This window comes from Musa acuminata, chromosome BXJ3-5 (genome assembly GCF_036884655.1).
Source record: "Musa acuminata AAA Group cultivar baxijiao chromosome BXJ3-5, Cavendish_Baxijiao_AAA, whole genome shotgun sequence".
Taxonomy (NCBI): domain Eukaryota; kingdom Viridiplantae; phylum Streptophyta; class Magnoliopsida; order Zingiberales; family Musaceae; genus Musa; species Musa acuminata.
In genome coordinates this window covers 7587422-7729460 of record NC_088353.1, presented here as the reverse complement: position 1 = coordinate 7729460, position 142039 = coordinate 7587422, and the positions used below count along the sequence as shown (strand labels likewise).

At 41.2% G+C, this 142039-nt stretch overlaps 12 protein-coding genes and 1 long non-coding RNA gene across 26 annotated transcripts in view; 6 read left to right on the top strand and 7 right to left on the bottom strand.

Annotated features, from left to right (window-relative positions):
* Window positions 1-4866: 4866 nt before the first annotated feature.
* Window positions 4867-5939, bottom strand: LOC135638172 (ethylene-responsive transcription factor ERF039-like). The gene has a single exon (XM_065151161.1). It carries the CDS (start codon window positions 5907-5909, stop codon window positions 5172-5174), a length of 738 nt encoding a protein of 245 aa, XP_065007233.1. The 5' UTR covers window positions 5910-5939; the 3' UTR covers window positions 4867-5171.
* A 3487-nt stretch (window positions 5940-9426) lies between these two features.
* Window positions 9427-15372, bottom strand: LOC135583668 (transcription factor MYBS3-like). Of its 5 annotated transcripts, none has more exons than XR_010496709.1 (6): window positions 14931-15372; window positions 12640-12848; window positions 11291-11770; window positions 9944-10157; window positions 9798-9851; window positions 9427-9724 (listed from the first exon to the last, which is right to left on the bottom strand). XR_010496709.1 is itself a non-coding variant. In XM_065152102.1 (4 exons), exons 1-3 carry the CDS (start codon window positions 15184-15186, stop codon window positions 11321-11323), a joined length of 915 nt encoding a protein of 304 aa, XP_065008174.1. In that variant the 5' UTR covers window positions 15187-15372; the 3' UTR covers window positions 10436-10812; window positions 11291-11320. The 5 variants fall into 5 exon arrangements, 3 of the variants coding, with proteins under 3 accessions (XP_065008174.1, XP_065008175.1, XP_065008176.1); XR_010496708.1 differs by having other exon boundaries at window positions 9944-10130; XM_065152102.1 differs by lacking the exons at window positions 9427-9724; window positions 9798-9851; window positions 9944-10157 and adding an exon at window positions 10436-10812.
* Window positions 15373-16939: 1567 nt separating this feature from the next.
* On the top strand, window positions 16940-18675 carry LOC103985009 (uncharacterized). The gene has a single exon (XM_009402616.3). It carries the CDS (start codon window positions 17111-17113, stop codon window positions 18482-18484), a length of 1374 nt encoding a protein of 457 aa, XP_009400891.2. The 5' UTR covers window positions 16940-17110; the 3' UTR covers window positions 18485-18675.
* An 8032-nt stretch (window positions 18676-26707) lies between these two features.
* On the top strand, window positions 26708-27984 carry LOC103985008 (uncharacterized). Its single transcript, XM_009402615.3, has one exon. It carries the CDS (start codon window positions 26965-26967, stop codon window positions 27808-27810), a length of 846 nt encoding a protein of 281 aa, XP_009400890.2. The 5' UTR covers window positions 26708-26964; the 3' UTR covers window positions 27811-27984.
* Window positions 27985-31280: 3296 nt separating this feature from the next.
* On the bottom strand, window positions 31281-37565 carry LOC135638496 (probable trehalose-phosphate phosphatase F). 3 transcript variants are annotated; one of them, XM_065151615.1, is made up of 13 exons: window positions 37371-37565; window positions 35538-35648; window positions 34976-35459; window positions 34733-34873; window positions 34547-34618; window positions 34313-34441; window positions 33971-34027; window positions 33790-33891; window positions 33609-33686; window positions 33392-33532; window positions 33220-33312; window positions 32306-33139; window positions 31281-31542 (listed from the first exon to the last, which is right to left on the bottom strand). In XM_065151615.1, the coding sequence occupies exons 3-12, from the start codon at window positions 35270-35272 to the stop codon at window positions 33059-33061; spliced, it is 1191 nt and encodes a 396-aa protein (XP_065007687.1). In that variant the 5' UTR covers window positions 35273-35459; window positions 35538-35648; window positions 37371-37565; the 3' UTR covers window positions 31281-31542; window positions 32306-33058. The 3 variants fall into 3 exon arrangements, with proteins under 3 accessions (XP_065007687.1, XP_065007688.1, XP_065007686.1); XM_065151616.1 differs by having other exon boundaries at window positions 35569-35648; XM_065151614.1 differs by lacking the exon at window positions 35538-35648.
* A 17877-nt stretch (window positions 37566-55442) lies between these two features.
* On the top strand, window positions 55443-62499 carry LOC135639187 (uncharacterized). Its single transcript, XM_065152986.1, has 2 exons — window positions 55443-55484; window positions 62002-62499. Exons 1-2 carry the CDS (start codon window positions 55443-55445, stop codon window positions 62497-62499), a joined length of 540 nt encoding a protein of 179 aa, XP_065009058.1.
* Window positions 62500-68829: 6330 nt separating this feature from the next.
* On the top strand, window positions 68830-94938 carry LOC135638936 (AP-2 complex subunit alpha-1-like). Of its 3 annotated transcripts, none has more exons than XM_065152542.1 (27): window positions 68830-69141; window positions 70620-70751; window positions 71358-71483; window positions 79237-79299; window positions 79373-79470; window positions 79620-79827; window positions 81343-81414; window positions 81496-81588; window positions 82584-82685; window positions 82916-83013; window positions 85103-85184; window positions 85284-85372; window positions 87334-87439; window positions 87534-87599; window positions 88626-88732; window positions 88815-88919; window positions 89040-89160; window positions 89297-89473; window positions 89561-89812; window positions 90202-90282; window positions 90710-90874; window positions 90948-91034; window positions 91140-91265; window positions 93014-93094; window positions 93175-93246; window positions 94189-94268; window positions 94338-94938. In XM_065152542.1, the coding sequence occupies exons 1-27, from the start codon at window positions 69010-69012 to the stop codon at window positions 94477-94479; spliced, it is 3063 nt and encodes a 1020-aa protein (XP_065008614.1). In that variant the 5' UTR covers window positions 68830-69009; the 3' UTR covers window positions 94480-94938. The 3 variants fall into 3 exon arrangements, with proteins under 3 accessions (XP_065008614.1, XP_065008613.1, XP_065008615.1); XM_065152541.1 differs by having other exon boundaries at window positions 89546-89812; XM_065152543.1 differs by lacking the exons at window positions 68830-69141; window positions 70620-70751; window positions 71358-71483; window positions 79237-79299 and having other exon boundaries at window positions 79453-79470; window positions 79639-79827; window positions 89546-89812; window positions 94338-94694.
* A 1474-nt stretch (window positions 94939-96412) lies between these two features.
* LOC135638938 (autophagy-related protein 13a-like) lies at window positions 96413-103361 on the bottom strand. Its single transcript, XM_065152544.1, has 3 exons — window positions 101982-103361; window positions 99225-99400; window positions 96413-96873 (listed from the first exon to the last, which is right to left on the bottom strand). The coding sequence occupies exons 1-3, from the start codon at window positions 103224-103226 to the stop codon at window positions 96564-96566; spliced, it is 1731 nt and encodes a 576-aa protein (XP_065008616.1). The 5' UTR covers window positions 103227-103361; the 3' UTR covers window positions 96413-96563.
* Window positions 103362-105432: 2071 nt separating this feature from the next.
* LOC135638511 (RING-H2 finger protein ATL74-like) lies at window positions 105433-106130 on the bottom strand. The gene has a single exon (XM_065151642.1). The coding sequence runs from the start codon at window positions 106086-106088 to the stop codon at window positions 105597-105599; it is 492 nt and encodes a 163-aa protein (XP_065007714.1). The 5' UTR covers window positions 106089-106130; the 3' UTR covers window positions 105433-105596.
* A 15996-nt stretch (window positions 106131-122126) lies between these two features.
* Window positions 122127-126271, bottom strand: LOC135637655 (protein CHAPERONE-LIKE PROTEIN OF POR1, chloroplastic-like). Of its 4 annotated transcripts, none has more exons than XM_065150336.1 (6): window positions 126113-126271; window positions 125850-126013; window positions 125658-125761; window positions 124369-124813; window positions 122776-122922; window positions 122127-122359 (listed from the first exon to the last, which is right to left on the bottom strand). In XM_065150336.1, exons 2-6 carry the CDS (start codon window positions 125999-126001, stop codon window positions 122266-122268), a joined length of 942 nt encoding a protein of 313 aa, XP_065006408.1. In that variant the 5' UTR covers window positions 126002-126013; window positions 126113-126271; the 3' UTR covers window positions 122127-122265. The 4 variants fall into 4 exon arrangements, with proteins under 4 accessions (XP_065006408.1, XP_065006411.1, XP_065006409.1 ...); XM_065150339.1 differs by having other exon boundaries at window positions 122832-122922; XM_065150337.1 differs by lacking the exon at window positions 122127-122359 and adding an exon at window positions 122370-122466.
* Window positions 126272-127915: 1644 nt separating this feature from the next.
* LOC135638146 (GATA transcription factor 6-like) lies at window positions 127916-130096 on the top strand. Of its 2 annotated transcripts, XM_065151120.1 has the most exons (4): window positions 127916-128186; window positions 128374-128726; window positions 128824-129584; window positions 129895-130096. In XM_065151120.1, the coding sequence occupies exons 1-3, from the start codon at window positions 128036-128038 to the stop codon at window positions 129577-129579; spliced, it is 1260 nt and encodes a 419-aa protein (XP_065007192.1). In that variant the 5' UTR covers window positions 127916-128035; the 3' UTR covers window positions 129580-129584; window positions 129895-130096. The 2 variants fall into 2 exon arrangements, with proteins under 2 accessions (XP_065007192.1, XP_065007191.1); XM_065151119.1 differs by lacking the exon at window positions 129895-130096 and having other exon boundaries at window positions 128824-129739.
* A 1080-nt stretch (window positions 130097-131176) lies between these two features.
* On the top strand, window positions 131177-140292 carry LOC135638091 (uncharacterized). Of its 2 annotated transcripts, XR_010496499.1 has the most exons (4): window positions 131265-131314; window positions 132819-132925; window positions 138518-138951; window positions 139049-140292. It is a non-coding gene; the product is annotated as an uncharacterized LOC135638091 (long non-coding RNA). The 2 variants fall into 2 exon arrangements; XR_010496498.1 differs by lacking the exon at window positions 132819-132925 and having other exon boundaries at window positions 131177-131314.
* Window positions 140293-140525: 233 nt separating this feature from the next.
* LOC135637635 (salt tolerance receptor-like cytoplasmic kinase 1) overlaps window positions 140526-142039 on the bottom strand; it is a 1535-nt gene continuing 21 nt past the window's right edge. The window contains exons 1-2 of the mRNA XM_065150295.1: window positions 141552-142039; window positions 140526-141447 (exon numbers count right to left, since the gene is read on the bottom strand). The exon at window positions 141552-142039 is cut by the window's right edge and continues 21 nt beyond it. Of these exons, the coding sequence (XP_065006367.1) occupies window positions 140756-141447; window positions 141552-142005 (1146 nt within the window). The 5' untranslated portion in view covers window positions 142006-142039 and the 3' untranslated portion in view covers window positions 140526-140755. The remainder of the gene's footprint in view (window positions 141448-141551) is intronic.

The following is a 142039-nucleotide window of genomic DNA, read 5'->3' as shown; positions in this document are numbered from 1 at the left end:
ATATTACGACAACTATGGAACGATTACTCAAATAAGGGAACCCGGGTCTCATCAGAAGTGTTCAGAGGAGGTTCTAGCTTATCAAAGAGATCGTAACCCGAGGAGATGTAGTAGTAGAAAGAGTTCCATCTGAAGATAACATTGTAGATCCACTGACAAAGCCGTTGTCTCAGATTATCTTTGAGCGTCACAGGGTTTGATGGGGATCAGACACATAGGTGATTGACTTTAAGTCAAGTGGGAGATTGCTAGTTATAGGTGCCCAGCAAGCCAATCACGTGAGTGATGACACGTGTGACTTGATACAAAATCAAAATCTTTTTTCTTATTATATTTTGGCGTATATTACTTTATAACTATTGCACACACACACACAAATATATATATATATATATATATATATATATATATATATATATATATATATATATATATATATATATATATATATATATATATATATATATATATTGTGATGTCCTTGGATTTGTGCAATGAGAATCGGATCGTGATGAGATCATGATAATGAGATTGATTCACCTTTAAACACATATCCTAAATAATCTCGGTCATAAGTCACTCGAGAGGGACATCGTGATAACTGGACAGACTAGTGTGTTGTATACCCGTCCATATGATGGATGCAATTGGTCTCATAGCTGCTCATGTAGGGACACTAGGGATATAGTATAGGTGCTCATTGGAGAATGAGTTCACTGATTGATCCGCTTACGGAATGCTGGATAGTTGATGATGCCTTATTGTCAGACAACGATTCCGTAGTCCTAGTGGTGTATCTGGTCCTTAGACTTGAGACACCAAGGATGTCCTGTATGAGGGCTCTACTCTTTGATACCAGACTTATAGGTTTAGCTGTCCCAGATCTAGTACAGTTGGTCATTGGGAGTGATAGTCGACCTTACGAGGACTATTGAGTGTCGATACAGGATCATCCACTCTCGGCGTCATGAGAGGAATATCCCATGTGTTCTTGCTCAGGAAAATCCCTGGCCAGGGTCATTCGGGTTGAGAGAGAAAAGAGTTCTCCGGGAGAATCCGATTAGAGCGAGACTCGAGTAGAAACCGAATGGGTCTGACAGCACCATGCTCGATATACGGTCTCTGGGATATTAGATGGATGAGGGACTATAGGTACACTGTAACTAAGGACAGACATATACAATGGATTCGATTCCCCTGTATCGTCTAGGGACTTCGGCGTAGTTGTCTAGTACGTCCTTAGTCGATGAGTCAAGTGAATTATTACAGAGATAATAATTCACTAAGTTAGAAGGAGTTCTGACAGGTATGACTCACGGCCAGCTCGATATTGGGCCTAGAGGGTCACACACATATGGTAGGCATTGCGATGAGTAGAGGTTCATATATGAGATATCCGATGGAGCCCTTATCTTATTGGATGCAGATCCAATACTCACTAGGGGAGGATCCATTAGGGTTTGACAGGGGGCTTCTATAAATAGGAGGGATTAAGAGCCTCATAGGCTAGAGTCTTTGCTTGCCTCTCCTATTCTCCTCTCCCTCTTCACCTCAGAGTAGGCTTGGAGTTTTGAGGAGCGTCGTCGCAGCCCTGCTGTGTGGATCACCGCTAGAGAGGAGGACGCTTGACCTCCTTCACCCTCTCCTAAGGATCTGCAAGGAAACAGGGATATACGATCTCCCTAGGTAACACAATCTACTCTATATGCAGTTTTAAGTTTCGCGGATTTTGCGCACCAATCTTCGCATGACGACGAACATCTCTTTGGGAATCAGGGATTTTATTTTCTTGTTCTTCCGCTGCACATGTGATGTTGCCCCCAAGATTTCCCAACAGTATGAAGGCGAACCGCTAACCAACCTGGAGACAGAGAGACGCTGCTCAACATCAACGACGCCCGGACCGAGAAACGCTGATCAACACCCCGTCGCAAGGGCCCGGCCGACCTCGGCATCCAGCTTAGCCGATCGAAGACTCCCGACATCGACCCATGGACCAGGCTGTGCTTATTCACCGGCCACGACACATCACTTCACCAACAGATGGTAGAGCTCCTTGTCACATATTTCATGGCAGCTCAAGTTGGATTACTGAATGCTCAGGATTAGCTGCATGAACAAACTCTTCACTCTGATGCAGCATCAACACAGTTTCGACAGAAACATTCTTATTATCTAAGTTTGTATCGAATTTATCCGCTACAGAAATCCATTGCAATCTATGGAATCGTCGACGACAAGACCAAAGAACATGACTGTTGCTGTTTGAGGTTGCGAGTCTTCCACTGCTCTATGCGGAATCCGTCGACGACGACGACGACGACGGATCGAATTCATCCTCCCAGCTTGTGACTCTTGCTGGATTGCTCTTACCATAAAAGGTTCCATCGCCTTTTGGTAGGCAGTTGCTTCATCACTTTCTCCCCCTCAAGATGAAACAGGATAATTCAGCAGTGCCATCAGAGACTGAACTAACAAGCGACGAATTATTGGCCTACCTGCTCTAAAATCTTGAGTCGATGCAACACAAGTAGTACATGTTCTTGGTATAGCTATTGTTGGTACTTTGGTTTTCGGCAAACACAAAATCAGATTGCATGTCATAGGGAACCTACGGGCATCCATCAGTGTCTTTATCTATCGGAATTAAGGATCACCAAAAGAAAGGACAACAGGGAACATGTGGAAAAATCTCAATGTGTCAAATTAATCAATCAAATCCACAGTGGCCTTTTCATTTGATGTATCCATCAAATGATTCTTTGTCCCAGCAACCAAGACTAATTATGTATGAAGTTAGAAATGAATCTTGTCAGATGATACAGTAGCTTGGTGTCAATTCTACCCCAGTCTTGTTTGATCCCAAAGGAAAACTAGAATACTGCAAGTACAACATCCTCATGCATAAAAAACATCCATCTCATGGTAGTGGTAAATGAGGCACATCATCGACTTGTTTTCATCGTGAAAGTGAAGGAAAGACTGGCTGTAAGTTGGCCTCGTCCCCTTTCCTCCCCATGCAATAGAAGAATAAGCATTTCGGTGTGAGGCTTTATGCTTTGCTTGTGCTGGGGTTGTTCAGCTTTATTGAGGACGACAATTAGGTTAAGTCGAGCAACAACATTGAATTCTTTTGTCTCATTCTATGCTCGCAACCAATGAAGTGTTGCAGCACTGTCCCTTTCTTTGGGTACCCAACAAAAGCTTTCCCTTCCCACGGAAGCTGTTGGTTCCACCGGCTGGTGAGTCTTCGGGAACAAACCAAAAGGTTCAGCAGACATTGCAGTGTAAAAATTGTGTTTCTTACCGCAGTAACAGTGATGGCTTAGACACATTGATCATCCATTGAGCAGTTCAGTGACATCAAAATTTTCATGTTGTGGATACACTAAGATATTTTCCTTCTCTTAGAAGAAAAGGCTTCAGATGATAGCTTCTTGGATGCACCAAACCTAGCTAATTGCTTCCATTAGGAGACTGACCTATGTAATGACATTACCATGAAGACAGATTTCTTGGTGGTGTTCCCCCATCAATGTTATTTATTACCAAGTTGGTTCATCAAGGGAGTATTGAAGCACTTATATCTGCATCACCAATTCACTCAGCAATTGTGTACCTGCAGATTTGTCATTACTTGGATATACCTGTCCCTTTGCAAGCATTCATGGGGTTGAGGGACACTAAACACTACCTACTGTTTCTGGTGCCATTTCTTCTGCCAGCCTGTGCGCACACAACATGAAATGTTGCTCATTATTGTTAGGGTGGACATTAGATGCAGAATTTTAGATCCATCTGCGACTTGGATACTTGACAACCCTGGATTAGCCCAGCATTTGATGGTATTAGCTTGCATCGGCTGTCCCATGACTTTTGTCATTTCTGAAAGATACATTCTATATAACGAATAAATGACAAGTGGCCACAGAGTTCTATCACACCATGATTGCCCCCTTTTTTTCTTTTTTTTCTTTTTCTTTTTTTGTGGTATGGATGAGATACACTGATTTGAATGAATGATACATTGCAGTGTCAGTGGTTGTAGATGGTTTCACTAAATAAGTTTCCGAGGTGTTTCAGTCAACTTCAATAATCATTTTCTGAAAATTAATTGTAGAGTTAAAATAGGAAAAAGGTGGATGGAAACAGCCACATCATTTGATATGGATTCATTTCATGATTCAGCAGTCCAAAGGTGGGTGGAAACAGCCACACTTTTGTGACTCTGCCAAGTGGTACAGTAAGGTTTTCTGAACCGAAGACGAAGAATTACTGCCTCAATGGATGAGTGAATCCGACTGATGTGAAGAAGCTCATCTGATATGAATCAACTCATTGACAGGCCAAATAATTTCTGTTTTCTTGATTTAATATGATTCATATTGATTCAAGAATTGCAAAAAGATAGATAAAGAAGTGCTACGTCAAGAAAGAACACCAAAAAGCATGATTTGATGTGTGTGTGTGTGTGTGAAAGAGAGAGAGAGAGAGAGAGAGAGAGAGAGAGAGAGAGGTTTTCTGTGATTGTGAGGTGGACACCGTTGCTTACTTGAGACCATTTAAAGTGCCATGACTCTTTTCACCTTTAGACTTAATTAACCTCTCTTTAGATATGATCATCACCAGTATCTGTCAATCTGATCATATAAAAGTGTCCACTAGAGGAGACATCATATTATTTTCTTCTATTAAGGTAATACTGGATTCCTTCTCAGTGATGAGAAAGATCATCTTTGTGAGTAAACAAGAGCGATACTCCTCAAATGAGGAAAAGAGATGTCCTACTTGTGCTTTTGTCACTACATCAATTGGAGTGAAGCATATATGATGATCAAATCCAATGCTAAAGCAAGTGGTTTCCAATTCAGCAAACAAGTCAACAATCCTTAATCCCATTCCTTCAACGCGTACACATTAATCCGAAGCTAAGCAAACATGTGTATAGAAGTGGAGAAGTTGCCGTTGGTTCTTAGCCACGCTCCGACCATTGGAGTTCTTGTGGAACGATTGCCTGCAGAACTGCTTGAAGGAGGGAGCTCCGGCCACCTGAATCAGACAAGGTAGATCTGATGAACATCGCAGGTGCTGCTTCCACTGCTCATGCCAGCAAATGTGGGGAAAAGATCTGTGCGTGCATGCCTTGGACCGGCAGCTCATGAGCTCTGATACTACTCCCACAAGAATGGCTCATCCACTCGGAACTCGACGTAGTCCTCGTCCGCACAAGGCAGCCATGAAGAAGAAGAAGAGTAGCAGAAGCCTTCTCTTAGGTCAAGACAGAGATCCGGCAAGTCGAAGAGCGCGTCGTCGTTATCGCTTGACGAGGTTGTCGAGGCCGGGGAGCGGGAGGTCGGCGGCTCGGCGTGGTCCGCGCCGGAGCACTCCGAGCTCGTGCATGGCGTCAGGCCGGTGGCGCAGAACGTGGCGGCGGCGAGCATCGCCGCGGCTTGAATGTCCTTGGGGGACGCGGAGGCCGGCCGCGGGAGCTGCGCGGTCAGTTCCGGGAAATTGAGGTGCGCCGACTGGCCCTTGATGGTCAGCGCGGCCACGTCGTGGGCTCGCGCCGCCATCTCCGCCGTCGGGAACGTCCCCAGCCAGATCCTCGACTTCTTCCTCGGCTCGCGTATCTCCGACACCCATTTCCCCCAGTTCCGCATCCGGACGCCGCGGTACACAGGGTGCTTGCCATCCTTGCTTCTCTTTCTAGCTTCACCACCACCACCACCACCGCCGGCAGTAGTCTCAACCACCCTCTTGGATCCACCTTTGGAAGCCTCCTTTATCTTCTTTGATGAGGCGCTGGGACAAGAAGAGGTGATGGAGGACAAGGAAGAGGAGGAGGAAGAGGAAGTAATAGTAGAGAAAGAGGAGTTAGCTTCACAATCATGGATGAGTTGTTCTTCCATGGTGAGAAGCCAATGGTGTTATTGAGTGGGGAAGGCAATCTAAAGTGGCTGCATAAATAGTAATGTGAGCGTCATTTATGATGGCCTATCAAATGCCACAAGTAACACAAATAATATAAAATAAAATTGACAATTTATCATAAAAAAAAACCCATAATAATAAGTTTTTTTTTTTTTAATGAGGTGTGTCACATATTTGACTTTTACTCCTTTTTTTTTTTTGCTTTGAATTTGATTAAAAAATACTCTTAATAAAATCATAAAAAAGATAATAATTATCTTCTGACTAGATTTGATTTAATTTTTTAGGATTAAATCGATTTTTTTTAGATGAACTAAGTTTTAACTATTTATTTTGATTTAATTAAACCCTTAATTACCTTTTAAAAATTTTAAATTATCCTCACCTCCACCTCCGTCTCCATTGCCACTATCTCCTACTCTTCCCACTCCGTCACCTCCTCCTTTTCAATGGTTTTCTTCTCCCCACTTCCCCCTTTAGCTTTCTCTTCTCCCACCCCATTTTTGTCTCCTCCTTCTCTCACTTAAACTCTATCACCTCCTCCCTCTCTCCCTTGAAGTCTTTCTTCACTTTTACCTTCTCCCACTCCTCCATCCCCCCTGTATCTCACCCCTCCCTCCTCTTCCTCCTCCCCCTTCTCTCACTTCCCTTATGCTTCCTCCTCATCCTCCATCGACTCCATCTCCGTCTCTTTCGTTACCTCCTCCCTCTTGGCTTTCTTCTCATCCACCTTCATCTTATCCCACTCCTTTATCCACCTCTCTCTCATCCTCTTTTTCCTTATATCTTTGCTCCATTTTTTCTTCTCTCCCTTCCTCTTTCGCCATCCCCTCATCATAATTTGTCTACAAAAGTCATTACACTCGAATTACACATATTTACATAATATATCAAAAATATATTATTTATATACAATAATTATCTTAAATTTATCACAAAATTAAAAATTTTGAGTTATACTAAAAAATATATTTATTTTTATATTAAAATATCTAGAAAAGCTTTTTGGCTCAAGTTATATACTATTATACTCATTAAAAATATATTAGTTTCTATATAAAATTATTTTACATTCATTATAGAACTAAAAAACTCGAGTTTTTCTCTAAAATATATTACTTTTATATAAAATTATCCTAAATTCATCATAAAAATATTCATAAAATCTTATCTTTTCTATTTTTATTTCCTATATTGACTTAGTTACACTCAAAATTAAAATAAGTTAAATTCAATTATGTAGCTTATTTTAATATTAATATTAATATTTTTTAGATATGTTAGGATAATTAATTATAAAAACTTCAAGAATTCTATTATAATTTGATTCTAACAAAAAATATTATTATTATTATTATTATTATTTTATAATAAATTTATATAAAAAATAATATATCTTAATAGGTTATATGAATGAGTGTAACTTGAATGTAACTCGATTATATAACCTAAGTGCAACTTGAATGTAGGGGATTTGACCCGATCTGATCCGAAGGGATTTGACTTGAATTGATCTGATCAGAACCAGCTCACAGACTTGAAATAACTCGATTTAAGAATATTTTTAGAATAAAAAAAAAACATCCCTTTCTAAAAATTAAATATAGGATGTCATTCGATAAAAACTTATTATTTGAAGATTTTTTTGATAAATTATCCAAAATAAAGAAAATTAAGAGAGAGAGAGAGAGAGAGAGAGAGATGGCCAGGTTCTTCCATTCACAAGAATTGACATCTTCTTTGTTCCCCGTGGGAGGCCAAGTAAAAGCAAGTGCGAGTCTACGTGAACAGGGGAACTCCATGTGCTTCTTTGACCCTCCCTTGTGTCAGATTTCCATGGAAATTATTCGACATGAAACAAGAAGACGAAATTGAGAAGCATGCATCACGTTATATTCCCATCATCTCCCAGCGGTGTGAAGAACCATGGCGATCACATCAGCCATGGCCGGCCACAGCACCGACTCGCATGATTGGAGGACGTTTGCGTCGCCGTCTCCGTGCCTTAATGCGCTAATGACTTGTCAATTCTCCAGTAAATTAGCATTCCCAGTGGCCACGAGGCCTCACCGTTCTCTCAGACTCGAAGAAGAAACAACTACCGATGAAGCACCCAAGGAGGTTAACTTTTTGATTCTTAACACTGCTCGTCAGATTTCTCTCTTAGTTTTGAAGTCTTCCTCCAATCCCTCGAAACTCCATGACAAGCACAGAACTGTGGCCAAGGAAGAAGATGGCCAAGCGGTTTTTCTTCAGAAGCAGCCATCACCATTGAGCTCATCCGAGAAGAAAACTTCCTTCTTTAGGGAAAAGGGAAAATGCTTATCATCTTCTTCATTTTTCAGTTTATAGTTTAGCCATTGTTTTTCTTTCTTATCAAAAAAGAATAAAGAAACACTAATCGTTCGAGCCGAAGAAATTTAGTAACATTATTCGTAAAATAAAGATTGTAAGTACCGACACCATGCGAGGTCATGTAACTTAGAACACTAAATGCTGCTGCTGCTGCTGCTGCTGCTGCATCCACAGTGCAGTAAGAAGGCACAAACAATGGGTTGGCTTCTATTTGGATCTCGGCGTCTTGTGTCGCATGGAATTCAGCTGGTTTGAACCCATCACAGTGCAGTGAGGAGGAGATGCACTGAGCAATTAGTGTGTGTGAGAGATCAGTGATTGATTGATTGATTGGTCCACACACACAATATGGATACAATGAGGTGAGTGTGGTGGTGCCACATGACAGCAACCGGTTCAATGAGACTTGCCACCTAACACACACACCTTCGTCGGCTACCCCTTAAAACAGCCCTTTTCCTTTCCCCCAAGATTTTAATTGACGCTCCAAATTCTCTTGAACGGATCATCCAATATTGTACGGCCTGAAACCTTCTTAGTTACTTCGTCTCTATTCGTTGGAAACTATTTCATGTGATGTGCTGTATATCAGCAGCCTGCAATAGTGGAGGAAAGCATTCTTCATGTCATGCGTTCTTTCTTACCACATGTATCCAAACTTTTTACCTACCCTCAGATGCGTGGGGCTTAAAATATGACATTTATATGTTTATAAAGGTGTGCATCAAGTAAATCGACAACTCCATGATATTGAGAGAGAGAGAGAGAGAGAGATGGGCGTACTAAAAATGTTAGTTTTGCAGAAGGAAGTGCCATTGGGAAGGGGAAACCCCATCGGGTGCGGCAAACGAGGCCTTAGTCTTCTTGCCCATGTGGACCTTCGACTCATGGCGTCGGCCACCATAAAACGCTCGAGGCCACGTGTGGCTGCTCATCACCCACCACGAGGTCTCTCACCCTGTTGGCATCGTCATCTCGTTCCCCCGTCCATAACTCACGGCGGGCGAGCTGTCGTTCTACGCACTGTCATCACGAGGGATTCGCTAATCCCTTCGCTCGTTCTTCTACCACCCTTCATCGACGTCCTAATTCCATTCATCCATCCAAAAACAAAAAAAACCAACTCAAAGAGACGATGACTGACTTGTCAAGATTAATAAATTAATCATTTCATGTATTGTAATAATAATAATATTATTATTTTTATGACCAATAAAACATGTCATTTATTTTATGTTATATTAGATTTTTCCCACTCTACCCAGAGAAGTACAAAATAAGCTGGCCTTCTCCGTCCTGCTGTCATCTGACTCTTTCCAAGTACAGGAGGAGTACCTTCTCTCGGCTGCTTCTCAGCATTGGATTGGTTCACTGCTTTATTGTTATGTTTTTCTTTCTTCTGGTACAAATAGTACAGAATTCCAGGGTGTTTCAGTCCCTACATCGAGATAAGAGTTTGAGCAATTTGAGAGTGGGACTCATCACAATCAAACTAAAGCCTGCGAGCAAACCTTGTGGTGAGCAGTGGTGGTGTCTTCGATCCCGTCAGTGGTGGGCTTATTATGCTGAAGCTCCAAAACAACAATCCACAAGATTGACGATGAGTTACGGCCATACATGATTGTGTAACTAAAGCCTGCAATTAACTCCCACATACCATTGTAATTAACCTGATCCGTGGGTTACACAACAATCCAAAAGATTGACTTTTGTTCATCAGAAAGGTGGCGTGAAGATGGAGACGTCTCTCGGTAATTTACTATAGAAAAATGACTCGAGCCACCTGAAGCTTTCCTCTCTCATCTTTCGACTTCTTAACTGCTTGTATCATGTATCATTATTCACTGCAATAGGATCAAAGAGAACAAAACCTGTACATTTATTGGTCAAAACATCAACGAAAGTGATAGGAGAAATATGATGCATCCATCAAGCCAATGACCAATCGTGCTTCCTTCAGAGATCAAAAATACATGATGAAGCAGCATCGTTATCGTTGGATGATTGATATGCTAATGCATCCTAAATATATGAAAGAGCAAAAACAAATCTCTTCGTATGAAGTGAAGCATCCTGATCATCTGAGTCAGGAAAACAAGGCATCCGAACAGGCAAACAAAATGAACACGGAAGTAGTTGCCAGTAAACATGAATGAGTAAAAAAAACCTGCATTTTGATACTGCTAACGACTGTCTTCAGCACAAAATATGAGATTCCGCTCAGCTGAATATTGATATTTGACAATGATGACAACCGCTCAACGATGCATCTGATATGCTAGCATATTGTTAAAGAATATTGTACATATAACTTGATCTTCCAAGTTTGTCGAGTGCCTTGCATTGACCTCCCTTTGAATATCTACTTTAAGCACTTGAAGCTGTACATTATTAACCCTAAGAGCTATCGAGTGGCTGATATGGTTATCAGTAGCAGACGACTAGACACACATGGATCCAAATGTTTGCTGACTCGAAGATCAAGGCCTTCTGGAGCCCATGATAGCACTCGCAACAGCAGAGCACCTTAATTAGGTCAAGGTAAACATGCTCAGAACATCATGGATGTAACAGGAAGGAAATTATATATCGATCTCATGGAACACTAGAAACAACTGCCCTTAAAAATCACAAAATTTCCAAACATTTGAATTTTATGTTATCAGTTGCACAGTAATCCTGCAAGAATATATCAAGTGATTCATGGACCAATGTACTCATAAAGTTACTCATTTTACTCGTCTCTTATCCTCTACAGGCAATTAATAGAACTTTTGCCAATGATATAAACCATTATGCCAATTATTGAAGTCTTAAACCAAAAACTGTAGATATATATACTTACTTACTAGAAAAATAGGCAGAGCTATAGCCATCCGATAAAGTGCTAATATGCCAGAGCAGTATGAATATAAGCTGCAGTATAAGGAAATCGTCCAGGAATGCAGTAACTTTCATAATAATCTAACGAGGAGGAGGCAAGGCTGGCTATCAAATGGCGTACCTGGACTTGTTGACCATCTGGATAGTTGGATCATGCCTGAGCCTTTGTGGATGGATTAGCATGAAAAGCAGATTGCCTCCTCGACCCTCCAAGTAAGTCCAGTGAAGATGTGGTTTCTCCACCAGACTCTCCTATACTCAGTTTGGACATACCCACAAGCTCATCAACATTTATGGGGTTCTTTGAATGTACTGCTGTTGGCTTAATAATTTCATGTGTCTGCTGCTCTGAAGCATCTGCTTTGTATCCCGACCAATAAGGGTATGAAAATTGTAGAAATGGTGAATAATAAGCTGGAAGTATCACAGGATAACTGCACTGTGGAGCTTCTGGCTGTGGGGCACCTGCTTCTCCGGTCATTGAGTCATTAGAGTCCATGGATTCACATTCCTCATTCAGAGTTGGAGGTATCAAAGGTAGATTCTTAATTTGTGTTTCTGAGTCTTTGAAATTCACTGGAAACTGCTCGAATTCAAGGGACTGACAAAAAAAAAAAATTCATAAGATGAATTTTAAGACGAATTATCCATGTTCTTCAAATGGATCTGTCCTTCCAAGCCTTGTCAAGAAATTCTATTTTCCTCAATTTCTTTATTAATAAAAAGTAGGTTACATTAGCCACTATATGAGACCACATTACCACAGTCCAGGAACTACATGTTTTAGTTAGAACAAAAACCTAAAAACTGAACTTTGGTTTACAGGCTTCCGTTGAACAGGTTGTTGGAGGCCGCTTAGGTGTAAAAAATTTCATCATCTTCTTTGGCATAAAGGTTTTATAAATCTCTTTCCTAAACAACTCTTAACATGGTGGTTCCACATATAGAGATTCACATATTCTTGTTTTTCTTTCAAAACCTTTAATCTCTATCCAGCTGAACATCTAGCTCAAATTCCAGAGGTACAGAAAAGATATTGCTACGTCTGTCAATCTTTGCTGTTTGTTGATAGGTTAGGTAAATACCCTCCCTCTCTGCATAAACTATTTCATTTTTGCCCAAAATTATGGAGGAAAGACAACAGTGGATGGTTCAATGATCTCTAGAATAAAAAGGCTACATCAATAATGAACCACATTGAAATAAAGCAGATTGTTGGCTGTCAGTAGCTGATAAATCAAAGAAAGGGGCAGTGTACTACCTTAAGTAATAAAGTTAGGTAAGAATATGTTGGTTGATATATAGTGAAGAACATGTCCAAATCCAATTGCATTATCATCATGTTGAATTATGCAAGTCTGAATCATGAACATAAACAATTGTCCATAAAAAGGCATTCAAACATCTTCTGATTATGGTGACCAGGCAAGCAAAAGAGGGAGAGAGAGAGAGAGAGAGAGAGAAAGAAACCTCATCAGGAACCATATCAAAGAGGCTTGATCTTCTCTTTCTTCTTGTCATATTGGCTTTACGAATAAAATACTTCTGTGCATGGCTGGCTACTTGAGTCGGTGTCCTTGATACCACATAGTTACGTGATATGCCACGCCAATCACCTTTGCCAAGCTTCTGCAAACCAAGTAAAAACATTCTATGCTCCTCTTCAGTCCATGGAGTACCTGCAAATATCAACAACAAAAACCCATAGAACCACCTTAAAACGAAATGCCACACCCGATGGTGATAACCACCAAACGAAATATAAAAAATACATGTGTCACCAAAACAAACTTTGAGATCTATATTCTAGTACAAGTGAGCAATCCTTTTATACATGAACATGTTCGATATTGTTGTTCTACTTCTGTTTAAATGCCTCTAGTATTTTCTTATTTTCAACTTCACTTTATTCTCTTTGTTTTTCACCATATATATATATATAGAACTTTGCTTCAACATTGCATTAGTGGAAGTGAAGTCTGCCGATGGCTTGATGGCGATCCCCTGAGGAACCCACAGCTTAGGGCTACATCGTGCGGTGCCAATGAATGAAGGTGAGGCAGAAGAGGCTGCTAATTTACATGAATTGCAATGGCATGTTGATGATGCAATGGCTCTTTTTCACCGCACCAACAAAGTTAACTTATCAGTTATCATTGTAAGCATCGCTTTTTTCTTCTCCTCTTCATTGTTTCGGATGACTTGTAGAATACATAGTTCTTGGTTCATCTCCATGCCTTCACTATTTCCCTAAGTACATATTCCCTTCTGCAAGTCTCCTTTTTGTCATTAGCATGCTCAGAAAGCTCAACTAAGGAAAAATATTTTTTTTCTTCTTGAACCTTAATTAATCCACAAAACCTATGCTCTTTGTTCCCAAGACTTCAAAATATCAGCACTTTATTTCAATTTCTTTATTTCTAAAATGAGTCAGACAAATCAGCCAAACCAAAATACAAAAACTGTCTCGTTCATTTGCTTATAATTGTACCTCTTCCTTCTAGTTTGGTTCCTGTCAAATTTTCAGCAGTTTGGCTCTTCTTCTTTGGCACAGAAAAAGCTACACAGACCCCTGAACTGATTGATGGCAAACCATATTTGGGTAATAAAAAGTCTGTTTAGCTAAAGCAAATGTTAGAACCTCTGGATACATCAGATTAGCAACTTCAGGGTATATGATATAGGTTGAAGTGACTTAAACAGTTCGTATCGCATTAACTGCACTGTAGGGCAGTATAGTCAAACAAAGAAAAAGAATTCATTTCGACAACCCCCTTCCTGTTAGCGCAACAGTACGTTGCTTGTTGAATTTCACTGATGTACATATAGTATAGGGATTCAGAACTTCTCTATTACTGATGCGCAGAATTCAATTTCATTTTCTTATTGAATCTCTCTCTTGTGCATATAATATATGATTTTAGTGTGCATAGCATATAAGATTTGAATGTCATCTATCTCTCGAACATATAACATAGGAATTTAATAATTTCTTATAAGGTATACAAATGGTTAAAGTTATATGTTCTGAGAGCCTCCTCCTAGAATCCATTTGTGGCGTTTCATAATTCACACTGACATGGTTAATGGCACTAGTTGAATCCAGAAGAAAAACATCCAACCCAATGCATTCCACAAAAGGAAGATGTGGGCAGTCTGCCAATAGTTTCTTTTTCATTCTTTCACTACTCAACTTCTCCGTACTGCTCTCAGGAACAAATGGATTGTTCTTCTATCATAACTAGTGCACAAAGACACCTACCGCATCATGAAAGCAGGTAAAGAAAATTTTTTTCCTCAAGAATGTCACTAAGTCGTAACAGAACAATTGCAGCCCTTATCAGTCCTAGATAAAGCCAAACTTAATCACTGCCGGATGCAATGCTAACATGCACTTGAACCTACAAGAATGACAACCGTGTAAGAAAACCTACAACATGGCATAAAAAGTGTGGATTCTACACGACATGAACACATGCCAAGTTCAGAAAGCAGGACAGACGGGTACGTCGCGCATTCCATTTCGATTCTACGAATTAGAACCAAATCCAGGTTTTTATTGTGCCTCTGCTAATCATTTCAATGAAAGGCGTAAGGAGCAAGTAAATCTTACAACTATCAGAGAAATTTATGTCAATATGACAGAGAATCTCCTTCTATGGCGATATGACAGAGAATCTCCTTCAGCTGAGAGGACAAATCTTTTACCAAAATCAAGAAACGACGCAAGCGAGAGTGACGAGAGATCAAGAGAGATTCACCCTTCTTTCGCTCGCGGCAGCTGGAAGACGACCCCTTGACGAAATCCTCCGACGCGTATCCGTCCGCCGCGGCGCCGCCTCCGGGCTCGGGCGACGCGCCGCCGCTGGATCCGGCAAGGAGGGAGAGGTTCCCCATGCTGGCGCTCTTCCGGACGGATCCATCGGTGAGCCGCACCCCGAAGAGCTTGACGCCACGGTTAGGGCACGTCCGGGAGTTGTGGCCATTGTGGCTGCAGTGGGAGCAGCGCCGCGTCATCTTCCCGGCGCCCGCCGTGTCCTCCTCCTCTGTCTTCGGAGCTCGATCTCCGAATCTCCCCGCCGATCCCGAGGAGGAAAATTAGGGTTGGAATTGGGAATTTAGAGCCACAGAACAGGGAGTAGTGGGATCGGGAGATCGCGAGGGAGGAGGAGCGCGAGTGGGTCACGGAAGAAGCAGCGAAGGGGGACAAGAAAATATTGGAAATGGGATAAAGAGCTAAAATACTTATATACTCGTTCCATTTTCACCCGCATTACTTCTCAACTTTTTCAGGTTGTGGTTAGAGAATCACTTGTGGCCCCCGCACCCAGGTGACACGCGTACATTAACCGGGTAGAAAACTTGTTTCCCCGATAATAAAGCGATATCAGCAGGCAGCACCACCCACGTGGCTCATACTGTCGCGTCCATATACCACCACTGCCCTGTGGACTTGCCCACGCACCATAGTCCCCGGATCGTACCCTCGTCATCACTGGATAAAATTACGCTAAAATGCGGGGCCCACAAGGAAGACACACGACTACGACGATCGGGGTACATCGTCTACGAGTAGGAAAAACGTCGATCCTTTATCCGCGTCTGCTTCCTACATTTGTTTCTTGACTGAAAAGTCAAACTACTATCTCAGAGGAATCACAAAACAGTATGAGTAGATAAAAGGATAAGCTTAATCACTGCTTCTAATCTCACTCAGAATACAGACAGGGGGAATTTTAATATATTTTATTTCAAAAAATATTCATTAACACCACAAAGAATAAAAATAAAAAAGAAAATAAAACTAGCATTAGTTAATTTGGGATAAAAGAGAAATTATATGGTGAATGCACAATTAGTAGATGTTCTATTTTGGCATATTGGATAGATTATAACACCAAAACCTTTTGAATGAGAATTTTACATATTTTAGGGTATCCTCCTTAGTGCAATACCATTGACGAGAATTTGATAAGTATTTAGTGCAATACCAATGGGTTGAGAAGGTGTTTAGGGGGGGAAAAAAGAGAAAATTAGAGAAGTATTTTACAATTAGATGTACAAAACATTTCTCAATTATTTAACACCGATTGAAATACAATACCATCTTCTTTTTTTTTGTTATAATATCACCTGAAATAGAATTAAAAGTCATTGTGGGCCTATTCTGGCCCAAATATTTTATTGACCGGTCCATGATCTGTTTAGCCCACTTAGGAATAATAATACATCTATAAGCTTTGGATTACTTGAGGGAGGTAAGAGAAGCAATCGTGTTTACGTAACGACATTTGGTGAGCATATTGGCAGAGTGTGAGCGAGGCTTATTCCTCCATCTCTTTTGTGTGGATCACAGTTCCATTTCTCTTGGTAATCATCGGCATGCAATTCCAAGAGGACACCAATCCTATGAAACAAGCAATGGATAACCAGTGGTGGAAGGAAAGTGAGGCGAGAGAGGAACTCAAGGCCACCACCTTAACACTGCATCAGCCATGGCCTTTCTCTGAAGCTCCTCTGTAATTCCTTTCTTTGTGCTGTGTTCTTCTCGTGACATGGTCGTAGCTACTTGTAGTCTTGCTCTTCGATTACCTCCCTTCTCTCTCAAGGCATGCTATGTTGACAATCCAAATGTCTTCATAAGACCAAATGAGAGCATGAGAACAGATGTGAGAGAGAGAGAGAGAGAGTAAAGTGCATCAAGGCATTTTTACAGTGGAAGAGACTGCCATTGCTTTTGCAAAAGAACAGCAGCAGCATCACTCCATCTTTTGCTTTCCTTCCCTCCTTTTGTTTCCTCAGGAAGTCTTGCAATTCACTCTCCCTCTTCCCTTATCTTCTCCCTCATCACTTGTCCCTGCACCCCAAAAAAGCCTATACGGAAGAGCGGAACAAGCACAGGATAGAGTGGAACAGGCGTTTCTTCTTGCGTCTGCATCCAATGGCTGACCCTAACTCTCCTCGCCACCTCTCCAAGCTTCCACCTCAAGCTCTGAGCACTCCAACGTCAATGACTCAGCACCTCTCACGAAAATTCAATTCCAGTTACCTTCACAAGGCCGTCTTCTTCTCCGTGATCATCGCACTCGTCTCCCTCTTCCCGTCCCGGGCGCCCGAGTTCGTGAACCAGAGCATCCTCTCGAGGACCTGGGAGCTCCTCCACCTTCTCTTCGTGGGGATCGCCATATCCTACGGCCTGTTCAGCCGCCGGAATGCTGACTTTGACGCGGGGAAGGAGACCGTGGTGAAGGCGGAGAACCACGATTCCTACTTGTCTCATGTGCTGCATGGTTCGTCGGTGTTCGACGACGATGAGTTCTACGGCATGCAAGAAATCCTCGGCGAGACCAAGACGCGGACTTGGAGTTCGCAGTACCGCCGAAATGAGCCGGTGGTTGTCATCGCAAATGAAAGCACCGAGAGCAGCCATGCCACCGGCAGGCCGCTCTTCTTGCCGGTGCGGAGCTTGAAGTCGCACATCCAGGACGACATGGATGCTCCCTCTGTGTCAATCGATGGGACCGACGAAACCGTGGAGGCTGGCGAGGGTGGCGTCGTTCCCTCGCCCGTTTCATGGAGATCGAGCTCGGGAAGGATGGAGATGATGGATGAACCGGGGTCTAGCACAGGTATGGTCGTCCCACCTTGTTCCTCTTCGTCTCTGCCACCTCCATACTTGGACGACCATCCAAATCTTTCCAAGACTCCATCTTTCCGATCGTCCAAGACCCCCTCGCCGAATAGGTCCTCTCTTTCGCCGCAACTGAGGGCCAAAAGCGGTGAGGAAATGAGGAACACGATGGCCTTCTACAAGTTCTCTCCGCCCCCTCCACCCCCACCCCCACCCCCACCGCCATTTACCAGCCATGGATGTCCATCCACTGCACACAAAGAGATCATAAGAAAGACCTTCAAAGATGAACTGGAGGACTTGAGCAGGAGGGTGAGGACAGGTGGCCAAGCAAGCACCGACATCGTCTTCGATCTCTTCGAGTCAGCAACAAAACCAAAGAACAGCGTCGACGGCTCTTCTGTTGGAAGATGTTTGAGAACGACGGTAGATCCTGCAACAAAGATAGACTCGGATCAGTTTTTAGGCCACGAAGCTGAGAAAGTGGTGGTTCCTCCTGCTGATTCTGCTGCTGCTGCTGCTGAGTCATCTGCCAAGGAACATGCCTTCAGCTCGGCAGCACAACCGAGAGGAGCAAATGAGAACGAAGTGGACAAGAAGGCGGATGAGTTCATAGCCAAGTTCAGAAAGCAGATCACACTTCAGAGATCTGAATCAGCTCAGCTGGCGGCAGCCAAGTGTTGACAGAACAATGGGGTCATCGGACTCGACTTTGTTTGCTTATGCCTGTCATTAATTATACCTCTTTGTTTCATGTTCTCCTTATTTTGTTTCGCTTTTTCCTCTTATTTTCCATCAAGAATTTGGGAGCATCTGTCATTCATCATTACTAATATGAAGACTCAGAAATCAATGTGCAGCAGCTCTTCACTCTTCCCAAGCCATTGTTCTGCTGCCTCCATGATTGTTGTAGCTGATGAGAGTGGAGGATGCTCGAATACTTGGCTTGTTATTCTACCATAATTGGTTTATGAGAAAACAATTAAAACACTAGAAAATTGTAGCATAATTGTGGTAGTTTCTTCTTGGGATGTTTGATTTCGACAAATAGTATCTGCACATCGATAGCTTTCCTCCTCCCAAAACGTAGGGGGTCCAGCCCATACGTGGGCTTGGACAAATTTGGGCCATCAGCCCAAATCAAAGAAATCAAGAGAGAAAGGGTAAAATTGAGTGAGAGAGCGTGTACAGTGAGCGTGCAGAGAAAAGAGGAGAGAGAAACAAGGAGAGAAAGATTATGTTTCTGAGTTTTCTGCTTGACGATCTGTGGCCAAACGTTGTCAGTTTCGGCCCAAATTTTATGTGGAGAATCCTTGCAGCAAACTCTACAATCCTAACGGTGTTGATCTACAGTTTACCCTCTCTAAGGTACTTTCCTACGATATCCACTCCGTGAGACCTAGAATTCTCTTTTGAGGAGATCTATCCTATGTGATGAAGATATGCTATTCTTGAGCCAAGATCTATGATCTTGATGTTATTCTGATCCTCTAGTTATTCTAGAGAAGACCTACCGTAAACTTGTTATCATTATTATTGATAGTGGAAGTTTGAGGTAGACTGCAGTCCCGTGGTTTTTCCCACATTGGGTTTTTCACGTTAAAAAGATTTGGTCTCACTGTGTGATTGATTTATTGCTCTATTGTTTATGTTGTGCTGATTGATATTAGCATTTTGATATCAAGTTGGTATTTTGATGAGGAACTTATTTTGATACACAAAGAGGGAAAAGAATTATTCCGCATTAACAGGTTTCTTCCCAACAAGTGGTATCAGAGCATCAGGTTGTTTGGTGCTAGTTTTCTTGTGTGATTGAAATGGAGTCAGAAGGTATGATTAAATTGAACTCATCAAATTATTCCACTTGAGGCGTCTGATGGAAGAATTGCTCTATTGCAAAGATTTATATAAGCCTATCAAGGTTAAAGATAAACCTTCTACTATGGACGATGAAGAATGGAAAGTTCAACATAGAAAAGCTATTGCCTATATTAGAAGATGGATGAATATAAACTTGCATGAGCATATTTCAGATGAAATCAGAGCTGATGTTGTTTGGCAAAGGTTAGAAAATCTCTTTGCGAAAAAGATAGTGGGAAATAGAATTTCTCTCCTCAGAAGGCTTGTAAATTTGAAGTATAAAGATGGTGGTGGTAACATTGTTGAGCACATAAGCCTATTTCAGAGTCTTGCAAACAAGTTGGTTGCTATGAAAATGAATATAGATGATGAGATGCAGGGATTATTACTTCTCAGCTCTTTACCAGAAAGTTGGGAAACGTATGTGGTGACTATTTGTAACTCCACGCCAGAGGGGACTCTAACCATAGATATGGTTAAAGATAGTTTGCTAAATGAAGATGCAAGAAGGAAAGAACAGGGTGAATCTTCTTCTGGTGCATTTGTTACTGAAAAACAAGAAAGACGTGGAAGAAGTCATAGCAGAAATCAATATGGTTATAGAGGAAGATCCAAGTCTAGAAGAGATATCAAATGTTTTCACTATAATAGGTCAGGTCACATGAAGAAAGAGTGTAGGTTTTGGAAGCGAGAACAGAATGAAATGAAGAAAAATGAAAAAGAGACCAATACAGTTGCTGCTGAAGGTAATATCACTATTGTTTGTGATGAAGGTTGTGTCAGTCTTATAGCTCAGGACAGTAACTGGGTAATTGACTCTGGTGCTTCATTTCATGTTACTTCTAATGGTGATTTCTTTAGATCTTACACTGTTGGTGATTTTGGTAATGTTAGAATGGGAAACAATGGTACATCTAAGATTGTGGGTATTGGAGATATTTGCTTGGAGACCAGTATTGGGAGCAAATTAATACTCAAAGATGTAAGGCATGTTCCAGATATTCGTCTTAACTTGATATCTACAGGTAGACTTGATGATGAGGGCTTTGCACATTATTTTGGTGAAAGTAAATGGAAACTCACTAAAGATTCTCTAATTGTGGCAAAAGGAAAGAAGATTAACTCTTTTTATGTCATGGAAGCTAAGCTACACAAAGGAGAGATTAATGCAATTCGAAAAGGTGAAAGTATAGATCTTTGGCATAAGAGGCTTGGACATATCAGCGAGAAGGGACTTCAAACTCTTGCTAGAAAGCAGTTCTTACCAGAGTTGCAAGGTACATCTCTTAAATCTTGTGATCATTGCTTAGCTGGAAAAACACATAGAGTTGCATTTCAGACATATCCATCATCTAGAAGATCTGATGTTATTGATTTAGTTCATACTGATGTTTGTACTATGCAAACTAGAACTCTTGGAGGTGCTCTTTATTTTGTTACTTTTATTGATGACCATTCTAGAAAAGTTTGGGCTTTTGCTTTGAAATCTAAAGACCAGGTACTCGATGCTTTCAAGGAGTTTCATGTCAATGTTGAAAGAGAAACTGATAGAAAGCTAAAGTGTGTTCGATCAGATAATGGTGGCGAGTACAAGGGTCCTTTTGAGAATTATTGCAGGTTCCATGGTATCAGGCTTGAGAAAACAGTTCCTAAAACTCCTCAGCAGAACGGTGTGGCAGAAAGGATGAACAGAACCATTGAAGAAAGGATTAGGTGTATGCTTTCTCATGCCAAGTTACCGAAGTCATTTTGGGGGGAGGCTATGAGAACTACAGTTGACCTGATAAATCTTTCTCCATCAGTTCCTCTGCAAGGTGATGTTCCAGAGAGAATATGGAGAGGAAAATATATATCTTATAATCATTTGAGAGTCTTTGGGTGTAAAGCATTTGTTCATATTCCCAAAGATGAGAGGTCCAAGCTTGATAATAAGGCAAAAGCATGTATCTTCTTAGGATATGGTCATGAAGAGTTTGAGTACAGATTATGGGATCCAGTGAACAAGAAGATTATTAGAAGCAGAGATGTTGTGTTTCTTGAAGACCAATTGTTTGATGATGGTGATAATGTTGAGAAGCCAGAAACCTCTATTTATATTCCTTGGAGTTTTGGTCCAGTTCCTTCACCTGTAGTTCATGATGATCATGGGGGAGATGAACAAGAAGATTGTGGTGAGAATACTAGTGATGATACACCTACAGTTGATGATTCTGAACCAACCGAACAACTACCTCCACCACTAGTTGAGATTTCATTGAGAAGATCTACTAGAGAGCGACAACCCTCTACCAGATATCCTCCACATGAGTATGTTATGCTTACTGACGGGGGAGAGCCAGAAACTTACCAAGAAGCTATTCTACATGAGAATAAGAGTGAGTGGGTTAAAGCCATGCAAGAAGAGATGAGATCCTTGCTTGAGAACCACACCTATGACTTGGTAAAGCTACCGAAAGAGAAGAAAGCTCTCAAGAATAAGTGGGTTTATAAATTGAAGACTGAAAATAATAGCTCACAACAAATATACAAGGCACGACTAGTTGTGAAAGGATTCAGTCAGAAGAAAGGTATTGACTTTAAAAAAATATTTTCTCCAGTTGTAAAAATGTCCTCTATCCGAGTTGTTCTTGGTTTGGCTGCCCGCTTGAATTTAGAAGTTGAGCAACTTGATGTAAAAACAACATTTCTTCATGGTGACTTAGAAGAAGAAATTTACATGGAGCAACCAGAAGGTTTCAAAGTCAAGGGAAAAGAAAATCTGGTATGTAAGCTTAGGAAAAGCTTATATGGACTCAAACAGGCACCTAGACAGTGGTACAAGAAGTTTGATTCCTTTATGATGAGCCAATGGTATGATAGAACCACATCTGATCATTGTGTGTTTATGAAGAAATTTTCAGATGATGATTTTATTATTTTACTGCTATATGTTGATGATATGCTGATTGTTGGCCATGATGTTGGAAAAATTGGAAAGCTTAAAAGAGAGCTAAGTAAGTCTTTTGCCATGAAAGACTTAGGATCGGTGAAACAAATACTTGGCATGAAGATTCTTCGTGATAGGAAGAAAATGAAGATTTGGCTATCTCAGGAGACTTACATTGAAAAGGTTCTTGAAAGATTCAATATGAGTAAAGCCAAAGCAGTTTGTTCTCCACTTGCAGGTCATTTCAAACTGAGTTCGAAACAATGTCCTACAAGTGAGAAAGAAAAAGAAGAAATGTCCAAAGTGCCTTACTCATCTGCAGTAGGCAGTTTGATGTATGCTATGGTTTGTACTAGGCCAGATATAGCTCATGCAGTTGGAGTTGTCAGCCGATTTCTCTCTAATCCTGGAAAGGAACATTGGGCAGCAGTGAAATGAATATTAAGATATCTAAGAGGTACTTCTAGGTTGTGTTTATGTTTTGGCAGTGATGAACCTGTGTTAGAAGGCTACACAAATGCAGACATGGCAGGCGATACTGATTCCAGGAAGTCCACTTCAGGATTCTTGATGACATTTGCAGGAGGAGCAGTCTCTTGGCAGTCTAAGTTACAGAAGTGTGTTGCTCTATCAACCACAGAAGCAGAATACATAGCAATTACTGAAGCCTGTAAGGAAACTTTATGGATGAAAAAGTTTCTACAGGAATTGGGCTTAAAACAGGAAGTATATACTGTTTACTGTGACAGTCAAAGCGTCATTCACCTCTCCAAGAATTCAACATACCATTCTAGATCCAAGCATATTGATGTGAGATATTACTGGATTCGTGATGTGCTTGAGATGAAAGAATTACAGTTGGAAAAGGTGCATACCAATGATAATGGTTCAGATATGTTGACAAAGTCTTTGCCTAAGGAGAAGCTTGAAGCATGTAGGCGAAGAGCGGGCTTAGTACAGCCCACCATATGAGCTGGAGGGGGAGAATTGTTGGGTCCAGCCCATACGTGGGCTTGGACAAATTTGGGCCATCAGCTCAAATCAAAGAAATCAAGAGAGAAAGGGCAAAATTGAGTGACAGTGCAGCGTGCAGTGAGCGTGCAGCGTGCACAGGCAGCGTGCACAGTGAACGTGCACAGTTAGCGTGCAGAGAAAAGAGGAGAGAGAAATAGAGAGAGAAAGATTAGGTTTCTGAGTTTTCTGCTTGACGATATGTGGCCAAACGTTGTCAGTTTCGGCCCAAATTTTATGTGGAGAATCCTTGCAGCAAACTCTACAATCCTAACGGTGTTGATCTACAGTTTACCCTCTCTAAGGTACTTTCCTACGATATCCACTCCGTGAGACCTAAAATTCTCTTTTGAGGAGATCCATCATATGTGACGAAGATATGCTATTCTTGAGCCAAGATCTATGATCTTGATGTTATTCTGATCATCTAGTTATTCTAGAGAAGACCTACTGTAAACCTGTTATCATTATTATTGATAGTGGAAGTTTGAGGTGGACTGCGGTCCCGTGGTTTTTCCCATATTGGGTTTTACACGTTAAAAAAATTTGGTCTCACTGTGTGATTGATTTATTGCTCTATTGTTTATGTTGTGCTAATTGATATTAGCATTTTGATATCAAGTTGATATTTTGATGATGAACCTATTTTGATACACAAAGAGGGAAAAGAATTATTCCGCATTAACATGTTTCTTCGCGACAATCATCAAATAGTATCTACCGTCAACCATGCTTGCTTTTGAATCGTCATCAGGCTCGAGTTCCTCATGTGGAATTTCGAGAAATAATCTCGTATAATGCGAAAAAGGTCTTCCTGCTGAAACAAAACCCCTGCCTGCGACCTCAACAAAATGCCCCGTGGAACGAAAGGCTTCTTTGTCTCTGTTGCATCTCTGCAGCCCATCTGAACCCTTCCCAAGAATTCAAACCATCATAATCATTCTCACAAAGCCATAATAGATTATAATAAAATGAAATAAATTATCTAATATATATTATAAAAATAAAAATATATTGTATTTTTTTTTTAGTAAAATCAGTGTTTATTTTGTTACCGATACACAAACAATTTGAATAGAATCTCTAGAATTAATTATCAACAAATTGGCATATCTATTAGGGCTAATTACATATTATTCCTATAATTAATTATCTTTAACATCTTAATTTTTATATTTTAAAATTTATTATTGAATCTTTATACTAATAAAAGTGAAACATTTAATCATATCGATTATGCTAATGAAAATATCATAGAATTTATCACTATGTCTGATTTTATCAAATTTTGATTTATTATTGAACGTGTGTGATGTTTTCGTCAATAGAATTAACTACATAAGAAAAAATAGAGTTAAATATTTAATTTTCGTAAATAGTATAGAGATTCTAATATAATTAATTTTTAAAAGTATAATTAATAGAGATTCTATTAATTTATATATATATATATATATATATCTTTATATTTACATGAGTTTAATTTTTAAAAAAAAGTATAAAATATCTTTGATAAGATTCAATGATACTGATCTAAATGTCTTTCTTATATGTAGATCAGTATAGTTGAATCACTGTTTACAGTAATAAGAAGTAATAATTTAGAATCAAATCATGAAGCCATTGACATTCCAAAACAATAAAACAAAAATATTTTTGTTTGTTTGTTTTGGGGGCTGCGATCTGTAGTGGGCGTGAGAGAATAAAGGATTCACCACCTCGTTTGAAGTGGGTGATCTCGAACTCCGCACTGCGTTCAATTCCTCACACAGGCTTCACTTGCTCCGGTTCCATTACCTTGACGTTTCCCTCCCCCACCGCCACCCCTTTCGCTTCATCATGCCAAAAGCTGCAAGCCGTCGTCTTTCCCATGGCTCTGTCCCCCACGAGCTCACTAAAGAAAATAAAAGAGTCGGACCTTCTCTTCCTCTTCCGCTTCTTCACCCTCTTCTTCCGTGTCGAGCTTCCTTTGCCATGGACGATGACCCGGAAACCACTGAGACACGCGTGAACACACATAGAAGAAGTAACTGCAGTGGTTTTTCTTGGCTGCAAAGCAAAACCAAGGAACAGTAGCTAACCGAAGTTAGGTGATGACTTTGCCAGAGCATCAAGGTTGTAGAACCACACAGATTACAGCATTCTAGAGCACTTTTGACATCATTCGAAGTGGTAATGAACTATCTGCCACATCAACAAGACTGTAATGGAGATTTCTTCCGCATAGAAAAGCCAATCTCTACCTACAGATTTCATGCAGAAAGTTTGGGCAGGTCAGCTGAGGTGATTATACAAACGATTTACCCATTTGTGATGACAGACAACCAAAGAAATGACTTGGAAGGAATCCCATGGCCATACTCTATTCCGCATGCCAATTCCTTCTTGTCCATTTCTTGTTTCGGATATCTTATTAAATCCTAAGGAGATGGGCGTTGTCTTGTTCATGTCATGTGCTAACCCTAAACTGATTCCTGTGCTTGAGGAGTGGAGTGGAATACCACCATCTTCCTGCACGTCACATTGTACTGTCATGGAAAATTATGGATTGGTGGGATTGGAATGTGAAGACTAGACAGAAGAAAAGGAGTCTACAGATTGGATTATTATTTTAGTCGAAGGATTATGCTGTGTTAGTCCACCTCGCATTAGAAAATTTTACTCTCTCACCTGCACACTGATTCATATGATTGTGGCAAGCAGTGTGACACCAATCTAATTGACGCAGATAACATAATTCCACCTTATTCCATGAAATAGTTGCTACATGTGCCATTTCTTAGACTAAAACAAAGGCATTTTGCATGGCGGATCAGATCAGTGTTGACATGGTATAAACAGCCATGTTAAGCAACAACAGTACCGAGTGAGATTTCATCCCTTCCCTCCCTCGTTAGGTGGAATACTGAAATCATCTCAACTGCTACTCTCTCTCTCTCGCAGACACATAACAATAGTTGATGATGATGCATAAACTAATAGAGGTGATGTTACAGAGTGGAGTGAGATCACTGTAACGCAGGACAAGGTCGACCTTCTACAAACGAGAATACAAATTGAAAGGAAGAGATGTGTTCAGTCACTGGAGAAACAGTCGAGGAGGAGGACACGGCTATCTGCAGTAACAAGGAGCAAAACAACACCTTACACCAGGAAAGCCTGCACACCATCCAAAGCTTCTCATCACAAAATCCAACCCAACACCAACACTTGCATTGCGAAATTACATACTACACCTTCAAGCAAACCCAGCAATAAAAACCACCTCTTCCTCCTCCCACCCCTCAAAAATACCCCATCCACACTAAGGCTTCTCTCCACTCTCGGTTGGTTGGCTTTATTTCTTCTGTGTTTGGCCGTCGCTGTCATGGCGACGGGGTGGGTTAAGTCGCTGCACTGCAAGTCCAACGCCGTGGACGACGTCGTCTACCCCCGGACGCCGTCTTCGTCTTCTGCTAAGAAGCCGCTGCTTTCCTCCGTCTACTGCGGCCACACCTCCCACGCCGTTAAGGACGTCTTCCCTTTTCCTAAATGCCCCTCCTCCTCCTCGCTCCCTAAGAAGCGCCGGCCTAAGACGGGGCGCAAGCCCAAACCGGGGCTTGCTCACCCAGCCGCCTCGCCCGCGGCGGGGCTCGTCGGGCCCGCCCGCTCAGACCCCTTCCCGACACTGGCGGAGCTGCCCGCCGGCCACTCCTCGCGACGGGTGGTGGAGATCATCTTCAGCTCGAGCTGGTCCTCCTCCTCGTCCGGTGCCGCCGCCGCGTTCCCGGGCGAGATCGAGATGCTGTTCCGGGTCCACAACCCGGTGCGGACGGTGGCCCGTTTCGAGGAGCACCGGGCGGCCGTCCGCGCGGGGGCCTCCCGGTCCGACGACGCCCGGTGCGCCGCCGACGGCAATGAGATGATGCGGTTCCACTGCGGGGTCGGCGGGGGAGTCGTGTACGACGCCGGGGTGGCGTGCAGCGTGATGCGGTCAGCGGGGAAGAAGCTGGTGGGCGTCCGGACCTTCGCGGGGAGCGGCGGCGCGCACGCTAGCGGGGGCGGCGGGGCGGGGCGGAGGGCGATGCTGGTGTGCCGAGTCATCGCGGGCCGGGTCAGGGCCGAGTCAGACACCGAGTCACAGGTCGAGTCGGTGAGCCTAGGGGACGGGGAGCTCGTGGTATTCGATCCCATGGCGGTGCTCCCTTGTTTCCTCATCATCTACAAGCTCTAAGCTCACAGCAACCATTCCTCTTTCTTTGTCCTCAAAAAGTTTCTTCTTTTCTTGTGGCGATTCTCCAACTCGGGTTACCGAGTCGGCGGTCCCAACTGACCAAAGCGTGTTTGGTGGTGTAAAAGCTTCTCCTTTCCCGTTCCAATGGGTATAGAATTAACCTTTCTTCCTCTACCTTCTGTTGTCTTCTACATTTGTCTGCTTGTTCTGGGTTTCCTTGTCCTTGTTGTATGAAACGTGTCGCCTTTTTGTTGGATTTATTTGGTGTGATACAAAGCATTAAAACGTGTATGGGCAAATGGTGGGAGTGTTCTTTGTCTTCATAGGGAGAGATCAAATCCAGGAGAAAGAAGGATCCAAGGTCCACTGGTAGCCATCGGTGCTTGCAACATCCATTCATTCTCTTATTCATCTTGTGGTACAGGCACCATGCAGTGGTATCGCTGTGATGAATAGATCACCATCTTGAAGAACGACTTTGACACTGGCCTCAGATCTCAGTACTGAAGCTGGTAGTTCCTTTCGATTAACATTGGTCCGTCAGATGCATTCTTGGTTTGGTTACTACTAAGATTCCCTTGATGGCAAACAACTCAATCAGTAGTTCATAGCCTGTATCTGTGCCAGAGCAGGATGGGTCAAGGTTGAAGTGCTAAAGAAATTCTAGTTAGGGAACACCAGTTGGAAGCTAAGCAAGTTTGTCACACACAGTTTTGGAACAGAGGTACCTGACAAGTCATTGGGCATAAAACCTTTGCTCTTCCTTGTCCACAGTAAGCTAGATTGATGATTGATGCAATCCAAGAACATCCATTCTGTGAAATGGAGACACCTGATTCAGCTTGAGGACAAATGCAGAATGCATCGAGGAGAATTAGGTAATGACTTGGAACTGCATCAAAGCACCATGTTGGTGCCTCCGATTTCCAACATTGTTTACTCCTGAGCTGCTCTAAGATTTGTACGCAATCTCTGCCTTCTTTTTATCTAATCTTCTCCTTTAAGCCAGAGTTTTGTCCTTGACCAAAGTCTTTCTGGGTTTGCCTCATTTCTAGCTCTTCTGACCTGAAACAAATCACCGTCAAAACAACTCTTATGATCTCTGCTGTAGCAAGGGAGACATTGACAGTAAACATGTCATAGGAACTCGAAAAAAAAAAAGGGGGTCATAAGACGACATTGACAATAAACTGTATTCTTTAAGATACAGGCTCTCCCATTAACCACTTGATATTATAAACTAATTGCAATATTCAACAAGAGCTGCGCTAAGAACTTTGATTCCTAAGAGAGTAAAATACCTGAAACATACTGCAACTGCAAAACAAGCAGCAACCAAAGGAAAAAAAAAAAGTGCTTTTCTTGTTGTAGGCTGCTAAAAAAGAGCACAATGGAAAAAGAAGCTTTCAATGCATCAGCAGGGACTTCTGTCCATCCAATTATGAAGTCAAAGATCAGACACAAGAAAAAGAAATACTTCCTCATTATTTTCTTCTTTGAAGGAAATAGCTGAATCCTTTGAACCTGTCAAGCACATGCTCTACGATGGACTCAACAACAAGATCTACAACAGTATCTGAGATATGAATGATGGGCTGAGGCTTGAGAAATTTATCAACCAGGCTCTCTCTTTACTGCTAGTCACTGTTGGAGACCTATTACTTTGCTAATTCATTTATGTTCATGTTATTTATTAGGTGAGCATTTGGGTCTCACCAACCACTGCTTTTGCTGTCCAACATTCAACCATTCACCTCTGAATCCAACTTCTGACCCATTTATTTGAGGCAGGCTGCCTACAATGCTCAAACCGTCTTTTTCTTGGGTAGATGGAGTACTTGAGTAGCCAAAAATTTCCATAAAACAACTTGTAGGTTTGGTGTATAGAGTTTGCTTCTGTGCATCCAGATATCAACATGTAGGATTTCCTCAAATGTTCCCGAAATCCATGTGAGGCAGGCTAGTATTTTTCCTTTGCAATCCAAAGTTAATATCTGGATGAGAACTCTTCAATATCACTTCAGTACTTTGAAATTCAATGCTTGTTCATTCAACAAGCAACTACACTGTTTACCCTTTGTAAAAGGAAAACATTAAGATATCTACAGTCAGTGCACTGGGACATTAAATGAGCATAATCATGTCTCCCATGTTGACAGTAAAAAGTTTCCAGGAACAGTCTTTTGCGCTTTTGAAATCATTGCCTCTGCTGAGTTCTTTCTCTTCTGACTGGCGGAATTTGAGCTAGAGCACATTGCCATCGAATTTTCAGCACCAGAGTTCATCTTGATGATATTTTATTCAGGGTCCAGATGTTCTTCAGCTAGGCTGGAGAACATCAAGAAAACAAATTTTTATACGATGAAGATTTCAAATCTCAATATCTGATAAGTAAGATACATCATTAATGTTTTAGTTACATAAATTTATAAATTAAAATTTTACACTTTAAATCTAGTATAAATAAGTTAGATATATCGTATATTAATGAACTATTACTCAATTGATTCCAGAAACACTTGAGATTTATTTGTATGACTTATTTAGGGAAGGGATTGGTGAATTGGTGATATCCAACCATCAAATAGCCCTTCTCACCCTTAACTGGACTCGATCAATGATATTTGCAAGTTGTCTTCAGTAACTTTGTTGATTTGACATCTAGTAATGAACTCAACTAGATGTGAAACACCACATGGTCAGTCACCTCATGTTAATAAGAGACGCCACCTTTGATCCATACTTGTCCTATATTGTTGATTTAGTTGGAGATATGTAAGATGGTGACTATCTGTTCATGACTAATGAAGTTATCTGCAGATTTGCATACTGTCTGCAAATCCAAAAACTTGATCCATGTTCCAAACATCTCATGCAAGAGATGCGTGCAGCCTTTCACTAAATGTGCTTTTAAAGACATGTCAGAAGAGAAGGCATGACTACACCAACAATGAATTCGGGTGTAGTTCCAGGAGCTTAAGTGCTGGCGTTGTCAATCCTAAGGAATTGGTATGAGATATCTGTGCAGGCCAATGACACAAAGATACATGTATGAATTTTCAGCTATTCATGATTGTCATATTGTATACTATGATGGATTGGATGTCTGCAAAGAGATTAACGAACTAATTGGACTTCCTGTACAGGATTTGGAATTAAATGTAAAAAGCATGAAAAAGGTGTGCTTAAGTCTCTTAGCCCCTGTTCAACCCTCAATATAATAAAGGGAAGAAATAAGTCCCTATTCTTTGCTCAAATAAATCACAGGTTGTAGATACAACTGTTTTAATCCTTGATTTTTCATATCATGGATTAAGCAGGGTTCTTCTACATGACAGACTGCTATTTTAACTGCAACTTAGGGTAAAATTTCATGTCCTACTTGCATGACCTTAAAAATATCAAAATAGTTCCACTTCACGTAATAGCTAACATTGTAAATAGAAAAATATGATCAGAATATCCCAATAGACACAGGAAGCAAGCAATGCACTGATTAAAAATTAAGATATCATAGTTTGAAAGTTGAAGACGAGAGATTGCATCATGGAAAACAGTGAACATTGATAAACGAGTCAGGCTAACGAAACAAGTTTGATCTTACGACATATGATCTTCTTTTCCCTCTTCAGTTCCCTAATAAACTGGATCGTGATGACACGAAGAAACAGGAAGCTCACCACAGCTACCTCAACTGCATCATGGACAAAGCATTTAGCTATTGCCTCCGTCCTGAGCAAGGAAAGCACAGAAAATCAACTTCGTACAAAATACAGTAACTCGAATACTGTTCATGTTGCAGATGCAGAGGATTATGCAAGGAAAACAGAACGATCACCACAAACAACATTTAAAACAAAACATTCTTTTGCCAAACCTGAGGCAAAGTAATATGGTTTATACATTGTAGATCGCTGGCAACTACAAATTAGTAGCTAAGCAATGTATCATGTACTTTCCAAATGATGTGGATATGCAAGACGCTTATAATTAGAAACACAACCGAAAGATGGCTGACCATGAGGTGCTTTGAAGACAATATATACATCAATGATAAACATAATTCATCTTGCTAGTAAAATAACTTAGTAGATGTCACGGTTAAAGATAAGAAGTCCTTTTGTTTTCACTTTGATATCATTCCACGACGACCAGCGATCACTAAGGCATCCAAAGTAAAGTAAATCCTTACAGGGCCTGTTCTTAAAAGATCCAATGAAGAGAATACCTTCACTGTGCAACAGAAGGTGACAACATCACCACCGGCACAAAATGCTCGGGTGCTGCCTTCAGAAGATGAAAACCACATTCGAATTTCAATTTTAATAACGTACACACAAATTTCTTGCACCTAGAAAACCCATTAGACCTTCATCATGATAAACCCAATGTTCGTAAATCTTCTTTAACCGATTGCCTATAGAAACCGTAACACCTGACTTCATTTTCGGTCGAGCAAAAGGTCGAACACCACAACAGCATGAAGAAAGCATACCGTATTGGCGGCGAGGACATTGAGAACAAAGGGCCGGTTGAGGATCGTGGTGCGGGCGCTCGCCTTGCTCCTCAAAGGAAGCGTTCGCCGGGCCGGCGGGAGAGCTTCGAATCTTTGCATCTCCGCGCTGGTTTTAGAAGAGGACGAGATCATGATTTTGGTTATCGACTGCTTCATAACGAGAAAATATTTATCTCGGCTTTTCTGAATCTGTTATGGAGGCGGTAACGGCAATCTCATCTTGAAGAAAATAATTTTGTTAAATAAAATATATTCGGGCATGTTAATTAAACAAAAATAGGGATCTATAACATTTTAAGAAAAATGAATTAAAGATGAAAGTATTAAATATCATAAGATTCTGAGTTCAAATCTGGTCTTTTTTTATTTATCTTTTGTTAAAAAAATTAATAAAATAAAAATATTTATTATTTCAACAATTAAAATTCCTATTTCTTCTTACGACTAACACAAATAAAAAACTGACATACTTGAAAATTGATTACAATATATGTAACTATTTGTTACAATGTGGTAAGTAATGAAAGAAAAAAAATTGCTATTGCATAGAAGATTGGATAACAATTTAGGAAAGAAACAAGAGAGATTACAACATTGAGAAACACGGCCCTTGAACTTAAAGAAACAATTAACAAATACAAAAATAAAAAACTGACCCAACATTGGAGTCCTTAAGCTAGACTTTTATTTCTCTGACTACTTGTCTATTCCAAAGTATGCTTTCCATAGCATTTATACTGTGGCTGTAGAGCCTTCAGTTTGTGATGATGCGGAATTCTTCCATCTCACCAGGGACTTGAGAAATTCTTGTACCTGAGAGATTAGAGAATATTATGTTTGCATACCACATAAACATGCAAGTAAAAGATGTGACAGGAGGCCTAAAGTTTCACCTCAGATGGGTCTCTCAGAGAGTAGAAGGCATTAGTTTCTTTTGGCACGGTCGAGACTAGAATACCAAATCCACGGTTACAATCTCTCAATACCTGAGAATTTTCAAATTACAACATGAAGATATAACATAACAACTAGTATGACTTTCATATATTAAGTTTCCTCTTATACCTTGAATGCATCCTCATCAGTACGGTCATCTCCAATGTAAATTGGGAGTATGTCATCACGATGGCTAAGCCCGAGGGATTCAAGCAGAAACTCGACGGCTTTGCCCTTGTTCCAGTCAATAACAGGACGAACTTCTAAAACCTGCATCGTAAAAGAATTTAAAGAATATGATATTTTGCAACTGTCAACTTCACTAGCAGATAGGTTTTGGGTTTACCTTACGCCCATGTGTAACTTGCAAACGGGAAAAGTCCTTCAAAAGGTCAAACACATGCTTTCCAACTTCTTCCCACATCTAAAAATATAAATTACACAAGATAAAGGTTCTTTATTAAGTTAGATAATAAAACAATAAGGCCAAACAATGATGGTATTCAACACTTGGATTTGGTGTTTACCTTTTCATCAACATTGCGATAATGTACGGAGACACAAAACTTGTTGTTCTCAACTTTGACACCAATGATATTTTTAGTGATATCTAAGAGGGATTTGTAAACCTGCCATATGGAATTATTCCAGAATAAGATGAATGATTGGAATTCATAGTAGCAGAAGATGACATCCGAGGCAAAATACCTCATTGATCATTGGTACAAACTCACTTGCAGGCTGGAAAAGATGTACCTCTTTACCCTGTTACCAAACAACAGTAATGAAATGGCATCATAAGAATACAATTGGATTTAGAATTTTTTTTTTTAATACATTGGACTTTGACTATATCAATGATCCTCTCTGGTCAAGAAACATGAGAACATGCCCATTTGAACACAATTTCAAGACCTCAAAGAAATATCTAGTTTGTTCATTGACACCCAAAAAAAGAAAACATCATTCAGTTTTTAGATCAGAAGTTTCAATACAAAATTGACTACCAGGAGCACTTCAAGCCAAATGGTGGTAACAGGATGTTTTTACCTGCTCATCAGTTGTCCTGATACAGTGCGGATGGTCACCGACATACTCAGATTCTCTTAGTGGGCCCATTATGTCCATCCCATGACTACCAGCATAGCACAGTTCCGATAACCTCACAAACTCATACACCTGGCGAATATGTATTTTGTAGTATCATTAATCAACATGTTGAAGCTATTTCTACATACAGTCATCTTCAACTTTCACACTGTAGGACATAATGAAGAGCAATACCTTATCACGGGACCTTCCACTAATAATTGCAGTTGGGAAGCACTTAGCAGCTATTTTCACAGCAGCTCGCATCTGAAACAAATAATAATGGTGAAAAATTGCACACTAATAGAAGACAAAATTTAATGATTACTGTAAGTTTCTTAGTAGGTAAAATATGTTCCTGCAAAAAGGAAATGAACTTACAGCAGTGGACATAAATGCAGCATCAGGGTTGTCCACTATAGGTGAAAGAGTTCCGTCATAGTCCAAAAACAATACAACACTCTTGCACTTGGCATAGGTTGTGATTATGTGAAACGAGTTTAAAGCAGATGGACAGCTTATCTGCAGAGAGTAAACAAAGAGATAGTTCAAATTTTTTATGGATACTATTCAAATATTTCAAACATCACCAGTTTTGGTAATCAAACAGTATCATAAACTTACCATCCATGTGAGATATGCAGCATCAGTTTCATCTGACTGAGATTCAGAGATCAAGTCCTTGCTTAGCTTTTTGCGAGGAGGTGATGAGGATTTCATGGCATCCAGCCAACCACTAGCACGGACATCATCTAGTTTACCCACTTTTCTTCTGGGAATCTGTAGACACAAACCAGAAGACGAATACGGTTGTGCTGCTGTAGAATATGGTGCTATGTTAGAAGGCAAGCCCAACCTTGACTTGCTCAAATGTACAGGATCGGTGAAAACAGGGGAACTATGGTTTGACTTCAAATCCATAGGTTCCGGATCACTGACAAAATTATGTTCAGAAGTGTTATGATATCTGACAGCCAGATCTCAAATGATAAATCAGCTACTTTATCCTTGTATTTATCTGATGCTTCTGTTGATGTAAGACCACCTCTTCAATGTCTTGTTGTCTGCAATTGTGCTTGCAGTTCAGCAATCAGAGGCCTCCTGACAACTGAGAATTAGCCAATTGTAAGATAAAGGAGAAAAAGAACAAAACATTCTATAAATTAAAAAAGAAGGTTGCCGATACCGTATCGTTGTAAGAATTACTAAGCACTCACACCAAAAAATTGATCATTTGAGATTGTATGTTCTTTAGAGAAATCAACTGCTTATCACTTTAACCCGATAACACTACTAGCTGTATAAACAGGAAAACACATCAAAATTATGAAATGACTTGAAAGATAAATTTACAATGGAATTTTTTGTGAGGTAAAAGTTAATAGAAATATTAGTGTCATAATGGGCACAAACGTAGAATTTATGATACGAAGAAAAGCAAAAAGAATCGAGGCGCTGAATAGTAGCAATATGGTGAAGTCGAAAATGAATGGTACACTGAAATATTCCCACATTTTGCACCAGAAAGCATTTTGAAATCAGTTATTGTTGGCAAAAAGGCTTCAAATTATGTGACATGTTCTCTCTCATCAGAGAAGGATTTTTATTTTATTTTATTCCATGGAATCTACTAGAAAGAAACAACTATGAGAAAGGATAAAGAAAGCTTAATTCCACATAATAAAAACTTGTAAAAAAAATCCAAAATCATGACCGCTTTTTGTAAGAGTAGGTCCCGAGCACGTTAATCGTACCTACCCAATCAACATATAAAAAATCCAGTCATAACAATTGGTGCAATGATGTTGCACTAGATGAATACTAATTAAACACCGCAGAAGCTTCATCTGCAGCTAACAGATTCAAGATGTAATGATAGCAATCCAATGCATTTCAGTGACAATCCCTTTTAGGTATCTCAGGCTATGCACCATCCATGGTGGCAATTATGTGAACTTATTTTTGAATGTATAAGAAGTACAAGATAGGAAAATTTTGAAAACATAATCAAAGCCACAAACAAGGTGCAACACAAAACACACATCACAAAATCAACATTGTAAAATTGAAATTGAAATGGTTGATAGAGACCTAACAAATGTCAAACTTTTACAGTTGCAAGATAAAGAGTTTTTTGAACTGGGACGAGATTCAACTTTTACAATTTCTTCTTTGTTAACCTAGGACTGGTAAAATCTAAACTCAATGGACCATACATCATGTCTTAAGCCTAAACCATGTAAAAAATTCCCCATTGTTGAAAAGATAAAAGCGATGGGGTTTTCCTTTGACCCATAACCCATTGTTGAGATGTAAAGATAGGACCATCGAGAGCGACTATTAACATTTAAAAGACGACGGCTATTGTGCGAGCAAGTGGACATGATAATTTTGATGTGGAGAAGTTGACAAAAGGTAATGGGCAATCCACCACTCGTACTAGTTCAGGTGGCATCCAAAACCGTCGTACTAGTTTCAAGGGAGACAAAGCTTACAGAAAGCTTCTTTTGCATTTAAGTCTCATTTTTTATTGATATGATCCGTACCCGGGAAGCTGCAGCGGGAGAGGAAGATGGGCACCCCTAATTTTGCTAAAAGACAAAGTCTGAAACAACGGGCAAAATCATACAACAAGTCGGAGAAACGCGACAGAAACACCCCCATCAACCAAGAGATGGCGCCCAAATTTCTCATATCGTCGCTGTCTCCATGCGCAATAGAGGCTCCGATACGAATCACACGACCGAACAACGAGAAAGAATCGAATCCAAGAAAACTATAGCGAGGAAAAAAAAAAAGATCGCTTCGACATGTAGAAACACGATCAAAACTGACCAAAAACAAAGGGAACGATTAACCAAAACATCTTCCATCGTTTCAGTCCGGTCAACACGAGCAGAAAAGAAAGCTGGGATTTTTTTATTCTTCTTCTTCTTCTCTCGCAACACAAGGAAAGGATGACCATAAGAGAAGAACGCATTGCTGCTGGGAAGCGAGGAAGAAGAGACGGTTCACTTACCTGCTAATGAGGTCAGACGCGATCGATTATGCAATGCCGCAGCACCGATCGACCGGGCGCGCCAAGGCCGAAATCGAAACTCCAAAAGCGAATCGAGGGAGCTAAACCAGGGATCGACCTCCGAGGAAAGTCCCGGGAGGATCGCAACGAACCCTAAATAACCGGTGGGGAGATCGGTGAGAAGAGAAGAGGTGTCGCTCGGGTATGGCGCCATATTTATAGAGTTCCTCGCCGAAGGCCGAGACGTGCTCCAGAAGCCAAACTACGGTCGTAGAATTATGTCTTTTTCGTAGTATTTGGCAAGTATTTCCATAAAATACATTTTCCAGATCCCTCTACACGTACCCAATCTACCGACCCGCGGGGTTAACCATCTCGCAAAAAGAACCGAGCCGCTGTGGGCCCCGCCATGTAGAGTGTCCTTTCCCTCGAACCGCCCTACACGGTTAGGCGTTAGCTGATCCGTACGTGCCGCGACGTGGCCACGTGTCAACGAGTCGGACGTGGGCCCCGCCTCGCCTTCGCCGTAGCTGTCCTCCCACTAACTAACCCTCGAAGCGGCCACGAAACGCACCCGCGAAGCTCACCCGAGGCCTCCGTCCAATGGGCTGAGTGGGTCAACTCTTCGGGCGCATCCAGGGAAAGCGTTCCATCCGAGTCGGCTCACGTGCGCGGAGCGACCAATCACCTCCAGCACAGAGCGCGGGGTGCGCGACCAGCTGGCACGAGTCGGACACCCCCCGGTCACTTTAACGAATCCATCAACCAATCAGCATTAATCCCGGGTCTCTTCTCCGGAACGGCGTTGACCCTCACATCGCTCCCATAAGTCGCCCCCCACGAAGAACAAAGACATTAAACTACCAAACAACAGACCAACTGCCACCCCCAAGCAAAAGTCTCCGCGTGGGGCCTCCCGCCAATTCTTCCGATGCCACAAGTTTCTTCATCACCGCCTTTTGTCTTCTCCGCTAAGTATGTAATGTAGCTCGGTCAAAGCGCTGGTCGTTACAGCCACGCAGAATTTTCACGGAAGTTCAGTTCACCGACGGCGAGTTCGTCAATTTAATGCGGTGAAGATGATAGGCAATTGCTTGCGAAGACTTTTGACTTCTCAGTCGATAACGCCAAAATCTTAAAAAGTACGTCTTTCCTCTCTCCCTCTCTATCTCAGTCGCTTTTTCAGCAGCATTACTTATGTTTTCCTCGGATCATTTGGAAGAGCACCGATTAGGGTGGTTGGAAGAGAGTGGTCGGTCATGTACAATACAAATAATTACTCTAGCATAAATGTCTGTTTCGAGCTGAGCCGCGTTATCTCAGCATTTTATTTTTGTTCTATATTAAACTCAGTAGGTTGAGATTGCATGATGCAGGAAAATAATTGTATAAAAGATTCTAATGTGACGAGATGATAAAATACAGTAAATGCAGATTCTCGTAATCAGCTATCGGAGTCCTACGTGCTGAACTGTCTTGTTGTAGACCAACATAAACAAGGGGTTGTGCAGAGAAGGAGATGGCAAAGTTAGGTGTTTGGGCCACACACTGACATAATAGGATCAATGTTGCGATCGTAAGCTTGTGAGAAAAATTAGGCATCAAAGGAGGAGCATTCGACAAGGCACCGCCACCGGACAGCTAACTATTTACTATGGACTTGACTTCAAATAATTGAATCGAATTTTCCATTTAAATTATTATGCACATTGTTTTGGTGTGGAATGTGTTCCCTACTACTGTGTCTTTGAATTTTATTGGGCCCAAAATGTGTTCACACAAAGGTCATAAGGTTCATATTTGTCAAAATCATACTTTTGCCTAACAAGTTTCTAATATGGATTTAACAATACGTGGGTGGATACTCCGACGCTAAATCTAGTCGGTGCTCCATCAATATTCATGTTATCATTAACTCTCGATCACTCAATCTTTTGACCTTCCGAAATGGATTTGATTTAGGTAATATAGAACATGTCTTCCATGTATGATTTTTCTCTTTTGGACTTTAGATTCACTTCATTTATTCATCTCGAATGATCGACTAACTTAAACGTCAAAAAAGTCTCCCATGTTTTCTTTTATTATTATTATTATTATTTTTGTTATAGGAATTCGAAGGTTCTTTCATGATGTCAATTTATTTTCGTCGGGTAACGGTTGGCGACAACGAGAGCCGCCGCCGACGTGGCGATCTGAAGGCCTTTCCCGCTTCCCCTCCACTTCTTCCCGCGAAGCTTCCTACCGGAAGAACGCTGTCATCGCGGTCGCGCGGAGGTGGCATCTGCCGAAAGGAGAACGACGTGGCGGCGACGCAGCCACCGACGCCCTCCCCCCCCACTCCCCCCCACATTTTGACTCGGAGCTGACGCGGAACCGAGGCGTACCGCGACGAAAGAGTCAAAACTCGACCGACGAGTCAACTCTCTCGGGAAGACGAAACGGAGAGACTTGTTTGCACGTCGCAAGGAGGAGGAAGAGGCTCGGCTTGTACGATCACCGCCGGTGACTGACAGAGTAACCGAGAACTCATCTTACACTGGAGAGAAGCTCATTATTGTGACACTTATACCTCATTTTCCCACCCACCCACCATCCTTATAATAAGATGATATCATAAATCATAATCAATTAAATTATGGTGTAGCTAACGCGAAATCTTCAGGACAAGCTCTTGCTGCTACTCACCGTGGGTCCATGTGAGTGAACTCCAGTCTTGCCTGCATCGACGAGGTAGGTTAGGGTCCATCTCCAGTGGAGGAGAAGCTGTTTCCGAGCTTCTGTGAGATGGTGTGCCGATGGGAGACAATTCATCTCTGGCTGAGATGGGACTCAAGTCTTGTATGCACGTCACGGATCTGTCTTCCTCGGTGACATAAAATACAAGGTTTGGGTCTCCAAAAACGACATACAACAGAGAAGAAGGCCTACAACATCATGAACGCCACTCGTCGTCTTCTTGGAGCATAGCAGGTTCTTAGGTGGTCCCGCATGCAGCAGCTAAGCCATGGAGTGGAGCCCTTCACAGATCACGACACATGAAAGGGCCTCGTAGAAGCAGGCGAGAGTGGCTGTGCCTCCATGCCGCGAGCATGAATAACATCATCAAATTTTGTTGGAATACAAAATCTCAAAACTAGTATGAAAATTAACTTTTACATTTCTTCTCTTTTAATGAATTTATGTCCCGATAAGGTATATTTCGGGCTCAGGCCACGTCACAATCGATGCCATACCACGCTACAACCAAGTCAGCAAGAGAAGCACCCCCACGTGCCGAGCTAGCAACCGTACCAAGACACCGCTCGGTATGTCCCGTCCCGGTAAGCCTCGAACGGCGGCCGCACAAAGGTACCATCTCACCCCTCGAGGATCGATCGTCACGCCAAACCCGCGTACGATCGACTCTCGTACAATAGTATAAAAGCTCACGACCGGCATTCGACCCTAGGGGAGAAAAAAGAAAAAGCAAAACCCCACACTGACTTACTCGTCGAGGGGCCACAGTCGGTAACCACCCGACGGGGCCTTCTGTGCAGGAGAGCGATCATCCCCAAAGCAAGATCATCTCGATCAAGAGAGGTCGCCTCCCCTCGACGCACCAACCAGCATCCCGGCGGAGAGCCATCAACCAACGTCTCGAGCAAGAGCCACAACCAGCTCTCCGACCTCGGCAACCAGCTCAGACAACCGAAGACTCCCGACATCGACCCGTGAACCAAGCCGTGCTGACTCATCAGCCACGGTGCATCTATTCACAAACCTCTCTTACGCTACCTTGCACCATCATAAGCTGAAACGATCCTCGTCGAACTCTACGAGGGGATTTGTGGGGAGCACATCGGAGGACGAACCTTGGCCTTCAAGACTCTCAAGCAAGGGTACTACTGGCCAACCATGCGCCAAGACGCCATATCATACATGCAGCAGTGCCAACAGTGTTAAAGGCACGTCCGACTGCAACACCAACTAGCAGTCCCCCTTACCCCGATGGAGGCAGCCTGGCCCTTCGCCCAATGGGAGCTTGATCTCCTCGAACCTTTTCCTCCAGCTTCGGGACAACAACGCTTCCTTATAGTGGGGGTCGACTACTTTACGAAGTGGGTTGAAGCTGAACCCTTAGACTCCATCATTGAGAAACAAGTTCAAAGCTTCATATGGAAGAACATTATCACCCGGTTCGGGATCCCGAGAGCTATCATCACCGACAACGGAGCTCAATTCAATAACGCTAAGTTCAAAGCCTATTGCTAGTCATATGGGATACAGTTGAAGTTCAGCTCAGTTGCACACCCCCAAACTATTGGCCAAACCGAAGTAATGATTCGGGCGATTCTGGAGGGCCTCAAGAAGAGGGTCTCGGGCGCGCACAGAGCCTGGGTGGACGAGCTCCTTAGCATCCTGTGGGCGATGCGAACGACTCCCAAAACTACTTCAGGAGAGTCGCCGTTTAGCTTGGCGTTTGGGACTGAAGCGGTCCTCCCACCTGAGATGGTGTTCTCGACCCTACGCACCTCCAACTACAAACGAAAAGATTCCGAGGAGGGCCTACGAGTAAACCTAGATCTCCTCAAAGAAAGAAGAGCCAAGGAACACCTACGTACCTTGGCGTACAAAAAGGCTACGACTCAAATGTATAATCGCAAGTTTCATCCACGACCGATCAAGGTCAGGGACCTCGTCCTTCGAAAGGCGGAGGTGAGCGACCCAACCCAAGCAAGAGGAAAACTCACGCCCAACTAGGAAGGCCCCTATCGGGTCCACGACGTAGTCCGAGAAGAGATCTACCGACTCGAGACTATGGAAGGAAACCCTTTGCCAAGGACGTGGAACGCGACGAATTTAAAGAAGTTCTACTCGTAAAGGACGCAAGTCGAGGTGCTGAAAAGACATGTGTTATTAAGGAGCATGCACATCCACAACCAGAAAAGACAAGTTAGAGTTCCAAAACAAGAGTTTCTTTATTGATGAAAAAAAATACATGTTGTGATCGGGTGATATAGTTTCAAAATTTGACCCGACCAAAGCAAAAGAAAAGACGAATACAAGTCCTTAGTTTGGAGGAGGAGTCTCGGGCCCATTATCAAAGGGGACGCTCGTCAGCATATCAACATTCTAATCCTCCGGCTTGTCACGGACTTAGCTGGTTTTGCCTAAGTCGTGCGGCACCCTTGCGTGTCCGTCCGCAAAGGTCAGCCTCCCCGAAGTCTCCCATTGTCCCTTAGGACCAACAAAAGAGAGAACGGGCTAAAGAGAACACCTCAATCGGGATCCACAAGCAAACATCTCTGAAAAATACTTCATAGATAATGCAAATTACAAACAGACTTTACAAGCTCTGAACAGTGGCACAACAAAAGGTAAAATGGTCCATTACAGATCGAAAATCTCTCGTACGTGTCAACATGACACAACATTTATTTACAAGCCTAAAGAGGCCACCAACCCAACTAAAATGGGACTATTAAGCCTTCGGCCACCCCTTTACATGCTGTACAAGGTATGAACATGCCAAAAGACACGGACATACATAAGCATTACATCAAACACCTTGTTTAGAAGTTTGTCCGTGACATTCTCCCCCACTTATTCCTTCGACGTCCTCGTTGAAGCCTTTGTCGACACTGCAACTCCTCGCCTTTGCTGAGTCTTCAATCCTCTGCTCCATCTACAATGCGCCTCTTGGCTCCTTGCTACTCTCCGCTGTTGTTTTTGAGTAGTCGAACCTTTGATCCGCCATGCTGCTTCAAATCACCAATGACTCTGACTCTGGTGTGGGGTTGGCTGAGTTGTGTTGATCCTTGTTGATTCCTGCGGATCCCCCAAATGAAGGAAAAGACCATCCTTACTGCGCCAGTCTCTCAAATTCCTCATGCTGCTTGAATTGGGTGGATGCTTGTTGGAGCTTTAACGAGCATCGTCTCGCAAACTTCTGAAGTTTTGGGTCCTTCCTCCACAAAATTTGCTCATTGACTCTTCCTTCATTTAGTTGTCACATCCAAGTAGGTTCGCATCACTTCCGCTTTCGATTGGCATTTCGTTGGAAAATGAAGCGGACAATCTACTCTCAATAGCACTGATCACCGTTGGTGAGGATTTGACAACTATTGTCTTCCATTATCTTCGAAGGGTCTTTGAACATATGCAGAGCTCCTCTGCTGGATAGTTAAGAGAATTGGGGTACTCGGTTTCACCCATTCTCTTAAGAGTTGAGAAGGCAAAGGTTACTTGACTTCGCCCGCCTCCTCGAGGTTGTACTTCATGCATCGAGCTGGTTACTGACCTTCGCCTGCTTTTTGCTCACACTTTTGAAGTACATGAAGTGTTTGCACTCCTTGCATTGAGTTAGCTACTGTGATTCACCTTCTCAATGCCATTGAACTTCTGGAATGCAGGAAGTTTTCACCCCAACTTGGAGTAGTTCTCTCATAGGTTTGGTCGCCTCTGGGCTTATACCGTCTTCTCTATCAACCCTGTCGCCTACTCTACTGAGTAGCAAAGGTACAGCACCGCGTACTGCCTGCTTCGTTCCTTGGTTATGCACTCTTGCATGACCCAAAGTCCTTCACTTTCGGCTATCTTGATGAGAACCACATTGACACCGATCTTATGAAGTTTTTCGGCCTCTGCCCTTCAGCCTTGTCTCGGTACTTGGAGATTGCCTCTGCATTCTCCACCTTCTCAGCTCCTTTCACGACCAAGCGCTCTCCCTCCATGAGAGCAAGGGATCAATGACTTTCACGGAAGTCCCGCCTCTACAGTACCATGGCGCTGCCATGCCCATGGCCCTACTATCCGTCGCCTTGCATCTGCATCCCTTTTCTTCACGATCAGTAGATATGTCTCCGTGGCACTCCTCTGAGTCCACCTCCATTCTAACTGATGCTTGATTTTGGGTAGCTAAGTCCCTCTGGACTCATCGTCGCTTCCTCGCCCCTTTCGACCCCCTGCTTCAACACCTTTGTGTTCTCCAAGCAATCCGTTTGGTCGATGGAAAGACAGACTGCAACTCCCATGCATGGCCTCTGCCATCACGTTGTAGGGTTTGCACCGATTCTATTCTCCTTAGCTTCCTTGGTAGCAACGTTCGCTTACTCGGCCTTGTCCTTTGACTTGCGGGTTCCCTTAAGCGAATATGAGCTCTGGAGCAGTCCAACTCTCCAGCTGCTTCGATCATACCTCTGCATGATCAAGTTCCTCCCATGGAACTCACTGGTACTTGCATTCGAACTTTTCCCTTGGTGGAACCCAGCCCCCATATGCTGATGACCAAGGTTTTCATCCGATGCAAAATTCGATGCACGCTCGGAAGACCCGCCTCTGCGGTACCATGGTCTTCACTCCTTGAATCCATAGCCCTTCTTGCCATCATGTTGTTCACCGAAGTGGAGCTTCCAGTAGCTCCCGATCATACCTCCATATGATCTAGTCCCTCCCGGGACTAAGTCGTGTGTATCGCATTGCCACGAACTGTTCCACCACGATCCGCTGCACCATGTCGCCTCCTGGTGACATCTCTATTGCATTCTGATCCTTGTGGAATAAACTCGAATTGTGAACCCTCCATGTGTGGCCTCTGCCAATACATCGCAGGGTCTCCTCCACCTTCGATTTTGTTCGCTCCTTTAGCAATCGACCTTCATCCACCCACTCTTGGGTCACACCTAGATGAAGCACTGCTCTAGGATAGTCCGTCGCATAGTAGCTCCCGAAGTCCACCGACTTCACTGTAATTTGTGCACCATTGTCTATATCCTGGGCCTCTGCCCCTACCAGCACAATCTTCGCTGCGCACTACTTCCTTCATGGCAACTTGAATGACAACACAGTGGCATATTCTTCAAGAGTACCCACCTCTGTATCCTCTTGCCCCGTGCTAAGGCCTTCTGAACGCAACTTCGCCTCCGCAAATTGAGTCACCTTAGTTCCTCCATCAAATGCTTCTCCGAGATAAGGTGCATGTGCCCAGAAGCTCCCTTCGTCTTTGGCACCATGCAAGATGAGTCCGCTCTGTTAGAATGAAGGCCCCATGGAACAACATGATCCTACTCTTGCCTCTGCAAGAGTTTATGTCCTTGACCTCTGTCTAAGGAAAGCACTGTGCCTCTGCTCCATGTTCCAACTTCTATGCTGGCTCCCTTCATGCGGCTTGGGTACTTCGCCAAGTTACACCCAAGTTGCTCCGCTCCTCGTTTTTGCATTGAGTCGATGGTGGCCCTCGCGCCCACCATTCCACGGGTCAGCCCTCCCTTGAGTCCGATCTCCATATCGACTCCAAGTGTGCCTTCATTTAAGTTGCTTTGGGTCTCTCCCCCACTTGATCTCACAATGCATCCACCAATGCATTCTCTCAAGCGAGATCATACGACGACTCCTCGCCGCTTGCTCAGTCCATCGAGCTTTGTGGAGTTGTTGTTTGTTGAGGTACTCCTCCTCAACATGTGCGGTCCGTCGCACATGATTTTCCCTCTAGAGAGCTGGGATTTATCCCTCCTGGATAGCTGTCCCATTGGAGCAACATCTCTCTTCGTTTCGGAGACCACCATCCCCTTGGACTACTCCGATCTGCTGAATAAACTGTGCATTGTTCTGCCTCCTGCAAACGCACTTGCTAGATTGCGACTCCACGTCAATACAGCCCCCGCTGCACCACTCAAGGCCTAGCAACATGCTGAACTCGTTGCACACTTCAGCCTCCTACGGACGTATCCTTCACATGCCGAAGAGAAAGTTTCAATGCTCCATGGCGCTGAGTTTCGGTGCCTTGGGATGGCCACGAACATTCCATCGTCCGCATACAAGCCCATGCATGAGTACCAAATTCTTTGAATTAGCAATTCCCCTCACCTCTGTGAGCTTTGCATAACTCTTTTGGTCATTGAGCAACTCATTCCACCTTGGATGGTCTCATCCTTTACCAAGCGCCTCGCTTGCCTTGAGCACCATCAAGTATGGTTGTCAACATTGAGTCGTAGCTCAAACTCAGCCATCCCAACCTTTGTGCGCTCTACATTCTTCCAAGCTTGCCTGTTCTCGTGGTGCCTCTTGCACGAAGGGTTGGCCATTCCTCTGAATGTCAATCTCGGATGTCCGCTCCTCTAAGCGACTCCTTTTCCCTACATCTCCATGCCCGTTTTGCCCTAAACGGTCGCGCGTGTGCTGACTGCCCTCAACGCAGCCCCGCTAGGTCCCCCACGTTTGCATGCTAAGTGTTTCTATGAGTGCTTGTCCCGCTCTAATACCATCTGTCACGGACTTAGCTGGTTTTGCCTAAGTCGTGCGGCACCCTTGCATGTCCGTCGTCAAAGGTCAGCCTCCCCGAAGTCTCCCATTGTCCCTTAGGACCAACAAAAGAGAGAACGCCTCAATCGGGATCCACAAGCAAACATCTCTGAAAAATACTTCATAGACAATGCAAATTACAAACAGACTTTACAAGCTCTGAACAGTGGCACAACAAAAGGTAAAATGATCCATTACAGACCGAAAATCTCTCGTACGTGTCAACATGACACAACCTTTATTTACAAGCCTAAAGAGGCCACCAACCCAACTAAAATGGGACTATTAAGCCTTCAGCCGCCCCTTTACATGCTGTACAAGGCATGAACATGCCAAAAGACACGGACATACATAAGCATTACATCAAACACCTTGTTTAGAAGTTTGTCCGTGACAGGCTGGTCGGCAAACGGGTCCAACTCCAATTCCAGGTCTGGGTACCTCGCTCGAAAACGAGCATAGGCCACCCGATACTCGAACTCGTATGTCACCCGCCCTGACCTCACCAGGCCATGCTCAAACTCGACGGACGCCTTGTATTCAGCGATCGCCCCCTTGATCTTCTCGGGCAGTGCCAGTCGCTCCTCCTTTAGGACCTCTTCGGTGGCCCAAGCTAAAGACCTAGCGGGCTCGATGTCGTGGGAGAGGGTCAACAACTCATCCAGCGTCCGGATGCAGGACTGGCTTTCCTCTAGCTCGGCCTTCAGACGATTCACCTCCTCGTCCAAAGCTAAGGCACGCTGCTCAGCAACAGCCATGGCCTCTGGGCTAAATCCACTCCTTAGCTCTAGGTTCTTGAGGCGAAGAGTGGCATAGACATCCGACTGGCGCTCGATCACCCGCCCGGCGTTGAGGACCCGGTCGATCAGCGTCATGGTGTGGTGTTGGCCCTGCACCAAAATTGACGTCAAGACCCATGCAAAGAAAGAAGAATCAAAGAGAGAAGGAGCACCACCACTTACCTAGACCAACGACTTGGCCGCCCGATCCGCTAGTACCTCCGAGGAGGAGCAGTAAAGCTCCATGGCCATGGCCGGGTGAAGCACCCCCCAGGTGAACTCTTGGGCAGTTGGCCCGTTGGCCCAGATACGATTGTCAGCCTTGAGGCTCGCCCACCGAGGGATGTAAGGGGTTCCCGACTCCCTAGTAGGAAGGTCGGCCATGCTCAGGGCCTGGTACTTCTTGCCTTCACCCCAAGAGTGGACGTGGCACAAGTCTCGCATCGACTTCGAGCGCACCAATGCCCTCTTTGAGGGGTCATCGCCGGACGATCTGGCCACCCCCTTTCCTTTCGTGCTCCCCGAGCCCTCACCTTGGGGAGTAGCCCCGGACAACCACGGGACGACACTCTCGTGAGCAACCGAGCTCGCAGATATCTTTTGAGCCAGAGTCTTTGCGTTCTTCTGAGGGCGACTCGCCTTTGGGGACCCCAACACCCTCCTCGGGGTGCCCTTCTGCGAGGCACCCCCAGCTCCGAAACCCTCGCCACGCCAAGATGGTGGCGTGGTTGCCTTGGCATGAGGCATCCTCTTCACAGACTAAAGATCCACCATCTTTACAATGAAAAGCCCAATCGGTCAGATAGATCGGGACGAGCGGATGATCCATAATATTCGAATAACCATACCCCTAGTGGCTGGGCTCAGTCCCGCTTTGACTAGCCACTCCTCGGTCATCTCCCTGATTGCCCGAGAAGAGGACAAGATACCCCTCAGCCAGTTCACGTCCGCTATCTCTCTGATAGAAAGCAACGAGGGGACGTTGTCGATGGTTCGGGAAGTCCATCCAGTACTAAAACCCCACCCCCGACTACAATTGACGAAGAAGAAGCGGCTCTTCCAACCTTTGTTGTTGGAAGGAGCACCGCTAATCTTAAAACCGCTTCGGGTGATCAGGTAACCTGCCTCGCCCTATACATAAATAGAAGTAGGCCAGGAAAAGGGTCACGGACGGCTCTATCCCTGCCCCCTAACACTCCCCGAGGAAAGCCACCAGATAGCGCCAAGAGTTCGGTGCCATCTGGGACGGCGATATCCCTCACTTATCGAGGCACGCCTCGATGACAAGATGCAGCGGGAACTGTAGTCCAGCCTCAAGGGCACCCACGGTCAGCCCGAACCCATCGGGAAACTGATCATACGGCCGCTGACCAGGCCGAGGGGCGAAAACACTATAGCACTCTGGGATATAATAGCGATCCCAAAGCTCCCCCAAAAGTTCCTCAGTCACCACCGAGTCTACATCTTGCCACAACTTGAGATTTGCAAGCACGACGAGACTCCCTGTGGCCTCAGAAGGTGCACCTCCCAAAGACAAACTGACAACCTCAACCCTTGGACCCCCAAAAGAAGAAGACGAGGAAGAAAAAGATAAAGAAGAAGAAGACAAGGAAGAAGAAGATGAAGAAGAAGGCGGAGACATCCCGACCTCAAAGTTGGGAGGAAGAAGCCGGGAAGCAAGAAGGACCAAGCAGGACAATGGTAGCCGGGCAAGGTAATGGCAGATGAGCAAAGTAAAGGGCAACTACTCTAAAGGAAGCTTATAAAGGGTAGGCTGATCCGCCGTGAGACGACAATTGGGCTTCCCAAGGAGAGAGATGGTCGCAACATTTAAAACTGGTCATAACTCCTCCGATTTGCCAGATTCGCCAGTCTCAGAGCTCTCGCCAGAGGCGCCTTGTCACCCAAAATCTCCCGTCAGAAGCCATTCGAAACAAGAAGTTTCCTGCCAAGCCCCGCGTCGCTCCACTTGGCCCACCACATTGTCACAACCTTAGCTGGTTTTGCCTAAGGCGTGCGGCACCCTCGCGCATCCGTCCGCAAAGGTAAGCCTCCCCGAAGCCTCCCATTGTCCCTTAGGACCAACAAAAGAGAGAACGGGTTAAAGAGAACGCCTCAATCGGGATCCACAATCAAACATGTCCGAAAAACACTTCATAGACAATGCAAATTACAAACAGACTTTACAAGCTCTGAACAGTGGCACAACAAAGGGTAAAATGGTCCATTACAGACCGAAAAGCTCTCGCACGTGTCCACATGACACAACCTTTATTTACAAGCCTAAAGAGGCCACCAACCCAACTAAAATGGGACTTATAAGCCTTCGGTTGCCCCTCTACACACTGTACAAGGCATGAACATGCCAACAGACACGGACATATATAAGCATTACATCAAACATCCTGTTTCAAAGTTTGTCCGTGACATTCTCCCCCACTTATCCCTTCGACGTCCTCGTCGAAGCCTTTGTGAACATTGCAACTCTTCGCCTTTGCTGAGTCTTCAATCTTCTGCTCTAGCTGCAATGCGCCTCCTGGCTCCCAACTGCTCTCCGCTGTCGTTTCTGAGTAGTCGAACCTTTGATCCGCCATGCTGCTTCAACTCGCCAATGACTCTAGCTCTGGTGTGGGGTTGGCTGAGTTGTATTGATCCTCATTGATTCCTGCGGATCCACCAAATGAAGGAAAAGACCATCCTTACTGCGCTAGTCTCTCAAAATTTCCACATGCTGCTTGAACTGGGTGGATGCTTGTTGGAGCTTTAACGAGCATCGCCTCGTAAACTTCTGAAGTTTTGGGTCCTTCCTCCACAAAATCTGCTCATTGACTCTTCTTTCAGTTAGTTGTCACATCCAAGTAGGTTCACATCACTTCCGCTTTCGATTGGCATTTCGTTGGGAAATGAGGCAGACAATCTACTCCCAGTAGCACTGATCACCGTTGGTGAGGATTTGACAACTATTGTCTTCCATTATCTTCGAAGGGTCTTTGAACTTGTGCAGCGCTCCTTTGCTGGATAGATAAGAGAATTGGGGTACTCGGTTTCGCCCATTCTCTTAAGAGTTGAGAAGGCAAAAGTTACTCGACTTCGCCCACCTCCTCGAGGTTGTACTTCATGCATCGAGCTGGTTACTGGCCTTCGCCTGCTCTTTGCTCACACTTCTGAAGCACTTGAAGTGTTTGCACTCCTTGCGTTGAGTTAGCTACCGTGATTCACCTTCTCAATGCCATCGAACTTCTGGAATGCGGGAAGTTTTCACCCCAACTTGGAGTAATTCTCTGATAGATGAGGTCGCCTCTGGGATTATACCGTCTTCTCCATCAACCCTGCTGCCTACTCCACTGAGTAGCAAAGGTATAGCACCGCGTACTGCCTGCTTCGTTCCTTGGTCGTGCACTCTTGCATGACCCGAAGTCCTTCACTTACGGCTATCTTGATGAGAAACTTGTTGACACCGGTCTTACGAAGTTTCTTGGCCTCTGCCCTTCAGCCTTGTCTCGGTACTTGGAGATTACCTCTGTATGCTCCACCTCCTTAGCCCCTTTCACGACCAAGTGCTCTCCCTCCGTGAGAGCAAGGGATCAATGACTTGCACGGAAGTCCCGCCTCTGCGGTACCATGGCGCTACCATGCCCATGGCCCTACTATCCATCGCCTCGCATCTGTATCCCTTTTCTGCATGATCAGTAGAAATGTCTCTGTGGCACTCCTCTGAGTCCACCTCCATTTTGACTGATACTTGATTTTGGGTAGCTAAGTCCCTCTGGACTCGTCGTCGCTTCCTCGCCCCTTTCGACCCCCTACTTCAACACCACTGTATTCTCCAAGCAGTCCGTTTGGTCGATGGAAAGACAGACTGCAACTCCCATGCATGGCCTCTGCCATCCCGTTGTAGAGTTTGCACCGATTATGTTCTCATTAGCTTCCTTGGTAGCAACGTTCGCTTACTCGACCTTGTCCTCTGACTTGTCGGGCTCCCTTAAGCGAATATGAGCTCTGGAGCAGTCCAACTCTCCAGCTGCTTCGATCATACCTCTGCATGATCAAGTCCCTCCCATGGAACTCACTGGTACTTGCATTCGAACTTTTTCCTTGGTGGAACCCAGCCCCCATATGCTGATGACCAAGGTTTTCATCTGATGCAAAATTCGGTGCACGCCTAGAAGACCCGCCTCTGCGGTACCATGGCCTTCACTCCTTGAATCCATAGCCCTTCCTGCTGTCATGTTGTTCACCAAAGCGGAGCTCCCAGTAGCTCCCGATCATACCTCCATATGATCTCATCCCTCACGGGACAGATTGTGTGTATCGCATTGCCACGAACTGTTCCACCACGATCCGCTGCACCATGTCACCTCCTGGTGACATCTCCATTGCATTCTGATCCTTGTAGAATAAACTCGAATTGTGAACCCTCCATGTGTGGCCTCTGCCAATACATCGCAGGGTCCCTTCCACCTTCGATTTTGTTCGCTCCTCTGGCAATCGACCTTCATCCACCCACTCCTGGGTCACACCTAGATGAAGCACCGCTCTAAGACAGTCCGTCGCCTAGTAGCTCTCGAAGTCCACCGACTTCACTGTAATCTGTGCACCATTGTCTGGATCCTGGGCCTCTGCCCCTACCAGCACAATCTCCGCTGCGCACTGCTTCCTTCATAGCAACTCAAATGGCAACACTGTGGCATATTCTTCAAGAGTACCCGCCTCTGCGTCCTCTTGCCCCGTGCTAAGGCCCTTCTGAACCCAAATTCGCCTCCGCAAATTGAGTCGCCTTAGTTCCTCCATCAAATGCTTCTCCGAGTTAAGGTGCATGTACCGCGAAGCTCCCTTCGTCTTTGGCACCATGCAAGATGAGTCCGCTCCGTCAGAAAGAAGGACCCATGGAACAACATGACCCTACTCTTGCCTCTGCAAGAGTATGTCCTTGACCTCTGCCTAAGGAAAGCACTGTGCCTCTGCTCCATGTTCCAACTTCTATGCTGGCTCCCTTCATGCTGCTTGGGTACTTCGCCAAGTTACACCCAAGTTGCTCCACTCCTCGTTTTTGCATTGAGTCGATGGTGGCCCTCGCGCCCACCATTCCACGGGTCAGCCCTCCCTTGAGTTCGATCTCCACATCGACTGCAAGTGTGCCTTCATTTAAGTTGTTTTAGGTCGTTCCCCCACTTGATCTCACAATGCATCCACCAATGCATTCTCTCAACGAGATCATGCGACAACTCCTTGCCGCTTGCTCAGTCCACCGAGCTTCGTGGAGTTGTTGTTTGTTGAGGTACTCCTCCTCAACATGTGAGGTCCGTCTCACATGATTCTCCCTCTGGAGAGCCGGGACTTATCCCTCCTGGATAACTACCCCGTTGGAGCAACATCTCTCTTCGTTTCGGAGACCACCATCCCCTTGGACTACTCCGATCTGCTGAACAAACTGTGCATTGTTCTGCCTCCTGCAAACGCACTTGCTAGATTGCGACTCCACGTCCATACAGCCCCCGCTGCACCCCTCAAGGCCTAGAAACATGCTGAACTCATTGCACACTTCAGCCTCCTACGGACGTATCCTTCACATGCCGAAGAGAAAGTTTCAATGCTCCATGGCGCCGAGTCTCGGTCGCCTTGGGATGGCCACGAATATTCCATCGTCCGCATACAAGCCCATGCATGAGTACCAAATTCTTCGAGTTAGTAATTCCCCTCACCTCTGTGAGCTTTGCATAACTCTTTTGGTCGTCGAGCAACTCATTCCACCTTGGATGGTCTCATTCTTGCCAAGCGCCTCGCTTTCCTAGAGCACCATCAAGTATAGTTGTCAACATTGAGCTGTAGCTCAAACTCAGCCATCCCAACCTTTGTGCGCTCCAAATTCTTCCAAGCTTGCCTGTTCTCGTGGTGCCTCTTGCGCGAAGGGTTGGCCATTTCTCTGAATGCCAATCTCAGATGCTCGCTCCTCTGAGCGACTCTTTTCCCTACATCTCCATGCCCGTTTTCCCTCAAACGGTCGCGCGTGTGCTAACTGCCCTCAACGCAGCCCCGCTAGGTCCCCCACGTTTGCATGTCAAGTGTTTCTATGAGTGCTTGTCCCGCTCTGATACCATATTGTCACGACCTTAGCTGGTTTTGCCTAAGGCGTGCGGCACCCTCGCGCGTCCGTCCACAAAGGTAAGCCTCCCCGAAGCCTCCCATTCTCTTAAGACCAACAAAAGAGAGAACGAGTTAAAGAGAACGCCTCAATCGGGATCCACAAGCAAACATGTCCGAAAAACACTTCATAGACAATGCAAATTACAAACAGACTTTACAAGCTCTGAACAGTGGCACAACAAAGGGTAAAATGGTCCATTACAGACTGAAAAGCTCTCGCACGTGTCCACATGACACAACCTTTATTTACAAGCCTAAAGAGGCCACCAACCCAACTAAAATGAGACTTGTAAGCCTTCGGTTGCCCCTCTACACACTGTACAAGGCATGAACATGCCAACAGACACGGACAAATATAAGCATTACATCAAGCATCCTGTTTCAAAGTTTGTCCGTGACAACATGGCGCGGTGGCACCCGGGCAAAATCTGATGCGTCACCCAACGACGCCCCCCAGCCTTCATCCTAGTCGCTCCAGATTGATTCCCGACTTGTGACTCACCGGCACCAAACCTGAGCCCGAGATCAGTCACTCGGCCCACAAGTCCAATCCTTACTCGGGTCACTCCAGATCGGCTCTCGACTTGTGACTCACCGACACCAAACCTAAGCCCGAGATTAGTCACTCGACCCACAGGTCCATTCCTTGCCCGGGTCGATCCAGATTGGTTCCCGACTTACTACTCGTTGGTACCAAACCTAAGCCTGAGATCAGTCACTTGGCCCACCGGTCCAATCCTTGCCCGGGTCGCTCTAGATCGGTTCTCAACTTGTGACTCGTCGGCACCAAGCCTGACCCCGAGATTAGTCACTCGGCCCACAGGTCCAGTCGTTGCCCGGGTCACTCCAGATATGTTCCCGACTTGCGACTCGCTGGCACCAAACCTAAGCCCAAGATCAATCACTCGTCCCATAGGTCCAATCCTTGCCCGAGTCACTCCAGATCGGTTCCCGACTTATGACTCGTCGGCACCAAACCTGAGCCCGAGATTACCCACAGGTCCAATCCTTGCCAGGGTCACTCCGGATCGATTCCCGACTTGCGACTCGCCGACACCAAACCGGAGCCCGAGATCAATCACTCGGCCCATAGGTCCAGTCCTTACCTAGGTCGCTCCAGATCGGTTCTCGACTTGCGACTCGCCGACACCAAACCTGAGCTCGAGATTAGTCACTTGGCCCACAGGTCCAATCCTTGCCGGGGTCGCTCCAGATCGATTCCCGACTTACGACTTGCCGGTACCAAACCTAAATTCAAGATCAATCACTCGGCCCATAGTCCTTGCCCGAGTCACTTTAGATCGGTTCCCGACTTGCCACTCACCAGCCACAATCCTAAATCCGAGCTCAGTCACTCGGCCTACAGGTCCAATCCTTGCCTAAGTCGCTCCAGATCGGTTCCTAACTTGCGACTCACTAGCCACAATCCTAAATCCGAGATCAGTTACTCGACCAACAGGCCATCTCCTCCTAGCTCACACAGCTCGGTCTCTTGACCAACGAATCGCCAGCATCATCCTGCATGGGCCCAGCCTCCCGACCGACAGTGCAAAATCATTCCCAAAGCACAGGGCGCCACCCTCGAACTGCCTCACGACAAGCCAATCCAGCTTCCCCCACGAGCAATCAATGTAACTGTGGCATTCCAACCCAGGCGCACCTCTCGCCCCCTCAAGGACCCCACAGCACGCCTCGATGGGGGGGTGAGAAGTGATAAGGTATATTTCGGGCCCAAGCCACATCACAATCGATGCCACGCTACACTACAACCAAGTCAGCAAGAGAAGCACCCCCACACGCTGAGCCAACAACCGTACCAAGATGCCGCTCGATATGTCCCATCTTAGTAAGTCCGAGACAGCGCCGCATGGCGCCGTTCCACACATCCCGGGACGACGGCCGCACAAAGGTACCATCTCACCCCTTGAGGATCAGCCATCATGCCAAACCAGCATACGATCGACTCTCGTACAGTAGTATAAAAGTCCCTAGCGGGCATCCGACCCCAAGGGAGAAAAAAGAGAAAGCAGAACCCGACATTGACTTACTCGTCGAGGGGCCACAGTCGGTAACCACCCGATGGGGCCTTCTGTGCAGGAGAGCGGTCATCCCCAAAGTAAGATCATCTCGATCAAGAGAGATCGCCTCCCCTCGATGCACCGACCAGCATTCCAACGGAGAGCCATCAACCAACGTCTCGAGCAAGAGCCACAACCAGCTCCCCGACCTTGGCAACTAGCTCGGATGATCGAGGACTCCCGACATCGACCTGTGAACCAAGCCGTGCTGACTCATCAGCCACGGTGCATCTGTTCACCAACATATTTGGCGCTAGAAGGAGGACCATATCACAGGAGCATCTCGCAATAGCTCTCCCCGAGGGAAAACCATTGGTTGGCCACCCCTGTAGGAAGGCCACTCTATATTTCATCACTTAAATACCTTAAAAGCACATAATAGGCTTACTATTTCCTTAAAAGTAATAAAATAATATTTTATTATTTACAATTCACTAATATCAATTTTACCTTCTTTTTTTTCCTTTTCCCACAACCTTTACCATCGTCACCGTGTGTATCTTGCTACCGATGCTCCCCCAATTTGCATTCTTTATTGTCTCATGCTTTGTCGATGCTCTCTCCTCTAGCAATTATTGCCCCAAACTTCACCGATGCTCCCCGCTCCTATGCTTTCTGTTACACTATACTTTATCAACGATCCCCTATTCTACACTCCCTATCGCCTCGCACTTTGTTGTCACTTCCCCCTCCGTCGCTATCGATGTTGTCATCCTCTTCCGATGTTGATCGTCGCTCCTTCCACACTATCCTTTTAAGAGAGAGAAAGAAGAAGAGGAGGATATTTTTATTTATTTATTTATCAAGGGGTAGTTTAAAAAAATTAAAAAAGAGATTATAAATAGTAAAGAATAGGTAGCAAATAGTAATCTTATTTACAATATCAAAATTACCTTTCATGAATTATGCTCATTTATTTAAGAATTTAACCTTTCTAACTCCTCCGAGGAAGAAAGAGAATTATTCTTTATAACTTCTATAATAAAGAATGATTGTAACTCCATGGTGATTGTAACACCTCCGATAAAGAAAGATAAGGAGTTACTCGATGAGAAGTTATTCTTTGTAACTCTTCTATTTAAAATTTTAATCATTACTTATGGTTGACCAAATTAACTCGACTCATTATGAGTGGACAGATTGGATTTGGACTACCCTACTTTCATCTCCCACTCACACATAATAGACCTTAACTCACCACTAGTAATCTATGAATTTATACGTAGCAAAATGAGTTGTGCCACTTAAGAGCCTTGCTATAAGCTTGTTTGGGATCACATACTATAGCTCAATCCTTTTTTTAATGTTTTGCTATGCCGAAGACATATTTGATTGCATTAGATCGACATACCTAATTGCTCGAAGCTATGTTCGATCTATCGATTTTCATCATCTACTTATACAATCCAAATTATCTTTAAGTTTTATATTAACTATTTTCTTAGACATATTCCCAAGGTTAAATTATTGCATCATCGGTAACCTCAATAACATAGGTAAAGTAATAAAAAAGGGGCATAAATTTGGCTGTTTGCCTCGAGGAACTCACATCGCAATGACATAGGGATTAATCATCCACTTTCCTCGTTGGTCGAGCATATGTAGTATTAATTACATGTTGTGATCGTCTTTCTTTATCTAAAGAGCATGTCTTAAACTATTTACATGAATCTTAACTTAGAGGTAACCCATCCATCATTTGTGTGTTCATGTTAGTAGTCAATAATTATGATTATAACAAGTATACAAAGAAATCTATTATACAACATAAAAAGCTAAGCCCTATGTAAACCTAAGTAAGTGTGTCATATACACATCTCCAATGATGTGTTTAGTAAAAGGATATGCTATCATAGAATGAATAGAGATGTGATCTAGGATTACTTCCTTTCGTGCTATTATATTTCTTCGTTATGCCATGATACTTTGGATCCTTCGAATAGGCATTTGAAGTGTCGCTTGATTGTCACTAAACATAGTCACTAGATTAGATATTTTATTCATAATTTCTAAACTCTTAGAAACTTCTCTAGCCAAACAATCTCCGGTAATTTAGTAGTGCATACTATAAACTCAGACTTACATAATAAATAAAGTAACACACATTTGTTTCTTACTATTATAGGTAGGAGATAGCATCATTATTCAGAAGAAATGATTATTCGAAAGTCAATTTATATGAATATTATGTATGGGATTACAATTTTGCATATTGAATCATTCAAGGATTTTTTTTTTTATATATATAAGTGTCTTGTGAGAGAGCTAATAATGTTGGAGGACAACTTAATTTTAAATTTAAGTATATATCCAACTTCTCGCATGTACTTCATCTCAAAATTGAAGGACAACCATCGGATAGTAAAAACACACTTTGTCATTCTCGACAAGTAGAATATTGTCTATTTACAAAGATAATATTAAAAAAATTCTCTTAATTGTTTAACATACACATAGTGATCTTATTCCATGTAAACTCATAGGTGATTACAACACGTTGAAATCTTAAATATCATTGCCAAGATAACTATTTAAGCCCAAAATGGACCTCTTGAGTTTGGACACTTTGTATTCACTTTCTTTAGATATGAAACCTACAGGTGGTTGTTCTATATTGATATCTTCATTCCATTCTCCAATGATAAAAGCCATCTTAATGTTCATTTGGTTTAATTCTAATCAAGCTCAAAGTTTGGATTAATCATATTAAGGCAAACCTCACTGCTAGAGAAAAAGTCTCATAGGAATCTATATATTCCTATTGGGTATAACTTTTTCTTTTTATTTTGAGAATCCATAAATTCCCAATGGCCTGACGATTTGCTGGGAGTTCAACTATGTTTTCAGGGTTATTATCATAGACTCGGTCCCTTCCTTCATTGCTTTAATCCATTTTTCTTGTTTACAACATCATCAGAGAATCTCATTTATATTTTTAGGATTATTATTATTACTTTGAGAAATTATAAAAGCAACCTCTCTCAATTTCGAAATGACGCCGAGGTATACTCTAATGATTACTTCTACGTAATGATTGATCTTGTAATAATATTTCTTTCAAAGAAATAACACTCCCACTTGATTCAAGATGTAGAGACACCCATCCCTTGTTTGTTGCAGTATTATCAAGATCTTTTGTTTAATAAAATAAATGATTCTTATCAATCTCACCCCTTCTCATGAGAAGGGTTATTCTTTAAGAAGATAATGCGGATTCACATAGATCTCAGCTCCCTTGGGCTTATCTCGGAGCCTACGAAGTCGAAGTGGGTCCATCATAGGTCCGAAGGCTGACGTGAGCCAATCGACTTGGGAGTATGCTTGCATCTCTATTCGCTTTTAGAAGGATACTCAATTTAGTGTTTGACCTACACCATGTGTTCGAGATTTGATATAAGATTTAATACTGATTCTTATTCTAGTTTATGCTATCAAGACTTAGTTTTTTAGACTTATAACCTTATAATTCGTGATTAAATTTGATTTATGGTTTTGCATATGTTACACCGTTACTTTTATATATGTTTTGAAATGATGTATAGAAGATTCCAAAATTATGATTACCTTTGATTTATTGGTTTGAAATTACTCGTGCCCTCTCAACATGTATATTGGAAGGGAGGAACGATACTAAGCGATGCTACAAATGTCATACTACGCATCAACCATAAGCATTGGGTTACGATAATCCTCACCAAGCCATAACGTGTAAACCAAGCTCGACCTCCCCAAATTAGGCTACGAAAATGACTCACATTGACCTTTGGACCTCTATTGGATCCATGCCCTCGGCTCTATGCAAAGCCCAACCGAGTCGTGGTCTAGGTAGAGATTTGAGTCGAGCATGCGACTAAGTTCAACTGAGCCCAAGTTCTGGTCCAGCTGAGCTAGGTTTAATTGATCTATATTATCTTTTTTATAGAATATTTAAAATTCATAATAATTCTAAAAATTACAAAACTAATATATTAGTGTTATTATAATGGATTACGAACTATTTAAAATAGAGATGGTTTTACAAGATATAAAACCAATTTGTCATGAATTAATTTGATGCAGCTCAATAAATTTAATTAAACATCTTATCATTTACATAAGTTGGTGGAGAATTATTCTCAAGGCATGGAGAACACAACAAAATTTTCAAATAATCAAAACTAAATTTTTTATCTAGATTAAATAGGGTTTTACACATGGATGGGTATAATACAATAATAAAATAAATTTAAAATTTTATAAAAACTTACCAAATGATCTAAAAGGACTATATCTATCGTAACTATGAAACACATGATTTACATAATAATAAAAGTGGAGAGTCACGAAACTTATTTGTACGACGTCCACCTCATAACTCCCTACTCAAATCGAGGTCTCGCTCCACCCTAAATAATAGGGACGACGCCATGGGTCATTATATAGAGGTGTGAGAGGAATTTCATTAGATCGAGGATTAAATAAAAAAAATTAAAATAATATTTTAAGACTAATGAATCACATTAATTATCTAATATAAGTGATTGATTAGATTATATAGATACCACCAAATCAACCAAATAAAATGTTCCATATAAGGTGGAATATTTTTTTCAATTATATTTGGACTCATTCCAAATTTAATAAATTTAGGGGATTACAATCTTATTCATCTAATGGGTTTCTTACTAAAAACTAAAATTTGAGGGCGTGGACCTTTGTGAATTTAAGCTTTGACTTTGTTAAGTAAGCATCATGCTGGTTTTTATGTCGGAGTTAATACCAACATCATCCAATGTGGAGGTAGCAAAATTTTTTCGTAAAGAAGATGTTGATGTCATATTATATTTGTTCTAGAGTAAGGATCAAGTGTTTGTGAGACTGTTTACCACCATACAGTCTTCAATAAAATGGTGTGACAGTTTAACTTGAAAGCTTTTACCATGAGCAAGCTAGAAGAAAGTCAAAGTCCAAAAGAGAAAGGATCAAAGTGTTTTGAGAGACAGGTTATAGTGTCATACAATCCTCAACAAAATAGTGTGATAAATATGACTCTTTTGGAGAAAACCAAGAGTATTACTAAGTACTGGAGATGTGACTAAATTATTTTGAGTACAAGTAGTAAGAACCACCTGTTGTACTATTAATCGGTCTCCTTCCACAATAATCGAGTTGAAGAAACCCTTGAGGATGTGGAATGGTAAGCCAACTAATTATTTTTTCTTATATATTTTTTTATTGTTGTGCATATGTAATGTATAATACCCAGAAAATAATAAAGCTTGATCCTAAGTCTAGAAAATGTATATTCTTATGCTATGTTGATGAAGTGAACAAATATCACTAATGGACCCCACCAAACATAAGAAAATCATTAGTGGAGATGTTATCTTTATAAAAAAAAAAATATAAAAGAATACGTGAAAGAAGATCTTTTTGAACAATGAATAAGTACCAATAATCCTGGAGAAGTTCTAAAGTCCAACTTGTAAGAGGGTATCATTGGTACGATGTGAGAAGTTACGATATCTCACCTCGATCCGATCTCCTATGCGATGTGTGCATGTAGGACTCTAATACTTATACAAGACATTAGATAATAGAAGAGAAATTATATGGTAAGAGAGAGAAAGGAAAGGTAAAAAAATTCTCCTCATTTTAATTCCTCAGTTTTTCTTTTATAAGAGAGAAAAAAATTATACTTTCATTTTGGTAGTAAATTTCTTAAAGATTGCTCATGCATATTTTTCTCAACTAATTAAGAGTCTTATCATGTTAAAATGCTGATGTTATTATCTTAGTTATCTTTGATTTTTAGCTTTATTATTTTAGCTAGATGCTATTTGCCAGTATTCCATTTGAACTTGTCCTTCTCCTAACAGAGAGATATGGTTTGCAGAAAGAAGCTGAGCAGTTCAGCATGAGTGATGCCGTACAATCGATCGTGACTAGGTTGGAGTTTTGGTGTCTTACAGAAGAAAGGGTACATCTTTAATCATCCTATCCTATGAGAATGCTGGGGTGGGTTCATGTAATGATAATAGAAGAAAAATGGAATATTAGTTGATTCGATCACTACTATTATTTGTCTGTCTTCCTTTTATAATTTGTACATCTTTCTGCTGGACCCTTCTACTGCATTTGCATGCATGATTGGTCACACAACAATGAATGATGACTACTTGCATATTTCTCCAGAGCAGAGCGGATTCATGGAAGAGAGGTCCACCATCTCTTGTTTCTTTGATGCTTACCTCGTCGCTTCTTCTTCTTCTTCTTCTTCTTCTTCTTCTTCTCAACTAGTGTAGTGGTATATCAGTTATGAAGAGATATAGAGGATTCAAGTTGGGGCGGCGGCTCGTGAGAGTGTAGCGATGGGTCGTCGACCGCCGCCCCGGACGCTACCTCCGCTTCGACACTGCCACCAAATACTCCACCTCAAAACCCAACCTTCCCGATACTTGTAAGACGAAGACGACGAGGCTCTTCCGCTGGGGCCACCACTTCGTCCGCCGACTCCGCCGGGGACCTCATGGCAGTCCCGGGGAGTTCGGTGCGGAAGCGCCGCTGCTGGACGGTGAGGGTGGGCGAGGGTGGAGGACGCGGCCGCCGCCGAAGGGGCACCTGCCGGTGTACGTCGGCGGGGAGAGGGAGGGCGGTCTGCCGCGGAGGTACCTGGTGCCGGTGGTGTACTTCAACCAGCCCCTGCTCAGGGAGCTGCTGCGGGAGGCGGAGGTGGAGTTCGGGTACCACCACCCCGGCGGCATTACCATCCCCTGCGCCGCCGCCGAGTTCGAGCGCGTCAGGACATGCATTGCCGACGCCGACAAGAGGCTTCACAGAAGGAGCCCGGTTTCCCTTTGCTCCTGATGGGAATCTCTCTCTTCCTGTACTCCATTATTCTCGACGTCTTCTCACTGTTCATTTGTGTTGGGTCCGGTCCATACGTGGGCTTGGACAATTTGGATCATAAATCCAAATCAACTAATTATATGTTAGAGAGAACGTACAGCGTACAGCGTGGGGCGGCGTGCGGAGAAAAGAGGAGAGAGAAAATAAGATTTTTGACGATTGGTGGCCAAATGTTGTTAGTTTCGGTCCAAATTTTATGTGCAGAATTATTGTAGCAAACTCTACAATCCTAACGGTGTTGATATGCAGTTTACCCTCTCTAAGGTACTTTCCTGTGATATCCACTTTGTGAGACCTAGAATTCTCTTTGGAGGATATCCACCTACTGAAGATATGCTATTCTTGAGCCAAGATCTATGTTCTTGATGTTATTCTGATCCTCTAGTTATTCTAGAGAAGACCTACTGTAAACCTGTTATCATTATTATTGATAGTGGAAGTTTGAGGTGGACTACGATCCCGTGATTTTTCCCACATCAGGTTTTCCACGTTAAAAAGATTTGGTCTCACTGTGTGATTGATTTATTGCTCTATTGTTTATGCTGTGCTGATTGATATTAGCATTTTGATATCAAGTTGGTATTTTGATGAGGAACCAATTTTGATACACAAAGAGGGAAAAGAATTATTCCGCATTAACATGTTTCTTCCCAACAAGTGGTATCAGAGCATCAGGTTGTTTGGTGCTAGTTTTCTTGTGTGATTAAAATGGAGTAGTCAAATGATATGATTAAATTGAACTCATCAAATTATTCCACTTGGAGGCGTCTGATAGAAGATTTGCTCTATTGCAAAGATTTGTATAAGCCTATCGAGGTTAAAGATAAACCTTCTATTATGGATGATGAAGAATGAGAAGTTCAACATAGAAAAGCTATTGCCTATATTAGAAGATGGATGGATATAAATTTGCATGAGCATATTTCAGATGAAATCAGAGCTGATGTTGTTTGGCAAAGGTTAGAAAATCTCTTTGCGAAAAAGACAATGGGAAATAGAATTTCTCTCCTCAGAATGTTTGTAAATTTAAAGTATAAAGATGGTGGTAACATTGTTGAGCACATAAGCCTATTTCAGAGTCTTGCAAACAAGTTGGTTGCTATGAAAATGAATATAGATGATGAGATGCCGGGATTATTACTTCTCAACTCTTTACTAGAAAGTTGGGAAACGTATGTGGTGACTATTTGTAACTCCACGCCAGAGGGGACTCTAACCATAGATATGGTTAAAGACAGTTTGCTAAATGAAGTTGCAAGAAGGAAAGAACAGGGTGAATCTTCTTCTGGTACATTTGTTACTGAAAAATAAGAAAGACATGGAAGAAGTCATAGCAGAAATCCATATGGTTATAGAGGAAGATCCAAGTCTATAAGAGATATCAAATGTTTTCACTATAATAGGCCAGGTTACATGAAGAAAGAGTGTAGGTTTTGGAAGCGAGAACAGAATGAAATGAAGAAAAACGAGAAAGAGATCAATACAGTTGCTGTTGAAGGTAATATCACTATTGTCTGTGATGAAGGTTGTGTTAGCCTTGTAGCTCAGGACAGTAATTAGGTAATTGACTCTGGTGCTTCATTTCATGTTACTTCTCATGGTGATTTCTTTAGATCTTACAATGCTGGTGATTTTGGTAACGTCAGAATGAGAAATAATGGTACATCTAAGATTGTGGGTATTGGAGATATTTGCTTGGAGACCAGTATTGGGAGCAAATTGATACTCAAAGATGTAAGGCATGTTCCAGATATTCGTCTTAACTTGATATCTACAGGTAGACTTGATGATGAGGGCTTTGCACATTATTTTGGTGAAAATAAATGGAAACTCACTAAAGGTTCTCTAATTGTGGCAAAAGGAAAGAAGATTAATTATTTTTATGTCATGGAAGCTAAGCTACATAAAGGAGAGATTAATGCAATTCGAAAAGGTGAAAGTATAGATCTTTGGCATAAGAGGCTTGGACATATCAACGAGAAGAGACTTCAAACTCTTGCTAGAAAGCAGTTCTTACCAGAGTTGCAAGGTACATCTCTTAAATCTTATGATCATTGCTTAGTTGGAAAAACACATAGAGTTGCATTTCAGACATATCCATCATCTAGAAGATCTGATGTTATTGATTTAGTTCATACTGATGTTTGTACTATGTAAACTAGAACTCTTGGAGGTGCTCTTTATTTTGTTACTTTTATTGATGACCATTCTAGAAAAGTTTGAGCTTTTGCTTTGAAATCTAAAGACCAGGTACTCGATGCTTTCAAGGAGTTTCATGTCAATGTTGAAAGAGAAACTGACAGAAAGCTAAAGTGTGTTCGATCAAATAATGGTGGCGAGTACAGGGGTCCTTTTGAGAATTATTGTAGGTTCCATGGTATCAGGCTTGAGAAAACAGTTCCTAAAACTCCTCAGCAGAACGGTGTGGCAGAAAGGATGAACAGAACCATTGAAGAAAGGATTAGGTGCATGCTTTCCCACGCCAAGTTACCAGAGTCATTTTGGGGGGAGGCTATGAGAACTACAGTTGACCTGATAAATCTTTCTCCATCAGTTCCTCTGCAATGTGATGTTCCAGAGAGAGTACGTAGAGGAAAAGATATATCTTATAATCATTTGAGAGTCTTTGGGTATAAAGCATTTGTTCATATTCCCAAAGATAAGAGGTCCAAGCTTGATAATAAGGCAAAAGCATGTATCTTCTTGGGATATGGTCATGAAGAGTTTAGGTACAGATTATGAGATCCAATGAACAAGAAGATTATTAGAAGCAGAGATGTTGTGTTTCTTGAAGACCAATTGTTTGATGATGGTGATAATGTTGAGAAGCCAGAAACCTCTGTTTATATTCCTTGGAGTTTGGGTCCAATTCCTTCACCTGTAGTTCATGATGATCATGGGGGAGATGAACAAGAAGATTGTGGTGTGAATACTAGTGATGATACACCTACAGTTGATGATGCTGAACCAAATGAACAGACACCTCTACCACCAGTTGAGATTCCATTGAGAAGATCCACTAGAGAGCGACAACCCTCTACCAGATATCCTCCACATGAGTATGTTATGCTTACTGATGGGGGAGAGCCAAAAACCTACCAAGAAGCTATTCTACATGAGAATAAGAGTAAGTGGGTTAAAGCCATGCAAGAAGAGATGAGATCCTTGCTTGAGAACCACACCTATGACTTGGTAAAGCTACCGAAAGAGAAGAAAGCTCTCGAGAATAAGTGGGTTTATAAATTGAAGACCGAAAATAATAGCTCACAATAAAGATACAAGGCACGACTAGTTGTGAAAGGATTCAGTCAGAAGAAAGGTATTGACTTTGAAGAAATATTTTCTCCGGTTGTGAAAATGTCCTATATCCGAGTTGTTCTTGGTTTGGCTGCCCGCTTGAATTTAGAAGTTGAGCAACTTGATGTAAAAACAGCATTTCTTCATGGTGACTTAGAAGAAGAAATTTACATAGAGCAACTAGAAGGTTTCAAAGTCAAGGGAAAAGAAAATATGATATGTAAGCTTAGGAAAAGCTTATATGGACTCAAACAGGCACCTAGACAGTGATACAAGAAGTTTGATTCCTTTATGATGAGCCAATGGTATGATAGAACCACATCTGATCATTGTGTGTTTATGAAGAAATTTTCAGATGATGATTTTATTATTTTACTGCTATATGTTGATGATATGTTGATTGTTGGTCATGATGTTGGAAAAATTGAAAAGCTTAAAAGAGAGTTAAGTCTTTTGCCATGAAGACTTAGGATCGGTGAGACAAATACTTGGCATGAAGATTCTTCGTGATAGGAAGAAAAGGAAGATTTGGCTATCTCAGGAGACTTACATTGAAAAGGTTCTTGAAAGATTCAACATGAGTAAAGCCAAAGCAGTTTGTTCTCCACTTGTAGGTCATTTCAAGCTGAGTTCAAAACAATGTCCTATAAGTGAGAAAGAAAAAGAAGAAATATCCAGAGTGCCTTACTCATCTGCAGTAAGCAGTTTGATGTATGCTATGGTTTGTACTAGGCCAGATATAGCTCATGCAGTTGGAGTTGTTAGCCGATTTATCTCAAATCCTGGAAAGGAACATTGGGCAGCAGTGAAATGGATATTAAGATATCTAAGAGGTACTTCCAGGTTGTGTTTATGTTTTGGTGATGATGAACCTGTGTTAGAAGGGTACACAGATGCAGACATGGCAGGTGATACTGATTCCAGGAAGTCCACTTCGGGATTCTTGATGACATTTGCAGGAGGAGCAGTCTCTTGACAGTCTAAGTTATAGAAGTGTATTGCTCTATCAACCACAGAAGCAGAATACATAGCAGTTACTGAAGCCTGCAAGGAAGCTTTATGGATGAAAAAGTTTATACAGGAATTGGGCTTGAAACAGGAAGGATATACTGTTTACTGTGACAGTCAGAGCGCTATTTACCTCTCCAAGAATTCAACATACCATTCTAGATCCAAGCATATTGATGTGAGATATCACTAGATTCGTGATGTGCTTGAGATGAAAGAATTACAGTTGAAAAAGGTGCATACCAATGATAATGGTTCAGATATGTTGACAAGGTCTTTGCCTAAGGAGAAGCTTGAAGCATGTAGGCGAAGAGCGAGCTTGGTACAGCCCATCATATGAGCTGGAGGGGGAGAATTATTGGGTCTAGTCCATATGTGGGCTTGGACAATTTGGGTCATAAGCCCAAATCAACTAATTGGAGATTAGAGAGAATGAAATTAGGGTGAGATTAGAGTAAGAGCGTGCGACTGCGAGAAAAGAGGAGAGAGAAATAAAGAGAGAAAGTAAGGTTTCTGAGTTTTTCTGCTTGACTATCGGTGGCGAATCGTTGTCAGTTTCGGCCCAAATTTTATGTGGAGAATTCTTGCAGCAAACTCTACAATCCTAACGGTGTTGATCTGCAGTTTACCCTCTCTAAGGTACTTTCCTGTGATATCTATTTTGTGAGACCTAGAATTCTCTTTGGAGGAGATCCACCTATGTGCTGAAGATATGCTATTCTTGAGCCAAGATCTATGTTCTTGATGTTATTCTGATCCTCTAGTTATTCTAGAAAAGACCTATTATAAACCTGTTATCATTATTATTGATAGTGGAAGTTTGAGGTGGACTACGGTCCCGTGGTTTTTCCCACATTGGATTTTTCACGTTAAAAAGATTTGGGCTCATTGTGTGATTGATTTATTGCTCTATTGTTTATGCTGTGCTCATTGATATTAGCATTTTGATATCAAGTTGGTATTTTGACGAGGAACCAATTTTGATACACAAAGAATTATTCCGTTTCTTCCTAATAATTTGTACATAACGATACCATAATTACAAAACTATAGGATATAGGAAGATGATGGTTTCTCTCGAAAGCACATTGGGAGATTCCACGTGTTATCAAAATAATGACTTGTCGAGTACGTCCCCATATGAGGCCACGTTAGGATCGGTAATGAAATATTATATTATTATTATTATTATTATTATTAGATAGCAAAAGGGGAAAACGAGGCAAAATTAATAGTGGTGCTTAGTTGAGGTTCGATTTAAATCTGTCTTCAAGTCAAGTAATCCAAATTACAGAAATAAAAATAAAAAGTTGGATGGTGATTCACCCGACGATTTACCTGCCTTCTGATCGGTGGCAACGATGGAGCCCACGGTCGATCGCTCTAACCATAGGCAAGAAAAGATAGGTGATTTTTTCCCACAGGCTCGCATGAATCCAACGAGTCCTGGTCGTCGTAGTACCTGACCAGCTGGAACAAGGGGCCCTTCTATGCTGAAATCACAACCCAGGTAGCTGAGATAGGTAGGGTAAACAGTGTGCTGATACTGTCGAGGATTTCACTTATGAACCATGCCTAGGCATCAAACAGTACTGTGCCTCGGTGTACGCTTTGAGATGTGCACAAGGATTCGATTGGGGGCATCAAGATGCGCGCTTACTAGGGGATGCATCGGACGTTTGGCCACCATAGTCCCTCTCTCTCTCTCTCTCTCTCCCCTCCCCCGACGCGATGGGAAACATCCAAGCTATACAATTTTTAGCTTCCATTTTATTGTTATATTAAATCAAATTGCTCAAAAAGCAAAAATAAATTGAAATCCATATGGGAGGGAAATAGAAAAAGAAATCCTTAGCAAATCAAAGCAATCTTAGCTACTATCTATTATAAATAAATAAATAAATATAAATAAATAAATAAATATATATATATATATATATATATATTAGTCGTCGTCGTCGGCTTGTTTTTCTTCACTCCAAATCGTCATCAGTTCATTTCTTTCTTTCTCCATCATTACGGTCTGCAGGATCGACCTTCTTCATCTGGTTCCCGAATCGAGGAGGAGGGTGGCGTTTCCGCCGTGGATCTCGTGCGAAAACCCGTGGATCTGAGGTGCCGGCGACCGGATCCGCCCGGGGGGAGCGCGTATTGGCGGCGGCCATGGCATTGACCGGGATGCGAGGGCTCTCCGTCTTCATCAGCGATGTCCGGAATTGCCAGAACAAGGAGCAGGAGCGTCTCCGGGTCGACAAGGAGCTGGGCAACATCCGGACCCGGTTCAAGAACGAGAAGGTCATTTCTCCCCTGCCTCTTTCTTCTTAATATTTGTCAATTCCAAGAAAACTCCTCGTTAGGTGGTTCCAATAACGACTAGATTTTGGATTACTGCTTCCAAGTTGTGCCTGCTTCATCTTTGAAGAATATCATGGTCATTTCAGTTGATGCTTTTATCACAGAAAGCAACCGATTTCGTTGGGTAAGCCATCTTGGTAGTGACCCTTGCTTTAAGCAACGAGAACGTGGTTTTTAAAGTTTCAGCTCCTGTTCTGTTCTTTAGCTGGAAAGATACTGAAAAGCTGTAAGGTCAATGATATTAAAGAAACACAAATTAAAAATGAACCCTGAACCAAATTTAGAGAATATGCTACATAGCAGTTAAGAGTACATTTAATGATTAGGGAAATTACTTTCTTCTTTCACCATCTAGTCTTAGTATTTTAAGCAATATAAATTGTTTTATTTGTAAATTTTGCATAGTATATAATCCTGACATGCCATTCTGCCTGTTGGATTTACCATTTGGAGAGTAAAACATCTATAAGCTTACGAGGATAGAAATTTACTCAATGATAGAAGTAGATGTGCCGTGTTACTCTTGCTAGGAATAAAACAACCAGAGATCAAATTTAGATGTATGGCATCAAGATTTGAACTGCTTTCAGGAAGGGTTTACATGTCAGCTAATTTGGATAGCAAAAAAATAAACATTGCAGATTAAGAAAAAGCTAGCCTTTCAGAACCAGCCAATGTAATAGAGACCATTTGCTTTACATAAGAGATTTGTAAAAGAGAATATATCCAAGAGAAGAAAAAAAAAAGAAGACAACCATTACTAGGAGGAAAACAGGACTTACTGATAGCAATGAACCATTAATAAGAGGAAAACAGGACTTACTGAAAGCAATGAGTGATATTGGAGATTGGGACACATGGAACCCATCATTGGAACTCTCATTTTGCATCCTTCAGTGAATTGCAGTTGAATGCTGAGGTGCTGGCTGATAGCCTTGCTAGCTGGTAGCTGCTAGCTGCTGTAAAGTAATTAAAATGGTATATAAATGAATGCTTGATATTATGAGTGGAGTATGTGTTTGCTGCACCACCGTCATGATTATCTTGGCCATAGATTTGTCTTTTTTTATTCTTGTTTATTCTTTTTTTTTGGTTATTTATGTGCACATCACCAGTATGACCTGCACTGGTGTACTCCCCATATGTTATCTTGGATATAGATTCATGTGTTGGACACCTTTGTTATAGTAGATTTAAAGTATCAAGTATTATGATAACACTAGAAATGCACCTTCTCTTCTAAAGTTTTTTATAGACTTCTAATATTTTCAATTTCTTACAATAATGAAACACAACTGTCATGTAACACAGTATCTCCTCCTACTTATTTTCTAGTGTTTGCAAATGCTGATTGCTTTCGTACTTAGACAATTGAAACAAGTATAGAATAATAATACAAATGTTTCCTTCTTTGACAGGCTTTGACACATTATAAGAAAAAGAAATATGTGTGGAAAATGCTCTACATTTATATGCTAGGCTATGATGTTGATTTTGGACACATGGAAGCTGTTTCTTTAATATCTGCTCCAAAGTATCCAGAAAAGCAGGTAATTTATGTTTTACATGATTGCTGCAGCAAGGTTTTAAGTACCTATCTGACATTGGTTTTGCCAAGCGGTTGGACCGATATAGTACTAGTGTATTAGGCAGTGTACCAATCTATACTGCCCAATGTCACTGGAAGAAATAGCAAAAAAATTAAATATTCACCGGTACCGACTTATATGGCCCTTGGTCGTACTGGTAATATCAGTTGTTACATACTAGTCCAATAAGTATTTGAAACTCTAAAATGCATTGTTATACTTTTTGGTTTTAGTTGTGCATAGATCAGACATGGATTGGAGTGGTGAGAAAAAAAAATGGCCCTCTGTTTAGTGAACTACATAGTCCTTGACAATGTTAAGTGACAAAAAGTATAAAAAGAAGCTAAGATATTATTATTTTTGGCTTTAGAGCTCCACACTAAATTGTCATTGATTTAGTAGATTCCATATATTCTTTTTGAGCTTTATGTTCTTATCATGTTAGTTAATTAATCATTTGGTGATAAGACCATTATTTGTTTGCATTTGACCTGTGTTTTTCTTTGGCATTATATTACCAAATTTTGTCATTTGATCCTTTATCGTACATTGCGAATATTGCTGCAGGTTGGATACATAGTGACATCTTGCTTGCTTACTGAGAACCATGAGTTCCTAAGAATGGTCATAAATACAGTGCGAAATGACATAATTGGTCGAAATGAAACCTTTCAGTGTTTGGCACTGACGATGGTATGACCTTAGCATTCACTATAAGGCACATTCATTTATGCTGCAAGTACCATGATATGACTATTTATTTATAATAAATTGAATTTCTTTCATTTATTGCTTAATCTTCCATGTACATCTATCTTTCATGTATTAAAGTCATGGTTCAATTGTGTGTATTTATTGAACACTTATAATCTACTTCTCTTTTCTTAACATTCTACTGATGTTACTGACAAGCAATTGATACAATGATTTTATTGTTGAAATGTTGTACATGTGATATTTTTGGTGTGTATCTATCAACAAAGTTAAATTGTGCTTCTTTTGTCATGCAAGCATATTTTGGTCATTCCTATAGGCATTTTGGGAGATGAAAGGCATCCACTGATGTTGCGTGCAGCAAGATATTTACTTAAACAAGCTTAATTAGGACTATTTACTAGCGTAGTTAAAGATGCTAGGTGCCAAAATGCCCAAGGTGCTCACCTGAGTGAAGTGAGCTGCTGGTCGCTGAGAGAGTGGCGGGGGGGTGGGGGTGGCTACGGTGGTGGAGGGAGGATTATATATGTTTTTCTATTCCTCTCTTTCTCTCTCTCTCTCTCTCTCTCTCTCTCTCTCTCTTTCTGGGGGCTTTAGGGTGGGTTTTCTTTTTTGATACTATTAGTTCCTGTTCTGAGTAGCATATATGAGCAAGGCCAATTGACACATTGTCAGTTCCCATTGACAATTCAAGCTTGTTATTTGAAGTTTTGAACTGCATTTTTTTTGGTGTCAGGGGAAGCTTAAATTCTAGTTTGCTCTTATATATTCATAGAGGATAGAGGTAATTATGACTTGGAGGCCAATTCAAGTAAACATTTATACATTGTTCGAGGTCTAAACAATATCCAGATTCACTTTGACTTATTATTTTTGTATCAAGTGATAGATTGATGGGCTACCGAGAGATTTTGATGATGTAGTAGGGGAACTAGATTGTTAACGACACAGAACTACATGATGAGTAATGATAGACTCAGGAAATAGTTCCCTTGGCAAAATGTAATGTATCAAAATGAACTGCATCCACAAGAATATTCTATGAAATGTAAGTAATTATATTCCTAATCTACCATAAGAACTACAAAGGGAACACATTCAGGCATGCGATACTCATTAACCATAGTAGATATTGATAGAAGAGTGTAATGACTTTTTGTTCCCTAGATATATCTACATGTATAGATATTTTCTTTGTGATGCAATGTTTCAAAAATCATGCTTGCTTTAGACTTGTCTTTTGAAGACCTGCATGGTTATACATATGTGCAATAAATATCATACCTTGGATATCTGACTTTCTTGTAGTAAATTTGTCAGCCCTTGGTACTGGATAATTATTAGGCTACTAATGTAACCTGGATTTAGGTTAGTTGCCAGTTAATGATAAGTCTACTGAATCCAACTTAGACTTAGGATCCTATTATATACTTCTGATGCTACTTTTACTATCTTTCATGTATTTTGGGAGGATTATCATGATACTTTTAAGTTAGAGTTAGTTGGGACTTAATATATTCTATTACGAGTTAATTCTTGGTTAGGATGGGAGTCCACTAAAGAGAGGTCCACCCAAGGTTTTTAATTTCGATGTGTACTGCCTGGTATGGGTGGTATGTATCGATCTGAGAGCTTCTTGGCATGCGGATTGCCCGCTATCAAGCGGTACCAAAGTTTTAACCCCGTATTGGGCAATACGGTGCTGTATTGGGTGGTAATGGTCGAAATCGATCGTTACCGACCTGTATTGGGTTTCAAAAGACCAAATTGACTGTTGGAGGCAACCTAAAGGGTTTCTAAACCCTTTCCTCCCTCCTCTTTCAATTCATTTCACTCTCACAATCTCTTAAACTCTCTTAAACTCTTTTTCATTAATAATATCTCTCTTATTCTCATATTTTCACTCTTCTAAACTCAATAAAGCAACGATTTATGGATTGGATCAAATTTAGGAGGTTATTTTGGAAAGATTAAGAGGAAGAACTTTTAAATCAAAAGATATATCCGGAACAGATCAAAATTGTGAACCTTGCACAAGGCAACTCCTAAGAGCTCGAAAAAGATATGTGGCACTATTCTTACCTAATTTACATTATTTTTGTTAAAACTATACTAAATGTATATTTATTTTTAACTTAAAAACCCTATCCTAATTTTTTTTCTATTTCTCATAATTTTTTGGAGGGTTTTCAGCCATGTTTTTAATCTCGTACCGTGTCGGTGTACCGAGCTTTGCTTGGTATGGTACCGAGCGATATGCCTAAAAAAATATAAAAATCAATTTTAGCCTCGTCGTTGTCGCCTCCTCCTTTTCCTCGTCCTTCTCCTCGTCGTCTTGGCTGCGGCCTTCGACGTCAAGGAGGTGGGGAGAAGAAAGGCGACATTGGAAGGTTCTCCGTGCGGCGGTAGTGGATGAAGGAGATCGTTCGGAACTTCGGAGATGAAGAAGGTCGAGGTCTTCGTTGCCTTCCTCACGGTTGCCTCTTCCGTTGCTCTCACTATCGCCTCCCTTGATCCTTGCACCTACAGCTCCTCTAAAGAGGTACAACTCTCCTTGCTGTTATCTCCTGGATTGGGATCATCGAGGGAGGGCGGTGCCGGATCGGGATCAAGAAAGGGCGTGGAAGACAAGTTCGCGCCGAGGTTCGACGGGCTCAGGTTCATCGAGACGTTGGTGACGGCGCATCGGTGACTCCGCGATCCTCTTTCTCGATGCTTCTCCCTCTTTCTCGATGCTTCTTCCTCTTATTCAATGCTTTTCCCTCTTCTTCCTCTCCCCGCCTCACCGCAGCCAAATGCTTGATACCGATCCGGTAGCGGGCGGCCCACGTGCTAGTCAACTAGCGGATCGGTAAGTACCGCCCGTACTGGGCGATATGGAACGATATTAAAAACCTTGGTTTTTAGCTCATTTTGGGCATACCGTCGGTATGCCTCGGTACGTATCGTATCGAGAAAGGCTCGGTATATCACTATGGACTGAAATTGTGAACCTTGGGTCCACCGATCTGTCACGAACGGTCTTCGTGCACCCACAACAACTTCGTTAAACGAATCGTTCGTCGCTTTTGCATGCTTGTACCGAGACATGGCAACATATTTTGCCTTAGTTTTGTGTGTTTTTGCTTATAAAAATGCATATTCGAACAGGTTGCAGCGCTGCAGCCTGATCGCTCGCTGTGTCAGGCCGAATTGCTCAAAACAACTCTGTTTTCGCGTGCCACGGCTTGTTTTCTACAAGTCGTAGTTGCGCGCGAAACGTCAGCCATCTCAACACCCTGGAACCCCCCGGGTGGCACAGGGCTGGATGGGGCTTCAGTATATTATTGGGCATTGAAAAACTCTTTATAAGTTCGCATGTTAACTTGGCGGGAACTTTTTTTCATGCCTGGCACCCGGTGAGCATTGTTTGTGGACTTGCAACTATTCGTTCTACCTTCTAAAGTCATTGTTTTCCTCCTTCCTCTTTTTTCTCCTGTGCACACAAGGTGCTTGCTGAATTGCTTATAAAGCTTCTCTCTTTGCGAGACGTCGGGACTTGTCCGTTGCTCATTTTCAACCTAATCAACTTTCTGTTTTACAGGTCCATCGGGACCTTTACGAGGTTGCAAGTAGGCTGACCCTTTACGGACGCATATGTCGCAAGGGCACCTCATGACTTAGGCAATCCCAGCTAAGTCCGAGAAGTTGGCGCAAGGGTGCTTCGTGACTTAGGCAACCCAAGCAGTGATTTAAAAAGCGCTAGGCGCCAAAATGCACTAAGGTCCAAAAACGCCCGAGGCGCTAGGCACTCGCCCGAGCGAAGCGAGGTACTAAAATATAAAAATATATACTAGAATTAATAAATATAATTATTTAAAATTTTAAATAAAAATATGCTATTAAATTAAAAAAATTAACAATATTAAAATTAAAATAATATATTATTAATCTAATAAATACAAATACTATTATTAGTATACTGTTAACAGTATATAGAAGGAGAAGAAGGAAGAGGAGTGTAAGGAGGTGCTGACTGAGAAAAGAGGAAGCGGCAGCGGGAGCGGCGACAGTGGGAGCGGGAGCAGGAGCGGCGACAGCGGTAGTGAGCAGCGACAGCGGCGAGCAGCGGGAGCGGCATCGGCAACGAGTAGGGTTAAGGTTGGGCAGCGATAGCTGATATCGATTTTAGTTGGTTCGATTGAATCAACTAACCATTGGAGACCGAACCAGACCTAAAATCCTGGTTCGGTCGCCTAGTTTAACCTAGGCGCTCGCCCGAAGCGCATAGCGCCTGGGCTCGGGCGAGTGCCAAGGCGGCGCCTCTTTGAAGTGCGCCACCTGGAAGTGAAGCGAGGCGCTCGAGCCTCGCCTCGCCTTGCCTCGCCCGAGCGCCTAGGCGAGCGCCCGAGCGCCTTTTTAAATCACTAAAACCAAGCTAAGTTCGCGTCTTGGTCGCAAGGGTGCCTCATGACTTAGGTAATTCCAGTTAAGTCCGTAACATTGTGGTATCAGAGCGGGCAAGCAATTCGAGCAAGCAGCGAAGGAACTTCGCAATTTCGCCATAGCAAAGCATCGTGGCGAATTATGCAAGGCGGGGCAAGCCGGGCCTTTGCCCCAAGTAGTCGCAGGTGGGCTGCAAGTGCAAACTCACTCTCATGTTGTTGGAGCCGCTTTGGAGTATTGTGGCAGTGAGCATAATGAGCGAGAAGTTGGCTACTCTCCGCGAGTGGATGAGGCGCAATCTGAAGCGCCAATCGGGAAAAAAGAGCTATAAGGAGAGACTCACACCGGTGGAAACTCGCTTGGACGTTCTTGAAGCGAGCTTGGAGGAACTCTACCAAGGTCAACGAAGGCTTCTTGGGATAGAGAGCTCGCAAGAAGAAGTCGAATCCCGAATCGACAAAGTCGAGGCACTAGTCAATCGACTGTCGGACGACACCAAAGACTCCGTGTAACATCTGCAGGAAGTCATGGCAGAACTCACTTCTAGGGTGACCATGCTCATAAGGGCACTGAATGCAGGAGGAAGCAACACCCGCGTTGCGCCGCCACAAAACTTGAGGGCACCCGAGCCGCATTGTTACGGAGGTGCCAAAGATGCTAAAGAGCTCGAGAATTTCCTGTTTGATATGGAACAATACTTTCGAGCTATGAGGCCTGATTATGAAGAAACCAAAGTTTCTATAACAACCATGCGGAGATGCAAAACTTTGGTGGTGGTTGGGAGGAGATCCAACAAGGTCGGTGTCGAGTGGACACATGGGAGGACTTGAAGCGGGAGTTGAGAACTTAGTTCCTACCGGAGAACACAAAGTTCGTCGTAAGAAGGAAGTTGAGACAACTTCGCCAAAATACTTTCATTCGAGACTATGTGAAGCAATTTTCTACACTAATGCTGAACATACAGGACATGTCCGAAAAGGATAATTTGTTCAGCTTCCTCGACGGTCTGAAGTCATAGGCTCAACAAGAACTGCATCGAAAGAATGTCACTGATGTGATCGGGGCACTTGCTGCCGCAGAAAGGCTCACCGACTTTGTTTCCTCTGAGGACCTGGGAAAAAGGAAACAATCTTCAGGAAATCGCCCTTCAAAATATTCTCGAGGGAAGGAGCCCGGAGGCGAACAAAGGAAGAAGAGTTCCCACAGAGGGCCAAGCTCAAAAGGCAAGGCCCTGAAACCTAGCGGATGCTTCTTGTACGGAGGGCTGCACATGGTGAGGGAGTGCCCACAAAAACATGCACTCAATGCTTTAACAGTTTCCATCTATCCTCTTTTGAGTCCCAATTGTAATGAGCCACGGAGCTTGGTGCTTCCTTCAATTTTTTTATGATCTTACTAGTCTTCGGATCTTCCTGCCATTCCCTCTTAATATCCTTAGGGAAGTTGCTAGTCGAAAGTGAAATGACCGAAAATTCTGCTTGCTTGGGTAGCCGTAAAAGCGCATCTGCAACAACATTCTATTTCATCTTTTTATAAGTTATTTCATAATCATATCCAAGAAGCTTTGTTACTTATTTTTGTTGCTTGGGGGAAGATATCTTCTGCTCTAAGAAATATTTTAGGCTTTTATGGTCGATCTTGCTTTGAAAGTGTCGCTCGATCAAGTACGATCTCCATTTGGCCATCGCATGCACAATCGTGAGCATCTCCTTGTTGTAAATAGTCATCTTGAGATGGGAAGGAGATAATGCCTTACTGATATAAGTGAGGGGGCGGCCATCTTGCACTAGTACAGCACCAATTCCGACTCCGGAGGCATCGGCTTCAATAACAAAAGTCTTGTCGAAGTCGGGTAGCGCTAGTATGGGTGTTGTCGTCCTTGCGACCTTAAGTTCGTCGAAGGTGGTGGTGGCTTTGTCCGACCATTGGAAAGCATCTTTTTTCAGCAAGGTAGTAAGGGGTGCATTGATTTTTTCATAGTTTTTCACGAACTTACAGTAGTAGCCTATTAAACCCAGAAAGCCATGTAGCAATTTTATGTTCCTCGGGGTCGGCCAGTTTTGCATTGCTTCAATTATGGAGGGGTCTACCGCCACACCTTCCTCTGATATGATATGCCCAAGATATTCCACATTCTGTTGAAGAAAGCAAAAATTCGTAGTGGTCGTTGTGTATTTGAAAGGTGGTTTTCGGTATGTCTTCTTCGCACAGTAGTATTTGATGATACCCGGATCGAAGGTCCAGCTTTGTGAAGATTCGTGCTCCCTTTCATCCAGCAATTCATCTACTACTGGAATAGGGTATTTGTCCTTTACGGTGATGTCATTTAAAGCTCTGTAGTCGATGCACATACACCAAGTTCCATCCTTCTTACGTACAAATAACACTGATGAGGAATAGGGGCTGCAACTTGGCCGAACCACCCCTGTTTCAAGTATTTCCTTTACGATCTTTTCAATTTCATTCTTCTGGAGGTGAGGATATCGGTACGGCCGAGTGTTCACTGGTGGCTTGCCCGGAAGGATTAGAATCCGATGGTCATGTTGCCGCGTAGGAGGAAGACCGCGCGGCTCAGCAAAAATGTCGGCAAATTCAGCAAGCAATTGGGCGAGATTTTGATCTTCAATTTCTATTTTCTTTCTCCTCCCTCTTGATGATCATAAGGCCATGCTCAGAATTGAATGGTTGACCTCTTGCTTTGAGACCAGGTGTTAGAACCCTTGCAGATTCTAAACTTGGGGTTGATCTCTTTTGGGGATCGACCTCCTTGGAACTCTATAGGGGTTCCTCCCTCCAAGTTGCTGCTCAAAGGCTACAGAAAAGATTCATCTATCGCTTTTGAAAAGAGGAGGAATACATGACTATTTATAGGGCTTCTAAACCCTAACTCCTATTAGGACTCATACTTCTAACCAACTCCTAATAGGACTCCTACTCAAAATTCCTATTCCTTTATAACTCATAATTCTTCTCTAAGAAACAACTTCCTAACCCTAGCCGGCCTCTTCACCTCTTTAATAGGGGTCGGCTTAGGTAGGTTTTACATGAATGTCCCTCTCAATTAGGACTCTCCTAGCTAGAGTCCTAACATACTCCCAATTATGAGCCCTATTGCAATAGTATGCTCGTTGCATTTGTTCTAAGCTAAATAGTGGTATTTGGTATTAGCTTTATGAAATGAAATGAAATGATTAAGTTATATATATATATATATATATATATATATATATATATATATATATATGTATGTATGTATATTTATATACATACATACATTCATCTAATTTTTGCATATTATTCATTCTAGGTAGGAAATATTGGTGGGAAGGAGTTTTCTGAATCTCTGGCAACTGATGTCCAAAAGCTGCTGGTAAGATTATTGGAATTTCCCCATACTTTTGTTATTAAAGTATGATTAATATTGCTGCTGTATTGTTCATTAGGTTTCAAGCAGCTGCAGACCTCTAGTCAGGAAAAAGGCTGCACTATGCCTTCTACGTCTTTATAGGAAGAACCCTGATGTTGTTAATATTGATGGCTGGTAAGCTTGTGTTGGTCATTGTTAATACATACATGACTTCATTCATATGATCCATTTATATACGAACCCATGTCTACACATGCACATACTTCCACATGTTTGTAGGAATGTATTCTTTTGAGTTTTTTTACATTCACATTCATTTTTAGGTCTGATCGAATGTCACAGCTTCTGGATGAACGTGACTTGGGAGTATTGACATCTGTTATGAGCCTTTTTGTTGCTTTAGTCTCAAATAACATTGAAGCTTATTGGAATTGTCTTCCAAAGTGTGTTAAAATACTGGAGCGGTTGGGTAGAAACCAAGATGTTCCACAAGAATACACCTATCATGGAATCCCATCTCCATGGATTCAGGTATAGTCTGTTCATGCAGTTTTTGTTTTTTATATCAGCTATTTAATTGTGACATGCATCCTTTCCTTTTTTGAAGTTTCCTATTACTTGTTCTGTAAAATGGTTGAGACCTGTTGTCCGACTATTTCATTAATATGATTGAAATTCACAAGTCTGATGCCTACTATATTGCTTTTCAATTATATTTCTGCTTCTTTGCCACAATTATTCTGTTCACCTCTTAACACACTTGTTGAGTCTTAAACATGAGATGTATTATTATTTTGACATCATCCTTTCTTTCAAGTTCATTTGAGAATTTGTGTTCGTGTCAGTGATGCCTGAAAACTGGTTTGCTGTTGCGATAAATCAGTAGCTGATCAAGTTAGACTGTTAGACCTGATCCTTAGATGAACCTGTGAATGATGTATTGTGTGACTGTTAAACTGCAAGGTTCACCATATCACGGCATACCGCCTGGTACCGGGCGGTATGTACTAGTCCAATAGGAGATCGGTATGAGCGGTACATACTAGTCTGTTGGTATACTCCATTGTATTGTGTAGGTACATACTGTACCGACGGTCAGTAGATATACTGGTACGGACTAGTAAGGCAAACTATGTTAAACTGAACCTTCATTGTTAATTAATCTTGCATTTGATCTTGAAGCTATTGGATCCTATTTGGATGGATCCAAACAAAGTGGATTCAACCCGCCAAGAACTACGTCAAGCATGAGGCAGACCTGTTGATTCTAGGCAAGCCAACATATGTCAGTCCTCAATTCTATGCTGAAAATTGAAAGTTGACAATCCTAGTGTGAATTCACAAACAAATGGCTCTAGGCATACTGAAATCATCAACTGTTCATTAGTGCATCATAATATATTTTAAGATGTCTTTATGTATCATGCCGCACTACTATATTCTGTTATGTAAAATAAAAAGCGCATCAGGATTGCCACCTGTCCACCAAGCACACACCTCTTTGGTTTTATTCTTGTTCTTTAAGGGAGATAAACAAAATATAAATAAGGATTAGTTTTCTTCATATTGGTTAATCATACTCTCATATCCCTGTTTTATTTGTATTTTGAAAATATCTTTGCAATGAAGGATTGTCTAAACTTATAGTTTGTATAAGATCAAAGAGCTTTGTGTTTTAAGAAGACCATCAAAGGGCTTTGTTTTTTCTTGATTTGCATACTGCGTAGATCAGTTCTCTAATTCGTTTGCCAAACTGTACAAATATTAAATTACTGATTAGAGAATGAGTTCAAATTCAGCATCAGTGGGAGGAAAACTTAGATGTCAATGATGGCAATAATTTTAGGTTTTAATTGATCAAGTGCTGGAGATGATTTGATCAAATTATTTATGGCCATCTAAGAAAAGTAAAAGGAATTTCTGAAGAAGAGCTTTGTTTAATGTGTAAAAGGAAAATTATTTATGGCCATTTAAGAAGTGCTTTGTCTAGGAAAACTTAGATGTCAACATGCCATTATTCTTTTGACCAATCTTCATGTGATGCAGGTTAAGACAATGAGGGCTCTTCAGTATTTTCCAACCATTGAGGACCCAAATACCAGAAGAGCTTTGTTTGAAGTATGACTGCTTTTGGCATAGGGCATGATGTGACATGTTCAATTAATGTTGTTTTCTGATGATTCAGTTTGTTCTGTGTAGGTTCTTCAACGTATTCTAATGGGCACTGATGTTGTAAAAAATGTCAACAAAAACAATGCAGCACATGCCATTCTTTTTGAAGCCTTAGCTCTTGTGAGTTTTCTTCTTAAAATTTAATGCAAATGTTGTGAAGTGGATGATTGACATTGTTCATAATTTAAATTTAATGCAAGTAGCATACCATATGATCATACGTTATCTACAAGATAGAGTTCAGCATCTCTCAAGTTATTTTACATTATTTTTATGAGATAACTGTTCTTATTTCCATTGATAACTTTTGCATCTTCAATGATCTTTAGTTGTAAAAAAGCTTTCTTGAATTACATAAATCCAAAGACCTATAAATTGTCAATTAAGATGTTTATTATCTCACATAAGTCTACAATGATAATGCTTGCTTTTCTTTTTTGCTCTGGAACTGCAATCTCTAAACAACTGCTTAGAGATACACTTGTCGTGGCTATTTCACTTATAGATGTGATGTATTAATCATGTATTGGACTTTGTGTATGTAGTTAGATATTTTCGACTGTAATCTGTGTGATCTGGTACTCCAAATCAAGGCATATAGTTTCGAATAATACCGCCTGTACTGGTCCATCAATTGATCGATACACGATATATATATATATATATATATATATATATATATATGTGTGTGTGTGTGTGTGTGTGTGTGTGTTATACTGAGCGTTATACCGAATGGTATACCGTTCAGTATACAGTATCGTACCGTACCGAGCGAATATCGAAACGTTGGTATGATACGATATTTCAAACTTTGCTTCAGATGTTCAGATGGTTGGTGAATTATTCGCACCAGTTACTGTTGTCTTTAGCTTAAGTTTATTACTCCTTGTTTCTTGCTTCAGCTTTTTTTTATAGTTTAATTAGCTTCATTTTTATAAGCTTCACTCTTTATATATAAACCTATGTTTCTTTTATCAAAGATTACATGATTCGAGCATCTTTGAGCAGTTCTCAGTGTATGTTTTATGGTAATATGATCTAATAATTGCAATACTAGATATATTTGATGTGGCAATCCAGTAGTAATATCACTACCCTCTTGGTCCATATTACAGGTTGTGCATCTTGATGCTGAAAAGGAGATGATGTCTCAGTGTGTGGCTTTGCTTGGAAAATTTGTTGCTGTTCGTGAACCAAACATTCGATATCTTGGTCTGGTAGGTGTTTGGAGTAGTTCTATTAAGATTAATTGAGTTGATGGTCGCTCTTGTATAATTAGTGATGTATGATGGAACTTCATAGATTGTTCAGTGTCATAGACCTTCAATAGTGAGGGCCATGAGAACTAAACCTCCTCTTTTATATGCATGCGGAACATACTCAACTGTTGGTTATTTAATAAAACTTGATTACATTCTCTCAGAGAACGTCTTAATATTTGGCACAGGAGAACATGACGAGGATGCTGTTGGTCTCAGATGTGCAGGATATTATCAAAAGCCATCAAGCACAAATAATTATTTCACTGAAAGATCCTGATATCAGGTAACGTCGTGTTCGGGGATTAATGTCTACGGTGGTGCACAAGCATTTGACCTAGATTAATGTCTATGTAGGGGTTCATCCCTACATAGACATTTGACATTTGACCTATCCTGATAGAAGTTCTAGTTCAAATAATTGCTGTGGTGGTGCACAAGCATTTGACCTAGATTAATGTCTATGTAGGGCTTCATCCCTCATGTTATTGAGAAACGAAACATTCTAAGTTTACTATTAAAGTTGAAACTGATATGTCATGTAATTCGTATCTGGGTGATAACCATTTAGTACTATTTCATCAATATGATACCTTGATTCATGTCTGATGCTGATGGAAACTTTGGCCTGTTTTAATATGACTCATGATTATGCTTTGTCCTCTACTAATCTTTTAAGATAATTGAGTCACACTAGGACTATATGTGTTGGATCTGGAACAGGCTCTGATCTGACAGCTAGCTTAAATGTGTTGGACCTAGACTGGGCTCTGATCTGACAGCTAGCCGGATAATAGTAAGAAGTTGCTGGATCAAAATTTTAATGCATGTCCTATGCAGGTGAGATTCGAAGCTCTGAACTGGTCTGTCAATACGAGACAAAGAGGAAGTGGGCTGTGCTCAAAACCTAGAAGAAGGGCGTGGAAGATATAGAGGGAGGAGAGGACAAAGGGAGAGGTTGAGAGCAATATGGGGGGTTCCTCGAGATTTGAGGAATTGATGACGGTGCTCTCCTTCAGTTCGCCTTAGATGCTGCAACCATGTCATGGTCATTGCATCCGTTGAATGGAGATAGGCTGAGACTGAGTGGTGGAGAGGGGGAGGTGGATGCACATATGATGTTGCATGACAAGGAGGGAGGAGCTATGAGGAAAAAGAGGGGGAGGAGATGTGGGGGTGGAGCATTTGGAAAAGGATAAATGAGTTGGTGATTTTGGGCCATCTGGAAGGTTTAGAAGGGGTAGGACAGAGTTGAAGATGATGGGTGAGATATAGAGATAGAGGTAGATAGATAGCATTGCCAGGTCACTCTGGATATGAACTGAATCAGATTAGCTGGATCTTACTGGATCAGAGTCAAGCCACTGGGACCCCTAAGTGACACTTGTTCTTGCAAGTTTACTATGGAATATATTCGACAGTGTTTGAAGTAGCAGACTGGAAGGTTTCAATATGGACCATAGTGAAACTGAATAAGGAATATAATGAAGACTACATTATCGACAACTTCATTGCCACGTCTACATCTTAAGGCAGAAGAAACACAGCTGATGTTGGTCCTTTTGAGTTTGGAATTTTGGAAAAATCTTGAGATTTTCTTCTTAATAAAAATTCATTCATTTCTGGTCTGGGATGAGGACTGAAGTACCCAAAGACAAGACCTGAAATCAATCATAAGTATTTTTTCTATATGCATCCGGAAGTAATCTGGAATTATGTTGTTTTCTCCACATGGATCTAGTTATGTAAATGCATGGCATTCTAGATATGTAAATGAAGCCCATCTTAGAGCTAAATGGTGATTCCTATGTCCAACCACACCAGTGGGCTAATAAGGCTTCTGTTTCATTTCTTTCATGGAGAAACTGCAACTGGATTGCCGAAGCAGTAAGATAGGTGTGTTAGGGGAAGAATAGATGACTTAATTAGCTAGCAAGAGTATATCAGTTGTAACCATATAGAACAAATACTCCAGTTTAAGATACTGAGAAAGAGAACAAATGGTCTATTTGTATCTCTTGTATATTTTTTGTAGTTCAGCTAAGAAATAAAATTTTACTTGCCCCAAATAAATCATTATGTGTTGCAGTTCAGAAGCCAATAGCAACACAAGCCACATTTTGATCGTAAGATTTTGGAATGTGTTCTAAGTAGTGCATTTGGGTTTCTGTTTGAAAGTGACTCTTCTTTTAGGGTCTTTTCCTTCTTATATATTGCATGAGCATGTTCTGTTTCTTGGTTATTCTGTTTCTTGCTGTTTGAGCAGTTAAATTTTCTACGGATATAATATTTTCCTTTATAAAAGTGGTTGTGTTAGTTTGATTATGGTTATTGGTGATCACTATGAATTCCTCATATGTCTGCAATTATTCCAGTATTAGAAGACGTGCTCTTGATCTACTATATGGTATGTGCGATGTAACAAATGCTAAGGATATAGTTGAAGAGTTATTGCAGGTACAAGTGAATCTTGTGATTTCAGACCTTTAATATCTTGCACTAACAAGGACAAACTCAATCATGAATTCTAATAAGTTGTTTATCATCTTTCTTCAGTATCTTAACACAGCAGATTTTGCTATGCGAGAAGAACTGGCACTCAAGGCTGCAATTCTAGCAGAGAAATTTGCTCCAGATCTATCATGGTATTCTTATCAGCTTCTACATCAATTTCACATCATTTGTAGTGACATTTTTCAAATGTGAACATGTATTAACGCAATAAGATATTTAGAACTCCAAATGAGGTATCACTGAAGCACTGTATGGTTGCTGATTCTTATCAGATCTTTATAATTTTGACATAGTTTTATATTCTATTTTTGGGTCCAATAACGTGACACAAATATTTGAAACATAACTGATGCAGTTTGGTTTGACAAGCAGTTAAATATAGAGGTGAGGCATCAAGAATAGAGAATACATAGTTTTATATTCTATTTTTGGGTCTAATAATGTGACACAAATATATGAAACATAACTGATACAGTTTGGATTAACAAGCAGTTAAATATAGAGGTGAGGCATCAAGAATAGAGAATACAGAGCATATGTTGTTATCAGTAACCATATTAATTGTTCAACCTTATCTTGTAATTTTGACCAAGAAACTAGTTTGAGCATTTTTCTCTCCGAACATAAAGGATATATCATTTTCAGTTGAAGCATTGTTCATATGATATAATGTGGCTTAAAAAGTATGCAATTACAAAAGTTGGATTAAATGAAGGGCTCTTTGGATTTCTGATTCAGCCAGTGCCCATCTTACCTGAAAGGGTCAGCTTGCTTTTGTTCTTGCATTGAGTTTTCACAAAGATTATGCTTAAGCACATATGTTCTTTTTTGTTAACGTACCATAGGGTAAAAAGTTGTTGCAATACTACAATATATTATTCATATTCTATTACTTGGAAAATCGGGAAGTATTTCTGTCTTCTTAGTCAAGCTGCTGATTCTGGCTTTTGCAAGCTATTTGAGAAATTTAAAATTTCTTCATTACGATTGGTAGTCATGAGGAAGCCTCCTCTGATATAGCTAAATTTGCTTTCTTGAACAGCAATTCTGTTTGACAGCATTAACTCCACTCCGACCATTATCATACTTATTCAGTCAATGCATTTGCTCACCTGCCTGCATTTGGTGAACTAGTTCTGATGACATGTGTGTAGTTTTCTTATCTTGCATTGTAGGATGGCTTCAGTACTTTCGATGTATACTGCAATCTGCAGTACCAATCCTAATTCAACATAATATTTCAGGATACATCTTACCTCTCTTTCTATTCACTTAAAAAACTAAATCATATTTAGTAGTAGACTCTAGGAGCAGCAGCATCAGGGTTCTTTATGCATGCGGTCTTTGCATTTTAGATTCAACATAAATATTACTGTTTAAAAATGTCATACATAATTTTGTTTAGAATGTTTGTGAGACTTTATATTTAAGTTGCAAGAACAAAGATTCCATAAGACACTATATGGTATTTTGCATTACAAAGAGAAGGCTTCATCTTTGATGAAAGTTTGGTAAATTGATTAGAGAGGAATTCGCTAGAGTGCATACAAAATAATCCTTCCAAGTTTTCAAAAAAAACATGAGAAAAGGTTGGCATAATTTTCTTTATAGAAGAAGGTTTATGATATGGGATATAAGTTGCAAGAAAGAAATTTTGTACATAGAAAAGGTTTATGAGACAAGATATAAGTTGCAAGAAATAAATTTTGTCAATAGAAAAGGTTTGTGAGACAAGATATAAGTTGCAAGAGAGAAAATTTTCACTTCAATAAGGTACTTCTAATGGCAAGGAGCAGGCTTCAATCCTTTAAAAGATTTGGCATATCAGTTCATGTCTATAGAGATCTTCTGTTGTGCTTAAAAGATCATCTTGTTTGGTATCCGGTGGTTCTCTACTGTCCTGGAAGTAGCAAACTCCTAATTTCTATGTTTTTCTTCATAACTTTGTCTTATTCTTAGTGTCCATGAGAGATAATTGCAGTAAAAGTTTATTGAAAAATATAGAAGTAACAATTCACCATAATCTCAGTTTTTTCTCAAATTCCAGACATGTTGGCGGTATCTCTAGTTTCTAATCCTTCTTTTCTTGTAGGTATGTTGATGTTATTCTTCAGTTGATTGATAAAGCAGGAGACTTTGTTAGTGATGATATATGGTATCGTGTGGTTCAGTTTGTCACCAACAATGAGGACCTACAGGTTTTACACTATGTCTCACTGGTGCTGATGATTTCTCTTGATAGACCTTTTTTTGTATTCTCATTTACGTCTCTTATATTGTGATACGTTACAGCCCTATGCAGCAACAAAAGCAAGAGAGTATCTTGAGAAGCCAGTTTTGCACGAGACAATGGTCAAGGTGTTTGTCTTGTTCTGATTTGTGTTTTCAATCCTAATCTAGAAGTTCAAAAGAAGAACCGACAGCATTTTGTTGGAAAAAATTGGTCTTTATTGATGACTTATAATCATGTTAGCTATAGTGTTACTATAAAAATTCAAGGAATTAGAATAATTTCAAGCTACCTAACTTGACTTATAAAAGCTTCTTCCACATGGGAAACATCTTGATGATTTTATTTACCATAACGTGCTTCGTATTCAACAAATCTGTTACAAGTATACTTGTTTTTTTTATATGCTTTATACCATTGTTTTATCCTTGCAGTAAGGGATAGGAATCAAAACAATTGAAGTATCTATTTGATTTGAGAGAGTGGATAATACTGTAAAAGAAGCTATTGTTACTAATTATCTGAAGTCAGCTACACAAATCCTTTTCTTCTATTGAGAGCTGCTAATGGCAGTATCATTACTTAAACCAGTGGGTATCAAATCCTCTGTTATTGTTTGAACAAAGCCCTCCTTTGTCTTCCTCTAATTCTCTGGTATCACTAATCTGTTGAGACACATCTTTCTTCACCGACCTACCTTGTTTAGAGTGAGCTTTAGTTCATTACATGAATGTGTTGGCTAATTAGAATGGGACATTATGACATGATCAGATTCTTTTTCATGACCTGAGACCATATCAATGTATCTAAATTCCTGGATGTGATATTCATATGCAAGTTATCAAATTAGATGGCTATTGTAAAGTTACCGGAAGCATGGTATACTATTTGCATAATTCTTGGCCAACTTTTCATGCATCAGGTTAGTGCTTATTTTCTTGGAGAGTACAGCCATCTTTTGGCTTGAAGAACTGGCTGTACTCCAAAAGAAATCTTCATTATTATTAATGAGAAGCTTCCGACAGTATATCAATGTATCTAAATTCCTGGATGTGATATTTATATGCAAGTTATCAAATTAGATGGCTATTGTAAAGTTACCGGAAGCATGGTATACTATTTGCATAATTCTTGGCCAACTTTTCATGCATCAGGTTAGTGCTTATCTTCTTGGAGAGTACAACCACCTTTTGGCTCGAAGAACTGGCTGTACTCCAAAGGAAATCTTCATTATTATTAATGAGAAGCTTCCGACAGTAACGTAAGCTCACTGATTTTGTTGTTGTTAACTATTGATGTCAATCTCGTATTGTTTTACAAAAGTAAGATTTCTGTCATTTCAGGACAAGTACTGTTGCCATTCTTCTTTCGACATATGCCAAAATCCTGATGCACAACCATCCTCCTGACCCAGAACTACAAGAACAAATTTGGTCAATATTCAGAAAGTGAGAATGATCCTTTTCTTATGGCATGCATTATTTGTTTTTTATAAATTTATTTTTCCTGTAATTTTACTTTGTCATCACCATGAACTGAAAATTTACCATGTTGACCATTTTGGCAAGATATGAGAGTTATATTGATGTTGAAATCCAGCAAAGAGCTGTTGAATATATTGCACTTTGTAATAAGGGGGCAGCTTTGGTGGATGTATTGGCTGAAATGCCCAAGTTTCCAGAACGCCAGGTAGAGGTGTAGACTCTAGTGATTTGCATATGATTGCTTGAACCAGAAGTCAATAGTATTCTGTTTCTTTTTTAACCAGAAGATCCACTGACCATCACTTTCCGGACTAATGTCCTTTTACATTTGTCCAAACTAGTCTGCTTTGCTAAAAAAGGCTGAGGTTGCTGAAGTCGACACTGCAGAGCAAAGTGCAATTAGAATAAGAAGTCAACAACAGACATCAAATGCTCTGGTTGTAACTGATCAACGCCCTACTGAAGGATCCCTGCCAGTCAGCCAGCTTGGCGTTGTTAGGATGCCAAGTGGAAAGATGGTCAGAATGCACCTTTCTTTATTAGTCATTTATGATAAATAGAGCTTCAATAAGTGTTGGCAACATATTCAGGAAGCTAGTACTCAGGATCAAACCAGTTTTCAAGACCAAGGAATGACCAAGGAGAATGGGGTTATCACTGAAGTTGTTCCTCAAGATGTCCCACCGGCAGATCTCCTTGGAGATCTTTTGGGTCCTCTTGCAATAAATGGTTCTCCAGCCACTGCTGTTCCAGTAGAGCAAAGGAACCAAAATCTATTGTCAGTAGTGGAGGCAACTCCCGAAGCAGCTGGATCCTTGGCACTAACCACTGTTGACAATCAGCCAAACTCAATTCAGGTACCATAGAGCAACCTTGTCATCACTTACTCTCTTCAAAGCAAGGTTTTAAATACCAATCAGACTGGTAAATACCTGTTGTTACGCATTGGGGTCCAACCGGGGACCTGTATCAAATCATATTGGTCTGACTCTGTACTACTTGGTACTTATTAATTTTCTTCTCATTGATACAAGGTGGCATATGTCAGTGTACTATTCAATGTTCTGATATTGTATCGCTTGTCTGGATACTGAAACCAGTATCAGTTTGGGATTTAAAGTTTTTGCTTCATACGACAGCTTCCACAGAATTCAATTACATGAATAGTTAATTCATAACTAGGTCTAAACAAGCATTTTCTTTGTTTTCTTGTGCTCATCTTGTAACTGTTAATGTGTTTCTGCAGCCAATTGTGAACATTGCTGAAAGGTTCAATGAACTGTGCTTGAAAGACAGCGGAGTACTGTACGAGGACCCGCACATACAGGTTTCCTGCTAACAACTTAAAATTGAGATGTCAAGAATATATCCAGGGCTAGAAGTAAAGTAATTTTTTTTTGTGGGAATCATTTGCTTGGCTCCATAACTATGAACTCCTTATTTGAAGTAAAAAAAAAATATCTCAGCTTTATAATGAGAAAAGCCTGTACTTCCCGGCATTGAGTAGCTAAATGTTGAACAAGTGATTAATTCTAGCCTGACAGGGTGAACCTTAACAGACTTGCTTGTACATTCGCACATCAAGCAAGTGGATAATTAGTTTGACTTGCAAATGGTCATAAGCTCCAATGAGCTCTTGTTCGTGCCTTATATATTTTAGACAATGCAGTCTTGCAAATTATTTGTGCTCAATTGTTTTTCGTGTTTTCCCCTTTTTACATTTTTATAACTTCTGCCTTTTTTTTTAATCTTAGATCGGAATAAAAGCGGAGTGGCAAGCTCATCATGGGCATATTGTACTTTTCTTGGGAAACAAAAACACTTCACCTCTTGTGTCAGTGCAAGCTCTGATTTTGCCCCCAACCCATTTAAAGATGGAACTTTCCTTGGTACCTGAGACTGTCCCTCCACGAGCTCAGGTCTGAAGTAGTTTAGTATCCATTCTTAAAGTAATAGAGCTTCATGTTTCTTATTTTCTCTTGGTTGTTTCAGGTGCAATGCCCACTTGAATTTGTGAACCTTCGAGCAAGCAGAGATGTTGCTGTCCTTGATTTCTCTTATAAATTTGGAACTGCAATGGTCTGATTTCTCACCTTGAATTTCTGCTTTTTTTGGTATTCCTGACAAGACAATACTTTCTTCAAGAGTTAGTATATTATAACCCATTTCTAATTTTCATTTCAGGTTTATGTCAAACTACGACTTCCGGCTGTGATAAACAAATTTTTGCAACCTATTTCAGTCACTGCTGAAGAATTTTTTGCCCAGTGGAAATCATTGTCAGGACCACCTTTGAAACTTCAAGAAGTGGTATGCTTGCACTTGAAATTGTATTAATTCTTTGTGACCCAATTTTACTGTAAGGTGCTCAACTTGACTTGCATGCTCGTGGTTGGGTACACAAATGCCAAATCAAGACTTCACTAATTATCTGACATGGGTGCATGCTCATACTTCATTCTGTTTGACATAAGTACTTGACAGAAATCAATGATTGTGCATGCATCCTACGCCATGTTGCTGGCATGTTACAAGCACAGGATGTAAGTACTCATCATGTACCATGCCAATGATACATAAACAGCAAGTTTGCGGTACTGTGCTGCATTACACGGACTTCACTGGTAGCACCATGCTGTCCAGCCACAGGAAACAGGGTGATATTTTGTAATTTGTGTAATAGATAGTGAATAAAGATGCTTGTGGTTAACCTCAAACAAAGTGAGTCGCCTTTATCAGTCACTATTAGATCTAGGTGAATACCTGAATTTATAAAGTTATTATACCAAGGTCGTGATAAGAAAGATAAATACATACATTCAGCAATCTGAATGGGCAGCCAAGACCTATGTGATGTAGAAAAGTTTTGCAAAGACAGATATTTAGAAAAGGAAAAAAGAAAGAAATGTGGAAGAGGGCTAGCTAATGGATATAAGAAAAAGATGGAAGAAAGCTGAGGAACTAATGGATGTACAATGGGAAAGAGAGAGAGAGAGAGAGAGAGAGAGAGAGAGAGAGAGAGAGAGAGGAACTAACAGAGCAGACAACTTTAGAATTTACATGGCCCTCTTTACATTTAAATTATTCCATCTAAAACCGGGTGGGAGATATCTTTGTATAGTTAGACTCTTTTCCATTCTGACTTATGATGACTTTATGTTAATATGCAATTATGAGGGCCAAGAAGTCCTCAAGAACATACTTTAATCTTACGAAGCAAAGTAATCTGAAAAGAAAGTGAGGTGTAAATGCTGGTAAGGATCACTAGTATGGTGTAAAAGATAATCATGTTAGTTCTTGAATTTAAAAAGATTCCTAATTTGGCTAAATATTAACTGATCATACCACTTGAGCAAGGGTCCCAATTTGTCGACTATGAAGTTTCTGATAACTCTGGTTAAGCCATTCTGAACATTTGCAGACTATGGAATGAAATCATTTATATGCAAAGTTTTGTAAAGGTTTGATGATACAGTATCTTGATTTATGAAATTGCTTATTGTATAGGCAGTCATTTTGTTTAACTGACAATCAACTAAAACATCTGTTAAAGAAAACTAATCAAAGCAAAACACATCAATCACCTTACATGCGGAAATGTAAACATATATTAAGTTTCAAGTTTGATCAATCCTTACTACCGAAATGATAATGCCATTATTATTAATCTAGCACATTACTGATCCATATTATGATTGTGATTTGCGACAAAGATCATTGTTCCTTGGTATTTAATAATGGCCACTGATGTGCCTGGCCTGATTGATTTATATGAAATGCTTTTCTGTACACGGATGGTTATTAGCTTCTGATATATTGCCTCATTAGCTTTTAGCAGATTGTCAAGCATGATAGTACCGTTTGAAGTGAGTCCTCAGTAGATTATAAACTTTTCTGATAGCAAAACCAAGCAATTGAGGCAGGAAAGATTAGTGACTTCCTTTTCATGCAAGATTTTTTATGTGATTTTTCTCTTTCCCTTCTTTCTAAATTATACATTGAGATGGCGGTTGTTAGATACGTGTACTATGATGAAAATCTTTGGAGCTTTTGTGCAGCTTAGAGGTGTAAAACCTTTATCTCTTCCTGAAATGGCAAACTTGTTTACCAGCCTTCATTTGGCAGTCAACCCTGGAATTGTAAGTTGTCTCCTTTCTTTTGTATCTTCAATTTCATTTGTATATTCAAGATAATAAAATTTTGTTGCCTCCCTCTTCAGGATACAAATCCAAATAATCTGATCGCCTGCACTACCTTCTATTCAGAGAGCACCAGGGCCACGCTTTGCTTGGTAAGGATGATGGTTTTTTGTTTTGTTAATATTGGAACCCATGTCATTTTTTGAACAAAGCTCTATACATGAGTGTGAAGTCTGCTCCTTTGGTTGCAGTAAATTTGAATCAAATACTTTATACGGAAATTTTTTGCTTTGAGATTATCTAGTTCTTACAGTTTTGTCTTAGGCCATTTAACAGTTTCTTGCGGTGAGCTGCTGTTTGTTGTATGTGTCATGTTACGGACATGTTAGTCTTTGTATTTTGCCATTGTCTAACTCAGTCTACCTTTTCGAGGCCTGATGATATACGTTGCAATGATGTTTCTTATGTATTCTTGTCTTTTGGATTTCTGTCGCTTCACTTTTCCATCCACCTTTGTTGCTCTAATTCAACTTCTTTGCGACACTAAATTAATAACAGGATACCTTAACCTAGCTCTGGAAATAATACCATTCAGATTGATATTTTATTACTTGTTATCTCTTGTTTTTTTGTTCATAAAACAAATGCTGGAAAGCTGAAAGTCTCTTTGATTAATTCTGTATTATTATTACTGGCGATGCTCCATAATATCTGAAACTTTTTAGAAGTAGAACATCCAAAAGTTCAGAAACAACTATTCAGTCTATTTGCCTCATCACTGCATTCCGGTCAGACCCATGATTCTCTGAGAAGCCCCATCTGATGTTATCATGCCTCTTATCTTCCAATTATATAAAGTTGAACAGAATATAAAAACTCCATTACTATTACTTTTGTTTCTCAAGCTGATTTAATTGGCAGACTTCATCTAAATCTGGCTCTTTCCTTCATTTTCTTTTAATATTTAATTTTCTTTTCTATTTAGAGGTCAATTCCATTTTCTTAGCTGTTTGTACCTTAGTTTCGTTGCTCTACTTATTTCATATTCCATACATTCACTGTTTGGTCTGATTTTTGTTTTTTACATTTTTCAGATTAGAGTTGAAACAGATCCATCAGACAGAACCCAGCTTCGGATAACTATAGCATCAGGGGATCCAACATTAACGTTTGAGTATGTCTCTCATGTTTTGCCTGCTTTGGTCTCAATTTAGTGGTCTAAGATTGGTATTTCATTTAATAGGTTAAAGGAGCGTATCAAGGAATATTTGGTCAACATCCCCACCCAAACACCATCTGCAGTTGTGGCACCATCACAACCACAATCACCGGTTACACCTGTAGCATATAATGATCCTGGTGCTATGCTTGCAGGATTACTATGAGATCTTAAGCTGTACCATCTGTTTTTCTTTTTCTTTTTTTAATTTATTGTTGTTCATTTAGAATAGAATTTTTTTAGCCCCAGCAAATCTTTATGTATAGAGAACAATGGAGGGCCGTTAAGCGTATGGGCTGGCAGAACAAAGGTGAACTCATTGTGTTTGGTATAATAGCATCCAATGTCAAATTCCTTGGGGCTCCTGCTTTAGGTCCCTTAGTTGAGGTATTGCCATAATATTTTTCCTTTTGTTGTAGAAAGGGGGGATTTTATTTTACTTTATTTTGGTTATAAACCTTTTGGTCTGGGGTCAAATTGTCGGTCTGCAACTCCGCTGGATCATTGGATTCAGTGGCTGGAACTAATCCAGTTGTAAAGTTTTGTTGTGACTTACATCTCATCTTGTACCAGACAGAATCAGGGTAGGGCAAAACATAATAATTATTGGTTTTTCTAGCGGTAACTTGTAGCAATACTATTGTTTTTTTTGTTTTTTGGCTCAGGAATTTGCTAAAACCTATTGCATTTTCTTTGTTGATACATGGCCAGTTTAATCCATACAAGTGTTTTAAGTATTTCTCCAATTGCTTTGTGTTTGTTTTCTTGGGCAGGTGCCTGCAAGTCAACCTGTATAAACCCCCCTAAACCCTATTCCGATGTGGTGGTCAATGCTGCAGTGATCTGATCTGGTTTCTTTCCTAGCAGCATTATGATTCTATGTTGTTCGTTGTCATCTTTGCTTGGCTTGGCTGCTAAGTCACCCCATGTGTGCAAGGCTGAATTCTTCTTCGTTGGGTGGTGTAAGGCAGCACTCCTGCAAGTGGCCTTCACCTCCGCCAGATTGTTCTGATCAAATGAAAGGTAAACTCGTAACGACTAGACTACGGCTACTTATTTGTTTCGTGGAATTCAGGAGCTGAAACAACTTACTCTGTTTCTTTTCCTTGTTGATCATCTGAATTGGTTTTCAAGTCATGTCTGGCTTGAGATTAATCCCATCTTCAGGTGATGTTCAAAGTCTGCAACCTAAACACAAAAACAAAATATACACTAAATAGAGTTAAATACTTTTCCTACCCTCATGGACTTTTCGGGTTCAATGTTTCCTTCCCGTCTATCGTGTTTCGTTTGTCTGACGGACCACATGATTTTTTTGTCCAGGAAAAATACCACTCGTTCGGAGAGAAAATGTGGCTGCGGAATCAGCTAATAATGTACGAAAACGTTTGAAGGGCGAGACCGCAAAAAACTGATTCAATATGCGTAGAGTGATTGATGGCGGTGAAACTTAACACCAAAGCCACACAACTCGTTATTTAAGTACAAAAAGATTTATGGTAGGGTATGGTACCGACAGACGTAGTCGGATATGACATGGTATGGCATCGTGTGATTGGTATGACATGGTATAGCATTTATAGGATAATATGCACACGATGAATTATTACAGTATGGCACGTTACGATATGTAACGTTTCTTTGTGTACTAGCATTATTATAGAAGAAGAGAATACCGAGGAATGCTCATACACGAGCTGAACTGATTTCACCCATCGGCATCGGCAAACATAGCAAGCACTACGAGAACAAAAATTCTAGCAATCGAAATAAAGGAACAGCAAGGGAAAGACCATGCCAACAGGTAACCACCACTATCAGCCATCACAATGGAACACATCAGTATTCTCAAGCAATCATACGGTTTGCTATAATATATAACACACACACACACATACACACTTCCTGCCACAAGTTTCAGCGGCGGGAACATTATGAAGCAAGTATGCTTGCGGGGTTAGGTAGGTATGATGGTGATGACAAACTGGAAGTTTTTTTAAGTTACACAAATGAACACATACCATTCGGCATGAGACGGTCTATTTACAGATAGAGAATAATCTTCTGTTATGTGAGAGGAAGGAAGAGTCTCTAGGAGATATATCTGATGCAAGCCTGTGATTCCGTTAAGAAGGCAAGGCAACCGAGACTCGACTGTTATGTACAAGGTTGGAGCCTCTGATAATGATCACTGTGCCTGCGACTTTGCACCTATGTATGATCAGCAACTGTTTGTCTATCGATCTTAGTTTAGGATAAGGTTTCACTACTCTCTTTTCTTTGTTTTACAGAGTCCTGTAATTTAGCTCCACTCTTAGAAAGTAGCAAGTTTTTCATCTCCTTGTAGCTTTGGAGCTCCTCCAACGCATCACATGCTTTCCTCGACATCACAGAACTGCTAATGCTAGCTTCTCCATTTGGTTCCAAAGACTGCATCGAGCAACTCTGATCTTGGCGCAGTGGTGCTGCGGTTTTCAACATGTGGACGAGAATGCCAACAGCTGCCTCTTGTGATTTATGAGAACCAGAATTTTCTGATGCTTCCTTACCATCAAGACTCCTGTCAGTGAAAAGAAAATGAACTTTTATAAAAACTGGATTATCAGCAAGTAGAAATATTGCACACAAAGCCATAGGGCAAAGGTCAGCATATGAGATAATAGCAAGGATCAAACATGAACGGAAGTAATGGCAAGGATCAAATGTACAACCACCTGAAGATTCTTGCCTAACGCATAAAGAACACATAGATCTTGGATCAGTTTTCTGCTAAATCTACAAGACATAAGATGCAAGAAGATGACAGGCCGTCTATCCATCCACTCAAGGCAAATGTAATATTGTCATTGATTATGAATTGCCACCAAGTTCTCCAATGCTAGGTCAAATTTAATTACTCAAGTTTCAATAAATGTAAAAAATAATTAACAAGTTAATGCACGAAAAATATCTCTCTATTGAAATTATAATACAGACATGCCATAGCCAGTAGATACAAACATGCGGATTCATCAGCCTGTGCGACAACTCTATTCTACAAAGTGGCTGGTTAAATTATGAAAAGTATCCCAACTTGTAGTGACTTTGGCGCACTGCATTCGGTAGGTCCTTGTTTGTGTACCTTCCCCTCCCAGTCCTCGAGTTATATATAGCCAAGGTTTTTAAACACCATGTGTCTTGCCTCTCCTATTCATTTCCATGATGTCAAATGGGTGATTCAAGGTATCTGTGATTTCTGGGTCTCTTAATCGGGTTCAAGAAACTATATGCAGCACTTTAGTTCAAATGATCTAATGGATATTTGCAACATTCCTACATGATTCATCGTACAGTTTCCTCATCTGCCCTGGACCTGCATTCAATAATCTAATGGATATTTGCACATTCCCATATGATTATTTGCACAGTTCAGCTATGTGTTCCGTTTATCTACTAATTTGGCATCTGGCAACAACTAATCATCCTCAGATATATATAAGCACACAAGTATGCTCGTGTCAAAATGCACAAAGTACTGCAGAGGTGGAGAGACAGCATTACATAATACTAAAAAAAATTTCTTCACTAAAGTTCCAGACTTGATTTTGCTCTCATTAAACAAGCTCAAAGCTTTCCAATTTGCACAGTATGTTACACACCCAAGTAAAATTTCTAACTCCATGTCAACTTCTTTTCATGTTATGCAGAAAGAACTCAAGCTCCAAGGCAGGTTTCAGAAGGTAGGGATCATATTGTAAGTTGTAACTATCAAGAAACAGTTCACTGTCTCACAGACATTGGTTTAAACACAGAACCTAACCCACCGAATGAATATTCACATAATTATCAACTTCTGGATGGAAGAGGGAATATAGTGAAATTCCATAAGAAGACGTTAATAGTATGGGACAAAAATCATATGGCAGAAAAAGCAAAGGTAACAACTTAGAAGCCATCTACAATCCCACATAACCCAGCCAGAAGGGATGCCTCTCCCCTTCTGAGTTTGATCCCCCGTTGATGCAACTGCACATCAACAAATTGGTAGCCTAAATAAGGTCACACTGAACCATTAATAATAGCATATTTTTGTTCACTAACTTCAGTTTTTATTGTGTACAAAATAGATTAATTATCAGTAAAGAATCATTAACATTTGATTAAAAAATATGTTGCTAATTTTGCATATTATTTCTTCTGCATATCTAACTATAATCAGCAGAAGTTGCGCAGAAGGAAAAGGAAGTCAACTACAACACTTGTTGTGCCTCATATCACAAAATTGGACTGAGGATTCCACAGTGTTAAATCTAAAACGTTGAGCAGAAGTTTATCAGTGGTTCAACTGACCAAATCAATTGCTCTTTTAACAAATAGGCCAAAACAGCTAATAAGAACTTCTACATAAATATATAACTCTAAAGTCAACCAATTTCAAAAATTCATAGCGTTATAGGCATTGTATGAGAAGGTACCATCGTAGAAATATCTAGTTCAAAATCTTCTTGAATCATTAAGGAAGCAAAATTGGAAAGAACCTAGTAAACGGATACAACACTCTTGCCTCCCATAAAAGCTCAGAACAGCTGATACTAAAACTAAACATCAGATGACTCTAGTTCTATATATTCTATCGGTCTTGTGTTAGATTGAGTTTTTTAGATAACCAAAACTACTAGCCCTCTGATACAGCAGAACAACTTTTTTTCTCCCTTTTAATAATTTCATGATGATGCAGTATCCCTGAAACATCCCAATCAATCTATAGAGTACATTTTCACCAGTTTATATTTGCTATGGGCATCAAATCAAAAGATAAGGAAAAGTTAGTCTATTAGGATGCAATAGTCAATAAAATGACTCATAATCTGTCTACTTCAGATAGGCTAAATCACCATAACAAACAAATCAGAAACAACAATAGAGATGTACCTTGTTTGAGAATCTGATGTGTCAACATCGTCAAAAGCAAACGGATAAGAGAAATCTTCATCATCAAGATCATCCTGAATTGACTGTCGGCTTGAACTTGAAAAACCATACCCAGGTGAACCACCAGAAGACAAAGCAGAGAACCTTCCAGAATCATCCCGACCATCCTTGATTACCTAAAAGGAGACAAACAAATTTAAAATAAATAAATATTTAAACTTAACAAACTATCTAACTCAAGTAATTCTAGGCTGAGTACATTCAATCAAATTTACGAGGGTACAAAATATTACAGACCAGAATCTTCAAGGAGTAACAATTACAAGCCCATTTATAATAAGGTAGTCAACAAATTTGGGGTAATGCTCAAGTCACAATAGGAAAATTTGGCTATCAAAGACAAAAGATGCATCTTTTGTTAGGGATGTTCTAAATGTTAGTCTGCTAAATTGTTAGAGGAAGTTGGGTCGATAGCCTATGATTCTACTGAGATAATAGATATTTTATATAAAACTATCACTTTACTGCTCTCAGTTTATGCACAATAGACATGTATCATTGTATCCATGCAATTTCCTGGGGTATTTTGAATCTTTCTCTAGCAATTTCATATAGAGCTTAAAATATTGCACTAAAATGATGGTTTCAGGTAGAACCTTTTGCTGACAAAAGCATTGCCACTACAACTAATCCTGCCCAATGGTATATCTGCTGCTGAAATAAATTCATATCTAGATCACATAGCTTTCATCAAGAAATCTGAGAGAATCTGTGTATAACTTGATGAGCTTGATAAAGACATACTAAAGCATAGTACAATTTTCTGTGCAATTGTGCACCGTTGTACCGAAAGTTTTAGTAAAAGATGTGATATAAAATAACAGATACCTAGGACTTGTTAAAAGCTATAAGATAAAAGTATGATTCTAGTGTAAAGACATGGCTTCCACGAATTAAAATATGCATACAGACACAAATATTGAGATTCAAGATGTATTTGCCTTTAGCTCTATAAGTTCCTCGTCGATGACACAATGGAACCCCACAATCTCAGCCCCCAGTCATCCTATCATTTAATCCTCAAAGAGAATACTGCCATCAAACAACAACATCATGTGATCCGCCAGCTAGATACTAAAAAATTATGGTCAAGATCTTATGCTCGTAGAAGGAATCAATGAGGTAAATTATGTTCAAATCAATCTTTCTTATGTTCCTCTGTTCGTTGTATTTTGGCCTTTGCCCAAAGTTGATGGTTTTGGCTAAAAAGGAGAAGAGGAATTGAGTCATTGTGTGCCAGCATATGGTATACATATTTGCAATATAATGTAAACATTAGGCCCATGGTAGAAGTGGTTTAATCTGGTAAATGCCATACATTACAATGATAAAACTGAATCTCAGTAACATGATTTATTGTAGCATATAATGTGGTGAAAGTCAAATTAGAACATGATATTAAATGGTGCCTCCAATGTAAAATTCATTTCTAAAAATTGTTTTGGGTACCTTGGACCAGCACAAGTATCTCACAACTCTCTTCAACTTTAGAAGTTACAAGAACACTTTGAGAAGTATTATTGATTGACTAGGAAAGCGCTGCTTAAGTATGATCTTATATCCTTCAGACGGCAATCAGTCAGTGATCTCTCGGTCAAGGCTCAATAAAATTGCCAGTTCTGATAACATACAATTTCCTAAAGAATAGGTGGAAACTTTTGTAGAAATGTTAGACTTAGATTGAATGAAATTGATCGTTCTAATTAGAAACTAGAAAGGTAGCAGTAGCACCTATTCCTGGAATAGGTAGTGATCTCTCAGTAAATGCCCAATAAATTTGCCAGTCCTGGTAACATACAATTTCCTCAAGGGGTAGAAGGCTCAAGAAACATTAGACTCGGAACGAAAGAAATTGATTGTTCTAAAAAGCTAATTAGAAGCTAGGAAGGAGCAGCAGCACCCATTCTTGGAATAGGTTGTGATCTCTCAGTCAATGCCCAATAAATTAGAAACCAGAAAGGTAGGTAGCAGTAGCACCTATTCCTGGAATAGGTAGTGATCTCTCAGTCAATTCCCAATAAATTTGCCAGTCCTGATAACATACAATTTCCTCAAGAAGGCGTAGAAGGCTCAAGAAATGTTAGACTTGGAACGAAAGAAATTGATTGTTCTAAAAAGCTAATTAGAGGCTAGGAAGGAGCGGTAGCACCTATTCCTGGAATAGCGCCAGCTAACTCCACCATTACATACATCATAATAGCCAATTCCAAGATTTAGGGTCAAGGATAGGAACACCCTAGTATTTAGACCAACTTAGGAGTCCCCTTGCGCTGTAATATCAACATCAATCAAACCTATTGACCTTAGAGTATGAATAATTGTCAACGGACATCAATTGCTTCAGAAATTCTATGAAGTCTGAATTTCTAACCCATTTCCATGCAATTCAACAAAGCAAAACTATAATTATTTTCCTAAATTGAACTTGAACAAACACTGCTCCAAGTTTTACCATTCTGAATGAGAAAGAAATAATAGAAGGGAGTGCCTTTTCTTCTTGGTTTTATTGTTTGACAATTTATAGCATCTAAATAATAGAAAATCGAGAGAACCCTCCATTAGTGGTCGCTAAAATTTCAAGCATCTTTCTGTGCATAATCTAAAGAGAGAGATTCAGCAACTTCAGGTAATAAACTTCCATTAAATTTGAAAAACACGTCATAGAAACAATGTAAAAGATTTGAAGGTAGCATGTACCTTATAAGCAGCATGCATATGCAAGTTTGAGTGGATATCTCCTAGACTAAACCCGTCAGGTTTTCTGAAGGATATACTCTTAGAAGGAGACTCCCGAAAAGAGAGATCCGTCCTTGTGCTCCTTGGAGATGGAGGAGGGAAAAGGCTCTTGAATGGATCTGAGAAGTTGGGACTGCGGTGCATCTGGTTGTTCTCTGTCGCTGGCAATGGTATGCTCACTGGTGATGTCTCCGAATGCAGTCTAGACAGCTGGGAATTACCAACACGTGTTGGAGGAGAAGGGGAGAGCGACGTCGAGCACGGTGGGGAGAGCTTAAACTCGCCAAAACCTGAACTTCCCTTCCTCTCCATCGATGACCGCTGGTTTGGCACCAGATGCCCATAATGCCCAGGCAGTAGTTCAGAATCCGGAGGCCCAGGAGCCGAGCTCAGAGGATGGTGCACCATCGACGCACTGTTCCAGCTATGCGGGCGGTCGAATGATGGAGCCGCCACCGTCCGGATGCCTCTCGGCGGGTACTGATACACGATCGGGTGGGACATCCGATCGGGCAGGGAAGAAGGGAAAGGTCTCATGGGATCGGCAGCCGGGCTACCGACGTAATCCGTGATGATCAGCGGCGGTGTCGGCAAGGAGACCTCTAGATTGAAGTTGGTGAGGCTCGGCCGGTACTGCACCGACACGACGAGGTGGCCTAACATGGTTTCCACCGGCGCGAAGCTGTATTGTTTCAACTCCGCCTCTTGCGCCCTGGAGAAGGGCGCCGCAAAGGATAAGACCTTGTGGCAGAGGTCATAGTTGTAAGGTTGACTGGAGGAGCACAGCAGGCGGAAGATCCGGTGCACCGGGAGGAGCCGGAGCAGCGTATAGATGGATCTGAGCAGAATTGTGCACTTCTTATAGGTCCTGCGGAGGAACGAGCCATCGTGGGGGTGGTGCGGGGACGCGGCGGACCAGGGGGCCGGGGGGACGCACCGAGCGGTCCAGCGCTCGACGATGACATCGGAGCAGCCGCGCCGGGTGAGGAGGATGTCGAAGACCAAGGGGTCCACGACGGCGCCATGGTGATCGGCGGGAGAGGAGTGGTCATCGAGGGCGAGGTGGAACCACCGGTCGTTTTTGGGGGAGGCGGGGCCGGCGGCGGCGTTGTGGAGGCGGGGGACGCGGGAGGAGACGACGGCGTGGAGGGTTTTGTGGAGGAACCTGGTGATGATCTTCCGATCGGATTCGGACGGCGACGCCATGAAGAGGGAAGGGCGACGGCGTTTCAGGCCAAGATTAGGTCATCCGGGAGGGGGCCGGCGGTCAAGATTCGGTCATCGGGTAACGGCGCAGCCGCGGGGCAGCGCCAGGAGGACCGCATAATTATAGCAATACTAGTAACAGGAGGAGGAGAAGAAGAAGAGAGAAGGAGATGAGGATGATGGAGTAATGGGAATCGGGTGGAAGCGTCGTGTACGTGATTTATACATGTGCGTATAATATGTTGGAAACCATATTAATTTAGCTGAATACAAAGGAACAGAGAAGAGAGGAGGGGAAGACTGATTTGGAGTCTAATCTATCGTTTGATTGGCCCCCAAATTTGATTGGCAATGCATGGAATGATTGATTGGTGTGTGAGTCGTGTTATCGGGTCGGATTCAAGCAGACGGTTTCCAACTCGAATCCGATTATCTATAAGACCGGATAATGAAATTTGTCCCCTTAATTAGTGTGCGGATTTAATGTCATTTGATCCCAATTTACTGTTCGATATCCAAAATTCTTTGGCATTATTATCCATAAACCAAACCCCAATGTCAAGAAAGTGGTATAATCTTCTTCCGCTGGTCCTCTATTTTTGTATGTTAGGCTCGATGATCTACTATCGATACAACGAGTACATTTAAATTATATATATATATATATATATATATATATTGGACACTTATTTACTATGCTAATCCTTTATTTCTTAATCAAATAACCCCTTTTTCATTGAGGTTAAAAGTCATTCTCATATCAAAGAAATAATTGAATAATATCTAAATTATCTTCACGGACAGAATAAGAATAAGTTTCCATTAGCAAAAGGGCCACTCTAAGAGTAGTAGTAAGAATCTATCAAAATTCATGCCAAAGATTAGACATAGCAACTGAGCCACAATTCTTAGTGAACAAAATACCTTGGTTGATGGTTGTTATTTCTTATCAGATTACCAAATAAATACTGTCATTACCAAAAACATGTCGTAATAAATATAAATTATAATTACCATACAAAATAAAATTATAAACATTATGTGGATCAAGAGAAGATCTCATTTTGAAAAATGTGGGTTTTAAAGATTGTGGAACATCAAAAAGTCAACTATCCAACAAAAAAAATATGTTAATGGGAGCACTAGAGGCTATGATATGAGTAAATCCACTAGCATGGTTGCTCATAGCATGAAGAAATAATCACCGACTCCTAACCTTTCTTTTTTTTATTATTATTATTAGGAATGTTGCAAAGAGAAACAAAAAGCATACTTAGCTACAACCATATTAGTTCATAAACTCCCACTTTTAATGGGACATGAATGCATTCTTTTAGCATGTAGAGCACATTTAGTAGACTAAATTTCAGCATTCCCTTTGTGAGTAAATGGGGGAAGCTCTGTTGATTATGAGCTTATTGAATGTTTGTTTCATAAGTAATCAAATCATAGCACCAAAGTGCTTAAGTGGAAAATGCCTCTCCTTGATTGATATTTTTTAAAGATTTTCTAACATTAATTTTTTGATTGGTCAAGTTGGAAGATGTCAATAAGATGTTTATGAGTAAAATTTTATATTTATTTTAAATGATTTGTTTTTTTATTATTATTACAAGCATCATATCATTAAACAAAATACACAAATGAGGATATACAAATAGGGTGATATTGGATCTCATACCCTTATGGCCCTTGAAATATCTAGATTGACATGAATATTAGATAAAAGCTGAGGAGGAGAATAATGTGTGTGATTAGAGGAATTGTTCTTCCCATTAGCTAGCTGATCAACCGAGAAAGCTACACGAGGTTTCGAGTTTGGTGCGTCGATGGGTTGAAGAAAGACGATCACCGACATGCACGCTTTACAGTCACAATTAATGGCTACTATCTTTCCATGGGAGAGTGGCGATGTGGGTGACTGAGATGTGGAACCGGCCTCACAAGGTGTCTTCTCCTTCTCTTTCTTTAGTCTGCTTTTGGCTGGCTATATCAAGAACCAGAGTTGGTTTGATGGGGGAGCATGCGGAAACCTTTTCCCACCATCCAAAGGCCCAAAAGAGTTGACTTGCAGTAAAAGATCACAAAAAGTTGATGCCTTCCTCCATCCTTCATGAATTCCTCGCTGCGTACCCACTGACCTTCCCCCTGCCTGGAAAAGTAAGTGCCTGTGTGGTTTGATGCTGCAGGAGAGAAGAGATGATGATGATGATGATGATGCTGTTTATGATTCATTTCAGAGTTGGTTTCCGTGCTAAACGCCGATTACATTAAACAGCATATAAAACTCCTTCTAATTGATGGAGCACTCGGTCGTGATACATAAAAGCTACTGCATGCCCGATCTCGATCTGTGCATGTGTGGCCATCTCACGGTTCCGGCGGCGGCGGCGGACGGCACTCGGTCCGGCAGGTGGGGCAGGAGGAGCGGCCGACGAACCACGTCTCGACGCACTGCGCGTGGAACCCGTGGTTGCAGGCCGGCAGAACGTGGACGCGGTCGCCCTCCACCAGCTCCGCAAGGCAGATGGCGCACTCCGGCGCGCCCGCCACCGCAGTCGCCCTCACGGAGAACACCACGGGCCCCGGGAGGAGCTGCTGCGGTGCGGCCGTTGCCGTCCCGGGCTTGTCCGCTTGGGCCGCAGACCGGGGGAGGCAGCGGCGGCGCAGGAGGCGGAAGGCGGCGTGGAGGGCAAAGGAGAGCGCCGCGGCGCACACGAGCACGACGAGGATGCTAGCCATGTTGGCGTCGAAGTCCTTGGCGCCAGAGTACGGCCCCCAATTGTTAGGCGGCGGAGGTGGTGGGGGGAGAGGAGGAGGAGAAAGAGTGGTGGCGGTGCGATTCTGCACCGGAGAAGACATGGTGAATTGGAGAGAGACGAGCAGGTAATTGGTTTGGTGGGGACAACTATATATAGGATGAGGACACGCATCGTGTCGAGCACTGCGACACATGACAATGCATCAAGTGCATGTCAAAACGTACATCCGTTCCCACGCATCGGGATGTGCGTCGTCTACGTCTCTGTTGGTGAGATCCGTGAAGGAAGCTGCCTTGTTCAGAAAGGGCCACAAAAGTTCTCCGAGATGTAACTCCGCTCTCTGTTTTGTTGCGGAAAGAAAAGAGAGATGGCAGCATCAATGGACTGTGCTCTCTCTCTGCACATGGAGGATGATCATCTCCGGCTTCTCGTTTTAGGAAGGCTTGCGTTGGTGCGTGCGTTCGTGCGCTGTTGCTCTCTTCAGTGCCGATGGAAGCTTCTTCCATTTCTATTCGTGGTGGTCCTCTGCAGTTGCCTTCGGTCTCCACTTTTAACTCGGAGCAGTGCACCACAGCCCACGGGATTAATTCATAGCAGTGCAGGATTAATTCTAGATTATGTTTGGTGATTATTCAGAAATGGATGGACCATATTATGTTTGGAATCTTATTTTATCATCTATCTGTTTGATATGAAATTCAGAACTGACCTAGCACTTGGGCAGAATGAAATGGTTCGAACAAGAAAGAACTATCCGTGGATGGAGTCGACAACTCATCGTAGCATGAAGTAATATCGATCTTCATTCATAAGTCCATGAATTTATACTTCTCAATATTGTTCTTCCTGATATATCACGTTAGATGATGCTCTCGTTAGAAATATCGATCTTGGGCTGAGTAAAAAAAATTACTAGTAAGAAAAATACTTGATAATAATATTTATAAATTGATTAAAAGATAAGACATGAGAGATACATAGTTGACTCTTATTATGAACAAAATAAAAATTAAAAGTTATATGTTTCATTTGAGAGTGAAATATTATATATATATATATATATATATATATATGATCTAACAAATGATTTCTATAGCAATCATTTAATCCAACAAAATTCAATAATTATAAAAACAATGACCCAATATTCAACATTCATAACAGATCTCGTGAGCATTTTTCTTGAAACTCTAAGAGATTAAATTGTAACAAAATAAAATATAGCATAAATACTTATAAATGTTCTGTCATCCTTATTACCTACTCAATTGATATATAAAAAAAAAATAAAGTAATAATGAAAGTCTTTTTGAAGAAATAAGTTATAATCAATAATGCCCTTTAAATACCCCAGAATAGCTCGATAGCTATCAAGTAGACTTATGTATAAATTAAGATAACTTATTTATTATATTATATAATGTTTGAACGAGTGAATATCGAATACTATAGACTACCAACAACTCGATGATACTCAATAGTGTTATTAGAATTAGCTCCATCAAATGAGGTAAGTGGAATACTTATAGATATTAGCATAGTGATAATATTGATCGTACGTATTTTGGTATGATTAAAAAGGTCATGAATATACTTATATTGAAAAAGAAATAGACCATCTTCAAGAAAATTCTTGTTTCCAAGCCACAGATCTATAGGTTGATCTGATTCGATTTGGGTATCGTGGTTTGAATTAGATTATCTCAAGTCAAGTCTGGTAGCAATCGATCAAGTCAAACCTTATTGAATTTATGAATGAATATAACCTAAGTGTAATACAAGTGTAAAGTCAATCGAAACTTCTTCACTATTAGCACATGATTCTAGGTTATTTAGTATCATTTTTTAACTTCTTATGATTTTAGGATGAATAAATTTTTATATAGGGTATTTTTGGGTTGAATTGGTGATAAGTATAACTTATTAATTTTTTTATCAATCTATCCAAATTTCTTCCAAACTACTACAAGAAAATAATAATATGTTTAGTATAATTTTTTTTATCTTTATATAAATTTAAAATAATTAATTTTTAAAGTAAAATATTTTTGGGTTGAAGTTATAATCAAGTGCAACTCAAGTATAATCTTTTGAATTTTCATTAAATATATTTAAAGTTCTCTAGAACTACTAGAGTGAGATATTAATATGTTTAGTATCGTTTTTCTTCTATTTTTGTATGAATTTATGATGATTAATGTTTTAAATAAGATATTTATGTGCTGAAACTATGATCGAGTATAACTCGAGTATAGTTCGAGTTAATTTTCATCAAGCTAATCTAAATTTTTTTAGACTTATTAGCATATTATTATAAGATATTTTGCATCATTTTTCAAGCATAGATCCACGGGGCTGGTTTAGTCCGGTCTAAGCATCATGGTTCGGGTTAGATCAAGTCAAATCGGATCGGATTGAGTCAAACTTTCAATTTGATCACAATGGATTGAGTCAAACTTTGATGAATTTATGAATGAGTGTAATATGAGTGTAACTAGAGTATAATCAAAGCATTTTCATCAAACCGATTCAAACTTTTCCAGAACTACTAACACATGATTCTAAGAGATTTAGTATTTTTTTTATGATTTTAGGGTGAATAAATTTTTAAATAGGATATTTTTCAATTGAATCGGTGATCACGTGTAACTTGTTAATTTTTTTTTTTTATCAAATCTATCTAATTTTTTCTAAAATTACTAGGGTGAAATGATAGTATGTTCAATATTATTTTTTATTTTTTATGAATTTAGGATGATTAATTTTTGAAATATGATATTTTTGGGTAGAATTTATGATCGAGTATAACTTGAGTATAACTTGGCTAAAATATTTCAACAGAATCTAATTAGTTATATTATAGATTTTATTCAATTATAAAGAACCATGAAAATCTAATGTAATCATATCAAATATTTAAGTTAAGAATTGATTTTCTTTCCTTACTTGTTATTATAATTTAAGGAAATCTTAATCTACTTCCTTGTTTGTTGATATGAATTAAGGAAATAACTAGTAAATATTCCAAATATGATGATATCATATTTGTTAGTATATTAAATGAAAATAATTTATATTAAATAAATATGAAAATTAAAATTTATTTTCCTTAATAGAGGCTCACCTCCTCCTATTTAAAGGGGAGGGATCTCTCTCCTTCGTTCCTCACCTAGTCGAGCCTGGCAGAAGGAGGAACGAGAAGTTACACCTGTTGACAAGAGAACGAGGAGTTACACCCTATTGACAAGAGGTAGGTTTCCCTATCTTTCTTAAAAGCTTTAGCTTTTATTTTGATTCTTTAAATGTTGAAAGTTTTATAGTTTGAAAATTGTGTATCAATTCTTTAAATGTCAAATTTTTTTGTATTAAAGTAATCAGTTAAAGTTTTCAAATTATTCTTTGACCCATGATTAAGGTTTTTATTGTAGAATTAAATATGTTAAAAATGTATATGTTTTATATGATATATTTTATGTATTACAGTTTATCTTTAATCTTATCTGGATTAAAATCTTGTTAGACTAAAATATATTATCAAAAATCTCTTTTTTTGATATTCTTTGATCTGAAATTTACAATATATTATTCTGAATGATTTAAAATATGATTAGAATATGTTGAAATTTTATGTGTTGAAAACATGATTTTTATTTGAATTTAGAAAGCTATTTCCTTGTATTAAAACGTATCTCCTAGTCCCTCTTTTAATATCTTATGATTTCTAGTCAAATTGAGAAGGTGATTTCTTTGTATTAAAGCTTTTCTCCTCATCTATCTTTTAATGCATTATTATGTTTTTATTTATGTTGTTAATAGGTATATGCTATGATTAGTCCATGGGCCAAGGCTGGGCCAGTTTTATGTAATGCATGCTCAATCATGTATAATGCACATGACCAGTGGACTGGCTCAATCTAACCCAATATTATTGTTAAACTTGAGCCCAAATATTGATTGAATTAAACTAGACTTGATTAGTCTATATCAATTCAGGGTGATTCCGAATTGATTGACTTATTCAAGTTAGTTTAACCTAAATTGAACTTAATCTAGTCTAAATTATACTAGTCTAGGGTGGTTCCAGACCAGTTAAATAAAGATTAGAGATCAGTTCAGTTAGGCTCTAGTAAATCGAGTTCAATTGAATCGATTAAACTAGAGTTCAAGTCAATCGAGGGCTAATTTATATTATTTGATATTGATGATATTTGAAAGAGATGTTTTAAATATGTTATTTCATCCCGAAATGGACATGACCAGTGTGAGATTATATTATTTTCCTGCCGAGAGCAGGTAGGGCGATTCCCTTCGAGGATTAGCGGGCCGTCAAATGTGACGGCTGGATGGTTCCTCCATCCGCTGTTGGGAGGAACGTGTCCCCACTTTGGCGGGTGTGGGACACCACTCCATCCGTTGTTGGGAGAACACAAACTCATCCCGTAGGATAAAGCCTCTCCATCCGCTGTTGGGGGAGTGCTCCTTCGGGTATTTGATATACGCCAATGGGATGATTGATTGAATTTTGATCATGTATTCATCTTGATTTGACTTTTGGGGTTCCTACTCAGTGTCACTGAATTTTCTTTGTTTTTTATTTTCAGAGCAGCCTCTCTCTAGTACTAAATCAGATTCCAGTGGAGAGCGGACCTTCCTCTACCGCTAGGTAGAGCCACTTGGATGACTCTTGAAGTCAAACATCACTATGTTTACTTTTCTATTTGTAATTTGATGAATAAATGAATTGTAAAAAATGGTTATAGATGATGAATAAAGTGATGTTTATCTATTTGGCCTGTGTGGAAAGATATATATATATATATATATATATATATATAATCCAGGATGTGACAACTAAATACAGGTAAAGAAAGCGTGCTCTAATTACGGAGGAGACTAAGATAATACTGATGCAGTGCAAGTATCACAGAGAAAAAAATAATAATAATAAATTAAATATTGACAACTAAATTGGATCGACGAATACCTGTTTGTATCTACTTATGTAATTGAAATTTGATTCCTTGCATATGCACGTCTGTGTATAATTGAATGTACACACTTACATGTGTACGTATAAATGTGTTCCATTATATAGCTTTATACGCATGTCGTTGTCGTATGAGCTTGTTTTGACTAATTGAAATAAGAAATATGGGTTTGAGTGACATTCAATGACTAAGTTTGAGCCATACATAGAATTTATTTTTTATGTTTGAAATATTAATTTTATTTTATAAAATAATAAAATATTCATATTTCATGTGTTATAAAATCTACTGTGGTTAATTATTAATTTAATATTATGCAAACGTAAGTTATGATTTAGTGTCTTTTTAATTTTTAGTTTTTACTAGACATACATTTATTGAGTTATTTGAGTACGATGTATCGTATATTTAAAGTATAAATTTTATTTTATTTGACACGTCCTACGATGAATTTTATTTTATATGACTTGTGTTATGAGATATAGTCAAATAATTAATTATTTAATTTTATTTCTTGTATCAAAAATTATGAATCATGTTTTTGGTTTCCTTATAGATGTATAATAATACATTGCCGACATATGTGATTGAGCATTTATATTTATTATATATCATTTTAATTTTAAATTAAGTTCTTGATAATTCTTTTATCATAGGCGTATACGCTATTATGGATTTCAAGAAGGGCAAACTTTTAGATCAACGAAGGAGTGACGTTTTAAGTCCATCGAGACGAAGACAATACAATAACATGTTTTATCTGGTAGTAGCCTTTGTAAGAGAATTAGAAAAAAATATTTTTTACTAAAATAGTTTTAGTTTCATTAATATTATGTGAAAATTAATGTGCTATCATTTTGTGAGAAATATATCCTTTGCATAGTAAACTCGTGACTCGACATGTGAAATAATATTTAAATCCATAAAAAATGTTATCCATAAGGTGGGGTTAGTTTAACATGTTTTTGAGTTTCATAAGTATTTTATTTTTTAAATAAATAAAAATTATTATATATATACATATATATATGTATATATAATATGACATGTGATATAAAAAGAAGATGGAAGATTAAAAATAAAAAAAAGCATGATGTATGATATGAATTTGACCCTTCTTATGTGATGTGCGATGATATGATGTGTTCTTTATTATTTGACATTTTGACATGTAATTAGAATAAATGTTTGAATAATTATGTGGTATGTATGATTGATATGATTGCTTTTTTTTTTTGGCATCAACTTATGATCAAATAATTATGAATCATTTTGTGTCATAAAAAAATTATAATTTTGTTTAAAGATAGCATAGTATCGGGAGTGAGAGCTAGAGGATTGTTAAGGTGAAGATAAGTTTGATAATGATAAATATATTATTTTTGAATAAAAATATATAGATCTATAAAAAAATTATCTTAATTAATGCACTAACTAATCTTCTCATAACATCAGTAAAATTGATGAAATCATTTTGTAACAAGTTTTACTTTATATTATTAAAGGATCAATCGGGATTTTGTTTGAAGCATAAAATTTATTTGCACTCGATAAGGTTTTCATTTGAATGACACTAGACTAAGTCTCATGTATCATTTTGTAACAATACATTATATTATTTAGATATTACTGCTAATCATTTAAAAAAAATTTAAGGCATGGTTAACAATAGAAGGCTCAAAAATAAATTTCTATAAATGCTTTATGTAAAGAAAAAATATTTATTTTATTTGAAAACTTGATTTTTGGATCTAGTAAATATAAGATGAATTGGTGTAGGGATAGTGAATCTCTAGAACATATTGGACATGAAAAATTTAGTATGAGTACTCTGGATGCGTGACACTCTAATGCACTCCAATGCAGAAGTTAGATGTATGAGATAATTTATGATTGATCAAGCACCATTGAGGAAGGACCTAAGCTAAAGAGAGGGTTCTCAATGTTAAATCTTGGATTTTGAAGATGAAACTAATTAATAGTATTTATGATTTGATCTATGTTTTGAGTGACGTAGGTAGCTTCGATCAGGGAGAGACAATTAAAGCATGAAGAATCATGTTGGGTCGGAGAAAAACATGTCAAAAGATTGGATGTCGAGCCGAACGATCGGTCGATGTATCGAAAGAAGACTTCGGGGCATGGGTTCGGGCATCGGGCCAAGAAGAGCGGAAATTGTACTAAGAAAATCAGAATTGTGGAGGTCAACTGGCCGATTTGACAATAGACCGCAAGAGAGGACGATGCGCCTAAGAATCGGACGAAGCGTCGATGAACCAATGACATGTCAGACAACATGATTCAAGCTTTGTAATAATTGTCTAAGATCGAAGTAGGTTTTAATTGTGCAGGATTAACTACGATAGTGATCAAGGCATAAAGCAAAATGAAGTCACGGAGTCAAGAATGAGATTTCATTGGGAGTTCGAGAGTTCGTCGAAAGTCCGGACGTTCATCGAAAGTTCTGTTGGAATTGACCGTGAAGTCCAAGAGCTTGCCAAAAAAGCTTATCTGAACTCGCCAAGAAGATCGTCGTAAAGTCCAAGAGCTTGCCGAGAGTCCATCGGAACATTGCTGAGAGATCGTCAGAAGTTCGTCGGAAGATCACCGGAAGAAACATAGACTTACCAGACTTATTTAGCTTATTGTGTGCCTTAAATTTCGTAGTTAGCATATAATTAGGAAGAAATTGAGCCAACCCAATTAAGGGTCAGTTGGGCCCACGTTTGGGCTATGTTGGGCCAAGTTAAAGGCCCAAACAAGGACCTAACAGGTGGCACCATCATGGCACAGCCTCCGAGACTCGTCAAACGGTGGTACTACTAGTCTGGGCAGTGGTACCTCCTAGACACAGTCTTCTAGGCGATGGTACAGCCCAGTGCAGGCGGTGGTATCGCCCGCACCCTAAAATTTTAGGGATTGAATTTAGGCTCTAAGATTTGAAGCTGTTAGGATCAAGAGCACTAAGAGGGGGGGGGGGGGGGGGGGGTGAATTAGTGCAGCAGAAAACTTTCGACGATTAAAACTGCATTCGTACAATAAGAGCGATTTCGGTAGAAAAGTCGATTCGTAAATCACTTTAACTTATGATCAAGCAAGATGCAGTTAAAGTAAGTCTATGAAGGCAGTTTGCAGTTATGATGGAAATCAGAATGTAAGCGTAAACTGAAATATGATGTTCGTACGATAAAACTGATTTACGTATAAACGCCGATTCAGAAAATACTGAACTTTGAAACACGATCGTAAATACGCAGAAGGCAGTAAGCTATTGAGGAGGTTTGTAGTAAAGATAATATGCTCAAAGTAAATGCAAACCGAGATTTAGAGTGGTTCGGTCAATCTTGACCTACATCCACTTTTGCCTTTCTCCACCGACGAGGTCACCGACGTCCACTAGAAGCCTTCCTTCAATAGGCGAAGGCCAACCACATTTTTACGGTTTCACTCCTTTTGACGGGCTTAGGAGACAACCCTTACAGAATTTTCTTTCCTCTCTTGACAGATCAAAACTTGGAAGAAAAGAGGAAGGAGAACTTTTAACTCATACAACACTTTTGAGCTCTAAAAATCATAGAGTAAGATCAGGATTTCAGTAGCTTTTGGTTGCACTTTCATTGTTGAAAGAGTAGGGTATTTATAGGCCCCAAACCAGTTTGAATTCCGAGCTCAAAATTGTCATCTCTCAGAATTCCGGGGTTTGGTAGTTGCACCGCCTGGTAGAGCTCGGAGACTGAGCCTCTAGGCGGTGCCACCGCTTGTCAAGGGCGGTTGCACCTCCTACCAGAGCTCGGAGACCAAGCTCAGGCGATGCCACCGCCTGACTGGGGTGGTTGCACCGCCCAGCCAGAGCTCGGAGACTAGACTAAGCCCTGGGCAGTGCCACCGCCGACCCAAGCGGTGCCACCTCTGGCCAAGTAATTTGGGTCCGAATGGGCTGATCCATTTGGCCCAATTTGGGTATGTCAAGGGCCCAATTGCCCCAAGATTAAGTTAATGGGATTACCTTCTATTTCTAACTTAATCATCGTTCTAACTATGAATTTCTTAAGACATTTACTACAACTTGCTCCGGTGCGTCAATCGCTTCTTCTGGCGAGCTTCCGGCGAGCTTCCGTCGATCATTCGATGAACCTTCGGTGATGCTCCTGCGGACTTCCGGCAAACTCCTGGACTTGCGACGATCCACTTGGCTGTTGAATCTCGTATTTTGATGATGAAACTACTTGATATATGCTTATGATTTAATCTATGTTTTGAGTGACGCAGGATGCTTCGATCAGGATGAGACAATTAAAGCAGGAAAATCATGTTGTGCCGAAGGAACATGTCAGAAGATTGGACGTCGGGCTGGTGGATCGGTCGACGTATCGACAGAAGGCTTCGGGCCGTGGACTCGGGCATCGGGCCAAGAAGAGCGGGTATTGTGCCAAGGATATCGGAGTTGCAGAGTCAACTGGCCGATTGGGCAATAGGCTGCAGAAGAGGACGATGCGCCGAAGAATCGGACGAAGCGTCGAGGGACCAATGACATGTCGGACAACTTGGTTAATTGCTTAGGATTAATTGTCTCGATCGAAGTTTTGATTTGTTGTGCAGGATTAACTACGATGAGAGTAAGACAAGCAGCAGGTGTTGCGCCATAGTCAAGATCATGATCACGTTGGGAGTTCGAGAGTTCGACGGAAGTTCGGACGGTCGTCGGAGGTTCAGCGAGAACAGATCCGAGAAGTCCAGAAGCTTGCCAAGCGAAGCTCGTCGGAACTCGCCAAGTGGATCGTCGCAAAGTCCAGGAGTATGCCGGATGTCCGCAGAAGGATCACCGAGGGTTTATCGGATGATCGACGGAAGTTCGCCGGAAACTCGCCGGAAGAAGCGATTGACGCATCGGAGCAAAGCTGCAGAAGTTGTCTTAGAGTTAATCGTAGTTAGCACGATGATTAAGCTTGAAAATGGGAGGTGATCCCATTAGCTTAATCTTGGGGCAATTGGGCCCCTGAAAAGATTCAAATTGGGCCGAATGGAGCGAACCATTCGGACCCTGATTGCACCAGGAGGTGCAACCGCCCCAGCCAGGAGGTGCAACCGCCAGGGCTGCGAGGCTGGGCGGTGCAACCGCCCCAGCCAAGAGGTGCAACCGCCCAGAGCTCAGTCTTCGAGCTAGACTGGGCGGTGCAACCTCCTCTGTCAAGAGGTAGCACCGCCAGAGCTCAAGTTTCGAGCTCTGCCAGGCGGTGCAACCACCAAGCTCAGTCTTCGAGCTCTGGCAGAGAGGTGCATCAGCCTGAGCTCAGTCTCGAGCTCTGTCAGGTGATGCAACCACCGAGCTCAGTCTTCGAGCTCTGGCAAAGAGGTGCATCAGCCTGAGCTCAGTTTCGAGCTCTGCTAGGTGATGCAACCACCGAGCTCAGACTTCGAGCTCTGCTAGGCGGTGCAACCACCGAGCTCAGCCTTCGAGCTCTGCCAGGTGATGCAACCATCGAGCTCAGTCTTCGAGCTCTGGCAGAGAGGAGCAATCGCCTGAGCTCAGTCTTCGAGCTCTGCCAGGCGGTGCCACCTCTCCAGTCAAGAGGTGCAACCGCCTGATCCCAGAATTCTGGGATTTGATCGATTTGATCGTTTTGAGCTCCAAATTTGAACTGGGTTGGGGCCTATAAATACCCCACCCATTCAGCACTGAAAAGATACAGATCCACACCGAATTCTTGATCTTTTCAGTGATTCTAAGAGCTCAAATTTGTGTAAAGTCCTAAAGTTCTCCTCCTTCTGTTCTTCAAGTCTTGAGTTGTAAAGAGAGGAGAGAAAGGATCTGTAAAGGTTGTCTCCTGAGCCTGTCAAAAGGAGAGAAACTGTAAAAGGGCAGTTAGCCTTCGCCCATTGAAGGAAGGCAGCTAGTTGACATCGGTGACCTCGTCGGAGGAGGAAGCCAAAAGTGGAGTAGGTCAAGACTGACCGAACCACTCTAAATCTCTGGTTTGCTTTTACCTTGAGCACTTTATCATTACTGCAAACCTCCTACATTGCTACTGCCCTCTGCGCCTTTACGAACGAGTTTCTAAGCTCTGATCTTTCAGAATCTGCATTCAAACGTAAATCGTGTTTTCGTACGATCTTCACACTGCAGTTTACGCTTACATTCGGATTCCATTTATAACTGCAAATAGCTTTCTACGTAAAACGCTTTTCAAGGTTCAAAACTGCTTTTAGACGCAAAACTACATTTAGACGTAAAATTACGTTTAGACGTAAAACTGCGTTTAGACGCAAAACTACGTTTAGACGTAAAACTGCGTTTAGACGTAAAACTGCGTTTAGACGCAAAACTGCGTTTAGACGTAAAATTGTGTTTAGACGTAAAACTGCGTTTAGACGTAAAACTGCGTTTGGACGTAAAATTGAGTTTAGACGCAAACTGCGCTTAGACGCAAACTGCACTTAGACGCAAACGCAGCTTTCGTTTTTAAAATCGCTGTAAGATTTCCGCTGCACTAATTCACCCCCCCCCCCCCCCCCTCTTAGTGCTCTCGATCCTAACATTGGCAAGTTCCAATGAGCTTCTTTTGGCAAGTTCCTGGACTTCTCGGATTTGTTCCCGTAGAACCTCCGACGGCCGTCCGGACTTTCGTCGAGATCTCGAACTCCCAACGTGATCATAGTCTTGACTCCGGCGTAACTCCTACTGCATGTCTTTCTTTCATCATAGTTAATCCTGCACACTTAAAACAAAACTTCGATCGAGATAATTATTCCTAAGCAATTAACCAAGTTGTCCGGCATGTCATTGGTCCCTCAACGCTTCGTCCGATTCTTCGGCGCATCGTCCTCTCTTGCAGTCTATTGCCCAATCGGCCAATTGACTCCGCAACTCCGATATCCTTGGCACAATACCCGCTCTTCTTGGCCCGTTGCCCGAGTCCACGACCCAAAGCCTTCTGTCGATACGTTGACCGATCCACCGGCCCGACGTCCAATCTTCTGACATGTTCCTCCAGCACAACATGATTTTTCCTGCTTTAATTGTCTCATCCATATCGAAGTATCCTACATCACTCAAAACGCAGATTAAAACATAAACACAATTATCAATTGATTTCATCATCAAAATACGAGATTTAACAGAAGCCACTTGGGGTCTATAAATGCCCTAGATATTCCTGCATGGAGTAATAGGAAAAGTGAAGAAAAACTCTATGTTTTTAGAGTTGAAATCTCTTGTAAAGTATAAAGTTCCTCCTCCTAAAGTTTAGAGACAATTCTAAAAGAGAGTGTGAGGGAAGCTTTATAAAAAGGGGGTGTAAAGGTTTTCTCCTAAGCCTACAAAAGGAGAATAGAGTTTTAAGAAGGAGGTTGATCTTCATCTATTAAAGGAAGATCGTTAGTGGATGCCGGTGGCCTCGACAGAAGATGAATCAATGGAGTAAATATAGGTCATGACGACTGAACCACTATAACTCGGTTTGTATTCACTTCTTACAATTTATATTTACTGCAAACTGACATTCTTTACTTATTTTACATCCACTACACTTTTTCATATGCTTTCAAGTTAACATCTTCCAATGTAATTTTTATCGCTATACTAATTCACCCCCCTCTTCATAGTACCGACTCGTTCTTAACACTCAATGGATAAAATATATGGATTTATGGGTGGGGTTGATATTTTAACGAATAATAATATAAAGTGGCTCATGAATTTAGGGAACCTAATCAATAAAATTGTTGGATGGTAATACATAAGACTAAAGTGATTTATAAGGAAAAATATATTTAACAAAATCAACATGACAACACATAAAAATTGTTTAAGATCAAAACATTTAAAGACACTTTGATTAGTTAAAATCCAAGAAAAACACATGATTTTGATTTTGACAGTTTATTATTGTTTTAATCATTGATAACTTATATACTTAATAACACATAATTTACTATAGTAAAACTATATCCAAATAGTTTATAAAATAGTAAAATCATATTAAGAATTAGAGTGAGCATGTGATTAATAAGATAAGTTGATGTAACAAATATATGAAACTAAAATTGAAGATATAAATAAACTTGAGTAAGGAGTATGAGATTGGATGATGTATTAACGATAACATTCTATAATCCCATTACAATCTGGAGTATATTGAGGGGTGAGAAAATAAAATATTTTATTGGTTTCAAGAAAATTATGAAGCATTTGAAATTCACCATCGTTATGGAAAAAAAAAGAAATAATAGATCATTCAAAGAACTTTTCAATAATAAGCTTGAATTTAGAAAAAAAATACTTTAGATTTTTCCTTCATGGGAAATAATCACATATATTTTATGAAATGGAAGTAGTTAAATGAATCATTAGATTATATTGGTGAAGGACCCTATATATTAGAATATATAAGTTCAAAAGGTGAATTACTTGTGAGAGATAATAAGAGATTATATAGAAAATATAATTTTATATATTTTATTATATTTATATGAATGATATGAAAACGGATAACAAGAGGATAATAATAAAAGTAAAATATAAGAATGAACAATATGATTTAAAACCTTAAAAAGGAAGGATGCCCTAATCGTTTATGTCAAAATCGATCCTTGATGCGGATTAAAGTAAAGATGGATTTGGATAAAGATGGTACAATAATTGGTCACTTATAAATTTCATCTCTGTACCCTTGCATTAGATGTGTCTTTATATTGAGATTCTTCGTAATAAAAGAGTTAGAACTTAATAAAAAAATTATTAGAACATAATTTAGAGATAAATATTATATTCTTTATATCAAGTGCAAAAAGACTTAAAAGGAAGAGGAAGGTTTGTAGAACAACTTATTTTGAGACTTTTATCATTACCTCTCATGATATTATCTAAACTATCATAATCTTCAGATAAATTATTCAAATCAAACATAACAAGCTTTAAAATCAACAAGTCAATTTAATGGGGTTGAAAAGAATTGAATAATAGAGTAAGCACATGATGGTAGTAATAAAAACTGAGTAGGATATGTAGAAGAATATTTAGAATAAGATGGATATTAAGACTAAAATATCTATGAAATAATAACTTACAAGGAACAATATTTTTTAGCAACATCGACTTGCATGTTACCTTGAGAATGATTATTTGGACAGTTGTTTTACTAGTTGTGGATCTTTCTTTTATTGTTAGAATTAACTTTATTAGCAAAATCGATGATGATAAAAGCAATATCAAAAGATGGTGACCATCGCTTATGATAAGCCTAGATTTTTATGAAAGTATATTAATAAATTCTTTAAAAGATATAAAACTATTACAAGTACAAATCATAGTCATGATTAACATATATTGTTGTAAGTTTTGACTTATACTTGGTGAGAGTGTTTTATAGAGGCAACATATAAAATGACTTGAGGAGAGATAGAACAATGATAGTACTCCTAAAAATATGATATTAATGGATTAAAAAATATATATTTATGACTGACAGCTTAAAGATTATTCTTTTTAATAGTATGTGGATGGCAAATGATAATATCATTTATATAATTCATAAGATCATCTAACCAATTAAAAGAGAATAAAATTAATTATGCCATGAGGTGTAATTTATGAGCGTGACAGGAGGTTGGGTTCCAATGTTAATGAAGACATGAAGACAAAAGCATTTAGTGTTTGGAATTACGTAAGATAGCATATGCAAAGCATCTCCATCTTACGCACGTCAGTATATTTCATTCGTAAAAATGTTAACTTGAAAAGCATATGCAAACAAATTTAATCCCCCCAAAAATAAATTTTATTTTCCTTCATCGAGCTCCAAAACACGCTGCGAAATGACGAAGGCGGTGACGGTGGCGGCCGGCGGCGCCGCCTTGATCGCTGTGTATGACGTCGCTCACGTGGCGGAAGTGGTCGACGCCACAGGGGATGGCGATGGGCCCCTTCTGGTTGAATCCGTACTCCTGGGCCGCCGTGTCGAGGAGCTCCGCGAAGAGGGGGTGGTCGAGGTACGCCACCGGCACCACGAATCGCCGCTGCTCCTCGCCCTCCTGCCCCACCCTGACCGCCATGCACCCCTTGGGCGGCATCTCCGCGGCCGCCTTCACCTTGGCAGCACCGAGGCGCGGCATGCGAGGCTGCAGGAAGCCCAGCGAGCGAGGACGGCGATGGCTTCTGATCTCCTAGTTGGTGTTGCCCTGGAAGAGAGACGAGCGAAGGCTAGAGGGAGAAGGGCCAAGGATCGGAGCTGGAGATGGCGAGGCGGAAGAGGGTGAGGGAGGAATCACGTAGAGAGTTGGGAACGTTGGACATAGTCAGATGTTCAACAATTCTTCGAGGAATGACGACGTTGTTGCAGCTGCTCGGCAAAGAGAGAGGCTAACGAGTATTTAAGATGGAGAGAGAGAAGGGGGGACGCAGAGGAATACTTCCTCGTGCGGTTTTGGTGGAGAGGAAGGGCTTCGTTTCCTTCGCCACCAAGCGTCGAGGTGGCAACGGGATGAGAAGCTGCCGACCCCTACGAAGTCAAAACGGTTGGTTTTTCCGCGTCTACGACTCCGTCGTCGGCGCCAGATAAATCCCAATGCATGAACTGAGGCGTGAGGTCAGCGCCAAGCCAAGCTTAGTAGTATACGTTTGCGCTGCACGTGCGGTGTGGTCAGCGATTAGACCTGGCTCTCTGGAACAAAGAAGAAGAAAGGCATCGGCTGCCGCACTTGGTATTGTTCTTTTCTCACTGAACATTAGGATAAGAAATAACAGAATAAATTCCTTTCCCTCATTGATTCTCGACTAGCTTTATTAATTAATATACAAATAATTTATTTAAATAGAGAAGCGTGCGGGTGAATTCAGGCCACACAACAGCCGCTAAAAGTCAACGCTTTTGATTCTTTTCCATTATCAACTTCCAAAGACAAATATTAAATAAGGGCAACAATATATATATATATATATAATGAAGACGTTGCTAGCGAATAGTAGGTGTGAGAAACGGTTTTTAAATGCAGATTCTCACTCCATCTAATCCATCCAATTCTGATTCAAATATAGGATCCAAAAATAAAAAACATATTGTTTTTTAAATCTGATATTCTGATTTCTTGTTCTTTTGAATATGTCAAGGATTTTGTCTTGAAGTGTTCTAAAAGAGCCATGTTTTAAAGGACCATGAAACCATCAAGATCTGACATTACATTCAATTGCTTGTAATTACAAAAAAAGAATAGGAAAAATGTTAAATAACACATTTCAAAAGAGACAGAAGAGTTTCACAAAACAAATCCAAGTTAAGTTTCAGAACTCATCTACTAGCAAAGGAACCAACACCACCATGAGAAAACAAACGAAACCTCATCATAGCTTGCACCCGAAAAAAACTTCTGTCGCTCAATTATGGCAAACCTAAGTCAAGCAAATCAAACCCTCAGATAAACTACGAAATATTTCAGTCTTTAAGGAACTTACGAAGATTGGTCATCTTAAAGATGAGAACACCATTTTCTAATTTCCTTCTTCCATGCAGAAAGAGAAACAAAAGTGAAACAAAGTCGTTGGATACCTATGGCAGTAACGCAAAGGCAAGGAGGACGCATTTTGATAACTCATAGAAACAAGGAGGTAAATGTACATATCTAAGACCAACTACAACAAAAACAGCTGACATGCTAATCATGTTTAAGAGTATGCTAGGAGCAAAAACCACATTTATAGATAGCCAAAACAGCCAAAATTAAATGAGCACACTGCATGTGCAGAACCGCATGATGGTATATTTACTCACTTCCCTAGGAGTAAAAGGATGCCAATGACATAATTACCTGAGATAAGTCGAAGAAACCCAGAGAAGAATGTAACTCAACAGAGAAGTGCTCACCTCCAAACTCCTAGGGCCCTGAAGTAATGGTGGCATTACAGAGACCATCAAGAATGTGCCCAATAGCCATGAAGCAAAGAAAGCTCCAATCCTGCATGACTAAAACAGTCAGCATTAATGGGAGAGAGAAACTTTGTACTAGTAGGTGGATAAATGTGCAAAACATCCAATATCATGAAAGTTACGTCTACAACAAATGTGGCAGATAGCACTAGTTGAGTAGAAAAATGTCACCACACAACAATATATAGAGAATATACCATATAATAGAATTATTACACTTGTCTAAACCTCCAGCATGGCAAAGAGATTTTGGAAAAGGGAGGACAGATAGGAGAACATCACATCTGAAAGATATGTCTTATGAGAGCAAAAATTTTTCAAAGGAGGTTTACCTCAAAAACCCAAAGGTCAACTTCTCTTATACCTATACAACTTGAAGAGGCCTACAAGCATATTTCAAACTATCACTAATTTATTATACGTTAATCAATTTACACAACATATCTATGAAGAAGTAAACAAACCAACAATGGATGCTTCTTAATGTTTAAAATATTTTGCTAGTACCTATACTAGATCCTTATCAGACCAGTACATACATATGGCACAACACATCTTTATACATCAAAAAGAAAATTAATTATTTATAATAAGCTGGTTACCAATAATACCTCGATATTTCAAACCATGGTGTCTATAATGACGGAGAATTTGTGCTTTGATTTTACATATTTCTCCCCAAGAAAACACTAGTTTTTTCCAGATGTCCAAAATATTACACGATCCACATCTCCATGCTTAACTTACCATCTAATAAATGTTATGGAGAGTCATATTAATAATTTAATCAACAGATCCATTTAGTACAAAAGAAAATGCTTTTTCAACAAAAAACATCGAACAAGGAACTTTCTGCAAGATGAAAATTGTTTTTATTAAAAGCAAACATTTTGAATGCAAATGTTGATATTTGCTTTTATAATAGAAATATATCCTATTAAACACTCGCATAAAGACATTATCCCTCCAAGAAAGTGGAAAAGAAAAAAGAGCTTGTTACTCGAATAAATGGACAAGAGATCATAGCGTACCTAACACTGAAACTTAACAATGCATTTACTTGTCATAAATTTGTCACACTCGATATATATAAAAGGTTTAAGCCATAATATTCAGTATTTCAGCTGGTGATTTACCACCAAAACAATCTATAAGGAATGCATGTGCCAAGAGAGATTTCTTTCCAAATAAACGATAGTGCACATAGACATCTCTATTGGATACATGCTGAAGAGTGACATAATGAAGTGTCACAAAACTACTATGTCAAATCTAAAAAGTCAAGAGCAGAAACACTATATAATTCCTGCAACTAACATAAAAACAAACAGATCTTCTCATCTAAGTTTATGAACAAGTTATTGATAGAAGAAAGGTACTAAAGAGACTGTCACCAAACAGTTGATTTTTAAGACTATTATATATCATGCTATGCAGAATCCACAAAAGTTCAATAATGAAACTGAAAACAGACCCATATAAGAATGCTCGCAAGCCGCTCTTAAGCCTGTCATATATGAAATATATGGATGCTATGAGCGAAATGGCCACTTGAAGTGTTGGCCCTTCTTCCGTTGGAAAGAGAACAGTGAGTACTCCAAGAACAATGAATGCAGCCGCGGTCTTCAAAATGATTTTCATGGATGGAGCTTCAAATCTACTTGTGACAGCCTTGACAACACGTGATTGTGTAACCTCCCTTACTTTCTTCTTCAAATTTATTTTTGGACTCCTTCTATCATATAAGCTCTGCATAATTATCCTGTCATGGGCTGATTCAATTGCATCGACACTTGGCTTATGTCCAGCATATTTTTTCACTAAAAAGTTTCTAGCAGCCTGAATTTCTTCTTCAGATGCTTCTCTGCTTATTCCCAGCCGCTTATATGGGTCTTTTACATGAATCCTAGGGAAGACAGCTGCAGAAAGAGATAATTAGACGTTGGTTAAAGAGCATAAGACCGCTCAACCGGAACTACAGATTAAATGAGTGATGTACACAAGCTAATAGACCACAAATCTATGATTTATACTTCTGGCACCAGGTTCTCACAGTCCATATCAGCTATAAATGTCTCCTTTCTTTGAAAGCTTTAGGAAGGAAAATAAGCTTTACACACCTATTTTATCAATGCTAGATACTGACCAAGGGATTGATACTGGTGTTAACAAATCAAATATCCACATTGTTGTGGCTTGTCCATAACGTTCACGTTGGAAACTAGGCAACCTAACTACTTCAATAAAATCGAGCTACTACATATTGAACAGAGGATTGATAGTAGTGTTTAAAAAGATGAAATATCCACATTGTCCAATATAGTCATATTGGAAACTAGGCAACACTTGCATAAAATGGAACAATCACAGCTGGTTAAATCATCCTACAGCAGATAATGCGTTAGAGCAGTTATCTAACACTGTTTCAACACAGTAACAATTACAAGATTGCACACATAAAGCTACTCACAATTAAGCAGATAAAGTCATAATGATTCAGGAAGGCTACCAATTACAAGATACCATTTATGAGAAGCTGGATGTTTTCTGCGTCACTCGCAATATGCTGCCACCATGTGGAATTCATGTTCACAAAGTAAGAATTACAAATTAAAAATATCAAGCTATTCATGATAGAATAGACAAGCCTACTTAGGACAAGCATAATGATTTCTGCATTACTCATGACATATTCCCACATGTCGAATTCAAGCCAAAAAGGAACCGTAAAGCAACAAAGGAAGAAAGGTAAAGACATCTTACAAGGTGAATCTTCAGCCATATCACCAAAAGATGCATGCACCAATTTTTTGGTTATGCGAGGCCTTCTCAAAATGTACACTTCAGTTAGAGAAGTTCCATACTTGCTGGCGCAAAAGATGGCATCTTTAAGAAATCTACACGAATAATTGAAATTAATGGCTCCCAAAAAATAGAAAATCATTCATGCATTACCTGTCCTTGGAGGACAAAAGTGTAATCCTGTCTTTAAATCTTAGATTGCAGGGCAATGGTGAAGCTGACCGACAAAAGGAATTTGATGCTCTTATAGGCGTCACGCAACAGGAAATCCTCGACGGATTAGAAGACAAACAAGACACGACCATATCTGCCAATTGCTGTAACAGAAGTCCTAGAATGAGATTTCAAAGACGAACAAAAGGCATACGCTTTGGCATCGACGGCGAAAGCGGCGCTGGAGGAGGGAGAGTAAGCACCTAGGGGAGGCTGCTTCTGAAGTTGACGGCCTGGCGCTGATGCCGAAGGACCAGGGGAGGCGGCGATGCGCAAGGTAAGACGCCGAGCGCGTTGCGAGGAATCCCTAGGCCGGCGCCTGAGGATAATTTTGATACTGGACCCGGAGTGGGATTTGAACGACCATCCAACGGATCCGAATCCGAAACCCGTTATATTTCGGATCCCGGCTCCGGGTATCTGGATCCGCGCAGAGGCTCCATGTCCACAAACCTTCGGATTATATTTAGGCGTTGTACATATTATATATTACGAGGATTTTTTTTCCTAACTATTTCAAAATTAACATATATATATATATATATATATATATATATATATATATATATATATATATATATATATATATATGTGAATCATCAAATATATCCTTCTCTTAAATATATGCTACTATTTTAATCGATTGCGAAAAGCTTGACACGAGGGAACATGTGAAAAGGGGTTGGGAAGAGGTGCATGTGAGATTTGGTCTCTGAATCCTTTTTCCAATATTTGTTTAGGGTTTGGTTCAATTTTAATATCCACCGCCCCTCACGTGAATTGGGCCACTTTGCCACTAATTTGGGCGGCGTCTGGTCCACCTGCCCGGGCAACGGTCGCGTGACGCGCGCTCGGCCCGAGCTCGGGGTAACTAAACGGACTAGACACGTGTCTGGCTGTTGCGTGGAGTCTACGTCTCGAGTCACGACGTCACCGGACGTAGGATGCGACGCTGATGATGCTTGGCGCATCAAGATTGGTGATAAACTATAAGCCCATTTTGCAGGATGAACTTCAAAACGTGGTTTGTTTTTTAGATAAGAGATAAATGATAATGATGAAATTTAAACTCAAGATTTTACGAGAATTTATTAACATATTTATTAGCTAAATTAATAAAATAAGATAATATTATCTTCTGGCGCTGCACGTGTCTACACGTGAGCCTGCTGCTGATGACGTTTAAATTTCGAACACCTGGCGGTCCTTCGAGAGGGTCGACGCTGGCGTGGGTGGACCAAATGGAGCCGCCGGTTCCGAAATCGACTCGGACCGCCCACCACGTGACACTTTGTTTGACTCGGCATAAGCCGCCCGGTTCAAAGTTATTCTCATTCTTATCCAAAATGACCTGCCTGCCCCGTCTAAAGGACCCTCGTCCACGAGGAATTCCGTCGAAGCGAAGTGGCAATGGAGTAAAATTACTGGAGGAAAGTCGAGTCAAAACGATATGACGAGTAAAGTGCCAGCCGTCGCGCCAGCAAAACGCGTCATCGAAGGAGATTTATTCAAAAAAGAAAAGAAAAGAAAAATCATGTATAGAAGTTTCAAAAAGGAGAAACGAGATGTCCTTACTACGATGCCCTCGAAATTGGAACAAAATTACTGGATGGGGGGGGGGGTGGAAAAGAACAAGGTAGGGGTAATGAAGAGCTGCAGGAGTACGAATGGAGTCCCATCACCGCAGCAGACGCTCGAAAGGATGAAGACAGCCTCGGGGCGCAACGCTGGCCTTCTTCTTCGCTTCCGCATTTGATTCCTTCTCTCTCCTATTTTGTCCGGATAATAATATACACGGTTCGGAGATGACACCAATCCACCAATGGCAGTGGCACTCCCGTGGTTTAGATGCAGAAGGATGGGTAGAATTGAACATCGAACGCTAATCTTGATGAACTACAGTTCACATTTGAATCAAGTCTCACCGCTCGTCACTGGATTCCAATAGGAACATTAGAATTAGCAGTAGTTTCTGAGGCAAGAGCGGGTGAAACATAAAGAAGCAAGCGCGTCCTGGAATTTTGAGTTGGCCATTGAACTGAGAGAAAAGTAGTAGTAGAAAGGGTAAACGGGGACGAGGAGGAACAGGGCACTGGTTCCGCCCACGGACTTGTGGCAGCCATTCAATGCACCGCCGAACGCTCATCCCTTGTTCATCCAGCTTCGAGGCGGCCTCGTCTCTCTTCTTCGGCCCTTGTTCCTTCGATACGCTGCCCCTTCGCGCTCCCCGGCCCGCGCCTGTCCCGCCCTCCGCTTGCTCCCACTCCTCTCAGGTAGGTTGAAACCGGAGGAAACATGATAAAAATCTCATCTTTGCTGGAATTGATGGTAAAGATGGAATCTTTCTTCTTTTATTTTCCATCTCTGCTAAATTTCATCCTAGAGTCCGAACCTCTCGTGTTTTATTCTTCTTTTCGGCGTTTAAGAATGGAGGTTTTAGGAAAGTTTGGTGGGTTGCAGGTAGAGGAGGGAACCGACATGGAAGCTCTGAAGCCTAGTTTAAGGATGGAGAATATGTACGCAGCGCAGCAGCTGCTGCAGGACCAAGGGGTTTTGAGCGAAGAGGCATGTTGGGTTGTCGAGCGGGGGAACTATTTGGGCGAGGGTTTCGCGGTCGACGACCTCCTCAACCTTGGAGAGTTCGCGGAAGACGAGATGAAAGCGGATGAAGCCGAAGTGGGCGGGAAATTCGAAACGGAAGCCGGAGCTCAGCACACGGAGCCTGAGCGCTGCAGCTCGTATTCGTCCCCTCCTTCCTCCTCTTCGGCTCTCTCCTTCGAGCTACCGCCGCCGCCGCCTCTTTCAGATATCTTTCCAGTGAGTCTTCTCCTTCGGAAGGGTTCAAAGTTGGGATTTTTATATTGAGGGACAGATTGTTGATGCATTCTGAGTGCTGCTGTTTTGCCGTCTGCAGGCGCATGACGCTGAAGAGCTGGAATGGGTTTCTTACATCATAGACGACTCCATCACGGAGTTCCCCCCGCCGTGCTCTGGGGTTGCACCCCTCGCCCGGCATGAGAACCGGCACCCCCGCACCGCCGCACCGCAATGTCAACGGCCCTTCCTTCTGGGCCCCAGCGTCTGCGCCCTCTCTACGGAAGCCATGGGCATAGTGAAGGCCAAGCGGAGCAAGCGCTCGCGCAGCGCCACCGCCGCCTGGTCAAAATCCGGCCCTGTCCCCTTCGCCGACACCTCCTCGTTCTCCTCCGCCGACAACAGTACCACCACCTCCGCCGCCTCTTGCTCTTCTACCTCATCCTCCTCCCCTCTCCTCATACACGACCAGCCCGCTGGCGGCTTCGACCAAAGCTTCCTCATTTACGGCCACCACCCGCCGCCGCGCATGAAGCAGACACCGAAGAAGCGCGGCCGAAAGCCCAAGGTCCCGCCGTCCGCCGCACCCGCCGCCATCGGCGAGCGGCGGTGCAGCCACTGCGGTGCCCAGAAGACGCCGCAGTGGCGGGCCGGCCCCCTCGGCTCCAAGACCCTGTGCAACGCCTGCGGCGTCCGGTTCAAGTCCGGCCGCCTCCTCCCGGAGTATCGACCAGCTTGCAGCCCCACTTTCGTCAGCCACATGCACTCCAACAGCCACCGCAAGGTCCTCGAGATGCGCCGGAAGAAGGAAGAGGACCCCATCACCGCGGCCGCGCCCCCCGTGGTTTCCTTCTGATTCCGGTTCGAGTCTATATGTCGGACTCCTACTTCCGTAATAGTTTGTCTGTAACGGCTTGTTTATTGGTAGCGGTTTAGCTGCTTTGGGTTGTATGTTTCTTTAGCTTCTGTAGCTTTGGATTTACTATTAGCATCTTTCTTCCTTTTATTGGGCTATACACGGTGAAACTATTAACTAAAATTTCTACGTTAAAATTCATTTGGAGCTCATTAATCCACCATAAAAGAGTCACCTCATGAGCAGTAAAGATGATATCACAACTCATTTTGCATGTGATAGCACGGTAACTCTAAAATTACCTCCTTACTGCAGACCGACGCAGATTCCATCGTCTAGCTTCTCCACCGGATTACATTTGTTTGCGTGCTTCAACTATTCCCAGCTTCTCCACCAGAGTGTAGCAGAAGAGGATGATGCATGACCTGCAGCTCGGAGGAAAGCTCATGGTGTGATGATGATTCCTGGATGGCGAGCAATGTGCAGCAGCAGGTGGGGGGGTCTTACCACCATCTTCTACCTGAAAAGCTTCGAATGGACAGCGAGACTGCCTGCTGCTTACCAGGTGATGGATGATTCGTCTAAAACACACTGATCCAAGAGCTCTTTTGGCCCTTCCCTGTCGACTGCTTTTGATGATGGAGATGTAGCACAGCCTAGACGTCGCATTTGCTACAGCTTGTTCTATATATATATATATCTGTGTTCTCCTCTTCAGTAACTTGCAGCTCTACTAGCTGCAATGATCATAGGGAGGTGTGCTATGAGTCACACAAAGGCTGATGTGCCGAAAGATGGCGTACGGCGTGGGTGATGGTGTTCACCTTTTCTTTGTATTGGTTTCCCATTAATTTCTTTTCCTTTTCTTTTGATATAATTACTATTTTCGTATTTGCTCCTCCAAATCTAAGTTTAGTGTGACAGACTTCGATTGAATGCTTTACCGGCAAACATCAAGAACATATGCAACCTCATCCTCCAATAGGATGTATCATTTACTGCCTTTGTCTGTATTCTGCTCGTCCCTGTACGAGTCATTGCTGCAATGCCAATATTCCTCTCACAAGAGATTGAGAGGCTGTGGACTCTTGCAATGATTGCATGCACCATCGTCCAAAGCAAGTCGTCCACTCAGGACACTTAAATCTAAATAACACTTTCCTCAACTTATTATGTTGGCATTAAGGAGTCACAAAACACTGTTGATAAAGCTACAATGATGCATTCACCAAAGAGAGAAAAAAAAAAAAAAGATATTAAGTTCGAGGGGAGGGAAGAACAGAAGGAAGTGGAAAGAGCAGCAAACTAAAGTGAACCAAATGATGTTGTCACACTGGATTCAATTAATTGGATGTATTCTACATTGTTATATCATAAACTAATACAATTTTGTTAGTATTTCTTATCCTAAACAAACTTCTGTAGTGGAAATAATGCATCGGTTGACGAAAAAGGTCAATAATACATCAATGGAAATGCTTCATAAGGCAGACGTTAATACCAATATTCCACGTGTTGTTGAATTATTGGGTATATTAGGCTTCTCTATGTTTGTGCTAAATAGCCGATCCACGGAGTAGCATTATCAAACAAGAGAATAATTATGGGCCGTCGGATTGCGAATTCCACAGATCATAAAGGAGTTTTGTGGGGTAGTGGAGATTGATCGTGAGGGTTCGATGCCGACCCCCATCCTCTTCTCCTGCTTCTTTCCAATCGGCTGCGTCTTTCTCAGGTACGAAAACTCTCGCCCTCAATTTGGAAGCCTTTGAGTCTTACCTTTTCAGCGGATCTGTTCCTTACGGTGGAAATGTGGATCGGCAGTCGTGGATAGATTGATCAAGGTATCCGAGATTTCATTGCGAGGAAATTGATTAGAAATATGGGGTATTTCTGGGGATTCATTGCTCCGTGTGATCATTAGGCGCTTCTCTCGGTGATAGACTAGATCACATTTTGGTTATGGATGATCAACGGACCATCCTTAACACACCCCGGTCCTCAAAATCGGATTTTTGAGTGTTGGCTAATATGAGACCAGGTGGAGTTTGTGAGTTTGGGGGTTTCAGGTGTTAGCATGGTCAGGGCTTTCATCCAACTCAATTTAATTTAATTAGGTTGTGGCCTTGCAATTGATGTCGTAATTAGGGAGGATAAATGATATGAGTGCTCCAGGATCTCCATATGCTCATGTAGTGGACTTGTCTTCCATTGGCTTCTAAGTTTCAAATGGTATATATTGAGGTTTTTGTATCAGTCCTTGCCAATACAGATTGATCATTTGGATCAGGTCCCAGAATCAGATATCATCTAAGTTTCAGTTATATCCAGGATGAACATTTTTTGTTAAAACCATTGGGAATCACTGGTACAGATTGATTTAAACAATAAAAACCACTGGGAGCACCAAAATATATCCTGATTATTTTTTGCCACTAAAATTTTTTATTATTTAGTGGCATCTTTTAATTAAAAGTTATCAGTCCCAGTTCAAATTGCCAAAACCATTAAAAACTGGATTTAGCCCAAACTTGCAAATCCACCAAAGTTGTTGGAACTGTCACTTTATAAATTTATATATCTTGGTCTCCTAGGTTTGAATTGCTTGCAAATTTTGAAAAGATGGCCTAATATCAACAAGTTTCGAGTGTCGACATTGTTCTAGCAGTAGATAACATGAGGTTACTATTTCGGGTGCTTTACTTGGGCATAGAATCTAAGCAAGGCAGCCAAATGTCTGAAAAATATAAGGTATTGGTGTAGGAGCAACGTTGATGGAGGCTATTATCAACTAGAGAATTTCAAATTTTATTTAGACTTGAAGGAATGCTCAAATTAATGCTTCTTGAAATTTTTGCTCTATCAAGCTTGTTGGTCCCTGGTAACATAAATAGAGATTTTCAGTCCATTGGCAATGCTGATGAACATGCCTAAGGTGCAAGGCCCACTGAGGCTGTAATCTTCTGCCTCACCTAAACTAAGCCTCAATGACTTTGAGAAGGCATATGCCTAAGGCAAGTGCCATATACGCCTCATAAAAAAAAAGCAGACCTATGGTTCTGATGATACTTTAATTGTCATATTTGCTTATGTTTGCAATTCTGAAGAACAGATTTTATTCAAATAGCAGTTGGACTAATATGAATCAATTACATGATGGACAGTGGATGCTTTTTCTACTGCTATATTTTGAGAAATCCTAGCGAACTTGAAAGAACTTAAGCCTAAGGATCTTGCAGATGTCATAAAGACTTGATCAATGAGCTTCGGTTACCTGTTTCTGATTGAGATAACAAGTGGATCGTTGTATACTTGGACAGCAGCATGAACTTGCTTGGTTATTGCAGTAAGCTCTAAACTGTCCTGATTCTATCAATCCTAACTTCTGCTTTAGTATGTGCTGCATCTTGTGAACATCTCAACCAGTTATCTTTCACCTGAACATCTGGCACAGGCTCATTTATAAAATTCATGAACGAATTTAATGCATCAAGCATAAGATACCTGAAGTAGGAAATCTCCTTCCACCATAGCAAGTTGATTTAGAACAGAAAGAGAGAAGTAGAGAGAGAGAGAGAGAGAGAGAGAGAGAGAGAGAGAGGAGTGAGATTAGTTTAAGATGTCGAAAGTAGGAAATCTCCTTCCACCATAGTAAGTTGATTTAGAACAGAAAGAGAGACGTAGAGAGAGAGAGAGAGAGTAAGAGAGGAGTGAGATTAGAGATTAGAGAGGAATGAAAGAAGTTAGAAGAGAGAGGATATAATTTTTTTTCCATTCAAATCTGAAGTGTCTTATTCATTGACAAGCTCCAGTAGGGGTTTAGGAGTATTAGTACAATCAATGTAAGCAATGATTCCCAAGAGTAACCTCTTAGGTAACTTATATCTCTTAGATACTCAAAATGTGATTTCGATGAGACCTAAATAGCTTTAAGATAATTTATTACAGCTGAGAAGAAAAAGAGTGCACTTAGTACAGATGTAGAGTTCCAAGGTTAGCACATAGAAAGAGCAAAAAACTCTTTAATTTTTCACACAACTCTTAGAGTTTATAGGCCAACTAATTAATAATTTTTTAGTTGATTTCTTTCTGTAGAATAAACTGTTATGAAATCCTTTATAAAGGTATATGGTTCTCCATCATTCTCTCCATGTAGAAAAGAACTCGATCCCGACGAGTGATCTTGCAAGATACTGGTCCAATAAGTTTGGCACAAAGTCACGAAGTTCTTTCAAAGTAATTCAAGTAGCATAAGAAGCTGGACAATCATGTCACTTGACAAAAGTGTTGTGTGATGATAGTAGCAGACATAACTAGGTGGTCATCAAGAATAACCTCTATGTTATCCTTGTGTCATGGGAGAGTCGGTACTTTGGGAGGATTATCACTTGCAAGAAAGGTTTTTAATCTCGTACCATATTAACGTATCGAGCCTTGCTCGGTACGGTACAGTACGGTACCAGAGTACCAAGTGGTATGCCGAGGCGTACCGAGCGATATGCTAAGATTCTAGTGAGCGGATGCGGGTTGGTTCAACCATAGCGACCATCAGATGCGGGTTAGTTGACTTGACGCAATCGGTTAGGACCCGTGACCCACAAGGTGGTATAAGACATGGGATCGGCCCCATCCAACCCTTGGGCCTCGTCGATCCTCTCCATCCATCACCTTCCATGTTGATGTCTGCCGCTTGGTTGCCCTCCTTCGTCGTCGTCGCGTCCCTCCCAGCGAACTCCGTCACCCTCCCACGCACATGTTCGGCCTCGAGACGCACAACCCCATCCCTCTCCATCACTTTCTCCTTTCCTCTCTCTCTCTCTCTCTCTCTCTCTCTCGCTCCTCCCATCACCTTCCGCATCAATGCCCAACGCTTAGTCGCCCTCCTTCGTTGCCGCCATCTCCCTCCCAATGAGCTCCGTTGCCCTCCTACGCACCTATCCGGCCTCGAGATGCACAACCCATCCCTCCCCCTCGCTTTCTCCTTCCCCCCACCCCTCTCTCTCTCTCCCGATCCTCCCATCACCTTTCGCGTCGAAGCCCATCGCTTAGTCGCCCTCCTTTGTCGCCACCGCATCCCTCCCAACGAGCTCCGCTGCCCTCCCACGCACTTATCCAGCCTCAAGACACACAATCCCACCCCTCCCCCTTGTTTTCTCCTCTCTCTCTCTCTCTCTCTCTCTCTCTCTCTCTCTCTCCTACTCCTGCTCCTCTCTTATGATCGAAATGATGGGTTCTGCACCCTGACTCCGAGATCTAGGAAGAAGAATCGTATCGGTAGCGAGCGGTACACATGCCGATAGGCTGGCGGATCGGTACATCTCACCCGTATCGGGTTGCACGGTGCGAAATAAAAAATGTTGCTTACAAGAACACTGGTAGATAGAGAAGGAGGCTCAAAATTATCATGATATGGAATTCAATCCTCCACATTGAGAAATGGACTAATATTTAAGTCAGAAGGCAAATCAAGCATATATGCATTAGATCTCAGTTTTTAAATAATGGGGAAAGGATCAATGGCTCAGGCATACAACTTCTTAAGTGAATTTTTGGGGAATCTTTTCGGGTGAATGTGAACCAAGACATAATCACCAACTTGAAACTCTTGACTCTTATAATATGCATCGACAACAAGTTTGTAATTTGAATTGCTCAAAGCAATTTGATGTTGAATCTTATTATGATATGTTAAGTGAAGGAGTGAGCTAATTCTAGGACAACATCAATAGTAGATTGGATTTTCTATAAGGGTGGCAGTTTAGGAGGTAATTCCAAATATATGACATCAAAAAATTCATTTAACAAACATTTAACTTCATGAGTTAGGTCAAATGTAGTGTAAGGACTAGAAATTTTTGTAGCAATGGTGGCCACATAAAACTTGTCATTTAAACTCTCTACTTTAAAAGACTTGGGATCTCTATAAGTGGAGATCCTTAGTGGTTAGGGCTTGTGGAAGGGATTTGAGAGTTCTTGATTTGTCATTTTTCAATGGTTTCGTTGGTTGCATGATAATGTTTTTATCTTTGTACCGAAAGACAAATGTTTTCTCTCTCATGATTGGTAACATCAAAGTCATACAACCAAGGTCGACCTAGAAGAATCTGGGCAACATTTATTTAGTAGAACATCATAGTAAATCTCATCTTTGTAATCACCCATTTTGATTGGTAACAAGCATTTCTCAATCATGCGTAAAGTGATTTTGCCAGCTTAGGCTATTTTAAATGATGTCCAATATGACTCTACCTTAAGGTTTAGTCTTTTGATAGTATATTTTGAGACTACGTTCATAGTGCTACCCCCATGTATAACAAACTTGTAAGTTCTCTCCCCGCTTTGGATAAAAATATGGAAGCTACTTGTGCTATTTTTTTCATTGGAATCACTAGCAGTAGAGAGAATGATGCGGATAACATTAACATGGGCTTCTTCAATTTCTAATTCATTTTCATCACCGGAGTATGGTTCGGGCTTAACTACTTGATCTACTTCCTCGATTTGATTCTCTAGTTCTTGTTTTAAAGTAATTGTACATTGAAGACAATGAAAGGCCATATGGCTTCTATTATGATAGTAGCAATATTGGATTGAAGAGAAACTAGTTTGAGAATTAGTGATTGAATGAGTTGAATGATTCATGGTTAGGACTAGGGATGTTACTTCTGAGAAATTTTTACCACCCTATTCTTTTTACTTTTTAAAAAAAAAAATTATATTCTCTCTAGCTTCCATATCATGGCAATTCTTGGAAAATAAGATATGTCTGTATACACCTTGTATTCTTTAATGTATAATATCTAGTTTCATATACAATATGAGAGAAAGATCAAGTGATTGGGTCAGAAAATTTTCACATTTACCAAATCCCATCTCATCAAAAACATAGTCAAAAGATATCATTTCACGCCATTAATTCCCATCTCATTTATGTTTGTAGTTTAGCACCTAAAAACTTGTACAGTATCAGACTTGTTTCTTCACCATTCTGAAAACAAAGACTTGGACAGCTGAGTTGCTGAATTGAGCAGCTCACTCCATGGTGGAGAAGAAACAGAGTAGACTAAGACATGGATTGGAATGAAGGCTTGTGGTGATGATCTGTATATTACACCGACCCCATGAGTTTACTTGGCAAGCATCACTTTCTCTGCTCATCTTGTTGTTCCATACGGAGTAATCGAGCAAATGATGGACGAGACACCATGTTCTTTATTAGAGAGAAATTTTTCAAAGATTAGCCTTCTGTCTCTTTGTTATCATGTTGAAAAGTCATCGCAGATAAATAGACGTTAAAGGAGTATTATTTCCTAAACAAATTCTCCTACATCTATATATAAATATTAGTTTATCAAGAATATACAAGAAGAGCATCATTCATCGGGGCTTTAGTAGCGAACTCTCTTGTCATCAAGTCACCAACTTCCTTGACCTTTTAAGATTGGACAACTGCTAGCCCCCGTACATGTGGTCTTATGACTTTGAGGAGACCTGTGTTTTGGATAAATAGTTACTTAGGCTTAGTCACTATGACCCCCTTTGCGAGGAGGCACCCTCGAAGTTAATGGAGCTATTTTTTTCGAGTTTCTCAAGATAGCCCGAATAGCCTGAGTTCCATAAAGAGGGTTGTATCTACTTTAAATGGATTTAGTCATGTTGGGCATGTCGGATGCTTTTCTACTTTAAATGGACATATCACTTATAATGAGGATGCGCTAGTGACATTGGGTATAACTGATGCATTATGCACAAAAGAGATGTTCTTGTTGCATATGGTGCTTTATATAATTTTGTATTTTCAATGGATGAATAATGAGTAAAGGGTTTCCTTTTCCTTGTGTGAAGCGCTTTGAATGTTTTGTTTTGTATTGGACAAACACATCATTTGCAAAAGAAATGCTCTAATTATGTTGGGTGACATGATGCAATTAGATCTTGTGTGTATTTATGTTATTAGTTTTAGTACAAGTGATCAAGGGAGGAGGAGAAAGAGAGAGATATATCGAGAGAGACGGGAAGAAGCCACCGTCGTTGTTGTCGGAGGAAGACGCCGCCACTATCATCAAAGGAAGACGCTATCAATGTCGTTAGAGGAAGGCGTTCTTGCTACCATTGTTGTTAGAGGAAGACACTGTCAGGGAAGAAGGATGCTATTGTCATTCATTCGCCAATGGGAGGAATTCTGTCACTATGCAAAAATGTAGTGGGAAAGAGAGTTTCTCTTAGGGTTCTTTCTCGCACGTGGTTTTCGGCTTTCTGCGATAGATAACTGGTTCAAACAAACTAGTTTTCTTGTGTTTGGTTCGACTCAGTCTCGATAGATAATTGGTTCAATCAAACCTTGGTTTGACTTAGGCTTGACCTAGCCTAAGTTGAACCAGGCAATCGCTCGGCCCACCCAGCACCTGGGCCTAGGTGATTGCTTGGACCGTGCCTGAGTGAAGTTGCCCATCCAACCCAATAGACGGGTTCTCGGGCCTCGTCTCGTCTCAGCTCACCTGGGCACTTGGGCAAGAACTTAGTAATTCACTGTGATATGCTAGTTTGGTTTGTAGGGTGTCTACCTCGTGTTTCTCTCATGCATTGACAAGCTCCATTATTTATAGGGGTTTGAAAGCCTTAGTATAATCAATGAAGACAATGATTCCCATGAGTAATCTCTTAAAAAACTTGTATGCCTTTTAAACACTCAAAATGTGACTCCTAATATATTTAAATATTTTTAAGTTAATTTATTATAGCTGAGAAAAAGAAAAATGGTGCACTTGATACAGAAATAGAGTCCTAAGATTAGCACCTAAAAAGAACAAAAGACTCTTTCAATTTTTCATACAACTCCTAGAGTTTCTAGCCAACTAATTGATGATTGTTTTTAGCTGATTTTTTTACCTAGAATAAACTCTTAAGAAATATTTTCCATCAAAAACTCTTCTTCTAGGAACTCTCGCTTTACCAAAGGGACAGCACAAATGAGATGGACGGTCTTTAGATACTCTCAGGTTGCTCAACAGCATTGATGGCCTTGCACTGATGAATTCTTCTGGTTTTAGTCCTTAGTGCTATTGCAAGATGAGGAAATTAGGACACAGTTGTTCCGCGGGAAGGCGGCCGTATTAAAAAGAGATACAAGTAGTTGAAACATGTGCTTTGGAGTTACATGATCTGACTGTGTCAGTTGCGAGGAAGAAACCAAGCAAAATAGCAATGGCATTAACCAAGAAGAGAGAGTTATTGCACCAAAGAAGAGCACTGATGTAGAAAGACAAAGGTGACAAGAGTGTGCTACCAGTTGGTCCCACAGGGCAAAGAGGCTCGGCACTTCATTGTTACCTTCCCCTACTCTTTGATACCATGGCAACTGATAGCAATCTTGTATGTGAAGTTTGCTGTATCTGTTACTTGATTTGGTGTTTCTTAACAGCTTATGTCAAGGGTTTACTGTTTCTATTTGTTCCTCTTTGGTTTGCAGCATCTTCCAGTGGAGTTCTCGTTCATGTGTCACCCTTTTGGGCAACGTGGAAGGCGACGCGGTGATGGCGCTGTCGGATTTCGGCTACCCCTCCACATCCATCTTCATATGCCTAATGGATCCAAGTGATAAAGCTCGTGATGGCATCCTCCATATCCATCTTCATATGCCAAATGCAAATGGATCCAAATGATAAAGCAAATCCAGCGCAGGAAGCAGTCTCGTGATGGCATGCGAAGCGGGGAAGAAGCACGTGAATGCCTTTGATCCTGACAGTGGCTTATCGTTGAAAACCCCACATGAACTTTCACTACGGACGGAAGCCTTCCACGTTACGCAGATGGCTTTTGCTCCTCATCATTTATCAACTTCGTAGCCTTTAAAAGCAGGGAGCTTTGGAGCCGTGTGAGCTGCAAGTCATACCACACATCACATGACAGGTGGGCCGAGTGATTAGATGGCAGGAGCAAGAGTGGAACACTGCTCGAGTCTTGGCTTCCTCTGCTGTGGCACCATTATTAAAGCTGAAGGATGGGAACTGAAGAGAAAACCATGTGCTCGCATGTACGCCACATGCATCAGCTTCCCTCCCCATGGACAGATGAAGAAGATAACTTCTCAAGGGTGGCGCCGAGAGTTTTAAGTTGGAAAGCGACGCTTCGCGGTGTTCCAGCTGTGAAAGAGCAGCTGGAAAGGAGGAAGACTTCCTGTGCTTTGAGCTTAGCCGTCGTCAATGGTGGGTCTCTCAATCTCCAAGTAGCTTGTTTCCTGTCCGTTCTCGGAGTAAAACCAGCAAGCTTTTAGGATTTTTGGTGACAGGCATCAGATGTAGGTCGTCGTTCCGAGGTACGGAGCATGAAATCGATCATGCCCGTTTCACCTGCTCCGCCATTGTTGCGAGTGTGAGAGATGTTTGTGAGTCACGAGAGTGTACCCTTACTGCCAATGGACACAAGGGTAATGTATTGAGAGGTACCACAGCCGATGTCAGCATGCAACCAACGTGGGATGTTCTCCCCCATCAATCGCGATTATTGTTATTTAGCACTGCCCGCTATTTGATCTCTCTATGGATCATTTAGGGGATCGATGAGCGTGTTTCTTAGGTGTAACGGAGGAAAAAGATCCACCTGATGGGTGGAGATTAATACTTGTCATTGGAGCTCGTAGCAGGCATCATCCTGCATTTATTTCTCGTGTAGCTGATGAAGAAATGGCAGCCATAATGCCTCCTTTTATGGATACGATCGACTGATATATTTTACATGTACGCCTATAATCCAGCTTCTTGAATGATGGTGTATGTCCTTAACGTAGTATCACTTAGCGTAGCTGAAATCATATCATGTCTTCGTACACCATAATCATGTCACCATGGTGAATTAATTATACGATAACAGGAACTTATTAGCATATAGGTATCCAAGATTGACGTTTATACATAATTGACTACAACCAGTGGTGATTGCCGACAACGACAGGAAATGAGGCAACGAGGAGGCCACATCATGTTATTTCCAAGGAGAAGAGAGGAGGCGAGTGAAGGCACAGAAACGACAAAAAAAGTCAAACGGGAATATGCTGACTTCAACTGCGTAGTATACATACAATTTTTCCACCTATTTCCTACGTGTAGACGACGTTGTATAAAGTTGAGACGACGAAAGGCACGAATCAGAACGGCGTTTCTTTTCTATTGTTTGACTTCTACGACATGTCGCTCTTGCCGTCGGATTTTGACGCAACGGCTGCGATGGAAGACGACGCCGCGTCCCGCAGCATCCTGACCACCTCCGCCATCGAGGGGCGGAGGCCAGGGTTGTCTCCGACGCACATGGCCGCCACCGCCGCCGCCGCCTTCGCCTCCCCGGCGTCGTACTTGCTGCCCAGCCTGGCGTCCACAGCCTCCGCCGCCCGCCCCTCCGGGTCCCGCAGCACCGGGCCCACCTCCGCCGTCAGCCGCTGCCGCTCCCTCTCCGAGTCGAACGCCTCCGCGCCCGTCACCAGTTCTAGCAGCAGCACGCCGAAGCTGTACACGTCGTTCTTCTTGGAGACCATCCCGGAGCGGAGGTAGTAAGGATCGACGTAGCCGGGGGAGCCCACCACCATGGCGTCGGCGGAGCGCGGCGGCGCCACTGCCGCCGAGAAGCCCACCCGGGCCGACCCGAAGTCGCACAGCTTCGCCTGCAGCCGCCCGTCGAGGAGCACGTTCGCGGCCTTGACGTCGCCGTGCACGACCTGGGGGTCGCACCCCTCGTGTAGGTAGTCGAGCGCCTGCGCCACCTGGTACGCGATCGTCATCCGTCGCGCCCACGGCAGCACCTCCCCGCCGCCGCCGTGGAGCTTCTCGTGGAGACTGCCGTTGGGCACGTACTCGAACACCAACACGCCTTCTTCTTCTGCGATTGGGAAGGGAAACCATGAACGAATCATCAAACACGTTGAAAGCGTCGAGAGAATGAGAGAGAAGAAGATGAGATGGGCGGCGGGCAGAGGCACGAACCGCGGTCGTCGCAGTAACCGAGGAGGCGAACGATGTGGGGGTGGCGGAGGCGGAGAAGAACGTCGAGCTCCTGGCGGAAGGCCCGGTAGAGGCGCTCGCTGGGGCGGTGGAGCTTGAGTGCGCCGAGGGAGGCGTCCCCGAGGCGGGCGAGGTAGACGGTGCTGGACCCGCCCTCGCCGATCACGGCGGCGGCCGCAAACTTCCCGGTGAGCGACTCAATCTCCGCCCACCCGAACCGCCAAACGGCCGTCCCCTTTTCCTTCTCCTTCTCCTGCTCCGTCTCGGTCTCCGGTCCGTCGGCGACGCGACCGAGCTCCAAGTCGTCCAAGTCGCAACACGAGTAGCAGAGCGGTATCCTCCACCTGCGGAACATCCTAACGCAGGCGAAGGAAAGAAAGATAATAGACGAGAAGACGGCGGCCAACACGAGGCTTATGAGCAAGGCGAGATGCATCGTGAAGAGAGGGCACAAAAGAAGAGGCCGATGA

Coding starts and splice junctions, on each gene's coding strand:
- LOC135638172 (XM_065151161.1), bottom strand. CDS start 5,909: ATGGAAGAACAACTCATCCATGATTGTGAAGCTAACTCCTCTTTCTCT.
- LOC135637655 (XM_065150336.1), bottom strand. CDS start 126,001: ATGGTCGTGTCTTGTTTGTCTTCTAATCCGTCGAGGATTTCCTGTTGC. Junction 124,814..125,657: donor TATGGCTGAAGATTCACCTT/GTAAGATGTCTT, acceptor CTCTTTCTGCAG/CTGTCTTCCCTAGGATTCAT. Junction 122,360..122,775: donor GTTTCTTCGACTTATCTCAG/GTAATTATGTCA, acceptor TGCTTGACTTAG/GTTTGCCATAATTGAGCGAC.
- LOC135639187 (XM_065152986.1), top strand. CDS start 55,443: ATGGCGCCGTTCCACACATCCCGGGACGACGGCCGCACAAAG. Junction 55,485..62,001: donor GGGACGACGGCCGCACAAAG/GTACCATCTCAC, acceptor GTGAGAGTGTAG/CGATGGGTCGTCGACCGCCG.
- LOC103985009 (XM_009402616.3), top strand. CDS start 17,111: ATGGCTGACCCTAACTCTCCTCGCCACCTCTCCAAGCTTCCACCTCAA.
- LOC135638511 (XM_065151642.1), bottom strand. CDS start 106,088: ATGTCTTCTCCGGTGCAGAATCGCACCGCCACCACTCTTTCTCCTCCT.
- LOC135638936 (XM_065152541.1), top strand. CDS start 69,010: ATGGCATTGACCGGGATGCGAGGGCTCTCCGTCTTCATCAGCGATGTC. Junction 79,300..79,372: donor CTGATGTCCAAAAGCTGCTG/GTAAGATTATTG, acceptor ATTGTTCATTAG/GTTTCAAGCAGCTGCAGACC. Junction 90,875..90,947: donor CTGTCCCTCCACGAGCTCAG/GTCTGAAGTAGT, acceptor TGGTTGTTTCAG/GTGCAATGCCCACTTGAATT.
- LOC135638938 (XM_065152544.1), bottom strand. CDS start 103,226: ATGGCGTCGCCGTCCGAATCCGATCGGAAGATCATCACCAGGTTCCTC. Junction 99,401..101,981: donor ATATGCATGCTGCTTATAAG/GTACATGCTACC, acceptor GTCTCCTTTTAG/GTAATCAAGGATGGTCGGGA. Junction 96,874..99,224: donor ACATCAGATTCTCAAACAAG/GTACATCTCTAT, acceptor TTTCACTGACAG/GAGTCTTGATGGTAAGGAAG.
- LOC135638146 (XM_065151120.1), top strand. CDS start 128,036: ATGCACCGCCGAACGCTCATCCCTTGTTCATCCAGCTTCGAGGCGGCC. Junction 128,187..128,373: donor CTCCCACTCCTCTCAGGTAG/GTTGAAACCGGA, acceptor GGTTGCAGGTAG/AGGAGGGAACCGACATGGAA. Junction 128,727..128,823: donor CTCTTTCAGATATCTTTCCA/GTGAGTCTTCTC, acceptor TGCCGTCTGCAG/GCGCATGACGCTGAAGAGCT.
- LOC135583668 (XM_065152102.1), bottom strand. CDS start 15,186: ATGACGCGGCGCTGCTCCCACTGCAGCCACAATGGCCACAACTCCCGG. Junction 12,849..14,930: donor CTGCCGCGAGCGAAAGAAGG/GTGAATCTCTCT, acceptor TGATATTTGCAG/GTACTCCATGGACTGAAGAG. Junction 11,771..12,639: donor TTGATATGGTTCCTGATGAG/GTTTCTTTCTCT, acceptor TTTTTTTGTCAG/TCCCTTGAATTCGAGCAGTT.
- LOC135638496 (XM_065151615.1), bottom strand. CDS start 35,272: ATGGATTTGAAGTCAAACCATAGTTCCCCTGTTTTCACCGATCCTGTA. Junction 33,892..33,970: donor TTGTACCAATGATCAATGAG/GTATTTTGCCTC, acceptor TCCATATGGCAG/GTTTACAAATCCCTCTTAGA. Junction 33,533..33,608: donor AAGTTACACATGGGCGTAAG/GTAAACCCAAAA, acceptor TTTACGATGCAG/GTTTTAGAAGTTCGTCCTGT.
- LOC103985008 (XM_009402615.3), top strand. CDS start 26,965: ATGGCGACGGGGTGGGTTAAGTCGCTGCACTGCAAGTCCAACGCCGTG.